The sequence below is a fragment of the Dipteris shenzhenensis genome, chromosome 16, assembly GCF_047967505.1.
Source record: "Dipteris shenzhenensis isolate YYH24624 ecotype China chromosome 16, Dip_SZ_1.0, whole genome shotgun sequence".
Taxonomy (NCBI): Eukaryota; Viridiplantae; Streptophyta; class Polypodiopsida; order Gleicheniales; family Dipteridaceae; genus Dipteris; species Dipteris shenzhenensis.
In genome coordinates, this window is record NC_141611.1 from 969,803 (window position 1) to 1,113,981 (window position 144,179).

General features: G+C 42.6%; 1 protein-coding gene across 4 annotated transcripts; it reads left to right on the top strand.

Annotated features, from left to right (window-relative positions):
- Nucleotides 1-28,582: 28,582 nt before the first annotated feature.
- On the top strand, nucleotides 28,583-109,369 carry LOC147892371 (extra-large guanine nucleotide-binding protein 3-like). Of its 4 annotated transcripts, none has more exons than XM_087386922.1 (8): nucleotides 28,583-30,090; nucleotides 30,209-30,346; nucleotides 30,477-30,581; nucleotides 52,150-52,329; nucleotides 68,471-68,702; nucleotides 81,191-81,441; nucleotides 94,841-95,010; nucleotides 108,436-109,369. In XM_087386922.1, exons 1-8 carry the CDS (start codon nucleotides 29,035-29,037, stop codon nucleotides 109,028-109,030), a joined length of 2,727 nt encoding a protein of 908 aa, XP_087243048.1. In that variant the 5' UTR covers nucleotides 28,583-29,034; the 3' UTR covers nucleotides 109,031-109,369. The 4 variants fall into 4 exon arrangements, with proteins under 4 accessions (XP_087243048.1, XP_087243049.1, XP_087243047.1 ...); XM_087386921.1 differs by having other exon boundaries at nucleotides 28,585-30,090; nucleotides 81,179-81,441; nucleotides 108,436-109,368; XM_087386919.1 differs by having other exon boundaries at nucleotides 28,586-30,090; nucleotides 81,170-81,441; nucleotides 108,436-109,368.
- The last annotated feature ends 34,810 nt before the right edge of the window (nucleotides 109,370-144,179 follow it).

A 144,179-nucleotide genomic window follows, 5' to 3' on the forward strand; every position in this document is an offset into this window, starting at 1 on the left:
ATTAAAGTATATAATGAAGCAAAACAATTTTTAACCACCGCATTGGTTTAGGATAATCATGATTTCAATCACCGGGCTGGTTTAGGACATGTTTAAGACAGTCACAATTTCAACCATCGGGATGCTTTAGGACATTGTCACAATTTCAACCACCGAGATGGTTTAGCCTGACAGTCTCAACTTCATATTAGACAATAACAAGTTTATTGCTTTTCATTTCTGAATTTCACCATTAGAAAATAAAAATATATTGCTTTTTATTTTTGAATTCCACAATTTAACAGTGGTATATGACCTAAATAGTAGGAAATTAAATTTAACGAATTAGGTACTAAGAAACACAATAATTTCAACCACCGGGCTGGTCAATAACTGATGTCTCAACCATCCTGGCTCACAAGAAAATCACATAACTAGTGATTGAGTTGAAGTAGCCATGGTTACATGATGTTTCAACCACCAGGTTGGTTTAGTAAAATATATATGACGAAATATATTATTGCTATTAATTTCTGCTCAACCATGCCACCGGGCTGGACAACAACTAATGTCAGTTCAACCATGCTGGTTCAAGACAATCACATCGCTAGCGATTGAGCTGAACCATGATGTTCTAACCACCAGGCTAGTTTAGGACAATCACATTTAGTCCAAGCCTAGTTTAAGAAAAGAAACAAGTAAACTATCCCAAAGCTCAATCACAAACAACCACCGGGCTGGTTTAGGCACCACTGACTTGCGTTGTATCTAGCATGTGTATGATGTGCTCCTTAAACACCTTTTGTTCCGTTCGCTTCTTATAGATGCCCTTTCTATTTGGAGAAACTCTCATATTTTTGTGCTAAAATGTCTTCTTTTCTTGCGTTCTATTGAAGCCCATAGACTTCTCAGATTGAGATGATCGTGCATTGCTTCTGCTCTATGTTTGACCGCTGGAGCCACATTGGTCCTTTTGATTGACAACATCTTTGACATTGTGCGCCCAAGCTGTTTCTCCTTTGTTTCAGGGGACACCAACATGGCTAATGTCGCCCTCTTTATAGCTAGTTGATCTAAGCTCTGCACCCCTTTGACTTTCTATAGGCCATTTCTCAGGTTAGAGAGCATCGAACGTTAGGGTGTGAGTTCTAGAAGAAATTGTAGCTCCCCTCAATGAAAAAATAGGAGAAATTTGTGAAAATAGACTAGATAGCCATTCATGAAGTATGAAATATCAACTACATTCTCAAATAATAAATAGAATATGAGTGTCTAAACTATGTTATCATCAACAAAATAATAAACTTTGAAACCCACTTGAGTGAGATTCATCTCGTGAGCCATAGTGATGTTCAAAAACACCTTCATAATAGCTCTTTGGAATTTCCATTAATATTGAGAGTCGCTTTCTTGTGAGCATTCAAAAAAAATGCAATTCCCAAACTGGCAGTTTTGGAAGAAATTGTAGCCTTTCTCCATGAAGAGGTTGGATAAATATGTGAAAATAGACTAGATTGCCATTCATGAAGTATGAAATATCAACTACATTCTCAAATAATAAATAGAATATCAGTGCCTAAACTACTTTATCATTAACAAAATAATAAACTTTAAAACCCATTTGAGTGAGATTCATCTCATGAGCCATAGTGGTGTTCAAAAACACCTTCATAATAGCACTCTAGAATCTCCATGGATATTGAGACTCACTTTGTTGTGAGCATTCTCATTTGAAAATCTCCAAAACACTGTTTAAAAAATGTAGAGTGTAATTAATAACCATGAGTATTGCAATGAAAACACACAGGCTCTTTGACTTGACCAAGTGTTTTTAGAGGAGAATGAATGCAAGATATGTAGTTGATGGAAAATCAATGGGCAATGACAAGCATTTGATGTAAATTAGGTGGCAATGACAATCATTTATTGTGCACTTTCAATGTTTAGACTGACTAGCATTATTGTAAAAGGATAACTTTACATGTCATGTTGATTACGCATTGCAAAGTAAAAAAGTACACTTTAGGATGAAAACATAACAACTTGTTGATGCACCATTGAAATCCCTGAAAGAGCTTCTAGCCCCAATGGGTGTTATTAAATAAATCATGATTCCAAAGAAACTCTCAATTTCTAGCCCCAACGAGAAGAATGGCACCGATGCCAGCTCTCCACAATCCATTGGAAAGAATGGCATGAGAGACACTCCTTCAAAATACATTATGAATGTAGTTATGACCATGTTTGCATATTATTCACACACAACAATTACGCACCAATTTACATAGCTGGCAAGAAAGTAGTAATTCCCATAAGTAATGATTGTATAAAGAAATACAATGTTGTTATTCAAAACTCATAGTCTGCAAATAGCTCCTCTCCTGCATGTATATCATCTATGGATTCAATACAAATGTGATCATATTCTGCAATATATATTTTCATCATGGGGTCATACCAAGGTGGAACATTAGGGGAAAATACATAACAAATGTTTAGCTTTACATTGGTATTTCTATTACCATATTGAACATCACCAATAATATGCACCATATCCTTCATAGGGACAGTAGGGTCCTCTTGGATAGAGTACTTCTTTAGCCTTGGATGAACTCTACATAATTCCTTCTAGTCTCTGTAGGAGTACTTGTCACCTCCATAATGGAGAATAGTAGTCCCTCTCTTGATGGAGTCATGCACAAACAAACCCAAGCCAGCACCTGTAATGGTTGACTCATGCACCTCGAAAGCCACATTTTTTATCTAGAACACTTCGTTGATAGGGATAGGTAACTTTGGTGGTCCAAATGGATCTCGTTCTGGTATGTACCTACTCAAGCTTGATTTGAACGTATATCTATCTAAAACTATATGTGCGTCTCAAACCAAACTCAACTAAAAGACCATATTAGATAATTCGAGAGAAACACGATTCCCAGAATGCTAAAGCTTATGAAGACTCGAGACTGGTAATCATCGGAATGGCCTGATGTTGTTGCCTCGAATGCTCCCACCAATCATGATACCATAGCTCATGTTCTTCGCTCCGATGGCAATGATCAAATGCGTGCATTTGCAACTGCTTCTTGCTGTTGCTCTACAAGGAGTCTTCTTTGTTCTCATTATATCTCCCTTCACAGATGTTGTAAAAGTATCTTCCATTTCCGATTCGATACCATGCCAATGCTTTCCTCAACCCGTACTCTGTTCCTTGTGCCTTAACTTGGCTTTTCGGCTTTCCAATCTCATAGCCTCTGTCTGCTTCTCTTGCAAGCCATGGCAAGCTGCATATTGCCATTGATGCCATGGCCATGATCAGTCTAGAATACACCCAGAGAAGCTAGCTGTTGAGCCAAGCAAAGAATAGAAGATAACTTACCTGAAAGAAGACAATGGCAAACCAAAGTCTGTGCAAGGTCACGTCGAGGTGCATGGGTTGCACGGCATTTACATGCTCAGGGTAGGTTACAGGTATTTAAATCTTCCAAAGTTTGATGGGCGGGAGGTGTGAAATTTTGAAATTCACGTGAATAGAAAACTTTTAGCCGCCGGTTTTTCCCCCTCTAATGATACACGTCAACAGAATTGGATATCCCAAACAAGTGCAATGTGGCCTAAAATGCTTCAAAACACAAATAGGCCAAAGGGCATGCTATCGAGTTTGATGTTGTGTATTATTAAATGCAATGACCTTTCGCATGCTTATGAGCCATATAGCAAGCAAGTGCATGGAAAAAGAAACAATTCAAAATTATAAATAGTGTTGGATTTATTAAAATATCTTTACACATGCACAAATTGCACTTTTCTAACTTCTTCAATTTAGGGTGAATCTAGATACTAATACCAACAATTATCAATGTTTTAAGACCACCATTACTAGTCCCAATAGTTTGGATTCCAAATTTTCAATCCGTTTTGGTTTTCAACAAATCAAAAGAAAGTTATGGAGCATGCCCTCAAATGGGTATGCATCACTTTAGCACAACATTGGAGGCCCATTAACCCATACATAATGATCTCATTTAGGTGTGTCCTTAGGTTGAGGAGAAGCTCACGTAGTGTACTTTAGAATGATTACTTGGTTACATGTATGTATAGAATAAAATTTTGATGTTTTTGAATAAATTGCTATATCCTATAGTCTTCAGGATGCATGCTTCACATGTAACATAGCACTTATAATGCTTTAATGGTCTTGTTCCAAATCCTTATTCCATAATTTTTTGCTCATGTTCAAGTTTGGAATGTGCACTACAACTTGAAGACAAAGTTTACCAAATTCCGTTGAGCAATGCATAAGTTATACAAGATACCCATATATAGAAAAGTCCCTAAACCTCACCAAAAATGGCTACACCCAAGCAAACAATGACCCTATCTCCGGCCATGACTTCCATTTGAGGTTGGTTTTGTACCACAAATCTCCCCATTTGACTAGCCCTTTCTTTGTAAGTTGTCATGCTTTTAAAAAATCCTCATCACTTAGTTGCTATTTGGTAGAGAAAATAGACACCCAAATTGAGTCCAAAGTCATGAATCTCCCTTTACCAGAGAGAGGACAATGTGACTCTTGATCTATTCAAAGGCCCCCCATAAGGTTTTCTAGAGTTGACTCCCCTTAGTCATATAAGGCTCTAGAAACCACTCCCATTTGTCTTTCATTTTAACTTTAAATCCCATAGGAATACCCTGAAGATTTGACCATGGAATTCTTTTGCATCCCATCAGATCCAAAAGCTTTTAAGAGCCACCTATGTGGTGAGCAGGGCATAACTTGTTTTTTTGTGGTTTATTTTAGAACCAAATGCTATACAAAATATTTCCATATAATCCATAGCCCTTTGAATGCCTGCATCTATATTTTTGCTAGTGAGAGTGGTGTCATCTGCAAATTGCTGATTCACTAGATGTTTTCTTGAGGAAGCTCGATACCTCTAATCTCATCACTTGCCACTTGGTCTTTTATTAGCCATCCCAAAGCATCAGTAGAGCTATGGCAAATAAAAGAGGGGCAAAAGGGCACCCTTGTCTTATTGATCTCTTCAGCAATAAACTTTGATACATTTCTCCATTCACACAAACCTTTGCTGATGCATTGGAGAGCAGTAGGGCAACAAAGGAGGTGAACTTTGTTCCAAGACCCAAACTATTGAGGGATTGTAGAAGAAAATCCCAAGTAAGCCTGTCATAGGCTTTGTCAAAGTCAATCTTTATTAGGCAAACCTCTTGTTAACTCTCCTTAGCATGTGTGGATCCTTCCTGGAGTAACAATGCGAGAAGCAAAATGCATAAAATACGTAATACAAAAAGTGCACAAAATGGAAGAGAAAGAGAGACACAGATATATGTAATTCACCCAGTGTGGGCTACATCCATGGAGAAATAGCTAGTTCTACATTTTTCTCATCCAACCAATGAGAAGATACAAAATACAAGCAATATATCCACTGCTCTCATGCTATGTGATCCACACCCTTATTTTTACAATTTTTTACCACATAACTCATGTGCTAATTTTCATGTACGTTTGGCTTCAAGGGTCAGGCCCCTGAACTCCCATTGTTGCTAATGGGCCATGTGATGAGGATAGAGGTATAATAAGTTACATTGGAACTTACTTGGCATTTCACATTTAGAGAAGTAAGGTTGTCACTTTTTCTTCCTATAATTGACTCATTGTGTTTGGTACAGTTGTCATTTGTCAATGAAAGTAAATCCACTCTCACTCAACTTATACAAGAGTTCAATGAAGAAGGTGTGATGATTGTATATCTTGAAGAATGTATCATTCCTGAAAGCAAAGGGTACCATTTGTGTATTTGACTTTACTATTTTGGCTGACGTTCCCAATGGCCCAACCAAAGATAATTTAAAGCAAGATTTCATCATCCAAAATCATGCTTGGGCTATGGAACAAAGGTACCTCCCTTCACTTGGAATATTTATTTCATCTTTTGCTACTAACAAATGCTTAGTATGTGACAGCTTTTCCATGATTGCAAGTGTTTGGCATTCTACATTTCACAAATATCAATGTTGACTTGATCGAGCACCTTTGCAAGGCATGTGGAGGTGTTTGTGTTAGCAGAGACCCCCTTCATCCTTATTGCTTCTCCTACAAAAGTCTCCAAACTATTGTGCAAGTTCCTTCTCTTACTAGAGATATTGTGCAACATGGAGGTAAACAAGTGCCAGTTCACATTATTAGAGGCCCATATGTGACATTGTGCTTTGTTTGCATTTTCCCTTTCTCCAATTGTATGAAGAAGATTTGATGATGGCTAGAAGCAAGCTAAGGACTTGTAAACCTAGTGGGAGCTTCACTGTTAATAGCTCCAGGTTTATTATTACATTTGAGTCAAATGCATGATTTATTTTCCCTCTCTTCATGAGATGTATGTTGCATGCTATCACTAATAAAGTATAGAATTGGTTTCACTTGTGCTTGTACTATTTCAAATCCTTTTGTATTGAAGTCACAAGTATAAAGAATCCTCAAAGGTCAACATCGACATAGAACAACTTCTTCTACAAAAACAATTAGCTGAGGATTCAAATTTCTTTCTTTCAAATTCATTGAACACAAATGTTCCCATGTGCCTTGTAAATTTTTTTCCAACTCTTACGTATGAGCAATTGGTGAGAGCCATATTTGAGAACATCATGTGTACCTCAAACAATTGTAACACTCCCTGGCACATGTTTAATTTCATAAACAAAGATTGCAACTTGACAATTGCAAGCATAAATAACTTTGTTATTAATTATGTAGCCTCTCGTGCATTGATTGTTGACATCCTTCAATGAGCTCATTCTATAGTTGGGATAACTTTTGCTTTGCTTTGCTATGATGGGGTAAAACTTTCCACCAAAAAAACAGTAGGCCATAACAAAAACAATGATACATACACTCTATTGTTGAATGAATCAAACAATGTATGCACAATCTATCCATTGATTCATGTGCCTGTCAAATGTACTTACAAAGTATGGTGTATACAAGATCATTCACATCTACAAGAACTTGTGAGGAAAATTCCAAACCTACTTGCTAAAGACATATCATCTATTTTTTTGAGCCCTTCCCCACAAGTTGACCACAACACTAAAGCAATTGTGAACAAAATTTACAAATTGCGTAGGATTATTATGCACCCTATTCAAACTGCTACAACATCAAGTGCACCAGTAGAAACATCAACATTTCACAACAACCTTGGTGGTCATCAATTATAAGAACAATACTTCAAAAAGATATTGGACACTCCAAGCTTTCCATGTGTATGTTGTGGTTCATTGAATTTTGGTCAAAAATGAAAAAGGTGAAGACAAGCATAGCAATATTTCTCCAAGCAAATGGAGTAAATGTAGCAAAAGCCCAATCATCAAGTAAGGTCTTGTGTTCACCTTGCTAGAAAGATGTGAAGAATGAAAAAATTCCTTTACTATCTTCAAAGAACATGCAAATGAATCAAAAAACAAAATACACAAGCAATCTCAATGACATTGAACCACCTTGGTGTCTCTTAGAACACCATTTGCTCAAATTAGGGAGCTAACGTATGAAGGTCAATATGGCCTACATGGAAGCGTTGTCAATGTATTTGCTGATGTTGACCAAGCCCAACGAGTGTTGCCAATGTTTTTAAATGAGCATGATACTATTGGAGTAGCCTTGAAGTGCAAACTCGTATTCAAACATAACTACATGAGCAGAATCGTGCAACTTACTTTTACAATGCTTGCATTAAAAGAGTTATTAGCAACTCCCCTATATTAAGATAACAACATACATATAAACCATCTTTGGGAAGACCATATCAAACTTATACAATTACAAACATGAGAACAATGACAAAAACCTCCAAGAACCTACAGAAGAAGAAGTTCTGATTGATACTTTAGTCATGTGGTTTAGAAAAAAGAACGCATACCATCTCACAAGGAGAAAGGAAAAAGCTATTTGAGGATTCATATGATACTGTTAAAGATACCATTGATCATTTGGTCAAATCCAAATACACATATCAATAATCAGTAGAGATGGCTATAGGAAAGTCATTATCTACAGCTTTGTGGAATACACTGATCATCTGTAAGGAGAAGAAGGTCCTTCAGGAACCATCAACAATAAAATTTAGGTTGAAGATTTCATTGAAGAAAGAGGCAATCAGTGACTTAAAGAAAAAGTTGACATCAATTACAAAGGATCCATCTACAAATAAGGAAGCACACATCCAAACAAATCTTACAAGTGGGGAGTCTCTGGGTAAGGTTTCATACAAGCAATTTACTGTGGTAGTTGATATTTTGAACACCTATGGTAGTCAAATGCAAACACTCCAGCAAAAATCAATCAATGAAATTGGGGGATTACAAACACATAATAGAATATTGGCACAGGAGATAAAAGATAATGGGGAAGTGCAAAAGATCCAGCAAGAATTATTACAATTATAGAACCAATTTCAAAGTTATAGAGAGCAAAAAGAAAAGAGTGAGAAATAGTTGATGGATCAAATTGAGCGATGACAAGAATATTTACCTACTATTAAGGAATGGCTGAAAGAGATGTAGGTTGAATTTTTTAATGTATTAGAACTGCTTTCTAAAAGCAATTCAGAGTTGCAAACAGAAATTCAGAGTTGCAAATAGATAACTTGTTATTGTAAGCAAAAATAGAATGTTTGAAGTATGTGGAACATGAACTGAAGACACATTTAGAAGATACTGAAGTAGAAGGTACATTTATGAAGATTGATGAAATGGAGCATGTACAAGCAAAACTATTGAATATATCTCAAAATGCCTAGGATAATGTCAAAGAAAGATTGGTAATTTTGGCTCAGAAGCCATACGAAGCTTTTGCTTCAAAAGAATCCACCACTAGTGCTTTGCAGGAGAAAGTTCAAGAGCAGAAACAGACTACTCAGGAGCTATAGCAGCAGCTTATGCAATGTTAACAAAGGCTCCAGATGGTACCAACACCAGTACAGACTACTAACACAAAATATATTTTTTCTAAAATGTTATCTATAAAGGTACATAAAGATTTTATAGCAGAGAAGACAGATGTAGAAACCATTCATGAGTTCAATAGAGTTCATGGGCAAGAGGAAGAGATGCAAACTGAGGAAATGATGCAAGCTTTAAAGACTATTCAAGACTTAATTGATGCGGAGGATGAGAAGTTCAAAGATCAACAGTACACTGAATTTGATGCTGTTGCAGAAAAGCTAGACCCTGTTATAGAAGAACCTGATATAATTGTAGAAAGGCCAAATCCTATTACAAAAGAACATGATGGGATTACAAATGAACAAGAGATTGTTATAGAATAGGTTGGAAAGCAGATTACCCCAATGCAAGATGCAAGTCATGAGCATGATCATGAAGATGATCCATTAATTTCTTTACCAATAGAAATGGATGAGGAATTTGATAAATCCAATGTTTAAGTGAGTTCAGGTTGCAATCATTTTTTATGAACAAAATCCTTGTACCACTGGGTGTGTCAGTGTAGACAAATGCTACTTGGGTACTCATGATATATATCTATTTTGCTAAGTAATAGAGAGACTATGCAAAACCTTAGTAGGGGTAGTTAGATAGCAATCACTTCTACAGCATGTATGCTAGTAGTTGAAACTATCATATAGATGATATAGTAGTTCTCTGTTCTATGATGTTGGTTCAAAAGTTCAGAAGTTCTGAATGAGGGAACATTCTCTATCTGTAGATCCCTATTTTATCTTGTTTTGACTATGTTTCCTATCTTATGTATTGAGTTTGCAACAGTAATGTAATGGATATCAATGAGTATTACTTATTATGATCTTTATTTTTTCCAAATTCAAAATTGAAATGTCAGTTGTTAGAAGTTCGTACTATGTTTTCAAAGGTACTTTGTTTATTCTAATAGGTAGTTTTTTTGAATATGTCTCTACCTATTATAAGCCATGAAAATTGCTAGTATAAGTCCATCTATTCGCGACTTTTTTTTTCATGAGTTGATCTTTTGAGCTATGCCAAAGAACAACTACAAATCTATATCAACTTCAACAGCTTGCATGATAAATTTGCATTTTCTTGTATTGGCTACATTGTTTGAAACTCAAATCACTAGAGCATGAATTGGTAGTTCATTACTCACTGTAGATTGCGTACTAGTTAAAAGCCTCATATCAAACATGATAGAATGCTTTTGAGGGTTTTGAAGTAGGAATTGGGACACTTTTGGTTTGTCACAATAACTTCTATTTCCAACCATGACATGATGAGAAATAATGAACTATCTTTCAACAATGTCCCATAAGCAATAGGCTTTGGTTTCATCACTATACCCTATGTACACCTTTTGTGAATTAGGATCAAACTTTATTTTGAGATCATCTAGAACATAAACATATGCAATAGAACTAAAAATTCTAACATGAGAAATTTGAGGCTCCTTTCTTGTGAACACATCTTTCAGTGTCATTTTCTAAGTTCTATTCATGTGGTGAATAGCTATGCTGCAAAATTTGCCTAATAAGATGGGTATATTGAGCTCTACCTCTACTCTCTACATGAATGAGCCATCACCTATCTATAGGAGGTATAGATGCATGCCACTTGGGTCATCAAACTTGCCCTAATACCACGTGGAGGATGCATCACCACCCATGTCTAATCACATAAAATCGAGTCCACTAGTGCTCTGACACTACTTTAAGAAACTAAGACTAGCCCTTTTGGCACTTTCATGTGTCATGTGGAGCCCTATGCTGAGGTGCCCAACCCTCATTCGCATACTCACTCTAGAGAGACTCATTTTGGGGGGAATTGTATCCAACTAGTGTAGCCATCATCTTGATGTGCCTTTTTCCCTTTTAATTGGTCAGGTGGTTCTTTGTGTATTAAAGAATCAATGTATTTTGGTTTCATGTCAGTTGCTTTAATCACCCAGTGCAATAACAAACGTGCCTAAGAGCAAGCCAAGGATAAAACAATATTGTTGCACCCAAGGTTTTTGATTTGTGGGGTAAGTATACTAATGTCTAAGGGGTTTTAGAAATAAAAAGGTACTCATGCGATGAAGAGGGCATGGGAATATTAATTACAAAAGCATGCATTTGAAATAGATTTTGGATATGGGTGAATCTGTAATTGCCAGTTTTTTTTGAAAAGAAGAAGTGCCATTCTCAACAACTGAGGACTTGCCATAACCATGCCATATTTTTTATGCGAGATGGGATAAACACGAGAGCAGAACCATTGTGCACTAGTTCTTGTCTACTCATTGTTGGGCTCTCTAATGTGTGTTAGCATACTCAACATCACACCAAAATATGCTACAGCATGAAATAGATATTTCCATATTTTAAAAAACTCTGCTACACCACCCTTCTCACAAATCATGTGTTGACCCCTTCATAAGGTACACACATGAGAAAGGCCTACCATCCTACATTGATGGCCCTTTGAGGTTGTAGCTCAATGGCCCACCAAAGTGGGTGAGCATTCTATATTTTGGCAACATATGAAGTAACTTGGCAAAGAGGGTTGTTGCATCTTCTCTTTTATAGGGAGCAGGATTCTCTTTAAGCTTGATCTTCCCTTAAGCTTCTCAAGTTTGTAAATTCTATGTCTAATGTATGCATAAAGAAAACTATTTTGTAGCAACTCTAAGCCATTGCAAGTGTCAACCCCTCATCTCTTGAAAGAACATTAATTTTTTTGGGCATTTTTTTGAAATAAGCATCCCATTTTGAAAGGATTCATTACAAAGAATCTATGTAGTGATGAAGTCATGCAAGATCAATTGAGGCCCTTTTTAATATACTTTTAAAAACGTTACATGGCTTTTGGACAATTTGTCAGTTCTTACTTGATGAGTAGCACATATGAAATTATTTACCTTTCCTTAAAATAGAAGTGCACACTATTCTATGATTAAAATTTGCTATTTCTTAATGGTTTCAATGTCATGCACTTCTATTTATATTTGAAATTATCTCTTTTCTTTCACAATTCTAAAATATATGCTCTTTTAAGTATAGTTTCAGCATATAATTTTGTCGCCTGGATTCATTTATTACAAGCTAAAGTCCTTATGATACTATTGCAAAGGGATGGATTGTCACATAAAATTGCTCATTATATGCATTTGTAATGGAGAAGTAAGGTAAGGTCCTACAATTGTTGGAGTTAAGGAAGTCATGTTTGGCTAATAAACAAGAAATGGATGCTTTGTACAAAACAAAATTTGGGATTTATGTGAGCTTCCACTAAGAAATAAGGCAATTGCAAATAAGTAGGTTTATAAGTCAAGTACAATCCAGATGGCAGCATTAGAGATACGAAGCCAAACTAGTTGCAAAAGGTTTTACACATGAATATGGTCAAGATTACGATGACACTTCTGCATCACTAGCAAAGATAGATTCCGTAACATTTTGATATAAAAAGTCACACTAAGCATATAAAATGTGTACTAGGTAAATGTCAAAAATGCTTTTTTCAATGGATACTTAAATGAGGAAGTTTACATGCAATCTACAACTTAAATCAAGCACCCAAACTTAAATGAGGAAGTCTACATGCAATCTACAACTTAAATCAAGCACCCAAAAGTTAATATTGTAGAATTGACAAGTATTCTATTGATCTAGGTTACATCAAGTCAAATGTTGATCATAACTACAAAGGGGAAGACATCATCATCACAAATTTATACCTAGATGATCTGATTGTGACACAAAGTAATGACAGCTTCATCATCAAGATAAAACAATACTTATTTGCAGAGTTCAGCATGAAAGATTTTGGACTTATGCATTATTGTCTGGGAGCTAGGTTTTGGAGAAACTCAAACAACACCTTCATGAGCCAATACAAATATGCAAATAGTCTCCTAAAGAAATTGTATATAGTAGATTGCAAGATTGTAGCCTCTCCCATAGAGTTAGATTTGAAACTTGGCAAAACTCGAGAAAATCTTGTAGCCAATGACAAGCACTATTGGCATCTCACTAGATCGCTTATACATCTAACTATCACAAGGCTAGATATTTATCATGTAGTAAGCTCAAGGATAGTTCATGGCAAATCTAAAACAATTCCTACTATAATATCCCTCTTGCTTAGGCTACACATGGCTTTAGTTACGTGTTTGATTTATAGGAAATGAAGAGGTTGGGAAAATTAAACAAAGAACCATTCTCAAGCACCCACTAAGCATCCTCTCTTGGATGGTTCTTAAACTTGAGAAAATATTTGACACAAACATTTATTTTTTATTTTGTAATGTGTTGATGATTTGCAATATAGTTAAGTTTGAGAATTTCTTATTTATCAATTATCAATGGGCCTCTTCATATACAGGATGCATAGAAGAGGTCTTGAATGGTTTCAACAAACTGATATTGTGAAATTTTGAATAATCTTGTAATTCAAGTCTATTAGCAAGATCAGTAATCCTTTGGATAAATTTGTGCGGTCCATATGTTGTTATTCGCTTGCTTGATATATTTCTTTTGGGCAAGACTATGAAGGTCTTTCACCTCTTTGAGAATATTTCATAGTTGTGGGTAGATTCTTCGATTGCCTCAACTCTATGGTCAATCTAGTGATAGCTCTAAGCAAAACCTTCCCCTATGTTATCTCAAAGGGTGCTCTTCCAAATTATAGGTAAACTATAAGAGAGGAAATTTTTTATCCCTAGTGTTAGGTTCACTTCTTGCATATTCAGAACAATGCTATTTGTTACTCCAATTTACTTGTTAGATTATGGATAGAAAGCTAAGGAAAAGTCTAACCTAGTTGCAAGGCACTATTATATTTGGCAAGCCATGATGCACAAAGATCTGCGTGATGAACACATGTGCAGCTTACTTAGCTGATAAAGTCTTCTTACACAGGATGAAGTATGTGTGCTTACTAAAGCACTCTACTATAATCCATATCATATCATTTGGCCTCCTGGTATTATTGTAATAAAGTATATGGATATTTGCTCCCAAGATTAAGTATAGAGAAAGTCATTAGCAATCCAGTATTCTTAGAGAAAGTCATTAGCAATCCAGTAGTCTTTCGTAAGGTTTTCATTCAATTGGTGCTGCACATATGAACGGTCTAATGCATTTGTTTGCTTATATTACAAAGTTGTTATTGTTTTTTGTTGCAGTTCTTAAACCTGTTTGTAGATTTTGACATTTGTGGCTATTCAATAGAGTGCTACATACATTTATGAGTTGTGCTTTCCCTTTTTCTTTCCAAAGACATTCAAACATGCTATACATAAGAGCTCTTTTTACAAAAAGCTCCACTTTTTTTTGTGTGAAAAAGTTATTGATGCATGCACAACTTTGCCCATATGTAAACACTTATTGCTCATCGATGTTCGTGTTGAGTTTAGGTTCCTATTTACCTTTGATTCTCTATTGCATGTCGAATAGTTCACACGACGTAATTCCTTTCTCTCTCCCGAGTACCAATAGGCCAAATGTGTAGCCAAGCTTTGATGTCAAAACCAAAATGTGAGATTCTTTTACATACAAAGCACCGCTCGATCAATCGAAAGGAACAAAAGCGTAGCAAGAGGATCTATATTGGATACAATCTCCCCCTTAGATGAGTGGGTCACTCTTCCTCATCTAAAGTATTTGAGATCTTTTATTAAAGCATATAGAGCCAAAAATAACATATCTAAAATTATCCCTTTGTCCACAAATATAAGGTATGCTTTTGTATAGCCTCTTGGGGACAGATTTATCAAAAAATGATTTGTATCCTCTTATTGCCCATGGCATACAATATCAATATAGATACCAAAATTGGCACATGGCCACACAATCTGTATCCTATAATACCTCCATCATTGTGTACTTGAGAGACAATCACATTAGTAACAATCAATTGAATGCATCACCGAATCAATCAATGCTAATATAATTATGTTTAACATACAATAATAGCAAACATAACACCAACAACACTATTGACATCATTAACATGGAATCATCCCCAATACCATTTATCTAACATTAACAATTGACATCATTATTAACATGGAATCATCCATAATAGCATTTATCTAGCATAAAACATAGGCTCAATTAGGTGTCCCCAACTAAAACACCCAAAGTATCCTTGCAATTGGTGCAGTTCCATGGAGTACTTTGCTGTAGCTGAAAAAATATCCTGCGCAAGTAATGTAAGAAATATAATCTCCATAACATACATCTTCTTTTAATGAAACCCTCAAATTCTCCATTTCGATTGACATCTATACCTTGCACATGTGATGCTTGTTCAAGTAGGGTGTTTATGTGGCCACTTTAGCCACAATACTTACCTTCATGTGCTCATATGGCCATAACACTCACCTTCATGTGCTCATATGACCATAACACTCACTTTCTTGTGCTCATGTGCCCAAAGAGTGTATTTGGTGGTGGCATATGTAGCCTCAATACTGTAATTCCTAATGATGGAGTGACCTTTAATTAATTGATTTGGTTTGAAAGCTCAAGCATTGTAGGTCAGAGGGGCTTTCTTTGACAAAAGTCACCTACAATTGCTTGTCAACTAGCTTTGCCTCTTTCAAGCACTAGAATTGCTCAACTTGGCTTGCTTGAGGCATTGCATTAAAACGTGCATGTAGCTTGGCTCTATGAGTGGGGGCTTCAAGGATTGAGACCTAGCCTGGTCACATACTAGCAATTTGCTCGCCCATGATAGCCAAATTTTAAATTGTAAGATGCCACATGTGGACATTTGATTTGTCGTGCGAATTTCATAGCCTGCCTAAGCTTGGTCGGGCAAGACCCCACCATGTGCTTGGTTGAGGAAATTCTTTATCACTAAAATTTAATTCATCCACTATAGGTAGGGCTCAGACACCCAACCTCACACCACACACTCAAAGACTTTGCCACCCATGTTAGGGCAGTGTGTATGCAGCAATGCCTGCTAGGGACCAAACTCTTCAAGCTTGGGCAGGAGTGCTTTTAGTGTGTAACAACCCTCAAATGAGAGGTCCCATGAGTGCTAGTAGGGCCAACAAAGCAATACTAGTAATTCAAAACTGGGTGAAAAGCATTGCTATAGGTTGTTAAGGCCTTCACTCCAAGAAAGTTAGGGCCTACAATACATTGCCTAGTAGAAGATTCTTTTTGCCACTTTCTGGAAAACTTGTCGACTCATCTGCAACTTGGTCTGATCTCGCTTGTTGCTAACCCCCCAATTAGTGTTTGAGAAAAAACAAAAGCTCAACCAACCTGTTTACCATAGGTAGCCTTAAAGAATGTTTTGGTTTTCTGAGTCCTAATTTAGCCATGTGTCATAAATATGAGATGTTGATTTGAATTGATCTGAACAGTAAAGGTTTTGTAATGAAAAGCATCTATCTATACTATATAAAGGAGAGGTTTGCTGAGCATTCTTAGCTTATTAGCAGTAGTTAGCAGGGAAGCTTTTATGAGAGAGGTCCAAGGTGAGCACAGGGAGATTGGCGAGATCAGTTGGAATCTCTCCACACAACTGATTGTTCATAAAGTTGGGAAGATTAAGCTTCTAACAAAGGTTGAAAGCTCAACCAAAGGGAGGGTTGGAAAGCTAGCATGCCTTCTAAAAATGTGATGCAAATTATTATTTTTGGCTAGGAAACGTAGTAGCAATAGCCCATGCTATTGAGAGTTCACGCTCAACATCATGTGATCACATGTGCATAGCACCATCATGTGATCATATGTGCATAGCACTAACCCAATAGAGTGCTATAAAGGAAAGGGTTAGATCCCTTAACCCTAACCCTAAATGGGTTTGTATATATTCTATTTTTTAAACCAAATCTGGTGTACAGTTAGTCATTTGTGGTGTGCTCTCTAGCTGTGCCCTCTCTCCTCATCTCCACTCTTCCCCTCTCCCCTCTTCATATTTTGTCATGGTATAAGAGCTCCCTTGCCTTCCGCTGAGGTATTGCGATCCTTGAGAGTGCGAGAGAGATTGAGAGATTGAGTGTTCCCATCCTTTCATTCCAGATGAAAGAGATTTCCGTCCATTTGATTGAGAGAGAAAGTTTTCGTCCACTTTTCTTTTTGTGTGAGAGAGAGTTCTTTTGATTCATTGCTGAGAGAGAGAGAGAGAGAGAGAGAGAAAGAGAGATTTTCTGTCTATTCTTCTTCTTCTTCAAGAGAAAGAGAGAGGGAAAGAGCTTAGATATTCATTCCTATGAGAGGGAGAGAGAGATACAAGTTCATTTGATAGAGAGAAACGATTCATTTCTAAGTATTTTCCTTCTTCTATCATACTCCATTTGAGAGATAGAGGTAGTTCTTTTCTTCGATCCATGTGAGAGAGACTCCAAGCTTCAACAACCTCTATGTCCTTGCAACTGTGCTTGCGGCTCCTACAAGCAACCTCAATGACCCAAGCTAGCCTCTACTACGACTTTGCTACTGCGACTCCTCCTAGAACTCCTACGCAACTCCTTTGAAGCCTCGTTTGCTGGAGCCTCTTTGCTAGGCAAGCAATAAAAGCTTCACGGAATCTGCCATGCTCCAACGACCCAAACTTCTCCAAAGGCGCCAAGTAGCAGCCATAATGGGCCAAAATTGGCACCGTCCTCCTAGCTTCAGTGGATAGATCTGGCTCTCTAGCCATCGACAAACAAGACAACTGGATCCAAATAGTTTGCCCCCAACCTCTACAACATTCATCGAGCTTCTAGAACCTAACGTTGCGCCACCAGCAAAACGATCTACTTCGACACTCCACCCGACTCTAGCTCCATGCAAAGAGCCCACCTGCATGAAGCTTAATAGAGAGCTCCAAATGCTCCATCATCCCGCTCTTTGCTACTTACCTTGCTCAGCGCATGCACCTCCAACTGACTCCTTCAATGACCCGCTCAGCCCTTCAGCTGATCGCCTACGCTCCAGTACATGCCTTCTACTAGCCAACCATTGTTATAGACAAGCTCTTCTAACACGGTCTCTGCACGTAACAAAGGTACCAAGCGTCTCCTGCTCCACGAACGACATATGACTAAAGGCTCTAAGACTCCAGCTCAGCCTCCAGCTCCATCGACCTACACCGACCCAACAACTTCAGTGCAATGCAAGTAGCAGTGCGACTAGCAAAGCACCTATGCCAAAGCACCATCGAGCTCTGTCAGTAGCTCTGTTGAAGGCTTCAGGCTCCTCTAAGAGCTCACGGAGTGCAAGGCCAATGGGCGTTGACAGAATCTTCTTAGATTTCGTCGAAATCTTTCATAGATTCTAGTGCCCTATAGCCTAACATGTGGCCTTAGTCTTATCCAAGGTCACCCAAACTTATCACCAAGGATTGGTCAAACCTACTGACATGTGGCACAATCGGCTCTATCCACGTGGCACCTTATCACATAGGCCATGTCATCACCTTAGCCACAACTACCACGCCATCAATTGGCTGCCACATCAGCAACTTGATCCACAGTGACACGTTAGTCCTACCTGAGCTGTGCTACCACACGTTAGCATCTGCCACATCATCATGCCACATCAACGAGCCACATCAATAGCCACGTCAGCATTGCCACATCATCTACCATGTCACCTTTGCTGGCATCATTATCTGCCACATCATCAGTGCCACGTGGCACACTGGACCTCTGCAGGCACGCACAGTGCTACACAGTCACTACATGTGACCACTCCTGCCACCTCAGCAGAGGGCTCTACAAGCACACCTCTTGCTAGGCATAGTGCCACATCATCACTGCATGTGACCCACATGACACATCATCATTGAGCACCCTTTGCACTCCTTTTGCCCCTCCACATAGATCAAGGAGTATCTCTTGATCCAATAAGAATTTGAGGGTGCTCTAAAAAGAAAAGTCGCTCGTTTTTTGTGCTCTACATGCTCGTCACATCACGTGCACATTTTCGTACCAGTTACACTCACATTTGAGCCTCATCGACAAAACCACTTCCTTCATGCACATTCACCTCTATATCAATGCATTTGACCCAGCACTTAAAAAGAACAAAAGAAAATGAATTATTTGCTGTTCTTTCATCGATTGACAATTGGCATAGATCTAGATCAGAGTAGACTAAATCGCCATAGAGGGGACGCTTTGAATTTCCCCAAGTTGCCAATCTAAGCCCAAAATTCCCGACTAGTACCTACTCGGAGTCAGTCCATATGCTCACATACGGTTTCACATCATTACATTACCTGAAACCTTACGTTCATCAATTCAATGCGCAGACTTTAGAGAGTACAGAGGCATTGTAGATTGTTTTAGTGGGTAGATAGCACTTGATTTCACACACACATGCCACCATTGTAAAGCCTATTCGGCTATCTCACGACATTGTGCACATCATTTTAGCCTTGTAAAGCCTCTTGGCTATTCCCGGCATCATTTGCCACAAGCCTTGTAATGCAGATCAGACTTTATATATTGTAGTTCTATCTTCATCGACAGTTCAGAGATTTCACTTGGCACACTCAGTGTATTTGCAGTTGATTCATACAAAGATTTTCACAACACTTTTGAATTCCTTTTTTGCACCATGTTTACGACTAGCAACCTCAATCTGGAGGCATCTGCTAAGTTAGACAACTCTAATTATGGTACATGGAAATACCGAATGAAGACCATTCTAGTATATCAGGACAAATGGGAGTATGTTGATGGATCTACACTTGGACCATTGGACGATCTAGCCAGGCTCAATTAATCATTGCAATTGCTTTCTCATTCTTTTTCTCCCAAGCTTGTATCTTCTCAATCCCTTCGTTTTATTATTGCTAGGTTTCTTTTAAGATCCTAGCACCATGCCCAATAACCTTTTTTTAAAAATAGACACTCTAACAGCTTCTGTGATGAGAAGTTCTTCTCATTGAATTTTGTGACAAATGGTTCAACCATGATACATTATCCATTTTGGACTATGATTCCATAGAACTCAAATAGTACAATCTAAAATAGTACATGATTCCATAGAACCCAAATAGCACAATCTAAAACTCCTCATAAAGCAGATTCATTACACTTTGAATGTTATAATACTAATTGTTGGTGATGGGCATAGAACTCAAGCTTTCAAAAGTATCAATTTGTCTCTCAATCTATAGTAGAAATAAAGAGATTGCAAGAGTACGTTCAACACACAATAAGAAACCCAAAAATTCCAAAAAATGTCTTTGTCATTAATATAAGTCAACCTCATCCCCATCAAGATTTTTCCTTAGAATAACAATGATGTTGTCTAGTCGAGAAGGGTTGTTATCTCTATTAAACTAAAGACCTACAAAGCGACAACATCACACATGACTCTCATAATGATCAAGAAAATCGGAGGCAGATAGTGTAAGAAGATTAACTCATTTCTTTACTTGCATTAATATCAAAGCAACCTCAAAACTATTGGATGTCCATGTCGTTCACATGTTGGAGTTGTGCCACACCATAATTGGATGGCCACCCCCCTTCCTCGATGAGGGTTACCACCCCAACAAAAGGTTCCACTAAATTCCCTCTCTTGTGATCCTCTTCTTCAAGTTGTGTTTCAACACATCCAATCTTGGCTACACCACCGAGCTAGTTTAAAACTTGTTTGATGGCACACTAAGAACATAAATTAAACTATTTAAAAATTAGATTCTTGATTATTTAAGGGCTTCTTCTCGGAACTTGAGATGAACTCCTAGAGACCCTTCTCCATAGGTAGTAGATGGACAAAAAATCACAAGAAAAAAAGTTTTTTCTATTGAACTTCACAACAAAAGTATTTGGTAGATTAGTTAGACATACTGGATTTGGACCATATTTCCATTCATGATGACTTCTCACAAGATCTCAAAGTAGGTCTTCACAAATCCAAAAAACTAACTATCGACTCAAACATTCCACAACAAGCACATGGGAAAGAACCATACCGGTACCACTATTGGAAATCAAAGAGTATGATTTGATTATTTTTTCAAAACCTATAGACAAACTCAGGTTCAATGCTCACATGAAAAATTGCATAGAATATAAAAACCCAACAGACATATAGACACTAAAATGACTAATATTACTATGTTGAAAGACTCAAATGAAGATCAACATACTGCTCATTACCATTATGTTGATCAGCTCTATCCCACCTGTTGTCATAGCACCACCAACGGGATCTACAACGGCATCTATAGCTACACAAATAGTTTTTGCGCTTGTAGCAGATCCTGCCATTGCTCGAGCTCAGGTAGAATGGGATAAGAAAGACAAGTACGCCTATTATCTGATCAAGCAAAATGTGCAAGATGTTATGCTAGGACAACTCAACACAGTTAAGACATCGAAAGAAGCATGGGATATGTTCGCAGCTATCTACGAGTCCAAGAACACATCCAGGATTCTCACCCTGAGAAACCAAATCAACCAAAGTTTTTGCAACAGCAGTGAAACCGGTCATGCTTATGTACTCCGCATAAAAGACTACAACAATCAACTTGCAGCAGCAGGAGAGACTATGAACCCCACAGAAATGGTTCAAGTAATCCTGAATGGACTAGGAGAGGGATACAAGAATCTAGTCTAGAGTATTACCATTCAACGGCAAATTTTGACACTGGAAGAACTTCAGTCAGTTCTACTTAGTGAAGAACTCAGGACTCAAGTTATTCAAGTACAAAAAGGTCATTCTAATGATCAGGCATTCACAGCTTCAGATAGAAGCAGAGGCAGAGGGAGATCATATAAAAAAAGTGGTCATCATCAGCAAAGTCAGCATCAGCATCAGCATCATTCTCAGCAACATCATAATCAACAAAGAGGAAATCATTCCAACTGAGGAAAACTTCAAGGATGAGGAAATTCATCCGCAACGTGTCAAACATCCAGTGCAATTATTGTCATAAGTTTGGACACTATGAAAGAGATTGCCATCAAGTACGACCAAGGCCATTAGTCCAGCTGCAATTGAGGCAATTTTTGCGATAGAGGAAATCATCATGGTGGACATTCTAGTCACAGTCATTTTGCAAATAAACATGGGAATATGTTTCTTGCAAGCAAGGAAATGCATCAGAATGATACAGTGTACCCAGCTGGACATTGATTACAATCCCACAGAGGATTTTAGCTATCAAGTCGACCAAGCGGAACAGGACCCTTGGTACATCAACAATGGTGCATCATCTTACATGGCAAATCATGAGGAATGGTTCACACAAATGAAGCCATTAGAAGGATAGAAGAATGTCATCTACACAGCAGACAATACACCAAATCTAGTTCAAGGAACAGGTGTTATCCCCATGAACAATTTCAATGGTACGAAAGGATTGGTGAAAGATGTGCTCTTCCGAAGCTCCGCAAGGACCTTTTGTCAGTAGGTCAAATGATAAAACACAATTATCGAGTCATCTTTGATGGAGATGAATGCACTATCAGAGATAAATCCAAAAGATGTCAGCTAGTAGCAAAAGGTGTCAAGGAAGGACGCTTATACAGAATGCTAGCTTCAGTACCAGATAAGCATGCCATGTCAGCTCAACTGCAACAGATGCCACTATCTGCAAAATGGCACAAGAGATATGGTTATGTTAATTTCAAGTACTTGTTAGATCTCAGGAATCAGAATATGGCAATTGGGATTCCGAAGCTATAGTTTCTTAGAAAAGTTTGCGAAGTATGCTGCTTCGGTAAATAAAAGTGAACCAATTTTGGTAGAAGTACCAACCAACAGGTTATGTTGAACTAGAAAAGAAGAATAAGGTTTGCCATCTCAAGAAAAGTCTCTATGGCTTAAAGCAAGCACCCAAAAGTTGGTACAACAGAATCGACAAATATTTTGCTGATCTGGGATACATGAAGTCCAATGCGATCATTCTCTCTACTACAAAGTTCAAGGGGAAGACATTACTATTGCACTTTTGTACGTAGATCTAATTGTGACAGGAAGCAAGGATAGCTTCATCATAAAACTAAAACAAGACTTATTTACAGAGTTCGACATGAAAGATCTCAGACTTATGCACTATTGTCTTGGAATTGAGTTCTAGAGAGATTCAGATAGCACATTCATGAGTCAGCTCAAGTATGTTGACAGTCTCCTGAAGAAGTTTCGTATGGCAGATTGCAAGATTGCAGTCAGCCACTCCCATGGAATAGAATTTGAAACTTACTAAAGATTCAGAAAAGCCTACAATCAATGACAGGTACTACAGGCAGCTCATTAGATCTCCTATATATCTGACTATCACTCGGCCAGAGATATTTGTCATGCAGTAAGCTCACTAGCACAATTTATGGCAAATCCAAAATAGTCTCACTGAAATGCAGCCAAAAGAGTCTTGAGATACATCAGAGGTACAAGACAGTTTGGGATAGAATACAGAGGAAGTCATCCACGGTTGCATGGATACTATGAGTGACTATGTCGGAGATCATGAGACCAGAAGATCGACATAGAGATATGCATTTTTCCTTAGTCAAGGTGCTATATCATGGTTGTCAAACAAACAGCCAACTGTTTCTTTGTCTTCGACTGAAGCAAAATATAGAGCACTCACTATAGGTGCATGTGAGGCCATATGGCTCAGAAGATTATTGTCAGAAACAGATTACTTTGGTGAGTCAAAGCCAACAACAATATACTGTGATAATCAATCGGCTCAAGTGTTGGTCAAGAATCCAGTATATCACTCTCCAGGACAAAGCACATTGATGTCAAAGAGCACTTCATTAGAGAAAGAGTATTACTTGGTGACATCATACTGTAGCATTGTGATAGCAAAGAAAATGTTGCATACATCTTTACCAAACCACTCAGTAAAGAGCTATTCGAGAAACACCGACTAGCTCTTGGTTTGATGAAGAGGAAGGACATTCCTATTAAAGGGGTGTGATGGAATGTAATGTGCTCAATCCTTCTTTGATTCCCCAGAATCATCATCTTGAGGGAAGGCTTACTTCATGATGTTGATCTTGAGGGAAGGTGTTGAGAGTTCACACTCAACATCATGTGATCACATGTGCATAGCACCATCATGTGATCATATGTGCATAGCACTAACCCAATAGAGTGCTATAAAGGAAAGGGTTAGATCCCCTAACCCTAACCCTAAATGTGATCATGTGTGCATAGTACCATCATGTGATCATATGTGTATAGCATTAACCTAATAGAGTGCTATAAAGGAAAGGGTTAGATCCCCTAACCCTAACCCTAACCCTAAATGGATTTGTATATATTCTATTTTTTCAACTAAATCTAGTGTAGAGTTAGTCATTTGTGGTGTGCTCTCTAGCTGTGGCCTCTCTCCCCATCTCCACTCTTCTCCTCTCCCCTCTTCATATTTTGTCACACGCTACAAAATTGAAAGTCTAAATTTGGATGGAGAAGCACGTCGAAAAGAGATAGTGGATGTTCGTTTCGACACAAAAGCAATCATGTGTGCGAAAGGGTAACCAACGAGTCGTGCTATCGATAGAATCTGGCGTGCATGTTCGTATGATGTGCACTCATAGGCGGCTCCATTGATGCACGAATCATGCCTTCCGATGAATATGGCGTACACACAAACACAAGAACATTAATGGGTTGATATAATAGACGTAAGATTCCGGATATAATAGACGTAAGATTCCAGTTGAATAGTGCCCAGTGCCTGTTAAAAAATGGTAACGGTATGGAGGTGACGTTGACGTGAAAGGTTGTGTGTCCGAGGGGTGGAGGGCACCGAATTCTCAAACGATGAGAAAAAGAATTATAAAAGCCGGTTGAGGTGCTTGAGGCGGCCCAAGATGGAGTGCAAGGTTTGGAAGAGGGTGCCACACAATCCATAGCAGATAGAGAGATGCAGTGGTTGCTATGGCTATGCATATTTGCAGGTGCGCGTGGAGTTGACAAAGCACGAAGGCAATGCGTGGAAGACGACGACAACATAAGAGCTACCCTTAGGTAGATACATGACGATCGTGCAGCAAGGCAGAAACGCTCCATGGCCAAGATGCGACAGAAGGAACCTTGCTTTTGAGCTGGAGACGGAACAACCTACAACGCCATCATCTGAAGGCTCAAAGTATATAAGGTTGGTGCGATGCAGGGTTGGGCATCATCAGCATAGATGAGCCTCGTTGTTCTAGTTGAGTGATGCCTCAGTACTCAATCGAGCCTAGTTCAGAGTCGACCTAAAATTCCACTCACCAGCGTTGATACTTGCTGCTATTGATCCACACAATCGATTGGCAACTTTCGTAGAGACCCTATAATCAGCAGCACTTGCCTCTACATTATCTTCTCTGCACGAGAATTCCGTCTTCTTCTTCACTATCGACATCACCACAGTTTTGCGAACCAGCAACAACTGCTAGCTCATCGACGATCCACTAGTATGGCCGCGGGCATGCATTATGCACTTCGTCTCGGCTTGCTGCTGCTGCTATTTGTAGCAACCAATCTATCCTCCATTTGTGCACAACACTTCACTTTGCTTAGCAGCAAACGCTGGCAACGCATCCATGCACGCAGCCATATATTTTTGTGTAGATGATCCCCGACAGATCAAGCATAATGAGAGGAGGGCATTGGTTGACCCCTGAGATTTCTGCATAGATATCAGAATACGAGGCATACAGCTAGGCTTCTGAAGACTCTTCATCTGCAGGAGGAAAGCTATTGTTTAGGGGGTTATTAGATACATCCAGGTGCTGCAGAATAGGCGCAGTCATGAGATCGGGAGGAAGGACACCAGTGAGGTAATTCTGCAAGGTACATGAAATTCTTCATGGAACCAAATCCCATCAGAATGGAGCCGGTGATCTGATTATCCTTGAGAGATTCCATGATGGCTTATATACAGCTACGGGCTCGCAATCTAGAGCACACATTGGAATTGAAACTCGCATCTGGGACAGCCACGAGGTGCCAAAATTGTGGATCTTCAGACCTTTAGGATCTCGATAGAGAGCCGCAAAAAATTCAAGAAGGGAGTGACCCATTTCTTTCACGGCTGTGACCGACATAGAGGCCAGAAGCAGTAAGTTTGGGAGGATGCCCACGAACGGTATGGCAAAACCCATAACTTGAAAGCCTGACAAATGTGTGCCCAGGTAAGCAGGAAGAAAGGGCGATGCGAGTGACGGGAGAAGCATAGAACTCTACGACAGAGGGGACCCAAAGTGCACAAGGCAGATCTACAGGATGGGCAACAACGAGAAGTATTCTGAGATGCCACAGGGCTTAGCAACTGGCAAGGCTATCGGGGATGGGACTGGAGAAGCTGTTGGAGAAGAGCATGAGCTTGAAGAGCGTACCACCAGTGCAGAGGTGCGGGGGGATAGGACCGGAGAACTGGTTGGCGAAGGCATCGAACCATAGTAAAGGGGAGGAGAGGTCGAGCTGCTGGGGGAGGTGGCCGAAGAAGGGTTCTAGATGAGGAAGGTCTTGAGCAAGGGAAGTTGGGCGATGGAGCCGCTGAGTTGTACATGAAGCTGAGTAAGCTAAGGTTGCGGAGGAGGCCGAACTGGGGAGGGTGGGGGCCATGGAGGTTGTTTTGGGAGAGGTCGAAGGACATGGATCTTGGGAGGTAGAGGACCATCGAGATTGTTTTTGGTAGAGGAAGAGCGTGGTGAGGCGGGAGAGCTGGCCGAGCTGGGGTGGAATTGGGTCGAAGCTCCTGCGAGGTCAGGGTGGAGGAAAGGTTTGCGAGCTCCGCTTGAAATAACCAGAGGCACAGGTGCTGAGCGCATTGCCCTTAGGATTCCCTTAGAAGGAGTAAGGTGCACGGAGGGAGGAGGACCAAGGTAAACTGCTAGACTGTATGTTGGTAAACTCTGGGTTTATTGAGTTGATAATTTCATTGCTTTGTATTTCATAGATAAGAGAGCTCCTGGAACTAATTGGGATAGTTGCGTGCAAGGAAGCAAGGAAGATTTGGTAAAAGAGGTGGACTCTGACAAGCTATTTGGAAATGAATGTCCTCTAAGTAAATGTAGATCCTCATGCATTTTGTTGGCGAAAATTCTTCTACTCAAGAAGCGTGGAAATTGCTTTCGATAGTTGAGCTGAGGATTGATCAATGCTCTTTCCTCTTTACGGTAGGCAGTCTAAAGAGATGTTTTAGTTTTCTCCGACCTCTTTTAGCCACATGTCATGAATATGAGCGGTTGATGTTTGCGATAGATTTTGAGCCAAGGCTTTTTTACTTTTGTAATAGATGTAGTTTTATATTGCAACATTACATGCAGTAATTTATAAATGTATTCTCGAAAATGTCGTTTACATTCCAACACTATATGTAGCAATTTATATATAAAATTTTGGTAAAAGCTAGACTAATGAGGAGTTGTTCAATAATACTGTATTTTAATATTGTTTTTATATCAAACGTGTTTTTTGCATCTTTTCAGAAAGTGAAGCAGATGTACATACTTGGTGCTCAACTTGGAATACAAACCCGCCCATTGAGATTTAGGTAATGTGTCAATCTCTTACATATTCGCGATACTCAATCTCGACGCTAATATTCTCGGCGATTCCAATCTCGACGCACGGTGACAGGCCCGTTCTCTCGGATTATAACTCTTTGGGGAAAGAAGCGTGCCGCATCCCCGCCCACACCCTGTCCACACCATGTGTGGTTATATAAAGTATATTATATATATGTATATATCTGTTTTGAATTTCACCTTGTTTGTTGACTTTTGCTACTCGTAAGAAGGGAACACTTATACACCCACGACATTTGCTCGGACCTACTATTGCCTGCTTAGTTTATAATCAGGTATTTCCCTTTCTTGACTTTCAAAACTTACATAAATCATATTTTTCGATTTTCTTCTATCTCCTTGAGCCACGTGTAACGAACATGAGTCCCTGGATTGATTTTAGCCCTTACGAATATGAGCGCTTAGATTGATTTTAATTAATGTCAATCATGAAGGTTTTATTCAAATAGTGTAAAAACTCGTGGGTAAAAGCATATCTTTGCTTTTTAAACACAAAAAGGCAAAAAGCATACAATTTTGATATTCTCAACTTACTTTTTTCATTTCAATTTAAAACATTGTTAATTTAAATCGACTTATTATAAATTTCGTAATTCATTTCGCCTTTCCCCTGAGGCGGTCTATCGCACCCTAGTTCCTTTTGCATGGCAATTAATCTTGCATATTTGAAATTCCGACCGGGAATTGAGTAGCAATATAACTAAAAGGCCTACAATTCTAACCGGCTAGTTTTGTATTGACTATAATCTAATTGGACAATTTGAAATTTCAAGGGGCCAAGAGAAATTGGCACTATGATCTCTAAGAGGGCATTCCCAGGTACGTCGAAGTCCGCCGCTATTTCCCAAGGCGGGGAAAACTCTGATGTTCCTAGGCAATCGGCCATGAATATTGGAAGAGAATTAGGAGGTAGGAGAAGCTCCGCTAAAGTTGGTATTTTTCCTCGATGTTAACGTATTTGTAGGAAACCTGAATTTGATCCTTCTACACATGGGACCTGAACATACAAGAGCGGGGACCTGCATTGTTGCCCGTGGCAATGTCAATGGATTACCACGTCGGCCGAGGCGCATCGGCCAGAATCCTTTGATTGTGCGGGTCTCCCGCCAGCGGCACCGCAGCCGCCATGCATTTTGCATTTTGACCGGGTCGCAGCAGCAAACATTTCCTTGCCCTCACTGCCTTGCTCAGTCGGACGATCGATGTTTAGCTTTCGTTTCGGCCTCCGAGCAGGTCTCTTCCACTCGCGGTGAGGCTAAAGTGCACTGTAGCACTACCTTATCAAGGCACGTGCAGTTTCGTGTTGATGTTTTCTACTCTACTGCAAGGACTTGACAACCGACATGGACGATTCAGCCAATGTTTAACATAGAGATTCAACCACTGTTAAACATATTTTCGAAGTTCCTTAGACTCCTTCCTCATTGGTAAGCTCAGAGCCTCAGCTGGTAGCGGAGTTCTTACTTCCGAGGACAGAGGAAAGGAGCGAGACGATCTGCATCGTTTTCGTTGCACATGGTGCTTCAGAGCACAGAAACGAGGAGGAAGACGTGCGGTTGAACGCGAAGACTATGAAGCTCCCGGACATTGAAAAACAGTCATGGAGAGCGAGCCTGCAAAGCTTGTTCCCTCCTGGAGTTTCCATTCCCGATGGCGAGAGCCTCGATTACTCGTTCGCAACCGTGTATAGTGGCCCTCCTCCCGCTTACGAAGTGCCCCAGGCAGAAACTATAGATACCTCTCGACCGTCAAGGCACAACCACCAAGCAGCTGGAAGTGTGCAGTCGCCAAGGACACTGGCAGCTATTACGTCCCGGGTAGACTTGATTCCACGAGATTCGTCGTCTTCTCAGACTAACTCACAGAGCAATGTCATTCCTGGCGATGTGCACGCATTCGTGGATCCAGAGAGTAGCGCTGCGGGAATATCTGGAGACGATACGACGGCGCGAACCCTTGAGGATTTGCGGGCTAATTCTCTTGACTCAGCTGTGTCGACCACATCCACCTCTCGAACCCATTCTTCTTCCGAGGCAGGTACACAAATTTCGCCTCCGTTCTCTGGTTCCCGTTCCTTTGCATCTTCCCCTATAGCGATCGCTGCGAGTCGTAGCATTGCTGTGGGCAGCCTATCGAGTCCTGCGCAGAATGATCATGCTGGGTTCTCTAGAGAAACGCGAGCAGATGGTGGTCGCAATGTCAATCAGCAGAGGAGAAAAGGGGAATGCCACGGGTGTTTGAAATGCAGCAGACTGCAGGAGAAGGAGACGTGCCTGGTGTGCAATGCAAAGTTTTGCAGCAGTTGCGTCCTGAAAGCTATGGGCTCAATGCCAGAAGGTCGAAAATGTGTTGGATGCATAAGCCAGCCCATTGACGAATCGAAAAGGCCCAATCTAGGAAAGCCGTCTAGACTATTAAACCGTCTGCTAAGCACGTTAGAGGTGCAGCAAATAATGAAGGCCGAAAAAGAATGCCCAGCTAATCAACTCCGTCCGGAGCAGCTGTACGTGAATGGACAACAGTTAACACCCCAAGAATTTGCAGAATTACTCGGATGCAGTCAGCCTCCCCTGAAACTGAAGCCAGGGAGGTATTGGTATGACAAACAATCCGGACATTGGGGCAAGGTGCGTGTTCTTGTTCACTTTCCAGCTCTAAATCTATTTCTATGATTGTGACTCATGCTGTAGGAGCGCTTTCAGCAGTTTCATAAACAAATCATCAAAGGAGCTTCTCTACCTGTAGGAAGGGGAGAAACCTGACAGAATCATCACTCCAGCTCTGAATGTTGGCGGCGATATGCAAGAGAAGGCCAGCGATGGTTGTACAAACGTGTATATGAATGGGCGAGAGATAACTAAAATAGAGTTGAAATTGCTGAAGGTGATATTCATGGCTTACCGTCCTGAATGTGATATTGTTTAGCTCTTATTTTCTGGAATCGGTTATTCTATCTTATAAAGATGACTATATACTAGCCAGGATTGCTGAGGCCTCCTTGTATTACTCATAGTTTGCAGGGGTGCAGTGTCCGCCTCGTACACATCTGTGGGTATATCCTGACGGGACCTATCAGGAAGAAGGTCAGAACAACTTTCCAGGGAACATCTGGGGAAAGGTAATGTTGTGCATGTCTTATTGAAAGTGGTCTACTCATATATTACTTAAAAAGCCCCAAAGGACATTTCATACAAACCGCTCTGAAGACGAACTCTAACAGCCTCATCAGGCCAACAAGCTACCAACCATCCGGTCTGCATGGCAATCTCCAAAACAGCCTTTTTACAGGACAACTCAAAAACAGCAGGACTATTAACCGAGGCCTCGTATCGGGCAACCCAAATCCTGTGCAGCGTTGCATATCTGATAATGTCCCAAAGCACAGAGTTATCTGGACCAAGATCAGCTCCAAAGATGGCAGCACCTTTGGATATGTACTCCATCCCCAGGCTCTTTGCACATTTCGACCTAATGAGACCCCACGCATTCCAGACCCATGGACAGCCCCAGAACAAGTGGGTGAGTCTCTGCAGCAGCTTTGCATATCTTGCACCAATCATCAACGTGCAGCCACGGGACATGGCTGCCTATAGAGAAATGACCACCCCCTATTCTCCAGAGGAAAAAGTTTACCTTGCTGTAGGGTGTGGCTTTCCATACACGAGTGAACCTACCCCTCCACGTGAGGTCCAAGTCGTCCCTCAGCCATCTCTCATCAAGCCTCTGGTGCCAGTCCTCCTTATGGGCAAGGAGCTTATCTAACAGCTTCACGCTCAGCTTATCCAGCGGGATGCCAGCCCCCCACTCCCATTCCTCTGCCACTGAGCCATGTGAGGGGGGTGTGTTGGTTGGCCAGTCGTCCGGGATCCTTCAAGCAATTTCCCCCAGGTAGACCGATTCATCATAGGTCAGCTGAAATTTGGTCACAATCTGAGGCATTGACAGCCACTCGTCCGAGTATGGGTCCCAAATGTCCTCCCAAGTGTGTATGCCCTTCGCATCTATTCTCCCTGCTAGGGCCTCATTCCCAACAACAAAGAAGCTTCCTCCTGGCCAAGCAGCTTGCCACCATATCGACAGCTTGCTACCATATCGACAAGAAACCCCCCCCTGACGTTGTGCATGTCTTACACATAATGCTTCTCTTATAGTAGGAACTGTATGGAAATGTACACCAGAAAGCATTACTTTAATGGATTTCTTATAGCAACGAAGAGTTAGGAACATACCCATTTGAATTCAAAGACGCTTCATACATTCTCGAATGGAAAATACTCTGTGCCATCTGTCTTTTTGGTACTTAAGAAATTTGCAGAACCTTTAATATCAAGGCAATTGCATCGCCATATCTTGTATGAGTGTTTAGAATGATTCTGCTGGTAGCTAACACTGAACGTGATACAATTGATGTCACTGTCTGTATAATATTGTCTTGAAGCCTTCCTACCAGTATTTTTAAGATCACTCAAGTGGCATGATGCGTTTACATCCTCTTTGTCACAGCTGATTGTTATCATCCAGGGTGGTTATTTTACTGTTTCATTGTTGTCACGTACAAGATGTATTGCTCCATGCACCGAATAACTGTTTGAGAGTGCATCACATAAGAAAACCGTAATATTTCCAGCAGATTGTACCAAGCGATGACAGATGAAGAGAGAACTAGGTTCTCTAGCAGGCCTATTTAGTGGAGGGTGTCCCATATTGCAAATACGTGTTTTTCTTTGATTGGTTATGCATGCAAGGTGCCGACAGCCCCACACATGATTGCACACAGGATAACACATTGTAACCATAAAACATCATAGGGGATGTTCTTAAAGAGATGTATGACTGCAAATTACGCACAATGCAGCTGTAGCATGTTCCTTTGGGAGAGACCAAAATGAAATCGTTTAGACTTCATAAGCAGTTGTAGCTTGAATGAAGAGATTTTGGACTACTTTTTGATTAGCCTTCTCCTTTAGTGCTAGCCTTCGTCTGCCCTTCACCTCTGGAGTGCCGACAGAAACTAGTACGAAGACTTTGTATAAATGGATGCTCAAGTATGTGTGGTGTTTGGATTGTATGTGTGAGAGCATATTTTAATACTATGGTCTACACCCACGGTTGGGCGCTGATGACGTCAGTGGGGATGTCATAGTAGCTAGTTCCTGCTATGCGTGATGGAGTTTATGGTTTTCAATCTTATGAGTGACTATCGTGAGATTGAAACTGCACAATCTCACTACACTATGTTGTGTTTTTAGAGGATGAGTTTGGGAATGTTCCTGGATTCATCTAGGTATATACTTCTGCTGTATTAGCGGACATGCAAATTTCACCTTGTGAACTTTTCGTCCAAGTTGCGGCTTGCTGGTATTGCGATAATTCTTTTTATCTTAGATGGTGTGTTGCCCTATCAGCTAGATTCAGATGCTCGTTTGGGAGAGACTAAAATGAAATTATTTAAACTTCACAACGAGTTGTAGCTTGAATGAAGAGATTTTGGACTACTTTTTGATTAGCCTTCTCCTTTAGTGCTAGCCTTTGTCATGGCTGAGTCTGCCCTTCACCTCGGGAGTGCCGACAGAAACTCAATACGAAGACTTTGTATAAATGGATGCTCAAGTATGTGTGGGTGTGGACTGTATGTGTGAGAGCATATTTTTATACTAAGGTCTACACCCATTGTTGGGCGCTGGTGATGTCAGTGGGGATGACAGTGCTGGTGACGTTAGTGGGGATGTCATAGTATAAAGCACAACCCAAGCTCAAAATATAATCCTTATACCGAGACAATTACATGTTTCTTAGGCTCACTCAGCACAACTCAGGTCTACAAGTTGTTTCAAGCTTGAATGGGGCTAGGGTGGTGTTTCCGTCTTAGGTTTAGAGATATGTTTAGGTCCAGCCTAGGATAGGAGCCCTTTTGGGCCCCCTCAGGGCTGGAACAATTGAAGGGAAATGGCAGGGGAAGGGCTGCCTTTATAGGCTACCCTGGACCCCTCCCTAACCATCTTTTATGAGGCCTAGGGCTGCCTTTTATGGGGCCACGGGACCAGCCAACCGGCCAAAATAACCGACTGAAAAGTCGGCCATTTTGGGCTGGTTGGCTCAGCCCTCCAGCCCTATAAATAGGGTCCATGCATGTCCTGGTTCCTCACTCAGCTCCCCAAGCCTTCAGCACTCTCCAATAGCTCTCCTCCAGCCTCTTGTGTGCAGCCCTGAACACCTCCGGGGTTGGCCCTGATCAGCCTCAGCCTTTGGCCTTAAGTTCAGCCTGTTCAGAAGGTGAATACGCAGCACCACAGTTGAGGATTCGGACCTGATCAGCCTCAGCCTTTGGCCTTAAGTTCAGCCTGTTCGGAAGGCGAATACGCAGCACCACAGTTGAGGATTCGGACCAGCAAATGGAGTAAGGTTAGGGTAGTGTTTCAGCAGCTCTTTACAGCTTTCTTTACAGTTTTGAACAGCTCACTTCTCAGCTCTATATTTCAGTCATCTCTTAGTTCTCTTTTAGAATCTAATACTCCTAGCTTTCACTCTCTCACTCATGCAGTAACCTTGCATCCCGGTGGGCAGCACAAGCCTCTTCCTTGCCTTGCAGAAGTGCCCTACATTGTCAGTGTGGACAGCATTAAGGTCTTGGTATTGGTCAACGTTGCCTCTAAGGTCTTTGGGTCTACAATACGTGTGCACATTGTACTCTTCAGAAGCACGTTTCCGTGCTCTCTCTCAAAGTATTATTTGTATTTCTTAGCTCTCCAAGTATAAAGCAAATTCTCCCCCGATTGGGGGAGGGGCTCTTTAGTGGGTACAAGGACCCAATCGGTTGTCGACTTCATTCTCTATCTATCCTTATCTCGTTTCTCTCTCTCTATGGTGCATAATGCTAATTCCTCGCTAAAGGTTTAAAGAAGGTCGTGCTGTGATTACATGATAAGATTACTGTTGCATGTTACATTGGTATCAGAGCTTCGGTCTGTATCCAGCTTGACTATTGTGAGTGTATGGTTGTGTTGAGATCCGAAAAGGACACAATCAAGCGCCACGGAAGAAAAGAAGTTAACTTTGAAGACTATCAAGAGGAGAAAGACTACAAAAAAGATACGCTTTCGCCAAATGCTCAAGAAGTGATGACGAATCTTCTAGAGCGGAATCGGGTCCTCCTACAGCAATTCGAAGAACATGTATCCTAGCTAGAAGAAAGCAGAAGACAGCTGGACCAAACAAAACAGCGTCTCGAGGAAAAAGAAGTAGAAAAGCTGTTGAAAGAAAGAGGAACCATAGATTTTGGAAAAACTGCTCTTAGTGACGCAGGAATGAGGAGGTACTGCGGCATGCAGAGCTCGCCCAGGCAGAGAGGCAACAAAAGCTAGACCGAGAGGTGATGCTTCTCCAACACAAACAGATGTTAGACTCTATGCAGGCAAGTTTGAGCGTGTTGGAAATAGAGGATAGAATCACTCACACCTCACTCCCGATCTAGCTCATACAACACTCAAAAAGACGGAAAGAGAGATAGGACAGAAACTCAGATATATTCCTCCACAAAAGTGGGCAGACAAAACCTCAAAGATGAGCACAAAGGACAACAAGGCTGCTGTCAGTATGAATTGAGTATTCTTCTCTCCCTGCACGCTTGCTTGGTGCAAGGCAGGTCAGTGCTGATTATGGAGAATAGTGGGGGATTGAAGCCCCTTTTATAGGAGGGCAAGGAGCCTGGATAGTTGACCGACGAGGCTAGTTTGCTGCAGCTGACCGGACCGACATGGTCAAGGCCCTTTTTAGGGCTGAATGTGGGCCGACCAGACCTGGCTGGTTTGGCCTATAAGTAGGCCCCTTCTGGTGGCCTTTTGTTGCTGCTGGCTGGCCCTGGTACTTTAGATGCCTCCGTACCATGTAGGCGTAGTCCTTCATGCAGCTAGGTAGCCATTGTCCCTTTCCCCCTAGAGTCTCTTGCCCCCTTGTCCCCTCAAAATGGGGGCTCAGAGGTGGGGTAGTGACTCTTCTAACACCCCCTCTCAATGACACAAATGTGGGCCGATCCCCATGCGTCGAATGAGGTGTTCCATCTACTCCTTGGGACGTGCCTTCATGAAGACATTTGAGATGTTGTCGTTGGTTGGGCAATATATCAACTCTATGTCATTAATAATTGGAGTGGTAAAGAGCAGAGAGTTGGAGGAGACGCTGCTGCACGCAAGGGAACACCATCGCTTGATTCCTTAGTGTCATGGGAACCCTTGCGCGATCGCTATGTAACTTTGGTCGTCTCACATAACCGCAGTCGCATCTTCTTGGGCCACTTTCATGTCCTCTAGGATCCACCTGAGCCACAAAGCTTCACATGCCGTTGTTCAAGCAGCCCTGTACTTCAATATCTAGAGGTCGATCTCCGGGTATCAATGTCACCTGCCCACTCACCATCACAGAAACCTCCCAACTCAATGCCTGTGGTATAAGTGATGCCGTAGGTGCAGGTACCCTTCAAGTACCTTAGCACCCTCATACGTGCGTCCCAATGAGCCTTCTTGGGTGTGGCAGAGAACTAACATAGCAATCCAACTGCGTAGGAAATATTTGGTCGGGTATTGCTGAGGTAAAGCAAACTCCCCACCAAGCATCAATATAGTGATGAATCAACCGGTTGAGATGGATCACACGCACTTAGCTTCAGACCAGTTTCCATGGGAGTCACTGTTGCTTTGCAATTTTTCCATCTTAAAGGATATGAGCAGTTCCTTGCAATATTTCTCCCATGAAATAAAGATACTGCTCGAAAGTCGCGAAGTATGCCTAAGTTAGTCATCTCGTACTCCTCCATGAGAAGTCGCTTGACCCGAGCAATCTTCTTCGTATGATCCCTAGTAATGATGAGGTCATCTACATATAGAATCAATATCAGCCGCAACTCCCCCTCTATGTTGAGATAAAGATTTGCCTATGATGGACTCCGCTGAAGCCGGATCTTCTGAAAGAAAACATCTATCCGTTGGTACCAAGCTTTGGGGGGCTGTTTCAGCTGGTATAAGGCCTTCTTCAGTTTGCAAACTTTTGATGGGGATCTTGGAATCTGAAATCCTGGTGGCTGTGCCACATGTACCTCCTCCTCCAGGTTACCGTTCAAAAATGCAGACTTGACGTCCATCTGAAAAATAGGCCAACTGTGATGAGCAGCCAAGGCAATGACTGTGTGAATAGTCACCATCCTAGCTGTGGGGGCGAAGGTGTCGTCGAAGTCAAGTCCTTCTGACTGTGCATAGCCTTTCACCACCAATCTTGTACTCAGAGGAAAACCAAGCTTGAAAAGGGCGGGCAAACCTACAAATAAGGCCTCACTTACTATGAGATGCACATAACTCTAATATCCTCTCTGTGGCTCACAGTGAGCATATAATCTGCCGATGAAGATGCAACCATGGACGCTCCAGCATCGCCATTTTGGATTCATCTCGGTGAGATTTCCAAACAACTTAGATCCTTGAAAGGAAATGATGCCACCTCGAACAGAGGAGTCGTTATCCTCAACTGTGATCTCCCAAGCTAGTTGCAGTGAGGTCCCAATGGATTAATATGGATTGTGGAACACACCACACCCAATATTCTCGCGATGAACACATCACGTACAGGTATCCCAGACATCGAATGCTGAAACACAGTAGTTTCAAAGTCTCTGTGCCACCAAGCAATGAACATCGAATTCATCTGGTCGAGAGCTCCACACAGCTACCTTGCTTGCCAAGCTTTTGAAGGATCGGGGCCATTATCAACCCGCACTCCCTCGCACATGCCCTCTTTGGCTGTGCCCTGTGGGGGATTCGGAACTAGTGCTAGAAGGCTAGGGTAATCTGGAGACTCTTAGTAACAACTGCCTTTGGAACCACTAGACTGGGAGGAAGAGTTTGATTATGAGTCCCGGTTCTTAGATTTGCCTTTGGACCAACAATCTGTAGCCAGATGCCCTCTCATTTATAACACTTGCTCTGCTTTTTCTTATGCATTGATGAAAGTGCTTCACCTCATGCCCTCTCTTATCGCATTTATAACACTTGCTCTGATTTTTCTTATGCATTGATGAAAGTGCTTTACCTCCATCGGGAGTGCACCTGGAGTGACCTTGGCTCTCCCTAGGAGACAAGAGCTGATTCCTCCTCGAGGAGAAGGAAGCTTAGATTGTCAAAGTCCAATTGATGTGTTGTGATATGGCACCTCAATGCTCGGGCAACCATGTCGTAATCAGGAGGAAGCTTGGTAAGAATGGGTGATGTAGATAGACTTGTGGCAAGGGCAGCACCCATGTCCAGTACCTGATCATGAAAAATATTGGCCTGCATCTGGAAAGATTGCATGGAACTCCCTTTGGGGAACTCGATATTGTAATATTGTCCCTACAATGTGACATCACGCATTACCGAATCCCTGGCACAGAGGTCCTCTAGAGTAGACCATACCTCAGATCCACTCTCGAGGGATTGGACTGCCGGAGAAACCTCCTTTGTGATCGTCTTGACCAAGGCTGAATGTGCCTTGGACTCCGGATCCTCCCAATCCTTGAGCTCCATGAACAAGCTCCCACAAACCCTCATGGAAAACCATATCTTCATGTTTAGCCTCCAAAAGGCATGATTCGTGCCGTTGAGCTTGTCCTCCCTACTCGTACACATTTGAGTCCCATGAAGCTATTCCAAACCTCGTACCCATGTTGATGATCGTGGCTCAAACCATCCACAGAGCAGAGGGAAAGAGATGCAAGACGAGATAGAGGTGCGGAAGAAAACTTCCTTTTGGAATTCTCCAATCATGAACCTCCACCATTGTCCTTGACTTCAATAAGTTGCTTCAATTAGTGCCTACTTCCTATGACTTTAGACTGGTGGTCGACCTTGCTGGTTGTCCTTGCCTTCGGCAGATTGCCTTGACCGACTGCTGCAAGTGGCGTGGGCAATCATTCCCGAAGAATGCTTAGACCTCCCCTTGATTTGTTGAACAACTTGGAGTCTTCCAGGCACCATGCTTTGAGGGTCTGTTTCAACCTGTCCTTCCTTGGGGCAGGGTCCGCAACAAGAGAATATCTCCAGATAACTTGGACCACGAACTCTCACTGAGCTCTCAAGCAGGTACTCTTCTGGCTTCGGTACACCTTGTCCATCACCTTCCAGCAATCTGTGTTCGAGATTTGAAGAAGCACCCACACTTCCCCTTCTGCCTTCAAAGAAAGCCCATTCGTTCCAACCTCGCATTACTTGAGACATATGAAGAGCAGATTCTCTCCACAGCATGTTATAAAGGCTCAAATTATATCAAGTACATACCAGATCGTCGAACTGCCTGTGTGCTTGCTCTAAAAGCAAACCATGTGCCTCATCGAGGCACATACCAAAAACCTGTGTAATCCTGTACTGTTGAAACCGGCCTTTGATAAACAAAAGGGCAGTGATCTTCTACTCAAATGCAAGCTTCAGTCACTTCAATCACTTAGCACAACTTAGAAACAAATTGTTTTGCTCTCATTAGTGCCATCACTGAATTTCACTATTGTCTCTCATAGTCTCTCTCCTTCCCTATTTCTTTCTCATGCCTTTTTTTCTCACACTTTGGGTCCCACTTTCATTGCCATCAATATTGTTGTCTAACACATGTCTCTTTCTTTATCCACTTTTACATTGTGTTCTGCAAATCCGTTTGCACTACATTATGTATTCTTGAGCTTTGAATCATGACATCATAAGGTGCAGTCCTTCCTACCAGGAAAATTTTTAATGAGAACTATGCTCACGTTTTCCATTTGGTTCAACCATTTGGCCCAAACTTTGACTTCCCAACCAACTCTCTCACTATTGTCTCTTAGAATGCCCCTGCTCATTGAAAATAGTACACAGTTTTCACGTCCCCGTGACATACCCTCCTCTTAAAACAACAAACTATCTGGGTTGCTGTCAAAAAAAGTACATTGAAAGTAAAGTAATGCAAATAGGCAGAAATAGCCCATACCAGAATGTACATCATCTGTAAGATACAACCTGCAATGATAATATGGGCTAGGAGAGCTCGAGAGTCCATCCATACATCAATTTATCCTCTGTGTCGAGTGTCGTGAACACCCATCATGGAGATCTCGCGACAGAAATACTATCAACAAGCAGCATCTCGGGTGAGACAATCGGTGCCACCAAGCGATCTCCAGATATATGAGCAGTCTGAATCAAGGAAGGGGAGGTGCTACCCTCCTCTGGAGCACCAGGCAATGCTCCAGATCTCTGCTCTGCTTAACTTGTAGGAGCTTGTACCGCAGTGGGCACAAGCTGAAATGTGTCCAGGTAGAGCTGCAAAATGTGAGGTGACTCTGCCAAGTCACCCTCCTCCATCCACCTTGCATCTAGTGCAGTATAATTCTTGAACTTCACCAGGTAGCGACGGGAAACTCTACCTTTCACTTTTCTTTCCATATGTGCCAAAATCTGTTCTGAAACCAAGATTTCATCCAATCCTTCCACCTCGGGCTGATCCTCATGAAGCAGGTCTTCAGGCACATCACCCTGGAAAGGCTTCATTGTGTATGGTCCAAGTGGCAGGTAGCTTCAGCTTGTAAGCTACATCATTAATGCGTTCAAAACCCTGAAAAGGACCATAATACCCCATCTTCAGCTTTGTGTACACTTTGGTCTTGCCTTTCATCTTCCAAGTTCCAAGTTGTGCTTTCTGAAAACGCAGCAGCACCCAATCGCCTCTTTCAAGAGTAACTTGCCGGCAATGCTTATTTGCTGCCCGTTTGTGCTTCTCTTGGCTTTCGTATGCAAAATGGGAGGTACCTTCCGTTCTTTTGCCACAATTTCAAAGGGGGCTTTCTCTGTGGACGAGTGTAGAGTGTTGTTGTAGGCAAATCAACAAGTGGTAGAAATTGCTCCCATTTCGATTGTTGATCCGAAACATAGCACTTGAGAAGATCAAGGGCAGTGGAGTTGGCTTCTTCGGACTGCCCATCAGATTCAGGATGAAAAGAGGATGATAAATTCAGCGTGGTACCCATATTCTCAAAGATACCTCTCCAGAAAAGACTTATCATCCGTGGGTTTCTATCACTGACAATTGATTGAGGCATCCTGTGATGTTTAAATGCATGAGACATAAAGAGTTCCCGATGGTGTACAAGGAAGATCAAAGATAAAATCCATGGCAATGCTTTGCTAGGGTTGTTCGGGAATAGGTAGAGGCTGCAGCAGTCCAGTTGGCTTCTGCTTGTCCTATTTCACCTTCCGGCAGATGATGCATGTCTTGACATATGCCTCGACATCCTTCCTCAATGATGGCCAACAATGGCAACTTTATATATAGCAAGGGAATCACCCAAATATAGACAAGGATTATGCTCCAACAGATGCATAACAAAGGAGGGGATAGGGCCATACATAAGCCCGGAAGTGGCTGATCGAGGGTCAAGTACTGACCCAGGTTAAGTGGGTTGATTTGACCTGCAAGTTGGTTCGACCCGACTAGGGTTAGGATCAAATGGCCTTGTCAGCCAACCTTACAAGATGGGCCATGCAGGCCTACCTATAGCCTTGGAATAGGCCTCTATTCAAAGGAAAACCTAGCGTGAAAAGGGCGGGCACAACCTCAAATAAACCCTCACTCACTATGAGATGCACATAACTCTAATTCCTCCTTCAGGTACTTGGGATACTAATCCCCACCGAGAGCAGCCCCTAGTCGTTCGCTTTAGAGATTCACATGCTCGACTAGCGACACTTTGACGTCGAGCCTCTCTACGAGAGCATCCCACCCTGTCCATGGACGAGGATTTGACACCACTACAGATTGAGGAGCGACGAGCTCTTCTGCAACAGCGGGATGTTGCCTGCAAGGAGGGGAAATGGGCCGTGGTTCGAGATGGTAGGTTGTTGAGTGGCACCCGTCGGGCTCCCACTCGTACCTCCTAGGGGGACGGGGCCTATGAGACTCAGTTTTTCGAGACCCTAGACTCCAACATTTGGAATTGTAATGGTACCTTATGGTCAGACCCAGGGAACTTCTGGGAGTCTTATACAGGACGAGACATAGTCTTTTACACGGAGACACACCAGAGCCTAGAGCGTCCACTACCGATAGTCGTGGCTACACATGGGAGTCAGCCTTAAGGGATGAGACGATGGATACAGGAGGAGTCCCGAGGATCAGGCGGGGTCGCAGTATTGTACAGGTCTTCCCTCGTTGGAGCCATCTCCATTGAGAGAAAGGACGCACACTCCCTATTCATGTGGATCCGGATCCGACACACAGACACCCGTGACCTTTTCATAGCAATATGCTACTTCCCGCCAGACACATCCCACTTGGCCAGAGTGGCACAAGAGGAGGGTGAGACATCGCCATATGCACCCTTACATCAGGATATCCTAGACCTTTCAGCCCGTGGGGAAGTTCTCCTCGTTGGGGACTTCAACCCCAAGACAAGCACGCGCCAGGCACCACTTTTGGGCTTCCGAGACGACTCTATAATGCTACCAGACATGGACCTAGATGAAGCAGGTATGACCAGGACCTCATCGGACCGACATGGGCCTGTTACACCATATGGACACGTGCTCCTTGATCTGGGTAGGATGCATGATCTCATCATCTACAATGGGCTCGACCTATGGCCCTCCTCAGGTGGTTTTACTTGCTTCCCGGGCACTAGTGTAGTAGATTACATCATGGGATCCCCTACCTTGTATCACCGGCTTCACCGTAGCACCACTCCCTCCAGGAGCTGATCACACATACCTATTCTTCACTATCGCCACCCCACGCTTAGCCACACCACACACCACATAGGAAGCACGACACCTACCATGACATACACTTTGATCACAGCCTCTCACCGGCCTACTCTGGATGCCTAAGTAGACTCTTAACCTACATCGATCACATACCACTCATAGAGGACCGTGCTGCCCTGATTAGTCGCACACTCCACGAGGCTGCCCTCCAAATCTTTCCCCACATCACACGGTCCACTAGACCACCACCTCTTGGTTTTGTACCTTGCAACAATTGGTACGATGCGGAGTGCAAGGCTTATCACCGACAGCTCCGATTTGAAACCAGATGTCACCTCCCGAACACACCAGACACTGTACGCAAGTACCGACGTCTCGTACGTCGGAAGAAGCAGGCATTTCTTCGTCGAAATGAGGAGCAGCTGCTGCACATCTTGTACAGCAGCAACTCTAAGGATTTTTGGCGGAGATTCCTTGAGCGTAGGTCCCCATCACCCCTCACCAACACGAGAGTCTGGCACACGTATGCACACCATCTTTATGATGTCCCACACCAGCCCACTCCAGATCTCATACACACACCTCGCCCCACCACTTGCACGTTGTTCACCAGAGGGGGAGTCAAGGATGCGACATTGAAACTGCACAATGGCCGAGCAAAGGATCACGAGGGGCTATGCATTGAGTTTATTGCATATGGGATCGACACGTGAGCCCCGATCCTAACAAAGCTATTCAATGACGCTGTTTGCCTTGGCTTCCCCAGCACTTGGACACTCAACACCCGAGTAACTACAGGCTATCATGATTGGACATGTGATGTGTTACCACTCTTTTCTAACTTAGTCTCTAGTTCCGATCACGGGAGTAGCACCTCTCTTGTCCACCCAGCCAAACTGCCAAAGCTTCCAGCATGAGAGAGAGAACCATAACAAAAATCACGTAAAATCACAATTCTTCATTCTCTCACAAGCCTTGACAGACCCCAATTCCCTAGATAGATCTAGATGCCACATGTCATCCATATAGGGCCTTTCTAATGCAACATTTCACCCCTCTCTTGGGATGCATTTAATTCCTTGCCCCTAGGCACATTCTTTGCACTAGGCCCCTGGTCTCAGATCTATCTAGTCCGGTGCTATCAGCCCTCACCTAGGACCTTGACATTAATCCCTCCCGATCATTTACATAAAGCGCAAACACATATATTACAAAGATAGATCCTATAAGGGAAATGTCGACTGATTCTTCCGAGGTCATGCTACCTCGGCTAGAGCGTAACATTCCTTCCCTCTTCAGACATCAGCGTCCTCGATGATAAAGTCTGGGAACACTCTCCGCAACTGATATACGGATTCCCAGGTAGCTTCGGATAGAGGCTGACCATGCCATGCAACCAACACCGTGGGTATCTTCCGATTTCGTATTTGCATTGTTCCTCGGTCCAGGATTCTTGTTGGTTTGCGCCTTGCAATATCCTCTATCTCCTGAAACAAAACCACACCTTCGATTAGTGAGTCACCAGTATGTAAAAATTTCTTTAAACGTGAAACATGCAAAACCGGGTGCACCTTACACCCCTGTGGCAATTCTAATTTATAGGCTACACTGCCTATTCTCTTTAGAATTAACCACGGCCCACAGTATCGAGGTGATAACTTAGCACACTCTCCTGAAGTCAACGACTTCGAGTGCGAAGGAATTCTGAGAAAAACTTTTTCTCCTTCTTCAAATACTCTTATAGACCGATTTTCATCCGCATACACCTTGGCTCTATCCATAGCCTGGCGGATATTAGCTCTCGCAAGTGCTAGCATCTCCCGCATCTGAACTACAAAGTTCGCGGCACTAGGCACTTTCTGAGGTACTCCAACTATAGTTGGATTGGCTGGCCTATAACCATAGTTCAGCTCAAACGGACTGAACCCAGTAGATGAATGTTTCCTATCATTGTAGGCAAACTCCAACAATGGCAACCACTTGTCCCATGTATGTTGCCTCAATGACACATATGCTCTCAGCATATCCTCTAATGTCTGGTTGACTCTCTCCGTCTGACCATCCGTCTCAGGATGATCCCCACTACTCATTCCCAACTCAGTCCTTAGTGTCTCAAATACCGCTGTCCAAAAGTGACCGGTAAACCTGACATCTCTGTCTGACACTATGGATCTAGGCAATCCATGCAGACGAAATATATGTCTAATAAATAACTCCGCTACTTGCGGGGCACTAACAGACTCTCTAGTCGGAATGAAGTGAGCCATCTTGGTTAGACGATCAACCACCACAAGGATAGAATTATACCCCCCTTGTGTTGCAGGTAACCCTACAATGAAGTCCATGGAAATGCTCTCCCACTTGCTTAGTGGTATTTCCAAGGGCTGTAAAAGTCCGGGTGGCTTCACCCGCTCGGCCTTACTTACCTGACACGAAAAACACCGTGTCACATATTCATGAATATGCTTCTTCATTTTTGGCCAAAAGAAATCTCGCTTCACGAGATCATATGTCTTCTCGACACCTGGATGTCCCGCGCACGGGCTATCATGGCATTGTCGAATGACTCTCTGCTTGAGATCATTCTGACCAGGTACTACAACCTTGCCATTTCTAACTAGCATACCATCCCTTATGGTATATCTTGCATAAGTTTGGCCTCTTCTGGATGCCAGGTCATCCTTTTCACTTTCCCCGGGTTTTAACACATGAGCCTTAGGCCATAAGCTCTGGACAAACTCGTCCACCTTCTGAGTTTCTCTGATCTCGGCCATTAGAGCGCTCTCTAATACCGTGAAACTCAGATTGTGCATAATGCGAGACAACGCATCAGCTACCTTATTGTCTTTTCCTCTTCGGTACCGAATCGTTAGATTAAATTCCTGCATGAGCTCTGCCCACCTAGCTTGGCGGCCCCTCAAGTCAGGCTGTTTACAGAAATGTTTCAGAGTATCATGATCCACATCCACATAAAACTCTGAACCATACAGATAATGCCTCCATGTTTTCAAAGCATGGATAACAGCATACAACTCCAATTCATGAGTTGGCCAATTCCTTTGAGAGGGAGAAAGCTTCTTGCTTTCAAAGGCTACTGGCCTTCCCTCTTAAAGGAGGACTGCTCCTACCGCAATGCCACTTGCATCGGTTTCTAGGAACAACGGTTTCTGGGGATCAACTATTTTTAACACCGGTCCTGAGACCACAGCTTGTTTTATGGTGTTAAAACTTTCTTGTTGATTCTGTCCCCAAATAAAAGGTACTTTATCTGAGGTCAGATCAGTCAATGGCGATACTATTTCGGAATATCCTTTGATATGCCTTCTATAAAACTGGACAAATCCCAAGAATGATCGCAACGCGGTCAGACTCTGAGGGATTGGCCAAGTTAGTATCGCAGCCACTTTCTTCGGATCCATTTCTACCCCCTGTGGAGTAATTATGAACCCTAAATACTCAAGTCTAACCATACACAGTATAGTTTTCTTTTTATTCACATAAAGACTGGCTTTCCTCAAAGTACTGAACACTATCCTTAAGTGTTCACGATGTTCAGTAAGACTTTTACTGAATATCAAAATGTCGTCAATAAAATGTACTACGAACTTTCCGATATACGGTCGTAGTAAGTCGTTCATAAGCATGACGAAGGTCGCTGGAGCATTGGTAAGTCCGAAGGGCATTACCAAAAACTCATAATGACCAAACCTGCTTCTAAAAGCGGTTTTATGCACATCCTCGGCTCTAATCCGGATCTGATGATAGCCGCACTTAAGATCTATCTTGCTGAAAATCACGGCTCCATGTAATGCATCTAGCAAATCATCAATCCGAGCCATCGGATACCTGTGCTTAACAGTGATATTATTCAATGCTCTGTAATCTATACAGAGGCGAAACGTATCATCCTTTTTCCTCTTTAATATCACTGGTGAAGCAAAAGGTGAGAAACTTGGTTGAATCTGCCCCAACTTGAGGTATTCTTCCAGTTGCCTACGCACCTCCGCTTCTTCAGTAAAACTCATTCTATAGGGAGGTCTATTTACAGGTTCTGCCCCCGGGATCAGTTCAATCTTATGCTGAACTTTCCGCTCTGGAGGTAACCCATAAGGTAGTTCATCCCTAAAGCATTCAGAGAACTCCTCTGCTATAAGATTAGCCAGCTTGGCCATCTTATCACTTTGCGTAACATCAGTGCTAGTCGAAGAATCATTCACCGACTCTACCGATGCGGTGCAAAGGTATAAAAACTCTACTTGAGCCTTTCTGATTTCCATTACGGAAACCAACGGTCCTTGAGGTATATCTTTTCCACCTCGCAAGACATAAAGCACATCATTCATCTTGAATTGATATACGTGCTTTTTCCAATCAATGGCTGGATTCTTCCTAGAATGCCACGCCATTCCCAGGGCTATATCCGCATGAGCAAGCTTGGTTATTTCAAAATCAAGCTTCTCAGCATAGTCCTGAATCCGAAGCTCCAACTGGGTAACCCTTTGGTCCCATACTTCAGTTGAACTTCCATCAGCCATCTTGACTGTATACGCATAGTCAGATGGACTTGTCTTTAATCTCAGCCTCTTCACGAGCTTGGAGTTAATCACATTGTGAGTTGACACGGAGTCAAACAACACAATGACATCATGACTGGCCACTTGCCCTTTCATTCTAATTAACTCCGTATCATTGAAGGCTGTATACCCCGTTGCTGCGGGCTTAGATAGGATGTTATCAGGTGCACTCGTCACTAACTTAGCAACAGACACACATAACAAACAAGGTACTAACCTCTGAGAAGATCCCGCTAGCTGAATCTGCATCTCTTCCGCTCTGGGACTTCCCTGCATCTCCACGTCGCATTCTGAGATCACCATCTCAGCCATCCGACGATCTTTATTACGTGGACAATCTCTCCACTGATGAGGTTGAAGGCAACCAAAGCATAAGCCTTCTCTCCTCGCTTTTTCCCTTTGTTCTGGGTTCAAGGGAGACTTAGACCAAGCCCGGGCTGCCATTGGAGTTACTTTTCTCTTCACTCCAATGGTGGTACTTGGTTTAGGAGTTTCAGCCGGTCTCACCTGCTTGGCTTGACCACTCGGCTGCGAACCACTCCCTTTACTAGTCCACTTCTTCTTAAACCCAGATTTCTTTGGATACCCATACTGGGTTCCAACCTGTGCAAACCCACTTGGCTTGCTGCCTTTGGCATCCTCGTAGTTCAAGGCTATAGCTATTGCATCATCTAGCGTGTTCGCGTACTTAGCCCGAACTTCCATTTTTATTCGGTCATTCAATCCAAATATGAAATCTTTCACTTGGATTGATTGAGGCAGGGGTTCGTCAACCTTCATTACACTCTCTCGAAACTTATCAGTGTATTCTGCCACTGATAAATTTCTCTGACGCAGGTTCCTATATTGATCCCAAGCTCGGGATGCCTCGTCAGGAGGTAAGAAGTGTTTCCTGAACTCTCTTTTAAACCCCTCCCAGGTAGTGGATGCTATGCCATCCTTTTGTTGCTTAATCCACCACCGATCCGCTGCCTCACTAAACATATGGGTGGCCTCGCGGATCTTTTTGATGTCATTTCTGATCTCACAAATGGCGAACGCCTCGTCCCATTTGTGTAGCCAGGTCTCAATGACATCAGAACTACGGTCGTTCATCCGACCAGAATACTTTTCCGGTCTGTAATTGGCAATAATTGGCACTTTAGCCTTCCTAGGCTCGACCGTATGAACACTAGACTCCGGTTCCATTGGAGCCTTTCCCTTCTCCTCTCGAGAAGGTCTGGCAGACATACTCTGTAGTGCTCTCCTAAGTTCGGACTGCCCTGCATTGGCTTGTAATTGCTGCGCTAACAACTGTTGTAAGGCATCCTCCAACAATGCAATTCTGCCAGATAAAGTGTGAGCTACTGGGCGCGATCCCTGCTGGGTCGGCCGGACTCCTGATTCACCAGGGTCCCTCCTGGAAGCTCCTTCTTCTGCTTCCATTTAGTTCAATAGGTGTTTTGTCTTGGGTTTTCCTTTTTTCTTTTTTTTTTTTTTTTTTTTAAACACCCCTAGAACACCGTAATCACAAGCCGACACAATTCAGGGTACTGACACTCCGAACACAATTCCCTATACTAGGGAACTCCTGCAATCTGACATGCACACTGATTACGTATTTGACACAGGCATATATATTCAATCCCGCCTTTCCCTATACTAGGGAAACTACTGCATTTCACTCTGACTGAAGCCCACAGGCATATTCTCAAGCATAGTCTGTCCTTACTACAGCATTAAATTCTATGCATACTTGTCGCTTTTCACGCAAACGGAGTATCAGCAACCAACCAGGGAAAAAAACACAGAATCGACAGAAATGACAAAGAACCTTCCTGGTCTATGAATTTTGATCCAAACCCAAAAGGGAAAATAGGTAGAAGGCCCCCTGGAATTCGAATTCTGCAGCTTGCAGCCTGCACGACTGTCTGTTATCACCTACGGGCCTGGTCTACCCTTGGCTACCCTTTTTAGTCGGTAGTTCTCCGATTGGCGCCGTGCCTTCAGCGATGCCCACACCAATTTTACCCGAAGCCATTCGTCACCACGTCTCCGTTGAATTCCCAAAAGGCGTCGTGACACGGTCTACGCTCCACGCCAGGCGATCGTTCAAGTGCCTAGGCACCTTTTTCGGACGCGTACGTAAAAGAATGGCAAATCTGCTATCCTTCGTCGCTCGTCAGCAACTTCTTCGTTCGCTTCCTCTCCAAAGAAGCTCCGTCCAGCTTACGCAATCGTAATACCAACTGACGCGATCGTCAGACGGACCCTTGCCCTCATGGTAATCCAGCACCCCGCCAATACGCAGGTCCGCACGTGAGCGTCACACTGTCACAACCCTCGACGAATCGCTCCACCAGCCCGTTCGTCGATTCTACCTTTTCTTCCAACCTTCCGCTCTGATACCAAAATGTTACCACTCTTTTCTAACTTAGTCTCTAGTTCCGATCACGGGAGTAGCACCTCTCTTGTCCACCCAGCCAAACTGCCAAAGCTTCCAGCATGAGAGAGAGAACCATAACAAAAATCACGTAAAATCACAATTCTTCATTCTCTCACAAGCCTTGACAGACCCCAATTCCCTAGATAGATCTAGATGCCACATGTCATCCATATAGGGCCTTTCTAATGCAACATTTCACCCCTCTCTTGGGATGCATTTAATTCCTTGCCCCTAGGCACATTCTTTGCACTAGGCCCCTGGTCTCAGATCTATCTAGTCCGGTGCTATCAGCCCTCACCTAGGACCTTGACATTAATCCCTCCCGATCATTTACATAAAGCGCAAACACATATATTACAAAGATAGATCCTATAAGGGAAATGTCGACTGATTCTTCCGAGGTCATGCTACCTCGGCTAGAGCGTAACATGATGTCCAAGATCTATGCAGCTGTATTGGATGCATTGGTCAGTCTGTTCGCAGAGATGAGAGGGCTCAGAGCAAAGGGTCAGGTCAGGCTGGTTTCAGGCGAGACCATGGGACTATGGATCACATACTCACACTCAAGAGTGTCATTGAAGAGGTCAGATCATGGAAGGAGAGGGTATATTGTTGCTTTGTGGATTTCTGCAAAGCCTTTGACACAGTACCTCGAGCTCGTCTCATCACACGCCTACAGACACTGGGATTTGATCAGGAGATCATATGGGCAGTCATGGCATTGTATGAGAGAGTCTCGGACAAGGGCAGGTTGGACAGATGAGATCTTGAGTACCATAGGGGTCAAACACGGTTGTCCCTTATCACCGACCCTGTTTGGCCTCTACATCGATGAGCTTGAGACTTTCATGGGGACGTGCGGAGGGACCGGTTGCTCACTTGCCGGGATCATCATCAGGATTCTTCTTTATGCAGATGACGTGGCACTCTTGTCATCCACACCCGAGGGGCTCCAGTAACACCTGGATGCGCTGCAGGCTTTTTGTTTATACCATGATTTAGAGGTCAACCTTGGCAAGACCAAGGTCATGATCTTTAACACCTCTCGAGCAAACATGCAACGGAAGCAGGTTGCTTTTACTTTCGGTGGGTCACCAATTGAGATCGTATCCTCATACACTTACTTGGGGGCCATCTTCTCTGGCCCGATCTTCACGATGAGACCAGCGATGTAGGCCAGACTGAGCAGGGGATACGCCTCACTGGCTCGGCTAGAGAGACAATGCTTTCACTCCCACTTCCAGGACCCTCGGACCAAGGCTCTTCTCTTTGACTCCTTGGTCCGACCAGCGGGTATGTATGGCAGCCCTTGTTGGGGGCCTGACATGTCAGAGATAGAGTGGACACGGGTGGAGCGCTTGCAGATCCTCATGCTCTCACGGATGATCTGGGGGAAACCGTCTGTACCACATCACATCATTCAGGCCGAGTTTGGTGCTTCTCCACTCCAGCTAGATGCAACCTTTCAGACCTTCACATATCTACACTGGGTTAGATGATATGGGGACTGCACATCAGGGAGACAGAGGTTGCCATGGTTGTCTATGGATTCCTCCATGAGGTTGGCAGCAGAGGGAGACGAGCGATGCTGGTAAGTACGGACTCATAGATGGTTTGTGAGACTAGGGTTCCACATCGATAGGATACCTCCTTTTCAGTATAGTTTAGATGCCCCTCCGGTACTCCCCCCCACCATCCCGATTGGGCCACACACACCAACCAGGTCATTCGAGAGGATCTCTTGCAGCTACACACCTTTAGGACGTGGTTGGAGCCGAGGGAGCTCCCAGTGAAGCTGAGTTTCTACAGAGATTACTGTCTTCGTATTTCGGAGGAGGGATTCATCACACCACTGGGGTACATTGAGCTTCATATGCCTCACTCACTACGGATCTCCATCGGATAGTTTCGGGTATCATCACACCGCCTCCGCATAGAGAGCGGCAGAGCAGACGGGATTCCTAGGGAGCATCGCTTATGCAAATTGTGCGATTGTTAGGAGGTTGAGTCGGAGGAGCATTTTATTTTCAGGTGCCCAATGTACTACGAGATCTGAGGTCGCTACCACTACCTCTTCAGAGACGGCTCCGGGCTCCTTTCCAGATTCCTCGCCTACCCAGATTTGTGATGCCTCGCGGCCTTCATTCACGAGGGGGTCCGACACAGAGAGTACTTACTCAGGCGACGAGGCTTGGCCACATCATCAGACACCTCTCAGAGTAGGATCACAGAGTTCTTCCCATCGAGTGACATTGATCGTCCAGTCTCTAGCCACAGACGTGACAGAGACCTCGACCTGACGACCGCAGCATGACACACGAGACATCGAGGGGGGACACAGATCACTCTGGGGGACCTCCCGTCATTGTTTAGACCTGGGATATGTCCCATGGGAGTCACGGTGGCTCTGGTCTTGTGTAGAGCCTCGTCCAGGAGACCGAGACGCACGGCACCCCTTGACGGGCGCCAGCGTCCCATCATCGGCTATGCACCAGCCAGGGTGACATGACATATGGAGGATTCCGCTCCGCTCCAGTCCTTTTCTTTTCTTTTCATTGTTACATCCAGATGTATTTGATTATGTATGATCAGACTTAGGGTTCAGCACGGGTGATGATGCTCGTTTCAGTAGCTCCACCCTTACTATGATTTGTATCAGGTTTTCTTTCAGTCTCATAGACCCATCGGTCTTCCGAAGACTCTAATAAAATTTCTTTCTTTTTTTCTTTCTCTCATGCATGCATGCATGTGTGTGGAGCTTCACAAATACTGTACTTGTTGTGTTATTCTTTCCCAGTATATTCTTTGGAACTTTACTGGATGTCAGGCAAAAACATGGTATTCGTTATTATTTAACTACCTTGAAAGATTTGTGAACCAGTGTCATGCTTGGTATTGTAGAATAACCACTCTTATGCTTTCTTTGCAATGTTTCCTAGGCAGGCCACAGCAAGGTTCTTGTATTCTTTATTCTCATTGCCAACATCCACCTGCAATAACATTCGATCTAAAAGCTCACTCAGCAGCACCAGATCTGTGCCTGCTTACCTGAATCAAAAGAAGACATACAAGCTTCTGCTTTTAGGGCATGAAGGTTCTGGCACAAGTACCATATTTAAGCAGGTATTCACTATAAAATTTCATCTCTTCTTTGAAAGAAGTTCGGAACATTTTGCTTACTGAGTGTTAGTTGTTATGGTATGCTTCTTTGCATGCTTTGAAGGTTGTACTGCATCAGGATGGTATTGGGTGTATTCTTTCTATAGAAGTCTGATCTTTAGTTGGGACAGCAAAGAAAAATAAAGAAGGGATGGAAAAAAAAAAAAGGCAAAGAGGACTACCCTTCAATGCTGATGTAGCTTACAAACGACAACTGAGTGAATCTTCTAGCTCTGTGGAGCTGATACGAGAATTTAGTGGGAGTTGTGCTTATTACAAAAGGTTTTGCAGGGGATGTTTTGCTTTAATCCTTGTGAAAGGTAAACTCATGTACTGGAGCAAAACAGAAAATAGAGAAAAGCGAGTGGCTCCCTGAGAGATCTTGACTGCTAGATCCCCCCGCCAGTCCCTTAGCCCAACCTGACCTTCTCACCCCTCTCCCTCAGCTTCCACTATACCTCTCCTTCTCTCTTGTTCCTGCTCTTTTTCTTCCTGCATGTGTCTGCTGCCTGGCGTACTGTCTGGACGTGTTTCCAACCCATCTGCCCTTGCCTATTCTTTCCTTTCCGCCCCTGTTATGCTCTATCCTCTCCACTCCCCCTCATTCCTCTGGTTTCCCTCGTCCTTTGGAATTTGTTTGCTTCCTTGGGCAGCCAAAGTGCCTCCAGGCAGTTTGCTGTGCTTATAGAGGGCTGTATCTCTTCTTTGCTCTCCCCTGTCAAAGCCTCTTCACCTGGCCCTTTTCTGCCCAATTTAAGGGCTTTTGCTGCCTTGTGCTGTCTCTGGCCTTTCCCTTTGTTACCTCTTCCCTTTACCTCTGCTTCCCTCTTTTGAGTTTGCCCTTTGTCTTTCCTCATCCTTTCATTAGTCTTCCCCTTCCCTCCTCCTACTTAGCCACCCTCTTCAACCTCTTCCATTGGGGACATGATGCTAGTAGTTTTCATAAAGAGACCAATCAATCTAGTTAGAGGAGCTTAAAGGGCAGCACTCTCGACTCTCACTGCCGTCTGAATCTCTGTTGCTCGAGGACAAACAACAGGTTCAGCAGGTAGTTGAGCAGGTTTAGGGCAAGGGTGTTGTAGGATGCATTGTGGGACTCACAATTCACCCTCACTCAATATTGGTTCCAGGTGAGCTTAGCATGGAGGGTGACCACATTCAAGACATGAGCATAAATGGGTGGGGTGTGCTTCTTCTGTAGCTTACTATGCCCAAGGTAGCGTAGTCCTTGCTCTGATGGACCCTAGTCTACTTGGGTTGTTTTCTTGATCCCTTGGAATGACAGATAGCACTGGAGGTAGTAAGGCCAGTGGTAGCAAGATGGGGATTTGGCCAAGGCGTGTACCCACTTTACTGAATGTACCTCTATAGGGAAGGGTGAGATCCATCCCTAGCTGCAGCCCTCTAATACACACCAACCAGCCTCTTGCCTGACCAGATCTACAAGTGGTTTCCAACCCAGCTGCTCCCCCAAAAGCAGGCCTAAAATTTGACCCGGTGAATGCTGGTTTCGGGCATTTTGGACAGTCAAATACTACGGTTTTCAAAAATAGCCAGTCAAAAGCTTTTAAAAGATCCTTTGTTAAGATGGCTAAATGGTTTTTAACAAAACGTGGTCAAAATTGTAAAAGTAAACGCTTTCTTCAGTTTAGGAGATCAAAATGATTTGGGAGGATGCCGGTCAAATCTTAGGAGGTCTGCTTCACACTCATCCGCTTCCATGGAAGGGGGTCTTTTTCGATCAAGCACCCTTGAATCGGTGCAAAACCCCAAATCTGCCCCCAAAAAAGAAAATTAAAAACACCCACGGCCTCTTGATCCTGTTGTGAACATCTGTCCTCCCTTCCTAGCCTTCCCTTCGAATCCTGCCTCCCCACGTCTCTCTCTCTCTCTCTCTCAGCTCTCCTGCCCCCTCAGAGTGTTGGAGACATACGAACAACACCCCACTTGTGAGGCCCCACATGAGGAGAGCTCAAGGGCAGCGCACTTGTGGGTAGGTGAATCTGTAGGGAAAGGGGTGAGGCTGCCGTGTGGTCAGCAACATGGCTGCCACATGGACAGCAGAGCATAGTCCTCTTTAAGGTTTATATGAGGCAGCCCAATGGGCCACCAAAGTATGTGTTTATGGGCTGGAAAGAGTCCAGTCATGAGCTCAAGCAAAGGGCATATCAGTGTGTAGCATCAGTAGGGAAGAAGGGCTGCGCCTATACGGCAGATCAGGAGCAGATGCAGTACGAAAGGTCAGCAGGCTGCACAGGTAAAGAAGAACTATTTTATAGGCAAGGAAAGTCTGCTGTCTGCAAGGGATGTACAGCAGACTAGGCAGGGCAGACTGGTTGGCCAATCTGTCAGATCTGGGTTGGCCAGATCAGGGCCTATATAAGGCCCTTCCTTAGAGTCTCTTGAAGCATTCACAGGTACAAGTACCTCTGCACGCTCCAGCGTGTGGACCAGCACCGGCACCTTGCTTGAGAGCATTGTGGAAGACAGGAATGCAGCAGTAAACTTAGGGATGTAATCAGCAAAAGTCCAGGCGCCTGCAGCAGACCTGGTTGCATACCTACCCATTGTAGGAGAAATAAGGGTGAAGCAAAGGAGCTTTGTCTCCAGTATACCTACGGATCAGAACTTTTGCAGGAGTGCTTAGCCTTCAGCAGCTGCTGTAGCCTATCACAGAGGCATGTGGCAGATAGGAGTTTCCTACAGAGGGTGCAGCACAACTTGGCCCTTTCATCAGGGGTTGTATCGTCCCTTCATCAAAGGAAGCCTTTTTTTTCATGGTCAATGCACATGCCACCTCTGCTTTCTCTAGATAGATAGTTCTAAGTGGTAGACACAGTTGGTCTCTTTTGCATAAAAGGTTTCATGCACAAATACTCCAAATCACAACACATGCATAGGGTGGCCACATTGAGGCCATAGATCTGAAACTAATCTATAATGTGCCCATGAGTGTGCATGTACAACCCTACCACATTGTAAGAAGATACGCCTCTGGTTTAAACTATTATGGCTGTCAATATTATAGTCTCACCTTGTACATGAGTAAGTTGTTTCTTGGTTCCCTTCGGATAGCCCAGCTCCCCCTTCTCCTCCGGAGGACAGTGTTTGGGAGGCGGTAGCCAGTATCACTACGTGGAACATTTGGGTGGCTCGCTGTGTTTCGTGATGAGTGAGCATCTGGTTCTACCCTTGGCTACCCTTGTCGCCATTTGGCAAGATATCATCTACACTCTACGCTCCACCTGGGAGCGTGGTACTCTAGGATCTAGAGCGACTATCGAGAGGCGTGCTCGTTTCTACAAGGCTTGGCCTGCAGGAGTTTTCTACATTTTCACTTCGCGAGGGATTCGTTGTTTGTATAGTCCCCCCACCTGGCTGTTAGCCCCTGTACCAGAGATCCCCTAGGCAGTGAGCTGGGTTTCTCTGGAAAGGCCGGTTTTTTCTTTCAGCCTTTTCCCGGTTTTTTCCATACTCAGCACCTTCGGGGCTGCTGCTTTTTATGAAGTCTTTCAAGCATTAATAGAAGGTTCCTTTCTTTGCAAAAAAAAAAAATGAAGTTGTTTCTTGGTCCTTCTTGCCTCATCTTGAGAGTGCGGAAGTTGTTTCTTGGTCCTTCTTGCCTCATCCTGAGAGTGCTGCTTTGTATGAAGTCTTTCGAGCATTAATAGAAAGGTTCCTTTCTTTGCAAAAAAAAAGAAGAAGAAGTTGTTTCTTGATCCTTCTTGCCTCATCCTGAGAGTGCGGATGTTCTCCTTAAGTTCCTCTACTTGGTTCTCATTAATGAAAATAGCTCTATCTATGCACTTCAAACTTTCTGTGAGACACATGATCTAAAGGTCAACCTCGGGAACACCAAGGTTATGATCTTTAAGACGTCTCTGGCAGCCACCCATCGAGAGTTCTTCACCTTCGATGTGGAACCAATTGAGATTGTTGCCTCTTAAATGTACTTTGGACTTCTCCTTTCAAGCTCAATCTTCATGATGAGACCAGCCTTGCAGGCTTGATTGAGTAGAGGGTATGCCACGCTTGTTAGACTCAAGTGCCGGTGCTTTCAGTCCCATTTTTAGGATCCCAAGACCAAGTCTCTTGTCTTCGACTCTTTTTTTCACCTAGCTATGAGGGATTACAACCCTTGTTGGGGGGCTTGGTCTATTTAAGACAAATTGGTCCCATGACAAATTGGGTAAAAGAAGTTTCTTGTACTTCGTGGGAAGGCCAAGGAATCTTAGGGTGACTAGGAACCATGGTATGTTGTGCTTGGTCTCCATGTTGTCAACTAAAAATTTATGATACCAAGGGGTGATGAGCACAAGCTGTGAACCAATATAGACTGGGAACCACAGGAGCAAGGTTTGGTCTTGGTGTGGGAAGCTAGAAAAGAAGCCTCCCCCACCTATATATGTTTAGATTTTGGATGTGGTTACTAATCTTGAACCTTGGCATTGAGTGGGGAGGAGTCCCAAAATTTGCCATAGCGTCGTCCAATAGCTCTCAAATGATGAGCTCTACTTGTCGCTTGTCATTAGGTGAAGAAGGGATTTGGATGGCAGTGGATGTTTAGGACGCTGCTGTTTGAGCGCCTCTAGCCAAACCAAACGGTCATCTTCTAAACCTACTTCTTGAGTCAAAGAAGACCTTCAAAAACCTACTTTTGTATGATGCTTGGTACGGAGAGAGATGGCTGAAGAAAGGAAAGGGGAGGGTCAGAACACGGGAAGGCCAATACAATAAATGCAATGAAGAAGAGTGAAAGCAAAGGAAGGGGCTGGATAGACAAGAATGGGGGGATCGTGGCCTCTTTTGCCATGAGCTGCCAAGTAAAAACTTTGGGAGCAAAAAGGAGTGGTGAGGCCAACAAGCACAGCTTTGAGGGTAAGTCCACTATCAAAGTGGGATTTGAATGTTGTTCGCCATAAGTATGGCCCCCAAGGAAGCTTTGAAGGTTGCATGGGAAGGATGGCACCTAGAAATGGAGGCTTGCAGGGCTGCAAAATTTCACAAGGAAGGTTTGATGCAAAAGAGGGGGATATGTGGAAGGAGGAGAAGTCGAAGGTGCATGAGAGCTGCACCATAAGATAGTGTTCCTATGATTTGAGTATTCCTTATTAATTTTCCATTTTAATTGTGATTTTTTGCACCGTCTTCTTTTTTTTTGGGGGCCTTGGAGACATGAGTTTCTGGATGGTATAATCAGCCTGTAAACCCTAAATGCAGCACTTTTCAACAAGAATTCAGCCAAAACTTTCAACTCGCAGCACATAAACACAAATCGCAGCAGTTTTCCTGACTTCACTGCAGTTTAGGTCAATTTGCAGCAGATTCTCTCCATAGAACAAGTCGAAATTTAGGGTTTACTAGGAAAACATGCATCTGGATAGCTCGTCTAGTGGGAAACAGCAGTGATTTTCTTTCAGCAATCAAATCGAACTGAGGGAGAGGGGAAAGGAAGAGAAAACACACACACTAGGGGCCAGAACCAAGGGCCGCCCCCCCCCCCCGAAAGGGTTTTATTTCAAAAATTCAATAGTTTGTTACAAAGTTCAGCTCCTATGAAGTGCAAGGAAGATTTAGAGCAAATCGCAGCTACGATAGAGCAGAGAGCTCTCCAAAATTGCCCCTCAGTCTAGTAAAGGCGAGCTGATTTCCAAGCTCCAACTAATCCCTTTAGCACTTTGGACGTCCAATTTGCATGCCTTTCCCCATTAAAATGTGGGGGTTTTAGCCCTCTTCAAGTACATCCCACACAAAAAAAACCACCAAGCACATTTCACCCATTAAAGATTAGCCAACGCATGCATTTGGACTAATCCTAGTCCTCTGTGGGAGTTCCCACACATTAAATAGATAAAAACTTTTTTGCCTGACAGAAGTCAAGACAGAAGTTAACTCATTTTGAACGAAGTCAATTTGGTACTTTTCTAGTCAATAGAGGTCAACTCACTTTGAGCGAAGCCAAAATAAAATATTTTCTCTTTATTTTTGGGGATAAATATGACACTGTGACAAATAGGTTGGTCGTCCCAATTAAGTTTTTGCAGTGGGACCCTGGGGAATGGGAATGGATAGATGAAGGGCACCGAGAGAAGGGCATCCATTCTTGAGATGTGAGAGCTTGCAAGTGTTTTTTTCCTCATAAGCTTGACCTAAATTTTCAATACAAATGGAAGATCAGTTTTGAAGTTTGTGGGTTTTCCAAATTACAAGAGTTAATAAAGATTTAGACTTAGATAAAGAATGTATAGTATATAGACCTTCTAAGGGCAATATGATCCTTTATCTCTGGGAGATATGTGTTCCTTGAGCCTCAACAACAAGGAGACACAGGTTTTGTGAGAAATGGAAGCGAGGTGCACAATGGTGGAGGAGAAACAACTTGCTGAACTGCTCTATTGAGAATTAGAGGCTGAAATTATATCCAAGAGTATAAAACCCTAACTAGGGTTAAGACCCTTACAAACAACAAACTCAACCAATTAACTCCATCGCCAACTGTGGTTAAGGGGAAAAAACCTAAATGAGGGAAAAAGGGCCCTTCATCTGATTGCTAACCTAACATTGACCATTGCCTTAATATTTCCAACAGGTTTTACAACTCTTTAGAAGATGCAATATATTGTTTTCTTAAGATGAAGAATGGTAGGTCTATAGACCTTCCAAATCTGGCATGTGATCGTTAGGAAAACAATGAAACAGGTTTTACATCATTTCACAGGGAGTAATATCTTATTATTTTATTATGAAGAATTGTGGGAATATAGATAATGAGTGAGGGCATGCATTCCTTTGTAAAGTTGTAACTTGCTATTGACTTGATTGCAATTCTTGATTTGACATCATAAAGGAATTCCCTGTAGCATGATATGTTTGAAACAGGGTTTTAATGGCTGTAGGATATTAATGATTATCCATGTAGTTCTCAATAATAGTAAGTTTATCTTTACGAGAACCAAAGAGTGATATATACGTTATCTTTACGAGAACCAAAGCGTGATATATGCAATGGAAAGAAACAAAATGTGTGAATGAATGATATGTTCATTTTCTTTTTATTGATTTTGTGTCCTTTTTGATATTCAATCCTTGCTTAGTAATCCTATCGTGGTGTACAGTCCTTATACCAAGTTCGTACATAAGATCTTAAGGTTTGTGCCACGTTCATGTTTAATGTGCATGCCATTTTGCATATCTTTAACTGCATTGCTTTTATTTGCAATTTTTATAGTATGTTATCAACCAAGTATTGTGTTCAAGGTGTTGCAAGTGGTGCGTGTATGTTTACCTCAAAAAATTTAAGGCACTGGGAAACGGCGATGTAGAGTTGTGGAAATTGGATTGCCATTTTCCCCAGCACATTTCAAACAAATGGGAAAGCCCCAATCCCCCCCTCCCGCCTCTTTCCCCTGCCCCCTTTTCCCACCACCACCTTCTTCTGATTGTAATATTAAGAATCTGTTGGTATGTAGGTTGGTTAACTAGAAGCCACTTGAATTATAATTCTAAGCTTAGAAAAGTTTGATTAAGACAATAAAATAGACATCCATGACCCTTCCAATACATCCAATCAATCTCATGAAATTGAGATCAAAAGGAAGCATTGAGAAAGCTTCCCAGATCTATTTGGTTGTTTTAATGAGTGCGCACTTAAGATAATCTCTTCAAGTTACATGTTTGAAGCTGGTCTTCACAAAAGGAGGCTGCTCCAGGTATTTGTTCACACTCTCCAATGCAAGGACAGGTGGATAGCATTTGTTCGTTGGAAGAGCATGCCACAGAGGTGACAATTAGTGCACAACAATTTGCTTACTTGCAGATGCCTTATTGATTTTAAAGTTTAGGAGTCATGGGATAGGTGTGGAATGGAAGGAAGCTGGTATGCATGGGAGCAGACAAGCAATGGAGTGTACTTGCAAATGGATAATGAGAAAGTACAATAGTGGCCAATAAATGTCCTAGGTGTAGTAACTCAGATGTATTGGTGGAACCAGTTGTAATTGGAACTTCATGTGATTATCAGTCTCTTGAGACATAATATAAAGAACTACTTTTTTTGCCCCAAAAAAAATAGTGGCCAATAAATGTCCTAGATAGTAACTAAGACGAGAACTGGTCCTAACTAGCCTACAAGGCCATACTAGGGCTAAAGTGGCAACAAAGCCCCCTCCGTGGTATGGGTGAAGTATCCTAGATACATCTTAGGGATACCTGGAAGCTAAATCATGGTTGCACATGTTCATCTGGGATGGACATAGCAACCTATGATAGTACAGGGAAAGTGGAATCATGTAACATAAGGTCCTAGTGTAGGAATGGTCAGACACAGGAGAGAGAAAAGCAATTCAGGTGAATGATGGAAGTCAAGTTTCATACTTCTTGTGGCTGGCAGCCCACGGAGGCTTGCCCATCGGCCCGTGGTTGGAGCAGATGCGGGTGGAGATGCAGTGCTATTGCTGCTCAAATGGTGTCATGGAGACCATCCCACACTGCCTATGGAGCTGTCATAGCGCAACGAGGATCTGGATGAGAGCCCTCAGGATCATGACACGTATGCAGAGTCTTCACAGAGACTACACCTGGGGGATGGTGGCTTGGTTGACAGGGGGAGGGCATGCGTTTTAGATTGATGAGATCTCCCTAGCCTACCGGATACAGGGTCAGAGCATTCAGAGAACTGCACTCCACGAGGCAGCCCCCCCTGACGCCCTAGCTCCTCCTCCTAGGGAAGATAGTGTTTGGGAGGTGGTAGCCGGCATCACGGTTTGGAACATTTGGGTGGCTTGCTATAGTCTTGTGATGGGAGAGCACCTAGTTCCACCCTCGGCTACCTTGGCTGCCATCTGGCAGGATATCATTTACACTCTACGGTCCACCTGGGAGCGTGGGACTCCATGCTCCAAGGCGACTATTGAGAGGCATGCTCGTCTCTGCAAGGCTTGGCCTACATGTATTTTCTACATCTTCACTCCGCGAGGGATTCACTGGCTGGATAGTTGGCTGTTAGCCCCAGTTCCAGAGATCCCTTAGGCAGTGAGCTGGGTTTCTCTAGAACAGGCCGGTTTTTCTTTCAGCCTTTTTCGGTTTTTTCATACTTAGCACCTTCGGGGCTGTCGTCTTGTATGAAATATTTCAAGCATTAATAGAAGGTTCCTTTCTTTGAAAAAAAAAAGAATAATCCATAAGTGAGTTAGGGGCACTTTTCCCTCAGTAGAGGTTTTTCCCCCTAACCACAGGTAGTGCGTTAGTGTGGTTTTGTCACTTATACAAAACCACCTCCACTCTTATAGTTTCTCATCTTATCCATTGCACACTACGTTTTGCTCTCTGCCCCCCTGCATCCTTTTTGCCCCACTCCTTCATTTGGTATCAGAGCTACAAGCACTTGCTCCTGCCTACTGCTCACACCTGGACCATCTAATTCGTGGTTGCAACCCGGAGTTCCAGCCCACGGACCTGCTCGTCTGTACAGTCCATACGACTGTACGGAATTTTGTACCTACATGTACCATCGCTGCTCGTCCGTACCATCTGCTTGTGCAGTTTGTCCATATAGTCCGTACGATTGCATGGAATCACCGCATACCCGTCTCCCGTGAGTCGTACAAGCACGTTGGGTAGCTACTGTTCCGTACTGTTCTTGTGTTATAGGCGCCCATACAATCATTGATGTTCATACATAGTACGGATCCCCGTACAGGTCTGTTGCACGTCCGTACTCTGTCTGCTATCCATCCGTATAGGAGGTGTCCGTACATCGTAAGGACGACCAACTGCGCCGTACATTCATGTTCAGGTACTCTGTTGTACATCGACGTACGGTTCTGTGCAACTGCCTGTCTGCTGTCCTTACAGCTGTTCCATAACAGCACCACCATACAATCTTGTTCGTACATATTGTATAGCATCCTCTCACAAGGCTAAAGGTGATGTAGAGAAGCCAAAGAGGAAGGGTATTTGTCACTATTGCAAGAAACCAGGTCACTACATTGGTGAATGCAAGAAGCGAATAGCAAAGGAGAAGAAAAAGGATTCGGGTATGGCTGTTTGCTCTCTGCTCCCTTGCATCCTTCTCGCTCCACTCCTTCAGAGACTCCAACACTCTTTTAGGAAGAGTCCACTTCACTGCCTTGGGATGGAACCAAGGCATGCCCAATACTACATCGTGACGTTTCAGTGGAGAGATGAAGAAGTCTTCGTGATCCACATAACGCTGTACATGAAGACGGAGCTTCCCTATCAAGGGAGTTACTGGCACAAGGTTCCCACAGAACATCTGGTCAGCATCCAAGAGCGCTGCCCAACTCCTCCGTCTTTATTCCCAGCCTTAGGGCTAAATGTTATGATATAAAGTTATTTGTAGCCCTTGGATCAAATAAAATCAGTGCTTGCTGGTCTTGGACTTTGCCCTATGATAGCAGCAATTCTCGTTCCTCTGGGTTTGAAACATGACCCAGTATATCAGAAATTCCTCCCGCCATTGGTTTATATGGTCCTCGTGGCTTCTCTGCTTCTTTTCCCTTCGGAGTTGAAGGTTTTCCAGGCACTGGGCAGCCACATGCCCTTCTTTGCCGCATTTGAAGCATTTACCCTCTTTCTTGAAAGTTTCAATCTGTTTAGGGGTAAACTATGGTCTTCCCTTATAGGGACTTTGTACCTGGTTTCCCCTCGGCTTCTGAGGCTGAAATCCCCTCTTCTGAACCTTGGTAAACTCCCTTGTTTCAGACTTAGGGATCGCTGACTTTTTATCCCCTGGTATCCGTGGCTGTAGTGAAGGCACAGTAGTAGGATCTTGCATATATATATAAGATTAGCCACATTGGCTGAATGCATAAGATATGAAATATCTTTGATATCCTTAGTGTTCACTTGGGCCTGTATCTTTGGAGTGAGTCTTGCTCGTCGATACTACTGAGTTGAGTCTTGTTAGAGATTTTCTTGAAAGGTGAAATCTGCAAATACGAGTCCCAAAATTTTTGATTATAAGACTCAATTGTATCTTGTGCTTCCATATGTAGAGTCTCCCAACCAAGGAGGACATGATCCCGAAAGTTCTTGGGAATGAACTGTTTATAAAAGGCTTTCTTGAAGCCTTTCCATTTCTTGGGAGCTGTATACTTAGCAGTTTTAGCTAGCCACCATGCATTGGCTGTACCAGTCAAGTGCAAACCAACCATACGAAGTTTGGAGGACTCAATGAAAATTTTCAGCCTGAAGGCAACATCAAACTGCCTTATGAACTTTATTGCCTTTTCAGCTTGGCCATAATCGCCATTATAAGTGGCAAATCTCATTGACTTCCCACCATCTTTGAACTCTTCAGTCTCTGCTTTCTTGCCAGACTTCTTCTTCTTCTTTTTCTTATGCTTTGGCTCTGAGGATCCAGAAGAAGAAGATGATGTCGAGGATAAAGAGGTAGAGCTAGAAGAAGAAGACAAACTAGATGAACTATGATGATGCTTCGCCTTTTCTTCTTGGGAAGAGGACCTTCTCTTTTCCTCTTTTTGCTGTCCTCATGGCGAGACTTCTTACTCTTTCCCGATACCTCATCTTTGGAAAAAGGAGTAGGACTCAAGGATCTCTTTTTGCCCACCACTGGATTTGCTCCAGAGGGAGGTTTTTCTGGCTCTTACTCAAAGAGAGGTTGTACCATCCTGCGAAACAAAGGGTTGCTTCTTGCCTCTCCCATCTGAGTAATCAGCTCTTTGTAGGCATTCTCTTTATATATTTGCATAGCCTCTGCCTGCCGTACCTGATCAGACCCCGCCATTCCCTCATGGGATGATTGGGCATGCTGCTGTGAAGCCATCACTGCAACTTATCTGAGATTTTTAATCTCTCACACACACTGTGTATGCAAGTGATGCACTTAACCTTTGTTTTCAAGGAGAAAGTACCTCAACAAGAGGTGTATTACATTTACACTTGTGCCAGTAATAGACTGTCAACTCAAAGCATAAACCAAAAAGTACAAGCCCCTTTTGTGGCTACTGCAAAAAGCACTCAGAATGCATCTGTTTTCCTCTTTTGCTGTGCAAAGGCATGCATTTCTTTTTCTTTTGCAAATCTCTGATTTCTGATGATTTTTTGACAGGAAAATGATTGACAGATAGGTGGAATCTGATAGCAAAAACTGTCTGTGCAACTGTTTTTTTTTTTTGGTGTGACAGTAACCGTATGAGTAACCAGTTGGTTACACTAACCAGACTAGCTGATTTCGGTCTGGTTAGTCTGTGACTAATCTCTCTAACCAAATTAACTGGATTCTGAAGTAACTGAACCAGATTGGAATATGGTTAACTGAACCAGTCTGGTCTGGTTAGGTTGACCAGACTAGTTAAGAGTAGCCACACCTTTAACTTGAGTCAACTATCCATAGTTAACTGAACTAGGATTAACCAACTATGGTCAGGTTGCCACGTCATATTTGCGGCTTGCGATTTCCATCGATGCACACGATCAATGCCGTTCACAGCTCGAACATGCATGAAAGTTTCCACGTCACTGTTTCCTTGTCAGAACGTTCGCGCAAGCAAATGACAATTTCTGGGCTACGGGCTACGTGAGACGCCTGTGTGTGATGGTCACCGGCGAGCCTTCCTCCACAACGAACATCTGCTCATCGCTCTATGCAATGACCTCAGAGACGACAATTTTCGTGGGTGAGGCGTTGCTTTGCTGAAGCTTTGTGTCACCTTAACTAGTGCCTGCTTGAAGCGTCACTACGTATTGCTTTGCGTGATGGCATCGCTTCTTTTTCCCCACAGCTAAACGATAACGCTCCATCCGCGTCAGGCAAGAAGGGCGTACAAAGGCCAAAACCTCTGGGACTCCCAATCGTATAACTTCGATTCTGCTCTCTCTGTCGAATCTTGCCCAGGGTTGACGCCCACAGAGCCACTTTCACAAAGCCTTACTAGCCTCTATTTCTGGCGCATCTTGCAGACGATCAAATCGAAACATTGACCGGTGTAATAATCTTCCGATCACTCAGAGACTTCACATCCTGAAGCTTTGTTGGATCGTCACAGTTTGAGGAAGCTGTGAAACCATGCTCTGATACCAATGCAATCTCCTTCATGAAACCTTGATTACAGCAAACTCCATTCTTTGATTTTTGCATATTCTTCTCAGAAACTCTCTCTTACTCTCTCTCTCACTCTCACAACACTAAGCCCAGGACAAATTGTTGGGCTGGACCCCCCCCAAGGTCTTTATTCATGAGAGATAATATGAGTACAAAGTTTCAGCGTGGAGCTGTCTTCCAAGAATCGAAAACGGGAGTAGTTTTACAAAGAGCTTCAAGCTCATTCATTTGGCAACATGCCAAGTGTCAAATTCTAGACTACTTTCCTAATTACATGCCACTAGGGGCAACTCTGGAGTCTTCGAAGCACTTGGTCACACGAGTGATCTCCGAAGCGCTCGCCTAGCTCCAAATTACTTGATCCTTCAAACCTGCAACCATTAACTAAAGCGCACAACCATGGCACCGATTAATGTTCAGCGCTTTGCATGCAAATAATAATCTATGGACTAATCCTAGTCATTGTGGGCGTCCCCACCAAGCAAACATGTGAACAAAACATAGAACATAATTCTTGACCCTCTTAGCGTGAGCCAAGTCTCGTGACCGAAGTCAACACTTTAATTGCTTGGTTAATAGTGATTAACCATCTTGGCCGAAGCCAGATCTTCCTAATCGAGGTTAGGCTTACTTAGCCGGGGTTAAGTATCTTTGACCGGAGTCAAGACTTTGACCAAATGAAGATAACTCTTTGAACATAATTAATATTGAACAACACATTAATTATGATCAATAAACAGTCAACGTATGCTTTGACTTTGGAATATTTACAGCTTGGTGACAATGCATCTCTTTTTTTACTTGCCATCACCCTGGCTAGAAGAAGATGATATACCAAAAGTAGGTTTGGGCTTGCTGAAATTTTCGTCTCCCTTTCCTTTGCCTTTGTGATTTGTGGCAAAGGCTTGGTCTACATTGATGGAGGCAGCCCTATTTGTGCGACTCTGCTCCTCCTGCAAAAGAGCAATATTACAAGCCGATCCAAAGGTGTAGTGGTTGGGGTTACCCATGGCCCCTAACCTCAACATCGTAGCACAGCTTGGATAAGGATTGTTGTCTCTTTCTTCCATCTTGACATTGTCCAAGGCAGCTCTGGCCTCATTCCGAATCTGATAGAGATTGGCCAATGTATCCCATGCAGCATTTGCCGTGCTACAAGGCTGAATGTGGGATATAATGAACCTCTTGCAAGACAATGCAATCAAGGCATGTGCCCAAGCATAGGTATGATCCCATCGAATTTGATCCAGTGTGGAAGGCATTCCATGCAGCTATGGTAGATGATCTAGACGTAGCAACGGTAGCACCACCTGTGAAGACGGGGGTGTAGTGGCAATGGATGCCAAAGAGGGAAGCCTCACCGTTGTTCTTGCAACAATATTTGGCAACAACCAAGTGGTACACCATGTACGACCACATAGGATAGTTGGTGCCATCAAGCTTGTCCTCAATTGCAAGCATTCCAAGCAAATCATTTTTTGCCATTGCAAAATCCCCCAAATAAATATATGTGCTCTGCAAAAGTGCAAATGTCAATGCCTCAAGGCTATCACTGCAAATAAGCTTGCTGCCCAAACATGTGATTGCAAAATCTGCAGCCAAAAATGGCAGCAAAATGTCTGCAAATGCGAATGCCCGACTGGTTGCTCAAATCTGAGCCAAATGCACAAAGCTGTCCACAAATTGTTCATGGAAAGACTGACCTGCAAAAGGCTGGCTGAAAAATCTGTCCTGCAAAAGTTTGTCCAAGAAAGCTTTATCCAAGTTTGCTCAAATACACTATGGGTACCTGAAAAAGAACCCCAAAGGCACAAAGGCCAAATGGAGCAAAAGCCCCAATTTTTGAGAGGGCAAATCGAAGGAAACCCAAAATGTGAATGATGGAGTCCAATTTTGACTGCAATTTCTGTCAATAGACCCAAAAGCCCCAAACTTCGGCAAGTCTGGTAGGCATGAAGTCAGCAGAGTCGACTAAATCTGTAAGTGCAACCTGCAAACTGCAACTGGGAGTGGCTGGTACCATGAAGTTGCTGTGTACAAGAACCTATTGAAGCAATGATCTATCAAAATCCCATATGGACAGAAACGGCAAAATTGTACGGATAGTCAACGAGTCCGTATAGTCGTACGGACTTTGTGGCCAACTGTAAAGTTGTACAAACAAATACTGCAAGTATTCACGGACCTGTACGGACGGCTGGTGATGCTGAACAGAAAGATGCACAGGACTGTAGGCACTGAGTGGAGCTCTCAGTAGTTGGCGACACAAATACAGATGCTGAAGTGGCAGGGCGCTGAATAGGAACATGCACATGACTCCAGCAAGTCGTAGCTGAAAAGGCGAGCAGGAGATAGCGCAAAATATGGCACAAACATCAGATTTCAAGTATTGCAGCAGCTCGTGGGTCAGCATGAATGCTGAAGTAGCTCGTCGCAAATCTGTATGGGCCTGTGCTGAAGCTGTTCGAGCAGTATTGAGCTCAAATGAGCCGTTGTTGGTGAGGAATCTAAGCAGGCTGAGACAAGGAGCTGCCAATGGCGAGCTGAAACAAGCAAGGGTGGGAGCAGGCTGGATCCAGAACAAGTTGCTCTGATACCATTGTTGGACGGGAGTGCAATGGAAGGAAGCTGAAATGCAAGGGAGCAGACAAGCAACGGAGTGTACTGCAAAATGGATAATTTGAAAGTATAATAGTGGCCATTGTAAGGTCCAACCACTTAGGACTAAATTTCCTAAGTGTACTAAGTAGGACTAACTAGTCATAAGTACCCTAGAAGACCATACCAGGGCTAAAGTTTTCGTGCCCTATAATCACTAATCTTCTCTCTTCTGCCCTCTCCATTAAGAAAGGGTTGCTTTGTTTTTGTGGCTTCTTCAGAGCATAATGTATTGATTCCTCATATGTTTGTAATTTCCCAGAGCATGCATCCTTCAATCAGTCCTTATTGTCCATCTTTTAGTTTCTCACGCTTTAATTCATGGTTTTTGATATTATTGGATCGGTCTGTGAATATGGACAGGCTAAGTTCTTGTATAAGGATGTGGGTTTTACACAAGAGGAGTTAGTAAGTATAAAGATGTTGATACAACGCAACATATACCAGTATATCAGCATACTGCTGGAAGGACGTGAGCGCTTTGAGGAGGAAGAAGCAGCAAAAGTGTGTCCAAATGAATACAATGACTTATCGGGAACTAACTTGTCTGCAACTCCTGATGCTGAGCCACCAATGCCCTCATCTCCTGGATCAGGTAGTGAATTGTTTGGGAAGGTTCTTGTTTGGTCTGAAAATTTCACGCAGTATTATTTGTGACTGTCTTTGGTCATAATGAGGTGTTGTTTGAGATCAATGTAGACGATTATTACAGGATTTTGTGGCCAGAAATAAGTACTAGGTGATACTGAATTTGTCTGTAGCATGTACAGGGTAAATATTAATTCAGTTTGTAATTCTTTTGCTTTGCCATTACATCTTTTGTTTTTGCTATCTTCAGTTTAATTCACCTTTATATCTGCCAAATGAGCTGTGGGATGTTAGTGAAGTAGGACTATAATCATTTACATGAGTTAACAAAATGCTGAACCCCACCTTAAATTTACAATTTATGATTGCAACAAGGCTACTGAGCTGTCCATCTAGTTAAGGGAGATGCAGGGCTTCGAATGGTCTTCTTATTTGTCACTAGATTTGTAGGAGGCTATATGAATTGAATTTCTGTCTCCAGTTTTGATTTGCTCATAGTTTTGCTGCTATTCTAGTGCAAACTGTTTCTGAGAACACGTCACAAAGCACGTATTCTCTTTTGTGCTTATGCAAGCTGTCTCCTATGCAAGATTAGACTCTTCCTTTTTCCTGGTATGTGTTATCCAGAAAGAAGACAGGATTATAAATTCAACTTTTTTGAAATAGCACACTGTTGTGTTTTCAGAGGATGAGTTTGGGCATGTTCCTGAATTCATCTGGATGTCATGAAATGGGGGAAAGTTCCACGACTGACTTTTCATCTTTTTATTTTTATGCATATAGAGAATTAGGAAATCGTAAATCTTAAAAATCTACCCTGTTGTTTTAAGGTGTCCAATAGTTACTCTGTTTAGAGGAGCCAATCCAGAGCCCCGGCGAGCCTGATCAGCAGGGGGGGCCTGGGATTGCGGCCTTTTGCCTCCTCCTTCCCCTTCCCCCCCCCCCCCCCCCCCCCCCCCCCCCCCACCCCCTCCCCCTCCCCCTCCCCCTCCTTCTCTTCACTTCCCCCTGCCCCTCTAGGGTTCCCCCTGCCCCCTCCTCCCTCCTTAGCCCCCCCTTCGATGGTCACTCTCACCACCCGCCCCTCGTCCTCTGTCCCCCGCGTCTCGAACTCTCCCTCTCCCGTCGCTCTCCTCTCCGCTCGAGTAGCAACTTCTTTCTCTTTGACATCCCTGCCATCAAGCAAGGGAACGATGACACCCCCTTCAGCCTCCTCATCGCAGCAGCAGGTCTGCTCAGAGAGGGATCTTGAGAGACGAGGCTCGTCTTCTTAGCTAGCAGCTCCCAACCTTCAGCCTGGGCGTCCCTTACCGCAAGACTTCTGGAGGTTAGGACCCTGGAACTATCTGGAGATTCTGGACTCATACCCTCTACCATTGGAGGTCACACTCATGGTCCTTCAGTCCCGCAAGGGGAGTTTGATCAGTGCAGTGGGATCTCAGACCACAGTTACGCTGAAACGCGTTTCAGAGCCCAGCCAGGCCTGAAACGCCGTTTCAGAGAAGCCCCGTTTCTTGAAACGCGTTTCAGAGTCTGAAACGTTTCAAGACCCTGAAACGGCTGGCTGAAACGTTTCAGCCAGTCTGAAACGCGTTTCAGAGTTCTGAAACGTGCCGTTTCAGACAACACAGGCTGCTAGGTCTCCAAAATCACATTTTTTGTCTTTTTGCTTTTGATTTTGGTCTCCAGGCTCGTTCCACTCCTTCAGCCTCATACTCTCTCCATCCTCAAGGTTTTCCAGCCCTCCTTCAGCCCCATTCACTCCATTTCCTCTCCTTTCTCTCCTGCAGCCTGCTTCAGCCCTCCATCATCATCTACTCCTCTCCCTTGTTGACGTGGCGTTTCCCCGTTTCAGCCCTCCCAGAAATCCCGAAATGTTTCCGTTCCCCGTTTCCCCGTTTCCGTTTCCCCTAACTATGTCTCAGACACACCCCGTTTGGAGATTTTCGTTTGCCTCCACAGGGTTGGAGAAGTGGTCTTTGGAGGTGTTTGATGCTATTTTGGGTAATCAGCTTATGCTCATGATGGACGAGTGGATGGGCCCACAGGGACTAGATCTTTGGTACGCCCATGGCGCGGAGGTGAACTTTTCGCTTAGCTTCACGCGAGAGGAGCCGGTGTGTGGTTTAGTGATGGGAGTTATCAGATTGCGGATGGAGGCAAAGGTGGACCAAGCACACTTCTGGCCTCTCCAGACATGTGCGGTTGTGTTTGGGGTGTTCAGACCACTGGGCCTCGATCGACGGGCACACAGCTACAGCGTCTCCGGGACTCGCAGGGCATTGTGCACACTGACTAGCAGGAGATTCTTGACATGACTACGGGTTTTTAGAGCCAGCTCTTTCAAATAGAGAGGATGACTCCAATCGGTCTTGTGGCCCGAGAGCTAGTTTGGAATCACGTTTCGACAGTAATCTAGCGGGACCTATGTAGCAGACTTGAGGAGCCTTTCACAGATGAGGAGCTCTGGGAAGCCCTCAAGGCTTGCCCGATCCAAAAATGCCCAGGGGAGGATGGCTTGACTCTGGCCTTCTTCCGGAACTTCTGGGAGATTATCTCCACTCCTTTCCATTTAGCCTGCCATGAGATTTTCGACACAGGCCTTCTCCCTCAGTCCTTACGCAAGGGGTGGATTTGTTTGATCCCGAAAGAGGGAGATAGGTCAGATATCCGACAGTGGAGGCCGATCACTTTGCTTGATACTGCATACAAGATCCTCGCCAAGGTCTTGAGTTTGCGGTTACGGCCTCATTGACATCATACATGACACACATACTGGGTTTGTCCAGGAGTGCAGCATCTTGGGCAACATCTTCACGTTCTGGGAGGCAGTGGATTGGTCCAGGGAGGAGTCATAGCCACTAGCCATCCTTCTCTTGGACTTCGAGAAGGCCTACTACAGGGTGGAGTGGTCTTTCCTCGAGGGCACTATGAGGAGATTGGGTTTCTCAGACAGATGGGTCAGAGGAGTTTCAGCGCTATACGCAGGGAGCTCTAGTCAGATGATTATTGAAGGATACACAGGCGAGGCCTTTCCTCTCTCTCGCTCGGTCTGCTAGGGCTGCCCACTATCTCCCTTCCTCTTCTTGTTTGTAGCAGAGGCTCTGGGGTACTACTTGAGATCACATGTGGCGGGTCTCACAGGGTTGAGACTCCCAATTAGACAGGAGGAGGAGCTCCTTGACTCGGAGTTTGCAGATGACACGGCCTTGTATGTTGAGGGCACCACAACGAGTCTAGAGAGAGTCAGAGGTGCCTTGGCTATCTATTGTGAGGCCTCGGGAGCACAGATCAACTTGACGAAATCCATAGGCTTTTTCACGGGCTTTGAGGAGACACAGGAGATCCGTGAGTGGGGGAGTGACGTTGGTTTCAGATGGATACCGCGGGGCTAGACAGCGAGATACCTCGGATGCCAGGTGGGTATTGACATCACAGCAGAGCAGCAGATTGCTCCGGTCCTTGAGAGTGCTCGGGCAAGCTTCTCTATTGAAGCTCGGCCAAACTCTCCCTCACAGGTCGCATCTTAGTGGCAAACCAGGTCCTTCTTGCCACTGCCTGGTATATTGCCTCCTGTTGGTGCTTTCACAAAGGTTGCATTGGGCAGCTCCGACTGTTGGTACGGAACTTCCTCTGGGAAGGCTCAGACGGCATGAGGAACTCTAGGGTCTGAGTAGCTTGGCAGAAAGTGATCATGCCGCAGGCACTGGGAGGCTTGGGTATCATTGATCCGGAGATGCAGAGCAAGGCCCTTTTGGGTAAGTTGGTGGTTCGTGGCCTCATCCCAGGTGCCGAGCCTTGGAAGCTCCTCCTACAGAGAGGGCTTCTGAGGAACACCCCACGCACTGGGGGACAGTGGCAGCCTTCACATAGATGGATCTTCTCAGAGGCCCCCCTTACGGGGAAGGGCCCCCCCTTGATGAGGAGCCTCCACAGGATTTGGCGGAGACTAGCAGGGGGCCTCATCCGTGCTCCGCCCAGATGGAGAGAGGAATTTGAGCGCCAGCCCCTTATGTGGCACCCAAAGGTCAGAGATCAGGAGGGACGTATGCTTGGGCAGCGGACTCACATTGGCTGGGCACAGAGGGATAGTGGTCCAGCGGGGTCTTTTGGTCACTGGAGCATACTACCCATGGAGGCAGAGGTGAGGCCTAACACCCTAGTGCATTTGAGAGGGGCAGGGCAGCAGATGGTCGAGATCGACTTAGCCATTCCTGAGTCCTGGTGGGAAGGACTTCACATGAGGAGAGACAGCAGATGGTTGGGGCAGTTTTCCCGTACTGGTGTTCCTTTGAGGATTTTGATGCAGCGCGGCAGCACGCACTCTAGCTGGCAGATGATCAGAGTGGTAGGATGCTTGGGGAAGGAGTGGCACATTGATCCTAGTATCTCAGAGCAAGACAACTCTCGATGGCGCCTCTGGCTATGGGAGGGTAGACCCTTGAGGGAGGTCCAGTGGGACTCGGGGGAGTGGTTCTGACTCTCTAGGGGCGGCCTAGCTGGGACGATAGATGAGGTGCCTTTATTTTCCTACACCATACAGATTGGCAGGAGACTTTAGATGGACTCGTCTAGGTGGACTCCCTCGAGGGAAAGACATTGGGTGACCCAGAGAGTGCCTTGGGATGTTCGCTCCAGGTTTTGGACGTAGTTGTGGTCCAGCTTGGGGCCGAGGAAGATCTCATACTTCTTCTGGCTGGCAGCCCACGGAGGCTTGCCCATCGGTTTGTGGTTGGAGCAGATGCGAGTGGAGGGGCACTGCCACTGCTGCTTAGATGGTGTCCTGGAGACTATCCCGCATTGCCTATGGAGCTGTCGTAGCGCAGCGAGTATTTGGATGAGAGCCCTCTGGGGGATGGTGGCTTGGTTAACAGAGGGAGGACATGCGCTTCAGATTGGATACAGGGTCAAAGCATTCAGAGGATTGCACTCCACGAGGCGGTCCCCCCTGACACCCTAGCTCCTCCTCCTCCTAGGGAGGACAGTGTTTGGGAGGTGGTAGCCAGCATCACGGCTTGGAACTTTTGCATGGCTCGGTGCAGTCTTGTGATGGGAGAGCATCCGATTCCACCCTCGGCTACCTTGGTTGCTATCTGGCAGGATATCATCTACACTCTACGGTTTACCTGGGAGCGCGGGACTCCAGACTCCAGGGCGACTATTGAGAGGCGTGCTTGTTTCTGCAAGGCTTGGCCTGCAGGTGTTTTCTACATCTTCACTTTGCGAGGGATTCGTTGGCTGTATAGTCCCCCCACTTGGCTGTTAGCCCCAGTTTCAGAGATCCCCTAGGGAGTGATCTGGGCTTCTCTGGAACAAGCTGGTTTTTCTTTCAGCCTTTCCCGGTTTTTTTCATACTCAGCACCTTCGGGGCTGTTGTTTTGTATGAAATCTTTCAAGCATTAATAGAAGGTTCCTTACTTTGTAAAAAAAAAAAAAGAAAAAAAGAAAAAAAGGAAGAGAAGAAATGATCAGAAGATTAAGAAGCCCGAAGCCATTGCTGGTCTTTTGCCATACTTGATCGGGGCTGTTTAGAATGTGGATGCTATAGAGTTATGTCGGGCATGGGGCAAGATAAGAGACCAAACAACTTTGATGTTTTTCGATCTGGGGGCCAAAGCCAACTTCATTTCTCCAGAGCTGGTTGGAAAGTTGGGAATAAAGGCAAAAGAGATGGGTCCTTTGTGTGATGTGGACATGGCTTGCCCAGGGCTCAGCCAATCAATTACTCCACTGAGGATCTGTCAATTTTATGAGCAAAAACCTATGAGCAGGTTTATCCGAGCTTTTTTTTTTAGAGATTTAAAAAATTGTAATTATTTAGGAAACATGGTTTTTACACTTTTAGTTTCACTAGAGCTAGATCTCTTTATCATAAAAATATACGAACTATTCACTCATTAATTTTTACATAACATAAATTTTCTTATTCATAGACATCCCTTTGTACCCTTGTTATTATCTTAAAAAAGTATTGAAAAGAAACATCCCTCATAATCGCTCTCAATGTAATAATATTATACATATATAATTACTTATTAAACACAATTATATCATATGATAAGATCTTTCTAGTGTTTTTATAGCGTAAATAACAAGATATTTATGGATATGTTTCTAAAGAAGTTTAAACTACCATAAATAAGTGTTAACATGGGCTTATATATCACTCTCATGAAATACATGTAAACTTTAATACTATATATGCAAGATATAACCACATAGATGTGCTCAAATGGGGTTTTCCGATCAATTTGAGTGGTTGAATGATTATATTTGGACATTGGATGTGAAAGTTATATCACTTTTTAAAAGTGCTGTCCAAGGTAGTTTCGCTGGCGAAACTACCTTGGAAGACATACTTCAAAGGAGTTTCGCTGGCAAAATTACCTTGATGGCTTGCTTCAATGAGGTTTCTTTGGAGAAACCCTTTTATGAAGATAGGTTGAGAGAGGGTTTTCAATGTCACCTCCTATTAAGTAAAAGTTGTAAGAAGGATCATAAGGGAATTTTCGTAGAGAAGTCTACTCTATATGTGGGTTTCTTTAAAAGCCATCCCATTATGTTACTCACCATTCCCAAAGATTCACGTAAAGATTTGTGTATAAAATAGGCATTGCTATAATACTTTGCATATTTCTAAGTGAAACTATGTTTTCTTCCAATCCATTTTGGCCATATTTTTACATAGTTGGAAGCTTTTTTTTTACCTTTCACTTGGACGCTCGGAAGATTTCGCTCGGAAAATGCTCGTCCCCCTCCACTGATAGGCAAGCTGAGAATGCACATTTAGAGCTACGTGGACACGGAAGAGTTTTGCATTATGCTGCTGAATGGTTGTGATGTGTTACTGGGAATACCCTGGTACTTTCAAGTTGGGGATGTTTTGGAAACTAAGAATAAAACTATCACAATCACGCTCCGTGGCAAAACACATGTTCTTGATGCTAAGCTGAAGGGAGAATCTATTCCTACTGTATCTGCTTCTGCCATTGGCAATGTAATGAAAAAACACCTTTAAGCATACTTAGTGTTTGCATCTGAAAAGTAGTCAGTAGAAGAAAATCTAATTTCTCTAAGCTGAAAAAGCAGCAGACAGATTTTCTTTTCTAGTTTAAGGAGTGTTTTTTTGACTCTCTTCCACAGGAGTTGCCCCCTGAAAGGCCCAAAGACCATATGATAGACATAATCCTTGATAGCAGCCCACCTAACAGACCTCCTTACCGGGTCAGTGCAGCCCAACAAGAGGAAATCATGAATCAAGTCAAGGACTTGTTAGAGAAGGGGCTGATTCAGCCCAGCTCTTCACCTTGTTGCTCACGCGTGCTTTTGGTCCAGAAGAAGGATGGATCCCAACGGATGTGCATTGACTACCGAATCCTCAATAAAATCACAATTAAGAACATATTCCCTATACCCAGGATATATGATATTTTGGATAGGTTACAAGGATGTGGAATGTTCAGCCGCATTGATATGAAGAGTGGCTACCACTAGCCTGAGGATGTGCACAAACATATTCCGAACCACATTTGGTTTGTATGAGTTTCTTGTCATGCCATTTGGATTGACGAATGCACCTGCCACCTTCAACAGAATGATGGACATAATTTTTAGAGAACACCGAGTCTTTGATGTCAGTTTTTTTAAAGACATCATCATGTTCTCTTAGGATGAGGCTGAACATAAGAAGCACCTGGCAATTGTTTTTGAGGAGCCTCGGAAGCATAAGCTGCTTGTCAACGCCAAGAAACGTGAAATTTTCATGCATGAGATCCATTTTCTCGGACATATTGTTTCTAAGGATGGAGTCGGGATGGACCCCTCCAAAGTAGAGGCTATTAGAAATTGGCCACACCTGAAGAACATTGATGAAGTACGTAGCTTTCTAGGCTTGTGCTCGTACTAGAGGAGATTTATCCGATATTTTGTAGAGATTGCATCACCACTCCATGCCTTACAGAAGAAAGGGGTCACTTCTAGATGGGGTACCACCGAGATTGCAGCTTTGAGAAGCTGAAAGAGGAACTTTGCTCCGATGCTTTTATCATATTGCCCGATCTTCGCAAGCCCTTTGCTGTCCAAGCTGATGCATGTGGGAATAGCGTAGGCGGGCTACTTATGCAAGACGGTAGAGTGGTGGCATGTGAGAGTAGAGTGCTCAAGGACGTTGAAATGAATTTTGGCATCTATGAGAAAGAGATGTTGACTGTCATACATGCTCTTTCGACCTAGAAGCATTGTCTTTTAGGTGCTGATTTTTATGTTCAGACCGATCACCAATCCTTACGGTACTTTCTCACTCAGAGAAAGCTGTCCGAGAAGCACATGAGGTGGCCCAGCTTTCTTTCTATGTTTCATTTCATTGCATATCATGATAAGCTTGATGCCATGAAGAATCGATCATAGTTTTTTCCATACGTTACCATATGCATATGCCATACGAGTACGGAAGTATGATTGGAGTATGGTTCAGCCCTTGGGGCTGAAACATACGTGACCCTAGTTTTACCCAAAAAATTTCAGAAAAATATAGATTGATCATTGATCATTGTACACATTAAATTGACATAGAGGTATTAAACTGAAACTTGAAACTTGTATTAATTTTAAAGTCATCACTCATGAGTCATGAGTCGTGAATCGTGATTCATCATTCATGAAAGACTCTAGCCTTCAGAGACCGTAGTCATTTGGATTCTAGATTTTGATACATCATGATTCATACATGATACATAGTGTCCACTGTTAAAAAATGGAATCATAGATCATAGATCAATAATTAATACTCCACCAAAACATCATGATCAAAGGAAGTAGGTACTAGTAACTACACCAAAACATGAAAGGCAAAACATCATAAAGAAAAGGCTGCCAATGTGTCACAGCCCGGAAATAAAGCATGCATGACAATTCACAACCGATGAGGCTCAAGCCTCAAGCTGCATCTTCATTCTCATCCTCTTGCTCATCCTCATCCTTTGCCTGCAATCTTCGACAAGTATCTTTCACATTTTCAGGAGGAGCGGTACACTTGTCAACCCCTAAGCCCAAGAAAATGTGCCCTTATACGGGTCGTTCCTCCATCCCATGAATGAGGGCAATATTTACATTTACAAGTGTATTGGCCCTTCCCCAAAGGCTTTAAGGCCTCTACAAATTCCCATTCTGGTCCTTTTTGTCTTCCCATTTGTAGATCTGCAAGCTACAAATTTGCAAAAGAGGGCAAATAAGGTTAAAGGCATTGGGCAAAGGAACAATTTCCAAAGAGGGCTTGAAGCCCTTGCAGGCTGCCCTGTTAGATGGCATCAACTAAAGAGAGAGCACTTGCTGCAAAACAGGAAAAAAGAGCAGCCATTGCAATTACCTTGACACTTGGAGCAGGTAGAGCGTAGAGGCAAGCTGCGGGCTGCAACTGTACGGTGACCACTCACCTCCAAAGCCAGTAGAAGAGGGCAAAGGGCTGCCTAAATAGAGGGCAGCAAGGTGCTGAAGAAGAGGGCAAACTGAAGAAGAGTGAAGGGCTGAGGGGACTCGGGAGTCGGGACTGAAGAAGAGGGCAAAGGGCTGCCTAAATAGGCTCTTGAGAAGAGGGCAAAGGGCTGCCCAAATAGAGGGCAAACGTCTGCCTAAATAGGCTCTTGAGGTAGCAAGGTCGGTGTGCAAGCAGAGAGTCGGTGAATCGTGATTGAAATTTGGGCATAGACTGTACTATGTAGTACGTACAGCCTTTCTTGGGATTCGGGAGCCTTCACAAGGACATCGTACGGATTCGAAAATAGGAGCCAAGCAATAATATAAGGTACGCATCCCGATTCCTCCCCCCCAAAAAAAAGGCACGTACGGACGTCCGTACGTACGGTCCTACGGAATCCGTACGCGTACGGATGCAACAGTGGAATCAATATGCCAATGATACTGATTTTGCATGGATTGGTGATCAGTTGGTTGAGGGCCAGAGGCATGAGCACTATACTCTCAAGGAGGGTTTTCTGATGATGCATGGCAGATTGTGTGTCACACAAAAGTTGAGGCCAAAAGTTTTGATTGAGAGTCATGCCCAGGACACAGAGGCATTGATGCCACCATCAAAGTTGTGGAGCATTATTTCTTTTGGCCGACATTGAGGAAGGATGTCAAGGCATATGTTAGGACATGCATCACCTGCCAAAAGGTGAAATATGACAGACCGAAGCCAGCTGGACTGCTGCAGCCTTTATCCATTTCTGATCGACCTTGGCAGAGCATTGCTATGGATTTCATCTTCGATCTTCCACGCACATCATCGGGACATGATGGGATATGGACCATTATTTGCAGATTCAGCAAGCAGGCCCATTTTATTCCGGTACAGAAGACCAGATGACGAGACTTTTTATGTCTCATGTGTTCAAATTTCACGGGATGCCTCAATCGATTGTTGTCGGTGATCGAGACTTGCGGTTGACTAGTCTTTTTTGGAGAGGTATCTTTGAGAATATGGGTACCATGCTGAATTTCTCATCCTCTTTCCATCTTGAATCTGATGGACAGTCAGAAGAAGCCAACTCCACTACCCTTGATCTTCTCAAGTGTTATATTTTGGATCAGCAATCGAAATGGGAGCAATTTCTGCCTCTTGTTGAGTTTGCATACAACAACATTGTACATTCATGTACAGGGAAAGCACCCTTTGAGATTGTAGTAGGAGAACGGAAGGTACCTCCCATTCTGCATACAAAAGAGAAGATTTTTGAAGCAGACAGATTTGTGGAAAGTCTCGATGTTGCCTTTTAGAAGGCCCTCTAGAAAAGCCAGGAGAAGCACAAACGTGCAGTAGATAAACATCGCCACGAGCTGCTCTTGAAAGAGGGCAGGTTTTTGTGGTGCATGTGAAAGCCTTGAGGCTGCCTTGAGCACAGTTTGCGTGTTGGTTTGGTTGCTTTGATGCTTTCAGTTGCGTCAAGTCAGAAGTGAATGCCTAAGATTGCCTTGCTAGTTGGATCCTAGTGGTGCAGTAGGGAATAGATGCCCAGAGGATAGTCATAGGAATTGCAAGAGGAGCAGTGCAGGGATGCACGGCTGGTGTAAAGCATTTCCATTTAGAAGAATTAAATAAATACCGAAAGGGGCACCAAGGCATTTGAGGCCAGTGGGTGTCTTGTGTACTCTAGCCTCCACAGTGTTGTTATTAAGTTTATTTCGAAGTAAATTTAAGTAAAGGAAGTGTTTGGTGTGATGCATTGTGGCTGTATTTGAGGCATTTGACAGTTTAGCAGAGGTTCACTGCCCTTTAGTTTCCTGAAGGCTGGCTACAGAAAGTGTGAAACATATCTCCATATCAGATGGAAGTGCTCTGCAATGGATATCCAGCCAGGCGTATCATCACATCCAGCAATAGTCAGAAACATACATCCGAATGCTCTCAAATACCTTTCGTAAGTACTCTCCCTTTTTCTCCCATCTATATCTAGAAGCGAGGTGAATCTGCATAGTCTGCAATGAAGTTGTTGATTTGCTTTCATGTGCGGGCATGATATACCAGGTTCATGGTAAAGCATGCAACTTTGGCTATACAGATAGGACCATATGGATTCCCTCTCACATGCGGTCAATTGGAGGAAGTGATGGCATACTCAACTTTTGTTAGCTCTACATGGGCATGTCTGATCCATAGTGCTTCATAAGTAGCATGTTCTGTCCCTTTGTAGATGTAGGTGTTTTAGTGGTGTTCTTCTTGCTGCTCCGAAAAGCAAACCCTGTGTCCCATGAGAAACCAAAGCCAATTGTATGACATCCGGTGCTCTGGTGCAACATAAATCCACGTTTTTGGTGCTTTTAATGTTCTGAATCCCTCCTGCACCCTTTCAATATCTCCTTGGGGTGAACCATATACTAACTGACTACTTCGAACTGCATGAGCTATATGTGGCCTCGTACTAGTTATATAGATCAGGATGCCCACAAATTGTGCATACAATGTACCATCTACATGTCTATCTGCATTTGTGAAATTCCGTTATAGCTTGTCTCCATCAAATATGCCCAACTTTCTCTGCTACACGTAAATGTTTATAGCTTTGTATGTGGACGATGTTTTGAATGTGTTTGGATTTCGTGTGTACTCACAAGCAGATTGACTCCACATGAGTAAGCCTTTTGGACACTGGTGGATATAGAAGCCTGCTAACAAGGCCAGCATAAAAAGTCTAATATGGGTCTAGAATGCGTCCAAAGGGAACTTGCATGGATTTGTCGTCTTGAATTCTTGTTTTTGTTCATAGAAACTCTTCCTGCTGCTTTCATAAATTTCCGAGTATTGTGTTGCATAGGGTTTTACCAAGTATGAGGAGTTGAATTCCTGGCACTAAAAGTCAAGTATCATATGGAATAGTGTACTTAAAAGGAAATGCCTGATGCTTTGTGTATATGATAAGATGCTGTACAAATGACTCTTATAATTATTTTTTCCCCCAATCTGATGTGGTGAAATACAAGGTGCATCAGATCTTGTTGCAGGGGAAATTGGAGAGAGAAGTCAGGCACAAACTAAGAACCCATACACTTTCAATGCCAAGTTAAAGCTCAAAGCAGACTGGTTTTTGGAAATTATGGCAAATGGACACCTTGATGCATATTTTCCTGCAGCCACTCGCGAGTATGCCCCTTTAGTTGAAGAATTGTGGAAGGACTCTGCGATTCAAGCTACATACAGAAGAAGGGGCGAACTACATATGCTACCCGATGTTGCAGGGTATTTTCTTGCAAGGGTGCGTTCCTTCGCTCTTCCTCTGCCTACTTGCCTTAAATTTCTTTATAAAGGGAATTAACATCCGTCCTCCAATTCTTCAAGGAACACAGCAGGGGCTGGGAACACTTGAGTTCAAGAAGCTCTGCACACCAACATTGTGGGTGTCAAATAGCTCAACTAAATATATTGAACAAACCAGGTCCATCCAAGATATAGAAATTAAAACAAGATATTTGCTGTCTTTGCATAAAAAAATAATGCTTTGTTTAATTTATCATAAAAAATTTCTGCATCAATGGGCTGTCGCATTATACCTCTGAAAATATCTAGTCATCCTTTACCTCCAGGCCTAACAGTGTGGCCACGATGCCTTCCCCCTCCATTGTGAGGTGCCTCAAAACTGACAGTGATCTGCAGCCATGTATCTCAAATTCTATGGTATCAGTTTCACTTAGCACTGCTTGGACTCTTCAATGGGGACTCTACTTATCTGCACTGCGACATTGGAATGCTAAATGTTATGTGCCATCAATTTGGTTGTCTTTACAGGTTGGAAATACAAAGGTATAGAGTGTAGTATGCTCAGCTGCAGAATCTTTAAGTGCGCGTGAGGCCACCATCCCCTACGTGAATACCCGATGGATCCTCACCTTGGCCATATCGTAAGAAAGCCCAACCAGATCTTTGTGCCAAGGGGAAAAGTGTACTATTGTCTCTAGATAAAGTTCCGAGCAACAACGACAGGTCCCATCTCTCCGTATCTGTACTACCCACCCGCCAATAGATAGGCTTCCTTGGGCCAAAACCAGAAAAAATAGGAGATCTTCCTTGGGCAGGCTGGTCCAAAGCTGTGGTTAGGATTTGGTAATGACCTTAGTGGGGATGTGTTGCTCTACCCAGTGCTGCTCCTTGGATGCTGAGGGCTCCAATTGTAAGCGTCTTCCGATCTGAATGATATATGAAAAGAACTCCACTTCCACAACCTGTCTGCCTTCTAATGCCAAAACCACTTCCGAGGTCCCATTGAATCTCTTGAAGCGGACAGGTCCCCCAGAGCCACAAGCGCTACTGAAAGAACTCATATTGCAGGGTTGGTAGTCAATGTCCCAGCTCCTTCCCCATCTCCCAACCACTTTAATCCTCTGCCACTCCAAAGACGTTAACCATCGTCCTGCGGGTGAGGATCTGTCAGATCTGGTGGCTCTGGTAACATCAATCCTCTCTAGGCTATGTTGTAGGAAATTGGGTAAGGATCAATGCACTAGGCCCACGCCCTGAAGAGAATTCTAAGTGGCACCCCTATCTTAGAAATTTGGCCAAAACAGTGAGGGGGATGGTTTGCCCTCATGCCAGGATGCTGAGATGGTTGTGTCTTCTTATGTTGCTTCACCTATTTGAGAGGACCTTGCAGTTATACTTTGCCTAAGCTGTGTTTATGAACTGCAAATTTTGGTCAGATTGGTTCCAATCCTCTCGCAATTCCTTTGTCTGCAAGACCTTACATGTAAGGCCATCCCACCTCTCTTCAATCCAAGAAATAGCTACCTAGCATTTGCCTCCATTGCCAGTATCTGAACCGAGTAGAGGAATATCTTTAGGGAGGCCAATGGTAGGCTCCCTTGATCTCATGTGCATGTTGGAAAATTGCATGGAATTATTCTATTCACGAAGACACTTTCCCACATAAATCACAAACCCAAGATCTCCAAGAGGTCGATGACAAAGATCTCACACTAGACTCTATCAAATGAGAAATTAAGAGAACCAGCAAATAGTCGCAAATAGATTAAAGTTTTCAGAGAAACTATAGAAGAACACATGACTATATTTCATGGGCAAAACACTTCAATCAACCTGCTCATGCCGACCGGCCTTATTGCAGTTCATACAACGTAGACGACTCAACTAAAAACCCTATGACTCTTGATAGCAGCTGCTCTATATGTAAGACTAGAGAGCTGAGCCTAAGCTCCAAGCTCAGGACTCACAAAACCTCGACAAAAGGACAGAGAACGTCGACTCTTCATGATTTAATAGAACCACTGCATGACCGCCTCAGTCACCGCCACAACCAGCTACGAGTACCTTCTAAACCGCCATGTGTTAGAAGATCAATCACCACAAAGCTTTCTGCTACGTAGTTGCCCATGCATTGGTGAGCCAATCACACGCCCCTTGTTTGCGTGGTCCAATCACCAACAAGGTTCACGTCAGCCAACCAATCATAAGCATCCTAGCAACCTTAGGGCAATACATGCCTTCCCATGAGGATGACTTTCCAACAATCCCTCCCACAGCCGAAATGGGGAGAAACAATCTAAATAGGCTCATCCCTACTGGGCTTGTCGCCTTTTATTACATCACAAAGCATACGCTCACAAAGAGCATCCAAAACGAAAATGATGCTCACGAAGAGCATCTCAAACACACACCAACAATTACTAGTGTTCACAAAGAACTCGAAACATTTGCAACAATCTGCTTACAAAGAGCTCAACAACCAAAAGTTGCTCACAAAGAGCTTGAATCTGCACTCAACACTGCCCTCCCGATCTCATAGAAATGTTAGAAGGCCCAATGTTGATCACTAAGATGGTCAACTTTGACCAACATAGTAACTTTTTTTTTTCTTTCATCCACTGCAAGTGCCTTCTCTTTTCCCTTATCCATCTTCAGTAGCTCATCACACTGTTTAGTGTAGCAAAACTTTTCAATGTGCCCATCCTTACCCCACTAATGACACTTCTTATCCTTTCGAGCATCGCGATTGTCTGTCACAGCATATACTCTTGAATCATAGACATATACATTATTGCGCTTCTCCTCACTAAGTAACATCCCAACACAATCAAGAAAGTCGATCTCATCATCAAGGCGCAGTATATGTACCACTTCTCCATACTGATCAGTAGATAAACTTTTTTGTAGGATTGCCTTTTTATCTTCATCTTCGATCCTTGCTCCAAGCTCATTTAGTTGCCTCAGCAAGGCTTGCATCCTATTTAAAAACACCCTGAGTGTCTCATCTTCATGTATCCGTAAGTCGAACAATTCTTGCTTAAGATTAGGTTCGGAGTGTTTCATGCGAACTCCAAACAAAGTCTCTAGCGTCTGCCAATTCTCTACTACAGTGGCCTTTACATCGAGATGGTAGAACTCAACCCATGTACCCAACGGCCTTCTCATTCTTTGTCTCCCATGCACTCTTCTCTGCTTCTGATGTGTTACCCTTTGGTTTCTTCTCAGTGTTTGACACAATTCCCCAAAGAAATTTTTTGCCATTGAATATCACTAGAATTCCTCCATTCTTATCCTTCTTTGATGTGTCCATGTGCAATCTCCACGACAAAACTACTGCAAACATTCTCTATTGCGTTCTCTCTCTTTTTCTCTCTCTACAAACACACTAGGGCCGAGGACAAAATCGTCAGGCTGGAACCCCCCCGAAGGTTTTTATTCATAATGAGAGTCTAAGTACACAATTCAGCGTAGAGCTATCCCTTACAGATTCAAACATGAAATCATTTTACAAGAGCTTCAAGCTCCTTTCAAAATGGCAACATGCCACTTGTCTAAAATCTAGATTAAGTCCTATTACATGCCTCCTCGTAGCACTTGGTCACGCGGGTGGCCTCCGAAATACTGGCTACGCTCCAAATTACTTGGGTCTTTAGCCCCTCACAGTACCTGCAACAATTAATTAAAGTGCACCACCATGGCATCCATTAATTGTTAGCGCTTTGCATGCAAATAAGAGACTGTGGACTAATCCTAGTCACAGGTGGGCGTCTCCAGTGGACAAACATGTGAACAAAACATAGAACACAATTCTTGGTCGACCGAAGTCAATCCTCTTGGTCGTAATTAAGGAGCTTTGACTAATGGTCGTGGCGTCTTAATTATGGCTAAGTCTCTCCAACCGAAGCTGGCACATCTCTCCAACCGAAGTTGGCACAACTTGGTTAACTGTAGTTAACCCTCTTGGCGTATGCGAAGTCTCGTTGATTGAAGTCAACACTCTCTGACCGTAGTCAGCTCTGTGGTTCTCTGGTTAACCGTAGTTAACCTTCTTGGTAATAAACCAAGTCTCCCCGACCGAAATCAAGCTTACTTGACCAGAGTCAAGTATCTTTGACTGTAGTCACTTCTTTGACCATTAAAAGAACTCTTAGACCATAATTAACACATATGAAAACTCTTTAATTATGATGAGATTAAAGGTCAACTGTACTTGGACTTAGGATATTTACATTGTGGTGATATCCCCTTGGCTTCTATTCAGTTGACCTCAACTGAAAAGCTTTCTTGTAAACATCCAAAAGCTGTGGATGATCGGACAAGATGTCTTCATCCATCCACTTGGCATCCAATGCCGTATAATTCTTGAATTTAGATACCTATAAAACTCCTTGCCCTGAGGGTCTTTTCGTACAATATGGTACACAATTTGCTCTGGCTGAAGGACTTCCTCCAGCTCATCCACTTTTGGTGGATCCTTTGATATTGGGTCTGCAGGCTCTGGCCCCTCGAATTTCTTTAGAAGACTCACATGGCATGCATTGTGAATCCTCCAATGCTCTCGCAATGCTAACCTGTATGCAATCTCATTAATCTTTTCTGTAACCCTGAAAGGGCCATAGTATCTAGAAGATAACTTTGCATACACTTTCTGTTTGCCTTTAAACTTCCGGAGTCTAGCTTTCTTGAACTTCAAAAGTACCCAATCCCCTTCCTTGAGATTTAACTGTCTCCTATGCTTATCTGCAGCTCTTTTATGCTTCTCTTGAGACCTTTCAATGGCTGTCCGGACTTGGCTGAAAGCTGTCTGGAGTCTCTCACAAACTGATCAGCTGCAAAATTTTCATCTTTGGTCCTTAGGATAGGTGGCAGAATCACCTTCCCATAAATGACCTCAAAGGGGGCTTTCCCTGTAGAGCTGTGTACTGTATTATTGTAAGCAAACTCTACCAATGGTAGGTACTTTTCCTAGTCTGAACCTTGGTCACCCACGTAGCATTTCAGCATATCCAATGCTGTAGAATTTGCTACTTCACTTTGACCATCTGTCTGGGGATGGAAAGAAGAAGAAAAAATCAGATTCGTCCCCATATCATCAAATAAAGCTCTCCAGAATAGACTAGTGATTCTGGGATCTCGATCACTAACAATGGACCTAGGCATACCATGGTGCTTAAAGATCTGTCGCATGAAAAGCTTAGCCATATGATCTGCCTTTATGGTTTTACGAACCGGAATGAAATGAGCTTGCTTGCTGAATCTATCAATGATAGTCCAAATCCCATCATTCCTTGACTTTGATCTTGGAAAATAAAAAATAAAGTCCATTGCAATACTTTCCCACTGTGCGTGAGGCACAGGAAGAGGCATAAGTAGGCCAGGTGCCTTCCGTCTATCATACTTCACTTTCTGACACGCAAGGCATTCAGTAACAAACTGATGTATATCTTTCCGCATCCCTGGCCAAAAGAAATACCTCTCTAGTGCTTGAGTTGTTGCTATAATTCCTCTATGCCCAGCATAGGGAGGTGCATGGCATTCCTCCAAAATCTTTTTCCTCATCTCTTGGGTGATGCATAGGCAATCATCTTTCATTAAATACCCATCTTTCAGGGAATAGTGGTTGGTGGACTGCCCCTCTTGCATTTGCTGTAAAATCTCGACAAAATCTGCATCATTAGCATATTGCTCTCTCATGTCTTCCAGGTCCTGATGATAAGCAATAGTCACATTATTCTTCGGGACAAGGCATCTACCACTGTGTTCCGAACTCCTGGAGTATGGACAATCTGAAAATGATACATTGACAGCATATTTGCCCATTTCATATGCTTCTCGGAAAGCTTTGTTTGAGTCAAAAAGTATCTTAGACTTTGGTGATTTGTCTAAACTGTAAAATCTGCACCCAAAAGATAATGCTTCCATGTATGGATGGCATGAATTACAGCCAATAACTCTTTCTCATAGATTCCTAGATATCTCTCTGCATCTCGGAGTCTCCTACCCTCATAGGCCACTACATGACCATTCTGATGCAATGCAGCCCTAACACATTTCCCACAAGCATCACAATCCACATCAAATGGCTGATACAAATCTGGAACTATTAAAATTGGCTATGTGGACAGTCTCTCTTTGAGTGTGATGAATGCTATCTTTTGTGGGATTCCCCATCTGAAAGCTGCATTTTTCTTGGTAAGATTGTGGAGTGGAGCGGCTATATCCGCAAAATGCCTGATAAATCTTTTATATTAAGAACACAGGTCTAGGAAACTTCGAACTCCATGCACAGTTTTCAGCTCGTGCCATTCCTGAATGGCACGGATCTTTGCCGGATTGATCTGTATCCCATCTTTGGATATTATATGCCCCAAGTAATGGAGTTCTTTCAGGAAGAATTCACTTTTCTTGCTGTTTGCATAGAGCTGATGATTTCTCAGTTCTTGAAACACTATAGCAAGATGTTCCTTGTGCTCTTCTTTGGACTTAGAAAAGACAATTATGTCATCGAAGAAGGTACTGGTGAACTGTCTGTAGGGTCGTAAGATACAATCCATCATCTTATTGAAAGTAGCTAGGGCATTTGTCAATCCAAAAGTACTCATACAACCCAAAAGTAGTACGGAACGCTGTCTTGTGCACATCCTGAGGCTGTATCCTCACTTGGTGATAGCCACTCTTTAGGTTTATCTTGCTGAAAACTGAAGCTCCATTTAATTGATCTAGCACATCATCAATGCGCGGAATAGGGAATCTATTCTTGATGGTCATTTTGTTCAGTGCGCGGTAATCAACACACATACGGAATGAGCCATCTTTCTTCTGTACTAGCAGTACAAGGGAACAAAAAGGAGAAGAACTTGGCCGAATCAGCCCCTTGGACAACAAGTCCTACACCTGAGTCATAATCTCCTCTCGTTGAGTTGCATTAACTCTGTATGGGGGCCTATTGGGTGGCTCGCTGCCATGAATGAGTTCTATGCCATGATCCTCAGGTCTCTCAGGGGGCAGCTCCCCTGGCAAAGCGTCAGAAAAGCAATCTTTAAAATTTTCAAGAAACTCAAATCTACCTCACTTATTTCAGCATGCATTTCCATCTCTCTCTCTTTTACAAAAATCATGTAAGCTGAAACTGCAGACTTTATTTCTTTTCCAATAGAACTATTTGATACAATGGGAATAGTTTCCCCTCTATTCCTAGCAACCACACGATGTACTTTGCCCCTAGGTACAAACTCCAACACTCTTTCAGGAAGAGTCAACTTCATTGCCTTGCGATGAAACCAAGGCATACCCAAAACTACATTATGATGTTTCAGTGGAGAAATGAAGAAGTCTTCTCGATCCACATAACTCTGTATATGAAGACGGAGCTTCCCTATCAATGGAGTGACTGGCACAGGGTTCCCACAAAACATTTGGTCGGCATCCAGAGCCTTGTCCAACCCCTTCATCTTTATTCCCAGCCTCAGGGCTAGATCCTCTGATATAAATTTATCAGTAGCCCCTGGATCAAATAAAATCAGCGCTTGCTGGTCTCTGACTTTGCCCCATGATAGCAGCAATTCTCATTCTTCTAGGTTTGAAACATGACCCAGTATGTCAGGAATTCCTCCTGACATTGGTTTTGCAGTCCCTGTGGCTTCTCTGCCTCTTTTCCCTTCGAAGTTGAAGGCTTTTCTGGGCACTAGGCAGCCACATGCCCCTCTTTGCCGCACCTGAAGCATTTACCCTCTTTCTTGAAAGTTTCAATCTGTTCAGGGGTAAACTGTAGTCTTCCCTTATAGGGCTTTTGCACTTGGTTTCCCCTTGGCTTCTGAGGCTGAAATCCCCTCTTTTGAGCCTTGGGGAACTCTCTTGTTTCAAACTTGGGGGTCGTTGGCTTTTTATCCCCCAATAACCCTGCCTATAGTGAAGGCACACTAGTAGGATCCTGCATGTACATGAGGCTAGCCACATTGGCTGAATGCATGAGATATGATATTTCTTTAATATCTTTGGTGTTCACTTGGGCCTGTATCTTTGGAGTGATTCTGGCCCTGTGCTTCCTGAGTTGAGTCTTGTCAGAAATATTCTTGAAAGGTGAAACCTGTAATTACGTGTTCATCCCTAAATTTCCGGTTGTAAGACTCAACTGTATCTTGTGCTTCCATATGAATGCTCTCTCAACCAGAAGGACATGATCCCGAAACTGTTTGGAAATAAACTGTTTATAGAAAGCTTTCTTGAAGTCCTTCCATTTCCTAGGGGCTACATAGTTGGCTGTTTTAGCTATCCACCATGCACTGGCTGTACCAGTCAAGTGTAAACCAACCATACGAAGTTTTGAGGACTCATTGAAATTTTCTAGGCTGAAGGCAGCATCAAACTGCCTTATGAACTGCATAGCCTTGGCCATACTGGCCATTGTAAGTGGCAAATCTTACTGACTTCCCACCGTCCTTGAAGTCTTTAGTATCTGCCTTCGTATTGGACTCCTTCTTCTTCTTCTTCTTCTTTGACTCTGAAGATCCCGAAGAAGGAGGTGATGTCGAGGATGAAGAGGTAGAGCTAGAAGATGAAGACGAACTGGATGAAGTGTGATGGTGCTTCGCCTTCTTCTTCTTGGGAAGAGGACCTACTCTTTTCCTCTTTTTCCCCACCACCACTTCTTCCTGATCTGCTCCAGAGGGAGGCTTCTCTGGCTTCCCTCAAAAAGAGGTGGTACCATTCTGCGAAACAAGGGATCGCTTGTTGCCTCTTGCAACTGAGTAATCAGCTCTTTGTAGACATTCTCTTTATTTATCTGTATAGCTTCAGCCTACTGTACCTGGTTAGACTTTGCCATTCCCTCATGGGATGATTGGGCATGCTGCTGTGACGTCATCTCTGCAACTTGTCTGAGATCTGCAACTCTCTCACACGCACTGTGTAAGCAACTAATGCACTCAGCCTTTGCTTTTCAAAGAGAAAGTACCTCAACAAGAGGTGTCTTGCATTTACAACTTGTGCCAGTAATGGGCTGTCAATTCAAAGCATATACCCACAAAGTGGCCAAAGCATCAACGACTATGTTGCCCCTTTCCTTGTTGCTGCAAAAAGCACTCAGAATGCATTTGGTTCATCTTTCCTGTGCACAAAGGCATGCATTTTCTCTTTTCTGCAAATCTCTGATTTTTCTGTCTTTCTGCTGCTTTTCTGACAGTAAAAGTCTGACAGGTAGGTGAAATCTGCTGGCAGAAACAGTCTCTGCAACTGTCCTTTTTTTGTTTTTGTTTTTTTGGGGACAGTAACTGGATGGGTAACCGGCTGGTTACTCTAACCAGACTAGCTAGTTCTGGTTTGGTTAGTTTGCAACTGGACTAATTGAATTGGTCACAGTCTAGCTACACCAACGAGACTGGTCTGGTTTGGCTAGATTAACTGGGCCAAGGTTGAACTGACTGGATACTGGTTCAACTAACCAGAGTTAACTAACTGTCGGTAAGCCACCTCAACTCAATCTGCCATGTCACCATTCTGCATGTGCTATGCCACGTCATCTCTGCATGTAGGTCTGCCACATCATTTGACATGCGTCAAAATGACACGTCAGCTCTGAGTTGGCTGCCATGTTAGCATGCTGCCCTGTCTGCCACATCATCACACGTGTGCTGCCACTTGTCTTTTTGCCATGTCAACATTTGCAAGCCTGCCCAAACCTTTGCCAAAAAAAAAACTCCGTGAGAAGACCGTCCGTCATCGCATCGCCGGCTCCGTTGACTAGGACGTATCGTTTTCTTCATCCTTTCACACACGCATGTGTGCCCACCCTCTGCCCGAAATGTCAAGCAATTATCTGCTCAGGTATCTCCATCGCACATTCCCACAAAACCTTATACGTGCAGTTAGCACCCACGCAAGGAAATCGACGGCGGAACAATCGTTTTTTGTTTACGCCTACCGTCTCGCCATCGCCATACGTCTGCCAGATTTCTAGAATCACCATCGAGTGACTGCGACCTCAAGCCACTGTAGCAAGCACTCATTCGAGTCACGGTCGGCTGATGAGCTTCCTAGTCGAGTCAATTTTTGGATACGTATCAAGACGTTACGCATCTGCCTAGGTGCCTCTGCCTCGCCTCAATTTGTCTCCCCGAGATGAAGCTATTACATTGGCTCGCAGCTTACACCTATGTGTACCTTCACAAGGCCTAACCGGTAGAAGTGCCACGCTCACAAGGTCACACACAAAAAGCGAAAGCGCACAATTCTCTTGTCTGCAACTAGCTTTTCTAATCGAGGTTGCCATGTAGACCGGATCAAAGAAAGGTAAGGGTAAGGACTCTGGTAACCCATCTTCTTCTGATGATAAAAAGAGAAAGAAGAAGATCAAGTGCTTCTATTGCAACAAGGCAAGGCACAAGCAGAATGAGTGCTGAAAGAAGATTGCAGATGAGAAGAACGGAGTAAAGAAAGAGTCTAGCAACAGTGCGCAAGCAGCACCAATAGAGCTGTTCGTAGCAATTGAGGAGATTTGCACGGAGGCAGTTCATGTACCTGCGGATGAACCTTGGATCATTGACAGTGGTGCATCGTGTCACATGACTAGTCGGAAGGATTGGTATACCTCTCTACAGCCGGTAGGGAATGACATCCTGGTAGCAGTCGGCAATGATGCAAAATGTCCAGCAAAAGGAAAAGGTACGATTGCTCTCAAGTCAGATGGAGTTGTAAAACAGTTGTCCGATGTTCTTTATGTGTCAGATATCAAGAGGAACTTGTTGTCCGTTTCCGCGATCATGGATCGGGACCTCAAAGTTCAATTCGATAAGAATGGTGTACAGATTTTGGATCTTCAAGGGAAGGTCGTTGGTAAAGGTACACGGCGCAACAATATTTACGAACTCTCAGCTTTCAGTGCTCGAGCGGATGTGAAGAACACTAAGCTGTGGCATGAGAGTTTAGTCATCTAAACCTTAGTTCTTTGAAGGAGATGCATAAAAGTGGAATGATTGCTGACCTACTAGAAATTTTAGATCTGCCCGATGTATGTGAAGCTTGCATGATGGGCAAGCAGCATCGGCTTCCCTTTCCTAAAGAGGCCAGCAGGGCAAAGGCTCCTCTAGAGCTCGTTCACACGGACCTCTGCGGAAAGATGGAGACGGAAGCTTTGGGTGGTTCCTACTACTTCATGACGTTGATCAACGACTACAGAAGGATATGGATATACTTTCTGAAGACTAAAGACGAGGCTTTTAGTAGGTTCAAGGAATGGCATGTAATGGTCGAGAAAGAAACGGAGAGGAAGGTGAAGAAATTGAGATTAGACAGAGGTGGAGAGTTCACATCAACTGAATTCGAAAGTTACTGCAAAAGTCACGGAATCAAGAGGCAGAAACCCCCGCCACATACATCACAGCAAAATGGAGTAGCAGAATGCAAGATGCGCGTCATCTGCGAAATGGGCCGGAGTATGATGAAAGGGAAAGATTTGCCGAAGACTTTCTGGGCTGAAGCATGTAACACTGCAGTTTACATCCTGAATGGTAGCTACACGAAGGCTGTGAACAGGATGACTCCACTGCAAGTCTTTTTTGGTAAGAAACGTTCAGCTGCACATTTCAGAGTTTTTGGATGTGACTGTTTTGTGCATGTCCATGATGCTACCAGGACCGAATGGGAACCGAAGAGCCGGAAGTGTATTTTCTTGGGCTACAATGAAGAGGCGAAGGGTTATCGTCTCTATAACCCTGTTACCAAGAAGGTAATTGTAAGTCGCAATGTGGTCTTCTTAGAACAGCCGCATCAATTGGAGGAGAATGCTTTCTTCCCAGACAACCAGGACTAGGATATCCATCCAGTACCGCCACCAATAGTAGACCGAACTTCTCCAACGGTGCTTGGGAGGATTCAAGACAAAGAAGATGAAGAAGAGCCTGTAGAACCATAACAGCAACGGCCATTCCCAAAGTGGGTAAAGCAGCTTTTGGATGGTAGAGAACCTCCAACCATTGAGGAGGAACCATCCGAACACCGCCGGTCCAAGAGATTAGAGGAGCAAAGGACGCAGGAACACTTGGTCAACTATGCTTTGATGACAGAAGTGATCCGTGTTGATGAACCCAAGTGTCTTGAAGAGGCACAGGGCGATGATAGGTGGATGGAGGCTATGCAGGGCGAAGCTCTCAAACGAGGATTCATCACCACTGGTGGACGAAGCGAAGTACAGAAGGCTTGTGGGCAGCTTGATTTACCTGTGCAATACACGGCCGGACATCAGTTTTGCGACTGGTGTACTAAGCAGGTTTTTCAATAAGCCCCGGGAGAACCATTGTAGGGCAGGGATGCGGGTGCTGAAATACATCAAAGGCACACTTGATTATGGCATCACCTATACCAAGGGCAACATCTTGACCGGATTCTGTGACTCGGATTGGGTAGGAGACGTGGACAGCAGGAGATCAGTGACAGGGTACTGTTTCTCACTTGGATCTGGAGTTGTGTCATGGGTCAGCAAGAAGCAACCTACAGTTGCTCTTTCTTCTACCGAGGCCGAGTACAAATCTGCATTCTACCAAGAGGTTGACGATGACAAAGATCTCACACTATACTCTCTCAAGTGAGAAATTAAGAGAACCAGCGAATAGTCGCAAATAGATTAAAGTTTTTAGAGAAACTATAGAAGAACACACGACTACATTTCATGGGGCAAATACTTCATTCAACCTGCTCATGTTGACCGGCCCTGTTGCAGTTCATACAATGTAGATGACTCAACTAAGAACCCTACTACTCTTGATAGCAGCTGCTCGATATGTAAGAATAGAGAGCTGAGCCTAAGCTCCAAGCTCACGACTCACACAACCTCGACAAAAGGACAGAGAACGTTGACTCTTCATGATTTAATAGAACCACTGCAGACCACCGCAGTCACCGCCACGACCAGCTACGAGTACCTTCGGAACTGCCATGTGTTAGAAGACCAATCACCACAAGCTTTCTGCTACGTAGTTGCCCATGCATTGGTGAGCCAATCACATGCCCCTTGTTTGCATGGTCCAATCACCAACAGGGTTCACGTCAGCCAACCAATCATAAGCGTCCTCGCAAATATTAGGGCAATATGCCTCCCCATGAGGATGACTTTCCAACAGTGCAGAAATACGAGCATGCTTTAGAGTGAATTCCATGCACATGATTTATATTGTCACACTTCCTTTCTTATCAAAAAGGGAGGGAAAAGCTTGCTTGCCATAAGACAAGTGTCTATTTACCAGCTTTGTGCCTAATGTTTCTACTTCAATCTATTTACTAGGCATGGTCTGCGTTACACAGCAAGTGCTAATATTCTATAATCCTTGTCAGTCATTGGGGACTGTCCTATCTTCTGTAGCTGGTGCTCTGTATGCTTTAATTATCATTCTGTGCATAATCTACAGGTTGTTGATATATCAGCAAATGACTATGAACCCACAAACGATGACATATTATATGCCGAAGGAGTCACACAAGGTTCCAGTCTTGCAGAGGTTGAGTTTTCCCTGGATGAAAGGAGCTCAATGTCAGAGGCATATGATGAGAATTATGATGAATCTTCTGCAGTAGTCAGGTGAATACCATTCTTTTGCATTTGTTTGGTAATCCTTAAGTTTTCTTGTAAGAGTTAATGTGTACTGGTAAAAAGGGAACAGTGGCAAGGTTTGCTTATTCATTGCTTCAAGTTTTTGTGATGAATTCATGTAATCTCAAAATTGCTGGTTCAATTAGCATGCCTCTCCTATTCTTGTTGTATACTTTTTTGGCAGGATTTTTTACACAATGAAGCTCTATTCTTGAAATCACACTCTTTCTCAAACTGATTACTTGGTTTCTAGTCCATCATCCTTTCTACTGTTGTATTTGCTTTTGATTTCCATTCCTACTTATCTTGTTGCTGTAGTTTTCCAGTTTCTGAAGGTCTGGTCCTTTCTGGTTCAAAATAAGTTTGTCAAATGGTAAAACATGGATGTGCTCTCATAGTTGTTTGCATAGGGGTTGACTCTTTCAGGAGACTACAAGAGTCTCATGATGGAAAAGTAGGAAGTCATTGAAATGGACCACTGCTCTAATGCATCTATAAGTACAACTTTAAAAACCTGTGGTAAAATGTGATGATGTTAATGGTAGAAACACCACATCTATGCAACAGCTAGAACTTACAGCCAACAAATATATTTAACAGTTCAGCAAGACACAAAATAACTTTTCTTTCAATCAAAGGTATGAAACACATCTTGCAAATACAAATGGCTAGATTTAAATAGCTCTAATAACATTTGATCTTTTAGTGGTGTGTTCCAAAATCTATTTTACTGAAATGGTCCCCAAAAGGGTGGATCTGTAGAGAACTGCTACTACTCCTGATCCACGCACTCCCCCGTGTCCCTGGTCTCATCTGTGTAAGCAGACTGATGTTGAGAGCCTTATTGGCTCTTTGCTGCTGCTCAACGAGGGTAGCCGAAACGGTTGCCCTTGCGGGTTCCTGTCTGGCCATGTTGACCCATTTAGACGTCTCCTCAATCACCGATTGCATGCTCGCAATCTGGGCTCGACTACCGGTGTGCTCCCTGTAATTGTACGAGTAGAGGAGAGCTCCTCCCGGAGTTGAACCATGTCGTGCCTCAACACCTGGATGATACTGGCCTGCTCTTGAATATGACGAGCCTGCTTCTGAACCATCCGAGCCAAGTCCTGAGTGAACCTGACCTACTCATGTGTGTAGCGGGTCAGCTCCACTTCCCTGGCTCGTATACTATGTACCTCCACGAGTAAAGTCTCCCATCTGTCCGGTGGATTGAAAAGACCCTGTCCGAGCTGAAACTGAAAGGGCTGAGGTACAAAAGTGGTAGGGTGTGGCAGGATAGTGGGCGGTGGTCGTGCAAGCTGAGTAAGGAGAGCGGATGCCTGAGGTACATATACGGGTCTCTCAATGGTCCCAATCGGATAAGAGATGGAAGACTGAGTTAGTGGCGAAGTAATCCCAGTGTTATGAGGGAGTGGTGGCTGACTGAGAGAGAGGCGATGGGAAGGTCGAGAATAGTGGCCCTGTGTGCATCACCTCCTGTGGGGGTGACCTGGGTGGTGGAATGGTTGGGGTCTCCAAATGCAGTGGAGGAAGAGGACTCCAACAAAACGCCGCGTGTCACGGGAGGGGTGGCTAAAGCTATAGACTTGATTGGCGTGGTTGAAGTAGACTTCAGTGGTAGGGCTGAAACAGGCCCTCTCGAGACAGGTGAGGGTGTAGATGTAAGTGAGGTAACTCCTGTGGAAGCAGATGTGACTGTGGTTGATGATGATGACCCTTTATGAATCGCTCGGCTGTCCACTCCAAGTCCACTCCGGTTGAGGCATTTGTTGACATCCTCAAGCTTTGATTGCACCTGCTGAGGTTGTCCTTATCCTTCTCAGTATCTTTTCCCCTTCCTCCTTTTCCCATCGGATAGAGAACTAATTGTTCTTGCTGGTTTTTTTTTTCTTCTTCTTCAGGTGGGGGGTCCCTAAGTCACCTAAGACAGTTAGTCGGTTGACCTAAAGACCTCTAGGACAGTTAGGACAGGTAGTTAGTCTAACCTAACCAAACCATGACTCAGCTCACTCTAGTTAGGTTGACCTAACCTAACCCCAACTAACTAACTTGACCCAAGGTATCTAGGCCTAACCACCAAGCTAAGGTTCTGCAGGGAAGCAAGGAGCGTTGTCGCCAATAGGGGGGCCTGAGGGCAGATTTCATCTTGAGCTGAATTGGGGTCGTCTGAGATCCATACCTTGGTATCTCTCAACTTATTTGTTTGCATAAGAAACTTGGTTCTTGCCTTCCTATGATTGAGCACCACTTTAGCTTGTATCCCAGTATGAAAGCCACAATGGTTATGTCCTTTAAGTCCCAATAATATTAACAATTTTTCCTGCCAGGCTCTCTTCATGCCAACTTTCAAGTAGTCCTCCAATGCGTAGACATCGAGCATTAGCAGCCCTTTTTTCCTGCTCTTGTACCTCTCCATATACTTCACGCTTATTGATTTTGTTGTCCATTGTTGCTGAGATTTCCTCTTTTATCGACTTAACCTGATTGGTAACCATGTCCTGGACTTTGGCTACCAATTGTGGTGTAGGTGCTACTTCCCTGTGTATCTGTAGTACTTCCTGTATGATTTCTTGCTTGCCATGGTTCTCCATCTCCTTTACTTTTTTCCCGAGAGCTGCAATCATGAGTCTGAGCTCCCTTACGTCCTGCAGTAGAAAGTGTATCTCCTCCTGTGGGTCTGAGCTGATCCTTTGCTTGTAATGCAATGTGTATGGGCTGGGTGTTGCTGCGATATTAGAGTAGGAGTGTTTACTGATAGGGGTTGTGGCAAAGGTCTTCCCCCTTGGAAGGTCCATGGTGGCCTGTGAATAAGCTGGGGGCCCTTTTGCTGTCTCTAAGAGCCAGGGACCCAGCTCAGTCTGGGGTTAGAGTGTGCTGCTTGCGACCCACCCTGGACCTGATCTGAGTAGGCTGAGGCTGACCCCCCCTCTCCCGACCTAGAAGACCTGCTAGCGATTGGTGTCACGGGGATAAGAATTTCTAATTAATAGGAATTTACGGTTTAGGACAGCAAAATGGTACGATATTTTTCTTATTTCTCTTTCACTACGTCGAATCACATTCAATCACAGGCGCTGGCATCGTGTTTTTCCTCCTAGCCTCTCTCATGGATCGCATGCATACACAAAGATACGTAATTTCATTCCTTCATGCTTATCCACAAGCCCACAATTCCCTAGATGGTTCTCCCCTGCCACATGTCATCATTTTAGACCTTTAGCTTGGTACACCATTTACCCCTCTCTTGGGGCACAATTAAAACATTTGCCCCTTGGCATTCTCACACATTTAGGTGCACCTAGGCCTGAGCACTCAGAACCACCTAGTCGATGCCAATACACCCTCACCTAGGATCTTGGTAGTTACTTCCCTTGACCATTTTATTTACGCACATAAAATATTACAAAGGTCGATCATCTAAGGGAAAATGCCCACCGATCTTTCCAAGGTCATGCTATCTTGGCTAGAGCATAACATTTCTTCCCTCTTCAAGCATCAGCGTCCTCGATGATGAAATTTGGGAATGCTCTCCGTAACTGGTATACGGATTCCCAAGTAGCTTCTGATAGAGGTAGACCATGCGATGCAACCAACACCGTGGGTATCTTCCGATTGCGCACTTACATTGTTCCTCGGTCCAGGATTCTTGGTTGTTTGCGTCTTGCATTATCCTCTATCTACTGAAACAAAACAACACCTTCGATTAGTGAGTCACCTGTATGCAAAAATTTCTTCAAACGAGAAACATGAAACACTGGGTGCACCTTACACCCCTGTGGCAATTCTAATTTATAGGCTACCTTGCCTATTCTTTTTAGAATTAACCACGGCCCACAATATCGAGGTGATAACTTAGCACGCTCTCCTGCAGTCAAAGACTTAGAGTGCGAAGGAACTCTGAGAAAAACTTTTTCTCCTTCCTTAAATTCTCTAGCGGATCGGCTTTCATCCGTATACGCCTTAGCTCTTTCCATAGCTTGGCGGATGTTAGCTCTTGCAAGTGCTAGCATCTCTCGCATCTGAACCACAAAGTTCGCGGCACTAGACACTTTCTGAGGTATTCCAACTATAGTTGGATTCACTGGTCTATAACCATAGTTCAGTTCAAATGGATTGAACCCTATAGAGGAATGTTTTCTATCATTATAGGCAAACTCTAACAATGGCAACCACTTTTCCCATGTATGTTGCCTCAATGACACATATGCTCTAAGCATATCCTCTAAAATTTGGTTGATTCTTTATGTCTGACCATCCGTTTCTGGATGATCCCCACTACTCATTCCCAACTCAGTCCTTAGTGTCTCAAATACCGCAGTCCAAAAATGACCGGTAAATTTGACATCTCTGTCTGACACTATGGATTTGGGTAATCCATGCAGACAAAATATATGTCTAATAAACAAATCCGCCACTTGCGGGGCACTAACAGATTCTCTAGTTGGAATGAAGTGAGCCATCTTGGTAAGACGATCAACCACCACAAGGATAGAATCATATCCACCTTGTGTCGTAGGCAGCCCTACAATAAAGTCCATGGAAATGCTCTCCCACTTACTTAGTGGTATCTCCAAGGGCTGTAAAAGTCCGGGTGGCTTCACCCGTTCTACCTTACTTACCTGACACGAAAAACGTGTCACATATTCATGAATATGCTTTTTCATCTTTGGCCAAAAGAAATCTCACTTCACGAGATCATATGTCTTCTCGACTCCTGGATGTCCTGCACATGGGCTATCATGGCATTGTCGAATGACTCTCTGCCTGAGATCATTCTGACTAGGTACTACTACCTTGCTATTTCTTTTTAGCATACCATCCCTTATGGCATATCTTGCATAAGTTTGGCCTTTTCTGGATGCCAGGTCATCCTTTTTCCCAGGTTTTAACATATGAGCCTTAGGCCATAGGCTCTAGACGAACTCGTCCACCTTTTGAGTTTCTCTAATCTCGGCCATTAGAGCACTCTCTAACACTGTGAAACTCATGTTATGCATAATGCGTGACAACGCATCAGCAACTTTACTATCCTTCCCTCTTCGGTACCGAATCGTCAAATTAAACTCCTGCATGAGTTTTGCCCACCTAGCTTGGCGGCCTCTCAAGTCAGGTTGTTTACTGAAATGTTTCAGAGTATCATGATCAACATTTACATAAAACTCTGATCCATACAAATAATGTCTCCATGTTTTCAAAGCATGGACAACGGCATACAACTCTAATTCATGAGTTGGCCAGGAGAATTGCTCCTACTGCAATGCCACTTGCATCGGTTTCAAGGAACAATGGTTTTTAGGGATCAACTATTTTTAACACCGGTCCAAATAATACGATATTTTTCTTATTTCTCTTTTACTACGTCGAATCACATTCAGTCACAGGCGCTGGCATCGTGTTTGTCCTCCTAGCCTCTCTCATGGATCGCATGCATACACAAAGATACGTAATTTCATTCCTTCATGCTTATCCACAAGCCCACAATTCCCTAGATGGTTCTCCCTTGACACACGTCATCATTTTAGACCTTTAGCTTGGTACACCATTTACCCCTCTCTTGGGGCACAATTAAAACATTTGCCCCTTGGCATTCTCACACATTTAGGTGCACCTAGGCCTAAGCACTCAAAACCACCTAGTCGATGCCAATACACCCTCACCTAGGACCTTGGCAGTTACTTCCCTTGACCATTTTATTTACGCACATAAAATATTACAAAAGTCGGTCATCTAAGGGGAAATGCCCACCGATCTTTCCAAGGTCATGCTATCTCGGCTAGAGCATGACACAAACTTGCATCCTTCAGAGGCTGCTACAGGAAATCACAATTCGTCAAGGCTGTTCCGGAGCTGATTTCAGAAATCGCAATTCATCCAGGTGTTGCCAGGGCATGCATTTCCAGTCTGCACACTGTTTCAAGCTGTTTTCTGCTTCCAAACAGGGTGATTCACTGCTCTAGGTGTTCACGGGGCTGTTCCAGGCAATTCCACAGTTTGCAGGAGCTTCCTGGCTTGTTCTAGGATTTCACAATTTGCGAAAGAGCTCTTTTGGCAAATAGATTTCAGGTTTTCTTCATCTGCTAGGCCAGCTAGGTGCTTCCAAGAATTGCGAATTTCACTAGGAGGCTTCAAGAGTTGGCGATTCTCCTCCTGCAAGTTTTCCAGGGTTGTCTTTGTTGATTTTCATCTGCCAAGGCACCAGAGATCTTGCTAGGGAATTTCGTTTTTCGCTGTTTGCTATTTTTTCTAGGTTTCTTGAGTTTTCCTTTCGGTTGATTGCTTTCCGGGAGCTTTCCTACTGCCTCAAAACCTTTAGATCCTTTTGCTTTGTGCAGCTGGACTTTCTATTTGCTAGGAACAGCCAAGTGTGGTTGTTTTGTTGGCTTCTGTCTTGCTAGGGCTCCCTTGACGGGTATTCAGAACTATCAAGACAGATAGGGCTGATTTCTCTCTTGCCAGGACTCCCCTAGTGGGTATCAGAGCTGCCAGGTTAGAACCCTTAGCTAGATTCGGAAAAAGGGCTGCCATGGAATATGTTGCACTGGACTGGGATACCTTTTTCTGTGATTGCAGAGCAGGGTGGAAGTGCTTGTGAACATATTATTCAGTTAGCTATCTGTGGATTGATTCACTGCAGTGCCATTCTTGTATTTGTATGCCTTCTGAATAAAAGTTAAAAAAATACCGAAGTTTAGGGCCAATCTGGGGCGATCTAGCTCTCGGGTGTTTTGTTCTAAGTTGATTTTATTTGCTGTGAAAAGTTCTAAGTAGCTGTAAATTGAGTATTTGCTGGTTGTTATCTGTTCGCTGCCCTTTGGGGATCCCGAAGGCCGGTTACTGTTGGCGGCGACCCGACCTATTGGCAGCTGGCGGCTGGCGGCGCCCCCCTTCAGAGATGATATGATATAATTCTGTTAAAGTTTGTCCTTGCTCACATCATCTGCGTAGATAAGCATTAGCAAATCGTATTTTGCAATCTGCACACTCTCCTTGCTGTGTATTTTCATCCACTCTTCCAAATCATCAATAAACAGGCCAAAAGTGTTGGTGAGAGGGGGCATCCTTGCTTCACTCCTATATCAGTGCTTATGACAGTGTTTCCTTGGAACATGATCCATCTACCAGTGGTTGTACAACAACTTCTTGCGTGGAACTATGTCGAATGCTTTCTTGAAACCTACAAAGCAACAGTATACACCTTCTGCTGCAACCCTTATGTCAACCAAATGGTCAAGTTTTTAGTGTTTGGGATGAGACCTTGCTTGAAATTGTGCTCTGACTCATTATTCCTCCGCCCATTTGCTGACGTTTTGCTCAAGGATAGTGCCATATAGCTTTGCCATTAGGCTACTCACCATGATTGGCCGATAATTCTTTGCTATCTTTGCTATCTCCCCCCTTATGGATTGGTACAATCCTACTAAGCTGCCATTTTGAAGGAATTCTTCTAGATCCATATCCATAAGCTTGGTCAGCATTTTCTCTATCCTTTCACTTCCCCTTGTCAAGATTTCCACTACTAGCCCTTGCATGTATGCAGCTTTCCAATTAGCTAGTGTTTTCAGATCTTTACTCACATCCTCCTCAGTTATAGTTGCATTGCTACTTTGATAGTTTGATTGTGTTTGAATTTTCCCTTCCCCATCTCTTTCGTAAAGGCTTTTGACAACCTGTATCATGTCTTCCCATTGTGCTTTCCTCTCTTGAGGTTTGTTGCCATGCAATTTCTGAAATAACTTTCTGGGATTTTGTTTCAGCTCCGCAAGATCTCAAGCTAGTTGCTCTTTAGAAATTCCTTTTCTTATTCTTACCATCTTTGTAAATGTTCGTGCTTTATCTTCTTTCTTCTGTATCTACTGTTGTGTATGTGCCTCTACCCCCTCCCCTATTAGGAAACATTTATGTACAGTTTCTATTCTTTTCTAGTATATCCTAGAGAGTCTAGGCACCCAAGCTGGGCGCTCGTAAATGATTATTGTCTGCACGAGCATGGCGTTTAGCATCTTCGGGATTATTATAGGTTAGCTACAGTCTATTATAAGAGATAATCAGCATGCATTACATCAGTTCAAGATTGACAGTCTTTGGGTTTGGATTTGAAGTCTTTGATAAGTGCTTTCCATCTTTGTAACCAACCCATTTATCTTCCTTGTGAGCGTCTTCACTTTGATCAATTCTGTGGCTTTCATCTTGAGCGGAGTTGGGGTGAGCTTCTTTGAGATTTGCAAGCCAAAGTAGTTCTCAACGAAAAGATGGCAAGAAGCAAGGTTATCTGAACAAGCTTCCATCGCCTTTTGTGGTATCCTACTGGCCTCCATCTTCTCAACTTTGTTGAGGTAAGCCATGAATTGACACAATGCCTTTCCTTCTAGAGGTATCATACCTACTTCAGCTAGTAGGATGGGATAGGGTGTTTGTGCCTCAACTCCTAACTCCCCTATTAGGAAACATTTATATAAAGTTTCTATTCTTTTCCACTAGTAGATCCTAGAGAGTTCGGGTGCCCAAGCTGGGCACCTGTAAAGGATTATTGTTTGCACAAGCATGGTATACAAAAACTTTCTCATTTCCCAATTCCACAAGTGTGCCTTCTTGCATTTATTTTGGACACTAATAAAGCCTTCAAGCCACCCAGAAGCGTCCTCTCCTCACATGCATTTCCATTTGTAGTTGTCCATGAATTTCAGTCCTAAATACTTATATGTTTCCAAGGGCTCATTGAGAAGAAGACGACTTGAAGACAGGTTAGGATCATGGCCAAGGCTGCAAGATCATCCACCTACACCATGACTATCAGCCACGAAACATCTGCCTAGGTCATTCTCAAGGATTGGTACAAGCCAATAACTCGATGAGAAAATTCAACCTCTAGAACCAAGTCTGTGCATTGAAGCTCAAACAAGGTGAAGGGCTCCGGGAGATCCTAAACAAAATCAAGATTGTGCAAAACCCATTAGATTTGGTTGGATAGAAATTAGATACCAAGAACTTGGCAGGCTTGTTCTCTTTAAGCCACCTTGTAGTGGGACAGTTACCCCTATCATTGGAAAGCTCTGTTTGCGCATACAAAGCTTTGTGGACAGCGAGGAATTTTATGTAATGCCTCTTGAGGGCTGTGATGTTTTTCTGGGTGTGCCTTAGTGTCACAGAGTTCAAATCGAAAGACCTCCCTGGAGCATAGAGGGAAGACACATGTATTGGATGTCAAACTTAAGGGAGAGTCATTCCTTGTTGTATCTGCTTAAGCTATATGCTCAGTAATGAGCATCATATTTCTGCGTATTTAGTTTTTGCAAAGGATACTAAGTCTGACGATCCACAATTTTCTTAAGCCTATCTCTAAGGATACTAAGTCTATCTCTAAGCTAGATAAAGAGCGGACAGATTTTCTTAATCAGTTTGGAGAGTGTTTTTATGACTTATTGCCAGGCAAACTTCCACCTGAGGCATGAGGATCATGCAATTTATATAGTGGCACCTTATAGGGTGAGTGCAGCTCGACAAGAAGAAACCATGAGCCAGGTGAAGGGGGACTGATTCAGCCCAGTTCTTTCCCTTACTGTTCACCAGTTCTGTTGGTGCAAAAGAATGATGGTTCATGGAGAATGTGCATTTTCTATCGTGCACTAAACAAGATAACAATAAAAAACAGATTTCCTATTCCAAGAATAGGCGATATCTTGGATAGATTGGAGGGGTCAGCTATCTTCCGTCGCATAGATCTCAAGAGTGGGTATCACCCAATATGCATTCGTCCAGAGGATGTGTCCAAGAGAGTCTTCAGGACCAGCTTTGGGTTGTATGAGTTCTTGGTTATGCCATTCGGGCTTACGAATGCCAGGCTGGTGAAGAGATCATACGGTTTTTGTTATGATTGCTATTTGCTATGAGTTGTATTGGAGAGACTTGCTTGGCAGGGTACATGGTGAATGCTTGCAGAGCAAGTCCATGCTCCTAAGGACTTTGGGGCAAGGTAACTATGCTTTCAAATCCATTGCTTGGGTACTCCAGTGAGTCCGGGTACACTTGTGGCAGTTTGGGGAGTTGCGTGACCTCATATGGGCTGCTAGCAACAGCTCCCAATTTTTATGCAGGTGTTTGCACTGAAATGGATGCCCATTGTCATTGGGGTGTGAGAGCAGGGCACAGTAAGGCTAATGTTTGGGATTTTGATGCCTGCTGAGTGTGGGAAGAGCACTGAATGCTGAGATTGAGTTCATTGTGTAATCTATTTGTTGGACTCTCCAATTAATAAAGAAATACCGAAAGGGTCGCCAAGGGTTTGGGGCTAATTTGTGTCCTTGTTATTGAGCAGGAACACTCTAGCTCCCCCAATTTGTGTTTGGGTTACTTGCTGAATTTTCTTGTGTGAAATCTTTGGCTGGTTAGTTGTCTTGCTTGCAAGGACTTCTACACCTCAAATGGCGAAGGAGTGAAGTCAAGGTTAGGTGATGGAGGGGAGGGTGTAATCCCCTTCTTATGTTATGCAAGGGAAGGCCTATGTAGGGCTTGATCAGGCTGACCAAGAGGAGGCCCCCACTGAAAAATAGTACAGCTGACCAGGACCAGGCCAAATTGCTGACTGCCACGTGGCAGACAAGGTCTGTCGACCTGTTATGTGGGCAACTGCCATACACGTGGCTGTATGCCATGTTACTTGCCGGACCATCTATGTTATCATGTGTGCACATGGCTGAGTGCTCATTAACCCTCTCTTCCCATGAGGGATGTTTTTAATGGCATTCTGGTGTAAGAGTTGGTCTCTACGCTGTCACTTACGGGGTATTTATAAATTGTGAGACTAGATACACTAAAGTATCTCATACCCCCTACCTATTTTGTGAACTAGTTCACCATGTCATCACAATTTTAGAAAATTTAAATATAATGCTAGTCTATATGTATTTTGAGTGTTCAGTGGCTTAGTTATGGAATATACTTTCAGCTCTTATTCTCCACACTCATACTCTCTTCACTTATATTTGGAATCATAGCCTCATATGCTCCTCATACTTGAATTGCTAGTCCTATCAGATTAGAGCTTTTGGACTGTGTCTATATTGCCATCAATTTTGTTTGCAAATGATGAATGCCAAGTTTTGATGGCCTGGTCCTGAGGTCATTGAAATGACCAATGCCCGCATCTGTTTTTCACTGTACAGCTCATTGTTCTTGCTCGAGTCTGCATCATATATCTCTTCACTGTCGATGTATTTGGTCTTCATTTTTTCCTCTTCCTCACTCATATGATACCATATCTGCCCTTTGCTGTATAGCTTTTCCTCTACAATGGTGGTCGCAAAAGCAATGAAATATGGAGCCATGTTACTGTTTTTTACCTCCTATGGCACCATAAGATCAGTTACAGTTGTGAGGCTCTTGAGCCCCCAAAGTAGTATCAAACTATCTTGAAGTATGAGTACATTGAGACTTCACAGATTAGAGAGCTGCAGAGAGGAGGTTATGAGCTCAGATAACTCTCAAGATTCGAATGAGAGGAATTTCCAAGCAGGGTGTAAAGAGGGAGATGCCACAAAGCAGGTGAATGGTACAAGTACGGGCTATTTGAGGTTTGGAATGTCCCTATGTGCGAGGCTTTGAGGTTTGCACATGAGTTAACTGTGGGAGGAGGTTGATCTAATCCGAACAAGATTGCAACTCATAAAGAATTATTGGGCGAATTATGGCTTCAATATCCTCACAGATGGGTGGAATGCTGTGAGGCACAAGCATGCCGTGAATTATTTCGCTTTGTTGCAAGGGCACTACAATTTTGCAGGCAATCTATGATTCAGTTGTAGGTATTGTTTTGTGATGGGGGAATTTATTAATTGCCTCATCAGGCATCCTATCTTGGATTCGAGTTTGTAGTATGTAGTGCAAGTCATCATTGACAATGCAAGCAAATTTGTGGTCATGATTAGATTGGAGGATGAGGAGTCTTCATTCATTGTTTTGATCCCATAAGCAGCGCATTGCTTGGATTTGTTGATTGAGGGCTTGGGAAGCTTGTCGATGATGTCTGATCTTATGGACGCTGCGCGGTCTTTTGTGCAATTTGTGATGAAGCAGCTTGAATTGTGGTATTCACAGAGCCAAGAGTGATAAAGTTGCTTGAGGATATAGGGAGGCTTTCATGGGTGTCTAAATGTACGGACATTCTTGCTCCATTCTAATTTGGGATTACAATTTCCTAAATGCTGGCTATCTACAAAGCCAATAGTTATCTGGAGTTACTAAAGCCGAAAGTGTTAGCTATCTTGAGAGTTAGCAATGACTTAGAGTTACTGAAGCTCAAACTGTTGGCTCTGTAGATCTGGTTTGCGTACAATGCATCATACTAGAAGGGGCCTTTGAGTATGCATGGTACTCTTCTAACAATCCGTTCACGAGGATTGCGATGCCGTAGTCTTTTTATTATTTCTGTGGTTGGAGGCTCATTTGTGGAGTGCACTTTCCTCATCTACTCCACACACTCGTGCCTCTGTCTTCAATGTTTATCCCTATTTATTATGCTGCCTTTGGTAGGCTTGATACTCTTGGTTTTAAACGTGTGCAACCAAGGAATGGTTGGGCTTTTCCTTCAAATTGTTTTCCTCGTTAGGTTTGTATGTCCCCCCTTGAAAGTAAAAAGATCTAAACAGTGACTGCGAGGGCCCTGAGATTTCATGCTCTTTTTAATGTGTCCGCTTGTCTTAAGTATTTGCTTCTCCATATCTCAATAATGCCATTTTCCCTCTATCCGTTTGGATCTCTGTCGTTTTTCTGGTCTCCTAAGTCATCCCATAAACTGCTTTTCACTAGCATTTCATAAAGTTTATCATCCTTATGTTCACTAGGAAATGACGATATTTTCCCCAAGTGAGTAAATGAGCAGTACGGAGCACATTGAATGCAGGGCATGAGGAGATTGGGTGAGACTCTGAATGCTTGGTGACTCCACCGTTGAGCCGACGCCCGGTATGGGTATGGTAGCTCTAGTTTGAGCACGCGCCGGTTTATGGAGTTTTAGCGTGGTGAGCAGGAGGCCTGGGGGTCGAAGGCAAGTCCCGTATGCCTGGGTCCTGGTATCTTCTCCACTCTCTAAGATTCAGTTGATTATGGAGAGTCCACACTTGAGGTGGCACCGAATAAATAAGGTGGGGGGAAAGAGTTCTCCATGAGATGCTTGGTGGGTGTAAGTGCCTCACACAGCAAAGCTGGCTCTCAAAACAAAACAAAACTTATGTTATAACGTTTGTGTTTCAATCTGTGTTTCAAAACTTTAATCATGTCTTGAGCGTACTTAAATCTTACCATAAATATCCAGGTTTATCTCTTTTTTCCAATCCTAAAGGCATTGGCTTATTATAATTCCTGCAAAGGCTATATTTATATCACCTCATTGGGATAGTGGCATTGGTTTTCATACAGATATCACCTCATCAGGATTAATGCAAAGGGCATGATTGAAGGCCGGAAATGGTTAGAAATGTTTGAAGATATACGAGCTGTCATATTCTGTGTGGCTCTAGATGAATATGACCAAATGTGGACCGATGGAAGTTCTCATCTTCAAAACAAGCTGTCACTGAGTCGAGATCTGTTTGCAAGTATCCTGAGGCATCCCTGCTTTTTGGATACTCCAGTTGTCCTGTTGCTGAACAAATATGACTCATTTGAGAAAAAAATCCACACAGTGCCTCTCACAGTTTGTGAGTGGTTTGCAGACTTTGATCCTGTGAGGGCATCTCATTATACTCCTCAAATGTTGGCGCAGCAAGCTTATACATACATAGCTCACAAGTTCAAGCATTTTGAAACCATCAATGTGACAGGTCACAAGCTATTTACCTTCCAGTTGAGAGCGCAAGACCGATCCAGTGTCGATGCTGCTTTCCAATATGTGAAAGAGATTCTTAAATGGGAAGAACATAAAGAAGCAAGATTTTGGAGTGCTCATGAAGATTCAATCTACACTACTGACGTCAGTTCATTCTCGCCACCTGTACCAGCTGATGTCCATTAAGATGAGATTCTTTACTCATTCTTCATGTAGAAAGTTTGTAAGAATTTACTGCCACTAGGAAGGTCTAATACAATGCCTTTTTCACCTTTGTCCACCTCTAACGTCATTGGCCTTTACAGAGCATTCTGATATTTTGTGTGATTGAGTCATTTTCATCTGGATCAAATATTGAAGGAGGTTGAGTGCAACTATAAGGTTGTTATGATTGGGAGATAATTCCTAAGAAGATGGTCTCACATCCACTCATTCTGTGCTTATGCTTTGATAAAATTTTCAGCTTCTCTAGAGAGGAATAACTTTTTTGAGGTATTATTGAGGAAGGATTGTCTCTGTTATTGAGGGTGGAATTTGTTTGAAACTTAGCTATTTCCTTCATCTGCAGCCAATTTTGTGTTTGCTTCTACGAATCATAGTCCACTGCCCAGATGCACCAGTCTTTATGTGTAATAGGTGGCCTGAATTGTCCCATTGTCGTATTTATTGATTGTTAATATTATCTTTCAGCAGGCAATCTATAAATGCACTGCGTCTCTCAGTGCTGATCTTATTTGTTTGTGTTTGAGGAACTTCACTGCAGTCATCCAGTGGGGGGGCAGGGGCAGTTGTTGATCCTTGTTCTTGAGGAATTTTCATCTCTTGTATACATTTATTGCCTTTAATTATAATTCTCATGTCCTTATTTTTGTCATGACATGCTTGCTTTTGTTAAAAGTGGACCTTGAGGTGCTTTAGACATGCAAATGCAAGTGAAGTACCTCTCTAGAAGGAAAAATCTTTTCCAGAATGTTTGCAAAGCTTGTATGTACATTTTAGCGGATATGCAAATTTCACCTTGTGAAGTTTTCGTCCATGTTGCATGAAGGGACACATGGTGAAGAGAGAGAGAGAGAGAGAGAGGGCTAGTGTGAGAGGAAACGATACTCAAAGGAAGACATCATGAAGGCTTTCATTCATTCATCAAGTATAATGTGACACGTCAAGTACATACCTTTATAGACTAGGCACATTCACACATGTACCAAGTCCATATGGGATAACTCCCGAGGTGACACGTGGCTCTCACACATGAACCACTACTAGACCTCCTAGTATAACACATCACACACACTCTTTGGTTGTGACACCCCTCAGAGCAAAGAGTGTGAGACCCAACATTTAGGGGGTAGATCGATCCACCCTCCACTGCAATACTGCAAAGAGCAAGTCCAACTATCCAACACCTCTCGTGTGATAGTGACTTCTTAGTCAGCTTGTGACCAGCAAGGGTAGACCATCACTTGTCACCCCTCTTACTCTGAACTTGGTGGTTAATACAATCATACCAAAGTAAAAGACAATGCAATTATTTTTGGGGGACAACCCAGGGCAGATTACCCTTACCGACTCCAAACACATTCATTTTAGAGAGACTGAGAACCTTTATTGACTCAACAAAAAAGGACTAGTAGCATTAAATATCATCTACCACCTCATAGGGGAATAGATTATCCGATGTAGCAAATAAAGCTTGCTCCTCAGGTCCAGTAGATGTGGCAAAAAGATTCTGGAGTTAGTCCCATGTCTCCTTGTCTGAACTATTGAAATCAAGATGATGAAGTAGATTTTCGGTCGGCCTCAAACCAATAAGCGCTAGTGCCTTGTCATTCTTCTCATCTCAAGCTATGACTTGTGCTAATTGATCTCCACCAAAGGACGAGGCTCCATGTGTACAAGGCGGAGAGCAAATAGAGGTGACAAACTCACAGCACCACATGTTGGTTTAGGGCTTCGAAGTTCAACAGCAAGCTCCTGTAGATGTTTATAGCAGTTGGTCGATGGGTTGAGAGGCTCCAAAATTCAAAGGCAAATCTCGAATTTTGCAAGGCGGCTCACCAGGGCACTTTGAATTGCAAAGGTAGGTCACCAAACTAAAATCGGTTGATATAGGTGTGTTGGCGTAGAATCAGCTCAGAGTTGCCTTCAAACACCTCGAACTGTTGCAAAAAAATGCTCATAGATAGTCGGCCATGCAATAGCAGCACATAAAACCCTAAATTCAACGATGAAAGGCTTCACACCTGCAAGTGCCTCTTGAAAAATGTGTCGACCAGAGTAGGCAAGGAGGTCGCCAAGAACGCTTAGAGCTCCAAGAGATCCCGAATGGAGGCGGTCGGTTATAGAGAGGCTCTAAGCATATGCAAATGGTTGAAAGGACGTTAGAGGTAAAATGAGCTGGTTGACAGAAGACAGCATAGGAGGCGTTTGAGCATAGTTAAGGTTACGAATGATGAAGATGATGTGGCAAGATGAATTAGGGTAGGGCCAACTTGCTCTGATACCACCATGGACACATGGTGAAGAAAGAGAAAGAAAGAAAGTTTATTAAAGTCTTCGGAAGACCGATGTGTCTACGAGATTGTGAGAAACCTGATATAATGAGTTGTGGTAGTGGAGCTACTAAACGAGCATCCACACCAATGCAAAATGCAAAAAATGCAAAATGACAGTTTTAAGTCCTAAGTACAACATAGTCATGTCGATAGTCGACTATATATCACTCTCAGCATCATCATCAACATCATCATCATCAACAGTAAGACGTCAGGATGGATGAGGCAGTGGAGGCATGAGGTCGGCAATAGAGTGTTGTCGCCCCCTCAAAGGTGCAGTCCTAGCACATCTCCTGGTCGTAGCTCTGCATCTAACCAGGGCCACTGTGCCCCTCGTCGATCAGGTTGCGACTCTAAAAAAGGAGGGGATGTCCCCTAGTATGATCTGTGTGTCAATCCTCTGTCTGAGCTGTCGGGTCATCGGCTTTGGGTCACGGTCATGTTAAGGCCTCGTCCCGTGGGGGTCTACGTGGTCTGGTTGATAGAACTCCGTGATAGAGCTATGAGAGGGATTAGTCGAGGAAGACGTCTGATCTTGGCTCAGTGCTCAGAGTATTCTCTTGTGGTGTCTAAGTGTCATGAATGAAACTTGCCAAACATCACTGGTCTAGGTAGGAGAGGAAACGGGCCAAAATCCCATAGCTATCTCTGAAGAGGTAGTAGAAACGCCCTCGGATCTCATAGTAAATAGGACATTTGAAGATGAAATGCTCCTTTGTCTCAACCTCTTGCATGTCACACAATGTGCATATGTGCCTCCCTAGGTAGTCGCTCTGCTTTGTCGATGTGAAGTTTGTGTGAGGAGACCCGGAACTGCCCAAGAGAGATCCTCAACGAGTGGGGTAGGTGAATCTGCGTGTATCCTGGTGGGTCAATGAAACCCTCTGATGTGATATGTAAGAAGTGATCTTGTAGAAGCCCAGCTTCACTGGAAGATCACTCGGGCCCAACCAGGTCCGGAATGTGTGTAGCTGTAATAGATTCTCAGGATAAGTTGGTTGACCTCGTGTGATAGGAGGGGAGAAAATAGAGCATCCATACTGTACTGGAATGGAGGTAGTCTGTCCATGTGGAGCCCCATCCCCTCAAACCATCTCTCTATGCGTGCATACCAGCACCTCTGGTCTCCCCCTGTTGCAAGTGCCATAGAAGAGGACAGTGCTAGCCATGGTAGCCTGCTATGCCCAGAGGTGTAATTTCCATACTCCCTGACTCGGTATAGATATGTGATGACCTGAATTGCAGCATCTAGCTGTAATGGGGGTGACCCAAACTCTGCCCGAATGATTTGGTGAGGAACGGATGGCTCACCACGGATCATCCGTGATAACATGAGAACTGTAACCGCTCCACCTTGGCCCACTTTGTATTCGATAAGTCTGTCCCCCAACATGGACTGTCATACATCCTTGCCGGGCGGACCAAGGAGTCAAAAAGCAACCCTTTTGTCCGTGGATCCTAAAAGTGAGATCGGAAGCATTGCCTCTCTAGTCTAGCCAATGAAGCATATCTTCTGCCCAAGCGTGCCTCCATTACAGGTCTCATAGTGAAGATGGGTCTGGAAAAGATGACCCCAAGATAAGTGTATGATGCAACTACCTCAACAGGTGACCCATCAAATGCGAACTACTCCTGGTGCATAACGGCTCGAGATGTATTGAAGATCATAACCTTGGTTTTACCCAGGTTCACCTTCAAATCATGAGAGTCACAAAAGGAATGTAGTGTGTCAAGGTGTTTTTGGAGCCCCTCTACCGAGGCAAATAAGAGAGCCACGTCATCTACGTAAAGCAATATTGGGATCAGCATGCCCGCAAGAGAGCAACCTACCCCCCTGTGTCTGCATCACTGTCAGCTCGTCTATGTAGAGGCCAAACAAGGTAGGTGAAAGAGCTTCTTCTTCTTTTTTTCCAAAGAAAGGAACCTCATATTAATGCTTGAAAAAACGTCATACAAAACAGCAGCCCCAAAGGTGCTGAGTATGGAAAAAAACTGGATCAAGGCTGAAAGAAGCATGGGTAGATAGAGCTAAGACATATGCGAATGGACACTTTCATGCCACAGTCCTTTCAGTTTCCACTGGGACACGGATGAGCTGACTCATCAGAGGCTTGGAAGAACTTGCTGATGGAGGTACATAGCATTCGAGAGTGCAAGATGGAGCTGTCACGCTTTGCACAGGAGCAGACACGCTTCACCCAGGGGCAGGCGCATCTCATACAGGAGCAAGCTCAGGCTATTCGAGACCAAGGTGATCTTATTCAACGATCAGACAAGAGATCTCACAACTCCAACGGGAGGTCATAGCTATATGCACAGTGCACCCCAATGGTGGAGGCATAGATTGTGAACATGTAATCTGCCATCGAGGAGACATCCATGGGTCGACGTAGCCAAATGGGAACCTGCAAGGGTAACCGTTTCGACTACCCTCGTGGAGCAGCAAGAGAGAGCCAGTAAGGCTCTCAACATCAAAGTATGGGGGATCCCACGCATTGAGGCTACATCGATGGCAGATGCGGTGGCCACTACTCTAGGGGTGACTAAGCACAGGATTGAGAGAGCATGGCGGGTTGGGAGGGACCCCAACCGAGAGCAGTCCCTTATCATACAGTTCCATGACGCTCAGGCAGGACTCTCGACTTTACGTCGTAGGTCAGCTTGATGAGACAAGCCATTGATCTCTATGGATGAGGACCTCACTCCACTACAAGTTGAAGAGAGGCGCTTCCTGTTGCAACAACGGGATTAGGCCCGCAAGGAGAGAAAGTGGGCAGTAGTACGAGATGGACGACTCCTTACAGACCCCCATCGGGCACCCACCTCCTCTCCCACATAAGGGGGTGGGGTCTATGAGACTCAGATATCCGAGACCCTATCTTGCACCATCTGGCATTATAATGGTACCTTATGGTTAGAACCACGAAATTTCTCAGAATCCTACACAGGTCACGACATAGTCTTTTATACAAAGACACGTCAAAGTCCAGAGCGCCCGCTACCAGTAGTCAACGGGTATACATGGGAGTCTACCTACAGAGATGAGACGAGGGATATAGGAGGGGTTCGATGGTCATGAGGAGTTGCAATCCTTTACAAATCCACACTTTTAGGGGTCATCTCAGTGGAGCAGAGAGATACAAATTCCAAGTTCCTCTGGATCTGGATTCAATACATGGACAGTCGAGATCTATATATTGCTCTTTGCTACTTCCCCCCTAAAACCTCCCACTTTGCCAGAGATATTCGAGGTGAGGATGAGACATCCCCATTCAATCCATTGTTGACTTCTCTAGCCACGGAGAAGTCCTCCTAGTTAGGGACTTCAATGCGAGGATAGACACTTGTCACGCACGACTTCTCGACGTCAGGGATGATTCTACTCTACTGCCAAACATTGACCTCGAGGAGACGTATTCTAGACTGTTGACAACAATTTGTACAAGTCTTATATTATCCACCTTGTGGTCAATAGCTTTAAGTTGGTCTATGATCTCCCTGTTCCTTGGAAGTCAATCTTGTCATCATAAATTATATTCTTAGTGTTCTAGTTGAGCCTAGAGCCTAGAGCCTGAAGTCAGCTCTGCTGCAGCTCTAAGGGAGGAAGGAGAAGCTCCGTTGTGTGATTTTACCTGCATCCTGGTGTGTAGAGACCTTGCAAAAACATTTGGAAAGTTCCCTGAGTGATTTTTTTGCAAGCTTGCGGTAGTAGGTGGTTTGGGAGGAAAAAGACATTTTTTTATGATTCGCTTGTTCCTTTCTAGGAATGACCTGTAGAGGCAACCATTGCATGCTTTTGGTGTCCATTGCACTTCGGGAGTTCGAAAACCCCTTCATTCTTAAATTTTGGATCATTTCATTGGATTTCTAACTCACTATCTCTGCTTAAACGTTTTTTTATCAGTGTATTGGAACTCAAGTTTGAAGTAACCATTCACAGATCTCTCAGTTCTAGTGGACTTAAGAGGTTCTAAAACTTATGTGTTGCTCATCCTTTGCACTCGAATGGTGTTTACAAATAGATATGTTTGCAAAAGCTTTTTTTTGGTCCACGTGTTGGACTCGGTGATTAGGACCACAGTTTTCAAAACCGTCTTTCCTTTGCGTTTCGAAGGCCCATATACCCCTACCTGTCAGCTCTTGCACTATTCCATGGAGATTTGGAGAAGTTTCATCTCTTTGAGACACCGAATCGTCTATTTCTCTGTTAAAATTCCATTTAAAGGTTCAAACCTTTGATTTCTTGATTACAAGTCAATTGCAAGGGTTGACTCTCCATTTTCCATTCATCGGTTAGGATTTTGGAGTTCCAACAGAAGAGAGATACTTGTAGATTTTCTTGTTGAGTTTGATTTGGCAGTAATGCCCATCTTTTGAGGCATCTCGAGTTCTATTTTCACTAGCGGTCATTACCGTGGGGCTGTGATTTTTGGATATATCTTATGCAAATCACTTTGGTTGCAGTTTGAGTCTTGTGCGCCCATTTATGGTTTGCATTGGGTTGTATTGGATGCTTTACATGCCATTTGGATGCATTGAGATCCTTGTTGGATGCGCTAACACGCTTAGATTACCTTGTGGGATGCTTTAATGATGATGGATGTTTAGCACACAAATGCTATTTTATGCTAAGGGATAACTTTGACGTATTGCAATGGATGCATAGGTTGTGCTATGATCTCTTGGATGAGATTTTGTTGATGCATATCCTCATGAACAGTATTTATGCGTGAGGCATTTGGCTCTTATTGGCATTGGGTTTGCCATTGTTTTGCCATTGCAGGTTGACATTTTCTTGTGGGCCAGATTGGCTCATATGGATGCCTAATATATGCACATGAGTTAGATGCATTTTGATGCTTTGAGCCTTGAGTTTTAGTAACACTATCCTTCATAAAGGCATACATATTTAGGTGCACTTGGTATTTGGTGTGATTCTCTCTTATAGGCACTAGCATTTGGGATTTTGCTTTATTTGCATCATGGCATCCTCTTCCATGTCTGGAAAGGAGTTTTTAAGCATTAAAAAGGTTGACTTTTCTTTGTGGAAAGAACTAAAAAGGGACGTGCTTATTCAAAAGAAGCAAATTAAAGCCTTGGAAGGGATTGAAGCTAAGCCTGCAAATATGTTTGAGGATGATTGGAATGAGTTGAATGCATTAACAAGGTCTACTATTAGAATTCATCTTGTAGAGTCAGCTTATTTCACAGTAGTAAATGATCATAACATGAAAGATTTGTGGAAGAAATTATGTGCCACTTATGAGAAGGAAACTGCCTCTAAAAAAGTTTATCTCATGAAGAGGTTAATTGAGCTATAGATGAAGGAAGGGGTCTCCATTGCTTCTCACTTAAATGAATTTAATATTATTTTCAGCCAGCTTTAGGCTCAGAAGATGAATTTGATGCGGAGACTAAGGCAATATTTCTCTTGTGTGTTCATTGCCATCCTCATGGGATACCTTCCGTACAGCTGTTAGTAACTTTGTACCTGGTGGAGACTAAAGTTTGATGATGTTGTGGGTAGCTAGATGGCCGAGGAGATTAGATGGAAGTCTATGGATGGCAACAAGCAGCATCATGCAGCCTTAAATGTGCAAAGGGGCAGATCATAGTTCAGGGGAAAGTCCCAAGAAAGAGGGAAGTCTCGTAGCAAATCCAGGGAACAGAACATTGAGAGTTAATATCGTGGCAAGAAGGGCCACATGAAAAAGGATAGCTACAACCTGAAAAGAGAGCAAAAGGATAAGAAAAAGATTGCAAATTGCACCAAAGAAAACTGAAGAAAGGTCAAGCACATCAACTGCTATCATGAATCAAAATCTAAAAGGTAATGCCTGTACCAATGCTTAAAAAGAGAAAGCTAGATATCAAGCAATGAGGACATGGTAGGAAGGGAGCAAGCACAATTTGAGGTGGTAGAAAGAAGAGGTAGATACTAGGGAATTGTTGTTGTCTAATATAGAAATGTGATTGAGGACCTCCACCCAATCAAAAGCGGATGCGTAGCCATATATCATAGCCCCAACTGGTTGGAGTTGCCTTAGGTAGCTTTAATAGCAATACCAATTGTTGAGAAATTCCCCCATAAGGTGGGAACATTTCAAGGATGGATTGAATCTATAGAACGCCCCTCATAGCCAAAAGAAGAATATGAGGATAGAATGTGACCATCTCTTTGGAGCATAAACCCCCTGGACCATTCTAGTAATTGTGGATGGTGGGGCACAAACAAACCTCATAGAAAAATAACTCTATGATGAATTGGAATCACTACCTATTAGGATGGTAGTCATTCACACCAAAATGAAACCCTTGGGAATTATAGATGCATGTTCACCAAGATAATTGGAATGAAGTTCAATCTGTAATTCACTATATGGGATCTTCCCAAAGGACTAATGGCATGCCAAATACTATTGGAAAGTACAAGTATCAGAGAAGCACTAGTACTCCATGATTGAAAAACTAATATTTTTACTATTCATAATAGAGATGCCCAGTCAAGATAAATTGGGAACTAGGAGCCATCAGACCCAATGTCCCTAAGAGCATTGATGGCACCTTCTCCACCACAACCACTAGCCAAACAACCCTTATAGTAATGAGGGAACTAAATCCAATAAAATGCAACACACAAAGTGACATTAACAATCGGTACATGCATTGAATCCAATTGTTGATAACTACATTAGATCCAATTGTTGATAATTGCTTCATAGTACATCTAATGTTGCTAGAGATGAACACACAAATGATACAAGTAGAACCAAAAATTTGGGATTACAAGCCAAAAGAGTTGGAGGTTCAAATGTTCATGCCAAGGATGGAAGGGATAGTGATCTAAAAGAGTTTATAATTGATAGTTATGGTGCAAATTTTGATTGCAACCTAGAAATAAAAGCCAAAAATGAAACGATCGATGGTCAAATAAAGCCACAAGAGAAGTCTAAAACACCAATTAATAGGATCCAAAAGGGCCTAAAGGAGCCTACATGGTAGAAGAACCATTATTTGGGAACCCCACTACCATAGAGAATCAATCATGTCACTGAACATAAAAAATTCCATAAGTTCAAGCCCAATGAGAGAATGAAGTATAACATAGAAAACAACACACAAAAGAGACTCTAAAATAGAAAAACAATAGGCCCACACAAAAATGACTAGTACTAAAATCTAGGTAACTTTCTTGCATTCCAATATGATTGAGAGAGGTACCTAACTAATACTTCAAGCATTATATCATCGCACATAACTTTCTTGCATTCCAATGTGATTGAGAGAGGTACCTAACTAATACTTCAAGAATTATATAAGGCGCATCACACATATAGTAATGTCCAAATGGACAAGAGAGTTAGAAGTTTCCAAAATAGATAGACTAGGGAAAACACTAGTTTATGAAGGTCTAGCCAAGACAAGAAAATCAAACCTTACTCTGGAAGAGGAGAAAATGAAAGACTATATTCATTGATGATCAACACACACAACAAGAAGCTGGAACACAAGGATTGTATGGCTTGGTTATACAAGGAACTCTACAATTCTAAGAGAAGCTGTTGCAAAACTAGGAAGAAATAGATGCGAGCCAAGATAAAAACAAAGAGTTGCAGATGATCCTTAAGGAATACAACAGATTAGCATAGGAGTTGGAATTTGAATGTGCAACATGAAAAGAACTTAAAAATTCATGCAAGAGCTAGATACACACTGCAAGTATTAATGCACATACCAAGACTAGATGATCAACTCTTAGTACAGGTCAAAGCATCTCAATATTTCAAGGGACTCAAACCTGCCTACACCTCCACATACAACAAGGAGAAATGTATAGAACTACAACATTAGAAGGAAATTCTCTTAAAACTTTAATTGTCCTTACTAAATCATGACAAGAGGACCTAGTATAGGAATTATTGCTACTACAACACTGTCCCAAGCAAACCCGTGAGAGGGAAGACTATCTTGAAAATTGTCCTTGAATCCAACGGAAGTGGCAACAAATTAAACTCTTGATTACACCCTACATTCTCAATTGGAAGAGACCAATGGTTGAAAAGGCTCTCTAGCACTTATGCAAATGTGTGGAAGAGGATGAAATGAATGTGCTAGGAATATGCCATACTTATAAGGATGAAACATGATGCTATTTTGATATCTAAATGTCTAATGGAAAGTCTTTGTCCTCAAAATGATAGCTAGTCTTTTTCCTATTTACACAAATATTCCATGTTACATCTATTTTTGAAACTGATCATGCCAACCAAGCAAGAAAAGAAATAATTTGAGCAATATGTGATGTATCTCAAATTAAATCTAGCCTCACTCACCAACCTCTTTTCCAATCTTCTCATATCCCTTCCTAAAATTTTTGTAATACTTCTTACCTTCCCTATAATGCAAGCCAGCCAATATAAGGTTAGAGCATGCTATTACACATTGATAGTGTTGACAGACCATGGACTCTAAGATTAAGAGTGCACGAACACAAAAGTGAGTGAACACACTACCCAAATAGTGTGGAACTCTTTTAATTGTGGGGTCTTTATACACTCCTTGCTATTTCCAACATGTGATAAGGATTTTCTATCTCTAGCCAAAAAATACAATCAGAATTAGAATCCAAAGTTGATGTAAAATGGATACTCTATCAAACAAAAGTGAAAATAGAGTCTTAATTAGATCAGTTTCATCCTTTTCCATTAGTCTCATAGTGAGCATCTCACACTAAATTCGGTCTTTCCATCTCTAGATCATTTCTAGCTAACACAACAATCCCTATCATATCATTCCTATTGAATCTTATAAATCCTGCCTTATAGGACCACTAGGAAGCTTACATAAAATTCCTCATCCTTCATCCACTTCCCCTATCCATACCACTCCTAGCCATATCTTCCTCAATCATGTACTCGATAACATTCTTTTTCTCTTGCCAAAACCACCTCATCCTTGCCCATGAGACCACCACTACCTTAGACATTTATTGAGCTACCATCAACAACTAGTGTAGACATGGATTATACTTTATAGAATAGTTTCAAGATCCTAAAGCAAGCACCTTTACCAAGTGGTAGAAGGGGTCTTAACCACCTTCAATCAAAACGGAATAGGGGTTGACTTCACGCACCACAACCTAGAGTGTCAGGCATTCTCGATCTACGCCCCCAACTTTGTTTGGGATAGAGCACTCATGTGGGAAGGAAAATCCCTAAAAGATAACACTATCCACCTAGAGGATTTCAATATGATAAAGTAGATGAGATAGATGGAATGGGCTAGGCAACGTTCTAAGAGGGAGTTAGGTGATAGCTTGGAATAACCTAAAAGATCAAGCTTTCTTGATTGATGCCTCAGAAGATATCACTTTCACCTAGACTAACAATTAGATAGGATAGAATCATAGAAAAGCTCAACTGGATAGAGCCGTCACAAGGCCAATGCTCTTCTGTCCCTCCCCTTCTCTGACCATAAACAGAATTTGGAAAAATGCATTCGCAGGAACAACTAGCATGACCGTTGGTGAAGACATACGCATTCGTTGAACTGCAAAAAGCATCGCCAAAACCAATGTTTCACTCTTAAACAAGTTACGAAGCACATTGAGATGCATTACCATTTTAGATTGTAATGGTCAAATAGTTTTTATTCATATTTGGACAAAAAAACAAGTTTTAGATATCTTCAGCAAACCACTTTTCCTTAAGAAATTCAAGTATCTTTTATAGTATCTTGGCATTTTCCAAGCACAATGACAAAAGAACTAGTTGTAAATAATTTCATAAAACCACTTTCTCCAACAAAGTTTGTTATTTCCAACAGCACATTGACATTTCCTAACATCAATTACAACTTAGTAGGGGGAAAAAAATCTTTTATGTACATTATTTCACTATACTCACAATGCTCGTGCACGTATTACTCTAACAATTTTCACTATTTTTCTTCTCAATGTTTTCCAAAAAATCACTTTAAAAATGAAAAAGAAATAATTTTGGATTCATTTCTTAATATAAATCACCCTCAATTTGTTGATCCAACAATGCAACTTAAAAGATAGCGTTAAATCATGTCAATTGCACCCTATAGAGCAAGTCTCTTACATTGACCAAGTATTCCAAGTGGATCAATTTGTCTATCCAACGATGAAATTTAAAAGATAGTGTTAAATCATGTCTATTGCACCCTATAGAGCAAGTCTCTTACATTGACCAAGTGTTCCAAGTGGACCAAAGGGAACAAGACCTTATCCACATTCATGTATAAGTATCTTAACATCATCCCCAATTTAATTAAGTATATCATTAGCAATGTTCTACATATGGCCTCTCTTCCTCACCTTCTCTCTCACCATGTCATTTAAGAAAGAGGGAGGAAGGGAGGGAGAGGAACAAGAAGAGGGAGAGGGAGAGGGAGAGGGAGAGGGAGAAAGGGAGAGAGAGGAAGGGGGAAAGGGAGAGACATGAAGATGGAGAGGGTGAGGGTGAGGGAGAGGAAGAAGGAGAGGAAGAGAACAACGAGAGAGAGAGGGGGGGGGTGGCGAGAGGGGGAGAGGGAAATTACAATTTAGGTGGCCATGCATGAGAGAGAGAGAGAGAGAGAGAGAGAGAGAGAGAGAGAGAGAGAGAGAGAGAGAGAGAGAGTCAATAGTCTTTGTGAGACAACATTAAATTTTCTTTATGAATAGTGCTCAAAATAATACATTATCATCTTTCTATATGTATGCATTTTTGAAAGCATTAATAGAACTTGACTACATTTCAGAATAGTAATGTCATAATCAAAGTATATAGTTAATCAATCATCTTTTATAAGGCTTTTATTTTTGCAATTTTGAAACTACCCTTCCATTTATTGATTGGACATGTGGCATTCATTTGGTGATCCCCACATGGATATGGTTAGTAATATGATGGTTCCAAGATATGATCACATTTCTTTTGTTCCTATTGTAACTATTTCTCATGTAATCTTTGAGGTTGGTCACCTACAACTATAGTTGTTGCTCATTGTATTATAAGAATTCACAAGTGTAGTATAAGGAATTGGGTTATATTCTAGTTGGAGATGTAGGATTAAAGTGTTGGAAATAAATGGTTCTTAAATGAACTCAAGTGAAGATGAAGAGTTGTTCAAATGGTTTGATGGATTTTCACTTCTAGTAGGTGTTTAACCATCTAGAAAAGTTTCTAGGGTCCAAAAATATTATGAGATTTAGAAACCTAGCTAGGGGTCTAACAATGAGAAAGAGTAGTAAGATTTAGAAAGAGTATAGGGCTGAGAAAGAGTATAGGGTTGAGAAAGGGTATAAGGTTTAGAGAGAGTATAGGGTTGAGAAAGAGTTGTACTAGGGTTAAGAAAAGCAAAGCTCGTCTTCATCATGGATAAAGAGATAAGAAATCAAAGTCTATGATAGGGTTCCAAGCATTCAAAGTGTAGAATGGGAGTGGATGATGTTCTAACATCTAGTTTGTTTGGATGATGGCAGGTAAGTGGACCCTGACCTCGAAACTTGGACTACTTGAGGATTCGACATCTTTTTTCAATATCGTGTTTGTCAAACTCAATATTATTGAAAATCTTAATGTTGGTGAAATTTTTTGCAAACTTTGGTTATTGCATTTTTCAACTTAGATGTCTTAAAAAAATTTTTCTTATATGTTTTCCTTTAAAAAAAATTTTTATCCAATTGATGGAATTAATTGTATGGCCCAATTATTGATGGGACTTTTTAATCTAAACACACACTTTGATTTCCCATCTAGCCACACACACACACCCATAGTATTTATAATATATGTCTCAACACTCCTTCAAAATGAGCTTGCACATGAATTATACCCAATACTTTTGGAAAGTATTTGAACTTCTCATTCATGAGTGCCTTTGTGAATATGTCATCTACTTGTTTATCTGTTTTCATGTACTCCAAGTGTATGTCTCCACTGATGACTTTCTCTCAGCTATTTGAACTTCTCATTCATGAGTGCCTTTGTGAATACATCATCTACTTGTTTATTTGTTTTCACATACTCCAATTGTATGTCTCTAGTGATGACTTTCTCTCTAATGAAGTAATAATGCTTTAATATGCTTTGTCGTAGCATGTTATACGAGGTCCTTTACCAACATGATGGTACTAATGTCGTCACAATATCCACTTGTGCTTCTCCTATCCAACAATTCTCCTCTTTCACTCACACGCCTCAATAAAGTGTACACTCTTATCTCAAAAGCCATGCAAAAGTCACTTAGATGTAGTAAGAAGTATCATGAGATATGTGAGCCAATTGTGGATATGACTAGTTCTATGAGAAGGATAGAAACATAGAGCTCTACGAATACACTGATGTAGATTGGGTCAGCATTGGATAGGAGAAGGATAATAGGACATCCATTTACACTGGGAAGTGCCATAGCCAGTTGGGTTTTTTTTGCTCAACCAACTCACCATGGAATTTTCTAGTGTTAAACGCATATCCACATGTGCTTCTCCTATCCAGCACCTTGCTAGCCTAATCTGCATCATCTTATTCATAGAATTCTATGTTTCTATCCTTGTCAGAGGATAATCCATATCCACAAGTGGCTTTCACATATCTCACGATTCTTCTCATGGCATCCAAGTGAAAAGAATCGTCTACATCCAAGAGACTTTTGCATTGTGTCTGCATAAACTAATTTATGACTCTAATGGCATAGCTCAAATCCCTTGTAGTTATCATAAGGTAGATAAGATTTCCTGCGACCTTGAAATACATCATCACATTCTCAATTTGTTCACCATCAACATCAAGCTTTCCCTTTTGATCCATAGGTATATCTATTAGCTTACACCCTATCATGCCGTATTTTTCCAGCATATCAAGCACATACTCCAATTGTGTTAACCAAATTCCATTTTATGTTATGATGACCTCAATGCCTAGAAAGTATGCCAACTCTCCACATTCCTTGTAGGCTCTACTTAAGCTAGATTTTCTTGGCTTACATGCTCTTCCCATACATCTTTTTAATAATGTCCCATACTTGCCCTCTTGATGTGTGGTATCTGTATCTCTTAGATACATATGGAGATCCAATGCAGCCCCTTCCTTGATTTCTCAATTCATGTCCTATAAGATTTCTTTTCCTCTTTTTATGGGTCCTCATTGGGTAAATCCAGGAATGGGAATCAAGTCCATACAGCTTTCCCATAAGGAAATCATTATGCGATAAGACTACATGCTATATTTATCTTTCATGCATTTTTTACCAATAGTCTCTGTCACCGGCAATCTCTCACCCATGATGGTGTCTCCAATTGAATGTTTAACATATACAAATCAAATGTGTGTTTTGAGTTCTAGCAAATATTCAGTGCATATACAATAATCTACACTGCATATGCATAACCTATAGCATGTAGGCCCACTTCAAAGAGTCGACTACAGTAGTTTAATAACTATTTCCTATTTTGGATGGCAATATATTTTAAATGGTAACTGTGATGCAAGTACTGTAAATAAAAAATTATTAGCCAATTGATAGGTCTACAACTTTCTAGCTAAACCCAAATTTCAATTCTTTGCATATTCTTTGTTGTTTACCTTTAAAAGTAGCCTCTTGCTCACTTTTTCCTGCTCTTTTCAAATTGCCAAACATGATGACTCAACATCAAGACATCAGTCCAAATGTTCATTAAACAATCAACATACAAGCCGTCAAGATGCAATATCCATGTTAAAATGTACATCCCAACATGCAACGACAAACGGCTTTAACATAGATCTAATTCTTACATCCTACACACATGCATAGTCATCCAAGGCTTGAATTTTCATTTATATTCTACATCAACATATACCACATCACCATGACTTCAATGGTTCACCTCAACTTGGCAATGTGCATTCCAAGTGTTTCCAATGTGCTGATACATTGGACATGTTGCACTATTTATCCTTGCAGCTTCAAACTAGACAAAAAAGTTGTCTCTCAACGTATGATTTCTCTTACTTTACACCTAGATTTGGAGAACTACTTCAAAAAAGTCATAGAGCTTAAAATCAGCCTTTTAGAACTTTAAGTGTCATTTCAATTGCTCAATCAAAAGTTATTGCCAAAATAATGCAGGCTTATTTGGCTGTCTATTTGCGGAAAAATGACTACGACTTTTCCTTGTGAGCTAGAGTATTGTTTTATGCTCTTTCTTTTTCTCCTCCCTTTCAATTTCAATGCTTGCTTCTATTGTTTCTTTTTGTCATGTTCCTTGCTACCTTCATTGCTTCAAACAATGCATTGCTTTGTTGTTGCGTTGGGCTACTATCCTTTACTTGTTTGTGTTTTTGCCTACTACTAGCTTGCTCTCTCTTTGTTGTTTTGCTGATGTCTTTGTGCTTGCTATCATGGTTGGTCAGTTGCTTCTTTGCATTTTCAACTACTAGTGCATTGGTTGATCTCTACTTGTCTTGATGCTGCTACTAAAGTTTCATTGCTACTCACTGTTATGCCTATGTGGCTGCTATAATGTTGCTATGCTATGCTTGGCTCATTTGTTGTTGCTTGTTGCTTGCACCAACTTTGCTGCTACAAATGCTTGGTTGATGCGTGTTGAGTAACTAGTGCTGCTAAAGATTTACTAGCATTGCTAGATTGATTTGCCCATTGTCACTTTTCATTACACTACTCCTACTAAGCTTTCTGTTACTGCTCTGATTGTTTCCAATCACTAATAACTTTATGCGTAGCTTTTGGCAGCAGCCAGTTGATAATTATGTATTTGCTATTCTACGAACTGTCATTGCTTGGTTGATTTCTTAGCCCTGCTGCTTACTTTGTTTAGTAGCAACTCACTTTGTTGTCTATGCTGCTGCTAACTTTTGATTGCTACCTTGTTGTTCTGTTGCTTCATTACATTTCTCTTCTAATATTTTACACAAACACTTAGTTGCTCATTGGCATTGCTTGTTGTTGCTAGTTGCCACCACTATTCAAGGAAAGCAATATAATAGCGGCATAGTAAAGCTGGTAGCTCAAGGTGACATGCAAACTTGCAAGCGGTAGAAATGTTTGAGTGAGGCAGTATGACCACTCTGATACGACAATGTGAAGAGAATGTGTGTGAATGGGACATTGAGAGAGACATGCTTGCTTCAACCTTCATCTTCACCATAGTGTTTGCTTCACATTCTTCTCTTTCACTTGCACTCCTAAATATAGTGTTCACCCTTATCTCTAATGTAAGGAGAGGGAAGGGGAGTGGGGAAGGTTTTAGAGTATGCAAGGATTGAGGGTTATTATAAGGGCAAGGTGTGATATGGTGCATGTTGATAGTCAATGAGAGTGGAGAAGGGTTAGAGTATGCAAGGATTGAGGGTTATTGTAAGGGCAAGGTATGATATAGTACATGTTGATGTCAACGAGAGCATGGAAATAAGGAGATTAAGTACATAGACACAAAATTTGAACTAAATAGTGACCTCCAAAGAGTTGAGGCTTCATTCCATTAAGATATATGTATACATGTTCTTGAGTTCCTCTATGCTAAACATGTGATAAGTATTTTCTCTCTCTATGGAAAACATATGGTAATAATTTTCTTTGTTCAAAGCATGTGGTAAGACATGTGATAATGACCTCCTCTGTATGCTTATTTGTTAGAGATGAATCCTTGAGATGTTTGGAGAGTATTTTTTGAATTCTCCATGTCCCTAATTGCCAACAAAGAGGGTTGTAGGTGTTCTCCCTACTATAATTGGAACTATACAGTGGCTTGACCACAACTTATAGCCTATTGCCTGAGACCCTATTAACTCAAGCAACTACCTTAGACTCATTTTTAAAGTCTATCACACAACATTTGTCTTTGTTAAACTCTACCTTCACATAAAAATCTTTAAGACACTAGATTATGTGTCAAATTCAGCACATATTATACATTGTTGATGGTGTTTGACCTTCATAAATGGTACCTCTGACAATGAGTCTCACCACCTATTTGCTCAATGTCTTTCCCATATCAATAATCCTTCATTTAAGTGGCAGCAATAAATCATTGATTATTCAAGCATGAGTGAACCCCAACCTAACCTAATCAACCTAATGCAATGAACCACCTTCAATTTGATTAGTTGAGAGTAATCCAAGTGAGGTAAACAGAGAGTCATCCAAATATGGTAGCTTGGACTTACGTTACCTTAACCCAAAGTTTGGTAAACCCTACATGTCACAATAAGGGTGGCATGGGAGTGCCACATGTCTTGATGACATGGTTAATCTTCGCCACCATCACAACTCTGAGACTTTCATGAGGCAACACCCTTGTCCCTAGATCTCTGTTAGTGGAGTCATCATCTTTGGTGGCTTCAGGCTAAGAAGCTTTAGAGGTGGCGGCAACCCTATCTCCTCTACCATCGCTAGAGGAGGTAGGCTTGGGGGAAATAGGGGGAGTAGGTAGAAGGGTGACATGTTTCAATGTGATGCATGTAAAGGACAATGTGTTTATTAGGTACCACATGTCACGACAGCCATTGTATTCCTCCTTTTGCTATAAGTGGTGAAAGAAAACAAGTGCCCATTGGCTTCACCTTGAGTCAAATGATGACGTTGACATAGAAGTATGTTTACATATTGAGCTTGATAGGGGACACGCCATAGTCCTAACAAAGAATATCTAGGAGCATTTCTTGGTCATCAAGGATGGCATATCATAGTCTTTCAATTCACCTTAAATTTCCAAAAAGTGTGCGAGTGGGCCAAAAAGTTCATGACCAATGTCAATTGCATCTATCCTGCAACATCAAAGATAGTAAAAAATGTATTTGACTAGTGTGGATAGATAAAGGATTTTTGTATTTTCTTAGGAGTTTCAAATGCCATAAAAAATTAGGTGAATTTGACTATGAGGTCTTTATTGTGTGGTTCATGTCTTCGTTGTTTAAAACTATTAGAGTAAATGTTTTTTTTATTTTTGTTTTTAGGGTTTTTAAAACTATATAAATGTGTAATAGGCATTTGTTATTCACTTTCACTTTTTTGTAGAGCTAGAATTTCTCTAATCATGCTAGTCCCTCCTTCACTATAGCACCATGCTCTTGGGGGAACTTGTATGGTTGAAGTCTGAGCTTCTACTATAGTGGTGGCAGCTGCAACATTGGAGAAGCTATGGTTTATAACTTGCATTAGCCTTAACAGCTCCAACCATAATCTCATCAACCACATTGTGCACAGCATCAAGTGAGGGCTTTGTGCTATCAGCTTGAGTTGCAACATCTTGTCGATCTGTTTTTATAAGTACTCATGTACCATAAGAATCGGTTGGCCTTGCAATAAGAGAAATCCAAGTTTGTGTTATCCATAAGCTAGTTATCTAATTACTTGCATGATAGCAAATAATTCCCACGAGTCCCTAGTGTTTTGGTCATGCGCTTACATAGCTACATAATCTAAGAAGACCATATGGCTTTTATCGGTCCACCATATGCTACCTCTTACCAAGATTGTGCTAATAAATGGATCGGGATTTTGGAGCCAATAGCTCACATAGCTCTACCTGAGAAATGCAATGGCAGATTTTATCGACAATAGTTTTGAGAAGTAACCATTATTGTGTCAAAACTTCAATACTCATCTCCGTTCATAATGATCTTATCACCTTTGTCACGGTGGCTTGAGTAGTTAGGAAGCTATAGATACAATTACAAACGTCAATTCAAAAAACCTTGTTCCCAACCTAGCACTCTACCGACTCGACGGCTGCTATAATACAAGACAAAGACTCATGTTAAGTAGTCTTGTATGTTACCTAATATTCTTGCTGAGGTTGCCAGAAGCTAGGCTATGTATCCAGAGTGTGTAACCGAAGCTTCTTCTTACTACTAGTAGATGCTCAGTAATTGGGTGTGCGTCAAGCCAAATTGTAGGCTATGTGGAAGCAGCCATTGAATAGGACATCTGAATACTAGTTCCATCGTGATGATCTTATCCCACAATGTAGAACGTGGTGGATTTTTCCAGTAGCCACTGTGGTCTATAGCTTTGCTTACTAATAGAGACGTGCTTGATAGACATGAAGGAGGCGATGGCATGCTCTCAGGCGAGTTGTAAATCTCATGCGCTAGATTAAGAAGAAGCTCATGGGAGGTGGTTATGGCCAAGGCAGTGTTTTCACGTGAAGATTACCTACTCGATGATCACGTATGGGAGGTTGCAATGGCCAGGGAGGCAAACCAAAGTGCGAGAGTAGCTAGTTGAATTTGGCATAAGCTCATGAAGCAAATAGCTGCATATGAGATAGTGGCTATGCATGGGGACCTTATATAGATAGTCCATGGTTGAAGCGACCCACTCGCTTCACCTCCTAGGGTCTATACCAATTCATTCGAGTATTTTAACATAGAATCATGTATACCTCTCATGAGTAATAGTATGAATCTCGTGTATTTTAAAATAGAATCATGTATACCTCTCATGAGTAATAGTATGAATCAATTCTCTATCATATGCATATCATGAGGAAAAATCATCATGGTCTAGCAAAGATAAGCTTGCCAACCCAAATCATGTATACATAGGTGTAAGTGTGTGTGTGTGTGTGTGTGTGCACGCTCACGCACATGCACGTGCATGGATGTGTGCGTGCATGCATGCATGTGTGTGTGTGTGTGTGTGTGTGTGTGTGTGTGTGTGTGTGTGTGTGTGTGTGTAGGGGGGGGCGAGAGAGAGAGAGAGGGGGGGGGGAGGGAGCGAGGGAGGAGGTGGGGGAGAGAGAGAGAGAGAGAGAGAGAGAGAGAGAGAGAGAGAGAGAGAGAGAGAGAGAGAGAGAGAGAGAGAGAGAGGGGGGGGGGGGGGGGGGGGGGAGAGGGAGAGGGAGAGGGAGAGGGAGAGGGAGAGGGGGAGTGAGCGAGCGAGAGAGCAAGAGAGAGAGAGAGAGAGAGAGAGAGAGAGAGAGAGAGAGAGAGAGAGAGAGAGAGAGAGAGAGAGAGAGAGATCAAATATGCACGAATAGTTTAATGCATATAACCTTGCATAGAAAACCCTTCAGTCGACATGGACATATGCCATCCTTCAACCTTGTTTCTTGAGGGAAGGAAATGCAACATTTCATGTATTGTTGGAGAATAGAAGGGGGTGAAAAAAACCATCTACCCTTGTACATAGAGTGTGAGACTTTATAATGATTCCACATGTTCACATATGTCATCTTGTGTCCTTAAAGGAAATTTGACACCTTTTAGGTGATTGGCCTTGCAAGAAACATTCTTTGCATCTAAAACATTCAAGTGGAGTCATAGGATATTTATCTCTCTGAAATAATGTTGGGCCCTACAAGGCACTGCTCATACATGTGGAAAAGTTGTAATGGATTCAACATGAGTCTTTGGACATCTCCTATCCTTCAAAACATGCATCGCATTTTCATTACGGGGGAAGGTTTTACGTATCATTACCTTTAAATGTCCCACATTGTTGTCTCTTTGTCACTGATTGTAGAGCACATGGTGCATCAAAACTGCCTTAATGTAGGATCTTGACCCTCAAAAATTCCTAAGAAGAGTCTTACCACTCCCACTTCCCACCACTAAGTTAAACCCTTATTCTTGATTTGTTAACCTCTTTCTCTTCATAAAAGGTCCTTAAAGTACCTATTTCAAGGGTTCAGGTTTTGAAACGTGTTTAACATGTCATTAATATAACTAGAACCCTTTCATTTAAAGGCACACTACCGTTGAATCCTTAGCAAGTCTCTGCTAACTGGTAGTGGGAATTTTCCTTAAAGCACATAAAGTTTGCTTGAATTGATCACAAATTCATGGACTCTTAGTTGAGCCTTAATCAAATTCAACTTTTTCAGTCTTGTAGAATGGTGCAGCCTTGAGGAATACCATGACAAACAATACATTAAGAGACCCTCAGAAAAGGTGTCATTGTGATATATGAAATGAAGGCATATTAAGGATCGTGGAGCTTTAAGGAGAAGGATGTATCCTCTGTGTTAACTGGGAATGGGAATTTGCCTTAAAGCACATAAAGCTGCCTTGTTGTGTTTGGTGGCTGCTTCCAGCATGCATCGAGGGTGGATATCCCATAAATCGACCACGTTTTGTAATTACGGTCCTTTTTTGCAGGGCTGACCACCTTTAATCAATTCGGCAGCTTTAAAAAGAAAAAAAGTTGGCTTGAATAGATTGAAAATTCATGGACCTTTAGTTGAGCTTTAATCGAATTTAGCCCTCTCAGTCATGTAACCTAGAATGGTGCATCCTTGAGGAATAATAATACATTAAGAGGCCCACATAAAGGCTTCATTGTGATATATGAAATGAAGACACATTAAGGATCATGGAGCTTTAAGAAAAACATGTGGATACATTCACTATCATTTTGGGGATAAACAAGATATATATAGCATCAACCTTCATATACACGAATGTGATTGCCCTTTATCACTCATGGCATGCCTTATTATAGATTAGCCATAATCAAGAACCTTAGAACATTGCAAGCCCAACATTTTGGATGGAGTAACAAATGGGACTTGATATAATTGATTTTATGCAGCCTCATGCCATATCTTACAGCCATAATTTTTGCAATTTGAGGCCATCATTTTACATTCTTGGAATCTTCTATGATATTTGATCTATTGTGCATGCATGCTAGAAATACATTACTTTATGATAGGTGTTGGGACATAAGAAATAGAACTGGGGATGATAACGCTCGTTTAAGGCTGATAGCAAGTAGAAACTTTATGCTTTTTTAGAATACCCATTTAATAGGACCTTAACGTCATGTAGGATAATGAAATGCATTAAGGCAAACAAAAGTAAGATGCCAAGGCTAGTAGTGTGTGGCATGGCATGCTTAACATACTTGTGGTTGAGAAATGTTGTAAAAAAAGCAATTCTTGCTCCAACATGATAATTGAAGATGAAGGTGATTGAATGACTTGTTGAGATGCTCTTGGGAGGTGTGGTGATCATTGAGGCGCGATACTTGACATTCTTGTGGTTGAGAAATGTTGTAAAGATAGGAATTATTGTTCTGATATGGTAATTGAAGATAAATGTGATTGAATGACTTATTTAGATTCTTGTGAGGTGTGATGATAATGGAGGCTCATGCCTTGTTGAATGAATGTAGAGATAATTGGGTGTGGGAGTTGTCAAATGTAAAGGCAAACAAGGGACAACAATAGGGGACCATTAATGCAATTGTTTCCACACGCACCGCGCATAATGCGTTGAGTGATGGTTTGCATGAAATTCGAGGTGATGGGGTGGTGCAAAATGAGCCCCTCATATTTGAAGGTGCCAAAACGAGCACCAGTGCACCATTTTGGTTTAGCCAATTACGTGTAGTGCACACTAGTTTAGATGAACACTCAATGGGGATCCTCAAGAGCTAATTTATCAATGCCAACTAAGGCTTGACAAAGTCCTTACCTAACACATTTTGTGATTAATTCTCTTCTGTGTGATCTCGATCGTGTCTCTAGAGCCCAACATACCTCAAGCACCTGGGGTATCCGATTGGCCACCGGTGCTCAGATGAAAAGACTCCGCCATCGCGGGGCTTTTGTGGGAATAGCTTCTTGAAATGCTGACTCACGTAGATATCCTTTTATAGATTGGTCACATCAATAATGCTGGCAACAGGTGCACCAGGCAGGCAATGAGAGCACTAAGGTCACGATCGAGGTTCACATGTTTGTGGAAAATGGGGAACGGCCCGAGGGGAATTTGAAAAGCGTAGATTTGCAGACTAACCCTGTAGTACCGCTTTTGAGTGAAAGGTCATGACTATTATACGATTTCCCATATTTCTTTGCACAGGCGCCGGACCGCATGAAATGCCACGCCTGCCACTAGAGGGCCTCGGGAAAATACGAGGAACTCAATCATTTTTGAACGCCGACAGCCACAGCAGTTGGCGGGCTCTCTCAGTCATCACTGGTGCGCGCTGGTAGGTCGGCCGGTAGCTACTAGCTAGTTAGTAGGTCTACCGAAACCGCACTACGCGCGCGCCGTGCCTCCGCCGCATCCGCCTCCTGCCACGTGCCGTCCGACCACCGACATATCCCGGATTCGCCTCGATTTGCAGGCTGGGTTACAGCAGGAGTCAGGACTCACGAGCTTCGCGAGTCAGCCTCGATCGAGTGGGCCCTTCAAGTGGCTCACACAATACATAAATAATCGTTCAAATTTTGTGCGGGATTCACGAAATTTTAAGAGAATCTTTTGCTTTGGATTAGGTTGAAAAGTTGCTCCTTAATTAAAACTCAAAGAACAATGCATTAATCATTGTTATCAAGCTATGTACATTGCGTATGAGGAAATAGTTCAAACTTACCACTTATGAGGAAAATTTTAAAAACCAAGTTTAGAGGTTACCTTGGGCGTAAGCGTCTTGGGCAAATTCTTGAAAGGAGTTCTTCAATGAACACCAAGGAGCCTTATTGATTGGAGAGTTCTTCAGCAAATTCTCTTTTGGGGGTCTACTTGGGGAAGCAGCTACCATGAGGTTTGACCTTGAACTAGGTGGAGATGCACTTTTTTGCATATAAGAGCAAGGAGAAACAACATCAACAACTTGACCAAAGCAAACAAAGTCATGTGGCAACACAAAGCAAGAATGGAGCGATGTTGAGTCAAATATTGAGCAAAGATCATGGCTATTAACGAAGGCAGATGCATAGAAAGAGAAGAACTAAAAATGGAGAGAGGAGGAAATGCATAACAACAAAAACAATCTGAATAGACATTTTACAATCAATATCCACAAAGATATCAAAGACAAATGAATCGACGATTGAAGATGTCCTTCTTCCGTTTGTATTTCGTTATGCTATCGTTAACGTTAAACTAAATCCGAACAAAATGAAACAAAAGAGAATGAAATTGTTTGTAGAGGCCATGCCAATGAAATCGTTCGTTTGGATTGCTCTGAGAAGCTCTATCAACAGAAGCAAATCCCTCGTTACAAAAACAAAGTGCACACATGAAATGAAAAATTGGAATAATCTCATATCTACTGGTTGCATCTTTACTTTTGTTGCAGTCATCCTTCATATGTTCTATCGCCACATCTTTGGCAAAGTTTGGCATGACGGGAGATTGAATAGCGTTAGGAAAGACTTTTGTCATACCTACCAGCAACAAAACACATTGGAGAAGACTAAAGAATTTCCAAAAAGAAAGAAGGACATCTAAATGCGATTAGAGCAAACATAGACATGAAGACAAGAGAATAGGTACGACACCATTCACAAAGGCCCCACTAGCAGTCTCCATAAACTCGGTCGATCCCTCCATAGTGACCACACTCTCTACGCAAAAAATTGAACATAAAAGAAATCGATTATGTATTGTTTGATAAATCACCTTATTGTCACACCACACATTACATCACCTCCCTTTTATGAACTCATTTTCATGCAATATTATGTGTAATTTATTTTGCTCTCATTATCTCAACCAAATGCGTCATCTCTTCTAGCTATTATCTCATTATCTCAACCAAATGCATCATCTCTTCTATCTATTATCCACAGACACTTAGCAACTTGGAGGATAAGAGTTGCCACATGTTAAAAGTTAAAGCATTCGATGTTCTGCATTTGATGTTTGCAATTCTGGAGTTCAAATCGATGTTTGCAATTCTAGCTTTCAATGTTTCAATCCAAACATTCACAATTCATTTGTTTATATAAAGATAAACAAAACTTGGGAACACGGTCAGAGGAATTAGAGTCATTGTGAGGGAGACGACTTTACTTTTGATCACAAGTAGGGGATCATCCACTACGATATCAAGAGGCCAAACATTTTGGTGGGATCTTGATAATTAATATTTTGGTGCAGCTAAGAGGTTGACTTCTTTTCAGAAGGTAGGATATGAGCCATTGTCTACCCTTCAGAGGTACACCATTGTGGAAGGCTCTAAAGGTGGTTCAGCGTGTTCAGTAGGGCCTTCCATCAAATCTTTAGTCATTCAGTTTGCACTGTCATTCTCGGTGTTTGTAGTAAGAGTGATGAAGAAGAGGCCATGGACTTTGTGTCCATTCTCTATTTGCCAAGGCAGATTGCAAAGAGCTCAATTAGGTCAATCGCTACAGAATTGATCTCTAACAGGGCGCCATGGGCATCTAGATGTGTTTGGTGAGCGCCCTCTTGGGAGGCAACTCAAATAAGAATCGCAGAGGCAAGTGAATGGATCATAGTGAGGTGAGCTGAGCGATAGTTGGAAGCTAGGCAGAAGCCCTTTATGGAGTCATTAGGCACTAGAGATGGGAGTGTGGTGGTAGTGTGGATGATGAATTTGGAGTCTACAACACTCTTAAGGAGCAAGAGGCCTTTTTGTGTGAAAAGAAATGTGACTGAAAATGGTAAAATCTTCAAGTGAGTTGCTCAATGGAATAAATTGATGAACTCAAAGCTACCCAAGAATGGAGCTACTTGTTGTGGCTAAGGGTGGTGATGCACGATCCCCCAAGGCTATGGGTGCAACATCCAACATTGCTTGAGGGCAAACATCTTTGGCATTTTCAAGCGCCCAAGAAAGCACTCGATTACTTCAGAGGCCCACATCTCTTTACATCTTTTGACACTTGTAGGCCATGCAAAGCTTTGCTATTTTGCTTGCTCTTCTAAACGAATTCCATTTTCTAGTAGCAGCATAAGGATGCTTTTGGCGATCGCTAGAATGACATAGCTTCTTGGTTTTCAATCTCTAAAATTATTATGTGAAAATTTCTCTTCCCATCTACCCCTCCCTTACTCACACGCCCCACCATCGCACAAGCCTGCAAAGAGTATTTTACACCTTTGATGATGTGTAGCAGCAATGCATGGGTCCCCCAAGAGTAATTATCTAAGTGTAAATATATAATAAAATGAATAAATTTTTATTTATAATGTTCTTTATTACTCATCCCACAATGATTGCAATAAAGAGTATCCCATGGGCCTCAACACATGGGATAACACAATGTACCTTAATCTCACCTTAATAATGCATACTTTTACAATGGGTCAATAATAATATGAAGATTATTGAGCATACCTAAACATCAAGTAATACAGTCAATAGCTTAAGGACAACAAAACAAGCACAAGGAAGACATAAGATGGGCTAAAATCCATGGCAAAACACATGGAGAATAAGAATATTAAAAAGGAGGTTTTTCACAAGTGGCTTTGCAGCATGCAAAATATAATGAATATCAACAAAGATAAGGTAATCAAGAAGCTACGAAAGCTAGTGAGAAAATCAAGGAATAACCAAGAAGCAATTCTTAGTAAGCAAACTCATAGCAACACTTTCCTCGATGACTTATCCTCTTTCTATGCTCCAAGGTGCTCTTGCATGAAGTACATGTGGCCCATAGATGAGTGCCAATTTGTGGAATGCTTTTGTACCAACTTGGTATTGAGGCTCTGTTTACTATAGTTTGATTGAAGGGTATTTGCAAGCCATGCTAATGTATCATGTGCACTCACCGCATTAATTTGTGTCAAGAAAAAGCATTATTTAGTATGGCACCACATCCATAACGTTTCTCCCTTGCCATGGGTGAACCAAGAAAAAATCACATCACGTTAAAACCTTGGGACGATAAAGAAACATGGGTAATTTAAATTAAGCAGAAGCACCATATAACCGCATCTGGTGTTGTTTTATTATTTCCTTTACTTAAGGATAAAAGTGTGGATTTGATAAAGTGGAAAGAATTTTTCTTGGGAATGAAGCTTTAATCCTATTCTTGCTATATATCAAACATATAAACTCCACATTCATCAAAGATTGCAGATTTAGACTGTACTATTTGAAATTTTTCCAATGATATGCCACATGAGGGGGTTTTGACAAAAGCTTATAAAGGTTCATTGGACTCCATTTTTTCTTATGGAAATTGGCATTTTCCCATTTTATCTAATATTGACTTATAATATTTAGTTAAGCAATTTTGTCATCTTATTTAAATTAAGAGGAAGCACCATATAACCACACCCTGTGCTTTTTAGCCATTTCCTTCACTTGAGGATCATCATCTTTAGTTAAGTAATTCCACCATAACAGGAAACATGTATATGTGTATGTGTGTGTGTGTGTGTGTGTGTGTGTGTGCGTGCATTGTACTTTCTACAATCCCTTGGAGGCAATAGACATATTCAATATTAGCACTAAAAATGGAAAAAATGGTATGTGCAGTGTACTTTCTATAACTTCTTGAAGGTAATAAGCATACCAATATTAGTCCTACAATCAATCATGGATGTAAAAGATATATAATGAATTGCTACTTGTATTTGTTCTTAAAACAAGTAATTTTCATCAAAACCTATCACAAAGATAGTTGTGTTAGGGAAATTAGCAAGGCATGTCCTCAACTGCTTGTCTTGTCATTGAGCTATGAATTTGCGAAGCAAATATTTTAAAGTCATCTTAAACCTCTCTATCCATCTCGTAGCCTATAAATGGCCTCTTGTTTGGAGGGACTTTCATGTTATTGTACCTTGAAAATAGTTTTGAATTTGCAATGACTTTGTCAACTACTTTGTTTCTCATTGTCATGCATCCTATTGATCCACATGGGCTTCCTGCATTGGGTTGCATTGCTTCCTTTCTGCCCCCAATTGTGGGAGTCATTTTGGTTTTCTTGATGGGAAAATTCATTGATGCTATGTACCCTATCCATTTCATGTTTGTTTTTAAATAAAACACCTATAAGCTATTCATTTATGTATACCTTCCCTCAAGTTATAGCCTATTGGGAGTGCCACTCTCAAGTAATTCATATAGTTATCACTAGATGAATCCTCAATTGCACAAAGTGCTAATTGAATTTATTAGGAAAATCTATTAAAGTATTATTTAATGCATAAAAAATTATGCCATGAATGGTCGAAAGTATGGCACATAATAAGTAAGGTACTATGTACTTAAGTTATGGCTCTTTAATAGCCAAGGGTATTTCATGTTTTAGATTATTAATGCACCTAAGTTTTTGAATTACCATCTATCATCTAACATAGTTCCATGCATGTTGGTATTATATTTAACCCCTTCAATTCTTATTAAAAAAATAACACATCATCTACAAGCATGTGTGCATTTCTAGTAGGGTTTGTGGGAAATCCTTTTGATGCATGTAATCCTTAACTTTGCAATGGATTTATCAAGTTAAAAACCCCATTCAAGTTTTTCCTTATGCTAAATATCATGAAAAATATGCAAAAATCTTAAAACTTGTCTTTTGACACATAATTATAATAGGTTTTCTACGAATAGCCATGTTCACTTTCTAGGTCATTTTTTCATGTACATACAATAAATCTCTTTCAAGTGTATATTTTTTAACAATTCTACGATTCTGTAGAATGAAAAGTTTATTATCAATGATATTCATAGAGACATCTCCATCAATCATGAATTCAAAATGTAGGCAAGTAGCCACCATCAGCATAATGGGCAAATTTGTAGCCACCATCGGTGCGGGTAGTTCGGTGTGGTCTCCTTCTTGTAATGGATGGTTTCAAAAGAGATGTTCCTGGTCACTATTTTTAAAGTGCGGTTAATAAAAGGTGCAGGGTTGCCAACATCAACAAACCATAACATGTTCTATCTCACAATAGTTTTGAATCTTTCAAGAGTTGAAGAAAGATTGTAGGCAATGAAAATTGATTACTTAGTGTGTCTCAAATTCCCTAAATGTTACAAGTTGACTTTGTTTTGATATTGGAGTGGTTTTCTTTATAAAGGAATGATCTTAAAAGAAAGTTTTTGGTTGTGCATTCGACTCAACATCATTGCTTAAAAGTCATGGTAGGATTTAAGGTGTAAGTAAATTCTTATCTGTTTGATGAGAATGGAACTTTTTACCTAGATCACCGCTTTTAGAGATTACTATAGTCATGCCATCATAGTCATGGTAGGCTTTAAGGTAGAAGTAATTCTTCTTATTAAGAGTGAAACTTTTCATCCATATCACTACCTTAAGGAGATTACCAGTCATGGCATCATAGTCTTCCTAGCCTCCTACTTTCAAAAAAGGTATCTTTTATTTCTAATAAAATATATGACTTGAAGTAAGGATGCTATGAGAGATTCACATTGAAACTAATATGTTACTAATAAAAGAGGTTTTCAAGTGAGAGACAGAACAAAAAAATCTAGGACGACACAAGATTCTCTTGGGAACCTAATTTCCAAAGGGCGAGCGACATACCATTACAAAAAGTGTATGTATAGTTGAATTGAAATGCCATCCTCACCTTATGTCTCGTTTTGGCACATGTAAGCCATAAGTTTTTATGTCCATGATTCTACTTTGGAGACTACTAGCCTTTTGTGAATTATGCAAAAGGTGACAGCTCCTTGAAGGTTCAAGAACCATTTCACAAATGGGGAAATGGTGGGTATTGAGTTAAATTCATATGAATAGTTCAATTTTTTAACAAACATCTATACAACACAAAGAAAATATGTGGAAGATCCTAACAAAGGAAGGGATTTGAAAATCCAATTGTCAATTACATAATCTTGGGTGGTATTGATTACAAAAGTTTTGACATTTGGGAAAATATGATCATCGATGAGCAATAATGGTGATAAGGAAGTGAATTGCAACATAGAAGAAAAATTTTATTGGGCATTTTATTTTGAGAATGTCTAAATAGGTGTATACATAAGTACATAACAACTTAGAAGAGGTTCTCAAAAACGAAGGTAAATCCAAAAGTATTGATAACTAAACATTAAACAAAGGGAGTCTAAATAGCAATCTAATTTACAAAGATGCCTCTCCTTCATGGTTAGGTGAAGAGAATGAGGGTGGAATGACCTATGATAGTACATGGGCAACTAATCATTAGAAGGACTCTTCTTCATGCCTAGTTTTTGCATGGTAAGGAGGACTCTAGTAGAGTGAAATGAGCTAAACCAGTAGAAAGTGAGCCTTTGTGCAAGCCAACTTGAATATCAAAGTTCACATATTGAATAACAAGAAGAGTAACAATCATCTCCCATTGATGGTATGATTTAGATTTTAGAGGGTGTTAATGTCACTTAGAGATATTTTCTTGTATAATTCGATTACTTGTTGCCTAGATTAGAAGACTAAGAGTGATAGCAACAATAACACCCATAATGATTCAAGAGATATATAAGCATTAGAGGATACTTGAGCTTGTTAAAAGTGCCTTTGATGACTTTTCAATGGGATCTTGTTTAATAAATTAAACAAAACTAAGCTAGTTGAACTGAACTACATAAACAAAACAAAACTAAAGATTAATAAAGGATAGGCCCTTGATGCTAATTACCCCATGATCATTGAGAGAAGGGGGGGAAGTGGACAGGGAAGGAGGGGGAGAAGAAAGGAACAGGAATCCAAGGTGTAGGGGAGAATGACAAAGAAGGGGGAGAATAGGAGAACGGAGGGGGAATCCAAGGTGTAGGGGAGAATGAAAAAGAAGGGGGGGAATAGGAGAGAAAGGGGAAGGGGAGAGAGATGGGATGGCACTTGGACCGGGTGTGGGAGGAGGATTGGGCATAGGGGGGAGAGGGAGAAATCGTAGGGTAGGGGACAAAGTGTAGAAACAATGGGACGGAGGGGATAGGTGAAAATAGGGGGAGAGGAGTCTTAGGCAGGTGGTGAGGGGGATGGGACGAAGGGAAGATGCAAGAGAGGGCAGGTGGTGAGGGCGACGGGATGGAGGGGCCATGTGGTAGAGGGAGAGGCAGCAAGGGAGAGGTAGAGAGGGGGTATGAAGCAGGGAGAGGGTGGGGAAACGGGGAGGGCGATGGGATGAAGGGAAGATTCAAGTGAGGGAAAGCTAACAAGGGAGACGGCGGGAGTGGAGAGATGGCAAGGGGGTGAGGGAAGAGGAGGGAGGGAGGCGTAGAGAGGGGGGGAGATGGCATTGAGATGGGGATGTGCTGAGACAAACGGGGGATGGCGAGTGGGGGAAGGCAGTAAGAGGGGGGGAAGGTGGCAAGGGGAAGGGAAGGGGCATGAGGAGAGGTGAGGGGGAATTAATTTTTGGGTTTAGCTTAGGTTAATTTTTCAATTTTGGGTGGGGGGACAATTTAGCTTAGGCAAATCTATTTGATTAAACAAGCAAGGGGGGAGATATTTCATTTTTTGTTCCATTATCCCACTTGTGCATTGACCAAGGTTAGCATTCACAAATTGAACTAGCTCAAGAACACAAATGGCTAACGAGCAAGAGTGTGCCTAGAAGAGGAGCAAAGCACCATTTGCATGGCTAAGGCTGTGAGTTGCGACCATGACTTAGAAAGGCCTTTCCAAGGTCCCAAGGATTAAAGGAGCATGAAGCATTATCAAAAGGGTGCACACATATCTCCTTGTCCAACAATTGGTAGAAATGGCTTATTCATACAATCCAAAGATCGAGGGCCAAGGAGGAACTTGGCTCAAGGAAAATGGCTTCTTTGTCCACACACACACACACACACACACACACATAGAGAGAGAGAGAGAGAGAGAGAGAGAGAGAGAGAGAGAGAGAGAGATTTGTGGCTTTGGGTAAGGCTTGTATCTCATGTAGCATATGGGATGCAAGCACATCGAAAATTTGTGGCTTTTGGGCAAGGCCTATGTCTAATGCCACTATGGGATACAAGTACATTAAAAAATTGATGGTGTTATAGCTTTCAGGAAAAGGAGATATGGTGGGTGTATCAAGTGCGTCTCAAGTATTGTTTCATACCCATGATCTCTATGTGATAAATTGAGAACCTAAAGTCTTGGAATACCTCAATGGTTGTGTAGAGTTGAGTAAGATATAGATGTATTTGCAAAGACCCAAGGGTGATGTGGAAGCTCTAGTAGTGAGCATTTGGTGAAATTTAACTCATATATTTTGAGAATGTTGTAAAGCCTCATGGTATGTGTATGGATAATGGGATAGTTAGGTGATGGAAGGTATATATATTTGGGTACATCCCATGTGTTACAAGCCAGTGGTGAGGTTTCATATGCCATAGGTGATTTAAAGGCAGTATGAGCAAGCTAATCCAAGTGCCACAAAATGTCAAATCGGGCATGTGTTGCCAAAATGGTGGATACCTGGTAACAACTGGCGAGGATTACAACTACACATGCCACACAAGAGAGAGGCATCTTAGCATTTTATAAAAGCTTGATTGGCATATTGTTGCCTACTCATCAAAGCAAGTTGTTATGAGGTATATGCCCAAGGGTGATGAGATTGAAGATGTAATAGCTCAAGACATGGTTAAACCCAATGCTTATACTCATGTCAATGCATCCATTTTCTTCACTTAATATCTATCGTCTCTTAATTACACAAGATTTATCACAGTACACGAGAGCTCAAAACTTGCTTATACTCATGTTAATGCATCTATTATCTTCACTTAATATCTATCCTCTCTTAATTACACAAGATTTATCCTAGTACACGAGAGCTATCCTAACACATGATAGCTATCTTGATGCATCCATTATCTTCACTTAATATCTATCCTCTCTTTATTACACAAGATTTATCCTAGTACACGAGAGCTATCCTAACACACGATAGCTATCTTGATTACACAAGAGCTCTCCTAATACATATACATACATACATACATACATACATATATATATATATGTGTGTGTGTGTGTGTGTGTGTGTGTGTGGGTGATGTTGACTTTATGTGTCTCCTTCTTGGCCTTATGAGTGAAAGAAGGCAATTTCTTTATAGTTACAACATATATTCAATGTAAGCTCATCTTGCAAGTACTGCCATCTTTTCAAAATCATGTAAATGATCACTTGGGAGGAGGGGAGTAGAAGTTAACGGAATTACAATTGTTGATATGGGCAACAAATAAGAGGGAACAATTATGATTGAAAGGGAGGTTATTCCCCATCGAAAATCTCATTAGAAATTGCTACACAAGAACAAAATATGGGAAACATTGATGCACATTCACTTTAAATAACTTCAATGCAATAATCTTGACTTCTTATATTCTATTATGATGGAACTAAAGGGATAAAGGGGGAAATAGAGTAATTCCTAAATAAAAAGTCATGGAAGCTCTTTATTTCAAAAGCTATCTTGAAACCAAAAGGTAATCTTTTCAGCACACAAATTCACCACATAATCAATTGGACAAGGAAAACACAATCACACCATGAGAGCGATAGCAGACTGGGTACAATCTCCCCCCCTTAGATGAGTGGCTTACGCTTCCTCATCTAGAGTATTTATGATATTTCATAAAAGCACCAAGGAGCCAAAATTATCCCTCTCATCCAAAAATGAGGGATTTGCTTTACATAGCCATCTTAGGTCCCAAAATGAATTGTCCTCAACAAAATATATTGCTCAACTTGCAATAATAAAACAAATACAAAATTGGCCCATGGCCATATATATAATGCGTTGTGCGACACCTCGATCGGTACCCTCGCACTAACTCCAATCCTCGATATGAGTTCCATCACCTGTACTCAAGCCGCCAATTACATTAGTTATTAACAATCGATTGAACAAATCACCAAATCAACCAATCCCAACATAACCGTGCTCAAAGTACAATAATCAAGCACAACACCAATAACACTAGCGACATCAGTATTAACATGGAATCACCCACAATATCGACCATCTAGCATGGCAAAACACAAGCTAGTCAGGCGTCCCCAACTAACCACACAAAGTATCCACTAGGACCCCCGCTGCATCCGGTGTGCTCTTATGGAGTACTTTGCCATAGTCACACTTGACTAAAATAATAATATCCAAAGCAA

What these genes read in the sequence shown, in the direction of transcription:
- LOC147892371 (XM_087386919.1), top strand. Translation starts at nt 29,035, where the DNA reads ATGAAGCTCCCGGACATTGAAAAACAGTCATGGAGAGCGAGCCTGCAA. An exon ending in CAGGGAACATCTGGGGAAAG is followed by an intron (nt 30,582 to 52,149) that starts GTAATGTTGTGC and finishes TTTCCTAGGCAG; the next exon opens with GCCACAGCAAGGTTCTTGTA. An exon ending in GCCCTCATCTCCTGGATCAG is followed by an intron (nt 68,703 to 81,169) that starts GTAGTGAATTGT and finishes GTGAAATACAAG; the next exon opens with GTGCATCAGATCTTGTTGCA.